Genomic DNA, 144,179 nt, shown 5'->3' with positions numbered 1-144,179 from the left:
TTCTGGATAGGAAACATGTGTGCCCACTCTGTTTTGTGCTCTCACAAGTGCTTAGTTCATTCATTCAGTTGTATTTATTGAGCGCTCACTATGTGCAGAGCACTGCTTAGTTCAGTGCCCTGCGCACAGTATGTGCTCAATAAATTTGACTGATTGATTTAAAAGAAACCTCAAGACCTCTTCTCCTTTCTCCTTCCTCTAGCAAATTTTTGCTGAATCCTCTGAGAACCTCATCTATTTTTAAAGATCTCCCAAGGAGTAGATTCAAGACCTCCTACAGTAAATATTACCCATTCCAGGAATGAATAACTTTCACTGTAGGGTTTAGGCCCTATTCAAAATAATGCTATAATGTCACCAGATTGTCACCGATTCTAAGTTTGGGAGTATTGGCCACTTGGTCACTCTTCTCCTATAGAAGCCAAGGTAAAGAGTCAGCAATCCAGGTGAAATATTACACTGGTAGCTCTTCAAAGTCAAGGGCCTTGTATTTTACTTGTTTTATCTGCTCCCAAGCTACAGTGCTCCACAAAATAGGTGTTTAATAACTCCAGCATGGGTGAATAATAATTGTGGTATTTGTTAAGCACTTACCATGTGCCAGACACTGAACTAAGAGCTGGGGTCTATGCAAGCAAATCAGGTTGGACACAAATCGGGTAAATATGAATGAATGAGAGCTGACCCTTATCTTAGTTTTACTGTTCTCTCTCAACTACCTAGTATAGTGGTCTGCACACAGTAAGTGTTTAATGAATACCATTTAATGTTTGTAGGATGGCAAAACCTGCTATCATGACAAACTCTCAACTGACATGTAACAGAGCAATATTCACCTGAAAAACAGAAACACTAATACATTTCTCCATGGAAACATTAGATGCCTTTTTTTGTGACAGTTCTGAAATGAAAAGGAAAATCAAGCTTTCACCTTCAAATCTATCGACAAATGGGTAACGGGGTTTAAGGGCTTCAGGATGTCTGGTTTGGGATTGGAAACAAGGAAGATGATTTTGAATTTATTTTGATTTTGGATCCAAGCTATCCATCTCTTTATACGGAAACAGCATGGTCTCATGGAAAGAGCATGGATCTGGGAATCAGAGGGTGTGGTTTCTAATCCTGCCTCTGCCATTTGCCTGCTTTATGATCTTGGACAATCACTTACACTCTCTGTACCTAGGTTTTCTCATCTGTAAAATGGGGATTCAATACGTGTTCTCCCTCCTACTTAGACTAGCTAGCTCTCTTCCTCCCTTCAAGGCCCTACTGAGAGCTCACCTCCTCCAGGAGGCCTTCCCAGACTGAGCCCCCTCCTTCCTCTCCCCCTCATCCCCCTCTCCATCCCCCCGTCTTACCTCCTTCCCTTCCCCACAGCACCTGTATATATGTATATATGTTTGTACATATTTATTACTCTATTTATTTATTTACTAGTTTACTTGTACACATCTATTCTATTTATTTTATTTTGTTAATATGTTTGGTTTTGTTCTCTGTCTCCCCCTTCTAGACTGTGAGCCCACTGTTGGGTAGGGACTGTCTCTATATGTTGCCAACTTGTACTTCCCAAGCGCTTAATACAGTGCCCTGCACACAGTAAGCACTCAATAAATACAATTGATTGATTGATTGATTGATTAGATTGTGAACCTCAGGTGGAGTAAGGACTAGGTCCAACCTGATTATTTTCTATCTATCCCAGATCTTAGTACAGTCCTTGGTGCACAGTAAGTGCTTAAGAAATATCAAAATTATTATTTATTTAACCTGTTTTTTTTGCTTCCTTCTATGCTTACCATTCTATACTACCTTCCCTGACTCAAAGAAGGGGAACCTTCTCCCTTCCTATTGACACTTGGCTCCCTACTATTCCCTCAAAACGAATTTTTTTGCTGCTACAGGACATTCGAGTATTTAGAACTTGGGCCCCAAGAGATCAGACTGGTGGGAGACAACTTTATAGCATGAGTTAGCTAGGGGGTCAGAACTGGAACAAAAGCTAGGACTAGCTAGAGGGGCAGGGGTGAATATGAAATCACCTTAGAAATACCTTACAAAGTGCACTCAAATCCCCTATTTTCCAGAGAAAATTTATATTCCCAGGAGTTCTCCAATAGTTACAATAGAGAGTTCTTCCAGTTGACCTATTACTAGGAACTTAATGAGACTACCGAGAAATCAGTGGTGTTTACACATGGGCTTCTTACTGGGCTGAAGATTATTTAAATCATCCATTTTATGTTGGCTAATTTGCTCGAATTTTCTTATTCAGTCTATTTTCTTGGTAGGTTAAAAGATCAAGTGACTGTTTTCAACTTGGCCAGGATTCATACATGCTTACACATTTAGATTTATTCCAAACTGCCCCTCTAAACAAGGCTGTGGCATTCTCTAATTGAATCGATTACTTTTAACGTGGGCTTTGTTGAGAATCTGAAACATGTCCACCTCCTCTCTTTCCTTGTGAAAACCCCTGCTTGCCCTCTCAGGCACTTACAATAAGTTTTGACTCTCAGGCAGGTGGTAGATCAGAGTCGGGATCTGTGTCTAAATTAAGAGGTTATTGTTATGGTCCTTCATACTTTTGTTATTCATCCCTTTACATGCTGGAAACCACTAGTCTGGAAATGAGAATTGAGCCACATCTCTCCTTCCACCCACCAGATAGCCCTTCCACAGCCCCAGCTCCAGCAGAGAAGACCCTGTTTTATGGCAACCCTGACAGGAACAGGTGAGATGAGGCCAGAGGCCTTCCCCGCTGCAGCCCTGCATGCCAACTCCATTTTCTAAACAATGAAAGGGAGTTTCATTCAGCATCTCTTTGGTAATAAACTGTGGAACTTGGAGATGGAACCAAGTGCAGATCCAGGGGACAGCTCCCAACAGTGAAACCTGCATGTTAATAATAATAATAGTGGTATTTGTTAAGTGCTTCTGATGTGCCAGGCACTGTACTAAGCACTGGGGTGGATGCAAACAAATTAGGTTGGACACAGTCCCTATCCCACATGGGGTTCTCAATCTTAATTGCCATTTTACAGATGAAGTAACTGAGGCACAGAGAAGTACAGTGACTACCCCAAGGTCACACAGCAGACAAGTGGGGGAGTTGGGATTAGAACCCAAGTTCTTCTCCCTCCCAGGCCCATGCTCTATCTACTGGACGATACTGCTCCTCTATGTTCAGCTTGGATTCTCCAGTCTTTCCTTGCGGTAGTAGTAGAAGTAGTAGAAGTAATAGTAGCAGCAATAAAGGAGTAATAAAGGAGTAATAATAGTAAGCCTGGTGTGGGCAGAGATTGTTTCTCTCTGTTGCTGAATTGAACTTTCCAAGCACTTAGTATAATGCTCTGCATACAGTAAGCGCTCAATAAATATGATTGAATAGTAGTAGTAGTAGTAGTAGTAGTGGTAGTAGTAGAAGTAGTTGTATTTATTGAACATCCATTGGGAGCAATGAACTAATATAAGTGCTAGCCAATATCACATTTCCTCTGCACAGGGAGCTTACGTTTAAAGGAGAAGACAGAAAAAAGAATTTAGAGTAATAAATTGAACACTGAGTACGTAAGTACAGAGGATGAATGTAAGTCAATTCACAAGTGTTAAATATGGGTATTGGGCTTATGTGGCTGGACTGTTGGGTGTTTATTGGAGAAGCCATCACCAAAGCCAAAGCTGTCACCAAAGCCGTCACCAAAACCTGCCAGTCTCACCTCCGCAACATTTCCAAGATCCACCCTTTCCTCTCCATCCAAACCACTACCCTGCTCGTTCAAGCTCTCATTCTATCCCATCTGGACTACTGTATCAGCCTCCTCTCTGATCTCCCATCCTCTTGTCTCTCCCCACTTCAATCCATACTTCACGCCACTGCCCGGATTGTCTTTGTCCAGAAATGCTCTGGGCATGTTAGTGCCCTCCTCAAAAATCTCCAGTGGCTACCAATCAACCTACTCATCAGGCATAAACTCCTCACCCTGGGCTTCAAAGCTGTCCATCACCTCACCCCCTCCTACCTCACCTCCCTTCTCTCCTTGTACAGCCCAGCCCGCACCCTCTGCTCGTCTGCTGCTAATCTCCTCCCCGTGCCTCGTTCTCACCTGTCCCGCCATCGACCCCTGGCCCACGTCAACCCCCGGGCCTGGAATGCCCTTCCTCCGCAATCCGCCAAGCTAGCTCTCTTCCTCCCTTCAAGGCCCTAGTGAGAACTCACCTCCTCCAGGAGGCCTTCCCAGACTGAGCTCCCTCCTTCCTCTCCCCATCCTCCCCCTTCCATCCCCCCCACCTTACCTCCTTCCCTTCCCCACAGCACCTGTATATATGTATATATGTTTGTGTGTATTTATTACTCTATTTATTTATTTATTTTACTTGTACATATCTATTCTATTTATTTTATTTTGTTAATATGTCTTGTTTTGTTCTCTGTCTCCCCCTTCTAGACTGTAAGCCCACTGTTGGGTAGGGTCCGTCTCTATATGTTGCCAACTTGTACTTCCCAAGTGCTTAGTACAGTGTTCTGCACACAGTAAGCTCTCAATAAATACAATTGATTGATTGATTGATGGGGAAGCCATGTTGGTTGGGTTTTCAGTGTTGGGTTTCCAGGAAGGCTCTCAATGTGAAGAAGAAAGTTGTGGTCTGTCAGGTTTGGGGAGGGAAGAACTTCCAAGCTGAGGAAACAACATGAATGTGAGGATGGTGGTAGAAGAGTCAAAGGCAAGGTAAATTTAGAAGAATATTTTGGGAGGAATGAAGACAGTCAGCTGGGGAGTAATGGATGAAAAGAGTAGATATGAGAACTAACATGGCCTAGTGAAAAGAGTAATGGCCTGGGAGCCAGAGGACTTGGGTTCTATTCCTTAGCTGCTGTGTGACCTTGGGCAAGTTACGTAGCTCCTCTGTATCTCCATTTCATCATCTGTAAAATAGAAATTCATTCATTCATTCAGTGGTATTTATTGAGTGCTTATTGTGTGCAGAGCACTGTACTAATCACTTGGGAAGCTTGGGAATGAAATACCTGTTAACATAATTAAATACCTGTTCTCCCTTCTAATTAGATTGTGAGGCCCATGTGGGACAGGGACTGCCAACCTAATTATCTTGAATTGACTGTGCTTGGCACACAGTAAGCACATAATAAATATAATTATTATTACTATTGATATTCTAATGTAATATGAGGCAACTCAGTGGAGAATCTTGAATCCAATTGTGAGGAATTTTTGCTTTATGCCAAGGGACACATGGCACTGTAGTTTGGAGAGGAGAGAGTTTAGAGGCAGGGAGATTAGCAAGAAGGCTGTTAGACTAGTTTAATCCCCAAAAGACAAGAGCTTGTACCCAGTTGGAAGTTGTTTGGGTGGAAAAGAAGAAGCAAATTCAGGAGTTCAGCTGCAAATCCTACAAGCTGGGTGCATAGCTGCCTCCTCTCCATTTGTCCTGTTGGCAAATACAAACAATGTTAGGGAGATTAAGCTACTTGAATGTGTTTGGAGGAAAAAAATAGTGTAGGTGTGGGAATTTTAGATATTTTTGTTTTAGTTTGGAGGCATTGTGTCATCAAGCCCAGAGACATAGTCATAACATAAGAATAATTGTTCTCATTCTTAGAAGTTTTCTTTCCATTGCAATAGGGTGAACTGACTTCTCTCTTGCAACTTACAAGAGGTGGGAGGAGGAGGAGGAGCAGTAATCAATCAATCAATCATATTTACTGAGTTCTTATTACATATCTGTAACTTATTTATATTAATGTCTGTCTCCCCCTCTAGACTGTAAGCTTGTAAGCTCATTGTGAGCAGGGAATGTGTCGGTTTCTTGTTATATTGTACTCTCTCAGGTGCTTAATACAGTGCTCTGCATACAAATACTATTGATGATGAAGACGAAAAGTACTTATTGGTTCAGAGCACTGTACTAAGCCCTTGGGAGCATACAGTAGAACAGTGTAACAGACACATTAGTAGTAATAGTATTTATTTAGCACCTACTTGGTACAACTTTATTCTGATGGCATTGACACCTGTCTACTTGTTTTGTTTTGTTGTCTGTCTCCCCCTTCTAGACTGTGAGCCCGTTGTTGGGTAGGGACCGTCTCTATATATTGCCAATTTGTACTTCCCAAGTGCTTAGTACAGTGCTCTGCACACAGTAAACACTCAATAAATACGATTGAAGGAATGAATGAATAAACTTATTGGCAATAAGTAACTGGAGTGTGTGGTAGAAGCAGATGGCATGGGCCTCAAAGGATGAGGGGAAAAACCGGGATGGAGATGGTGGGATTGTAAAAAAGGAAGAATAGGAAGCAAGAAGGAGGCCAACTCCTGACCCCTCTCCCAGTGAGTCTTGAGGGTTGGGGGAAGATGAGACCTCCTTAGGCAAGAGTGGTGGGGGAAGCAGTGTTGTCTGGGGAGAACAAGGTTTTAATGTCAATGAGGAGGACCAATGACTGGCTCAGGAATAAAACAAGGATGAAGGTGAAGGGAAGTTTAAAGTGAAGTTGGTTGAGACTGTGGAGAAGAGACAAGGGGAGAGGACCGTGAGGAGTGTGTGTTTGTATTGGGGGTTGGATGGGAGTTATTTTAGGGGGGCCAGGGTTAAGGGCCTGAGAAGCAGCATGGTCTAATGGAAAGAACAGGTCCTGGGAGCCAGAGGTTCTGGGGTCTAATCCCATCTCTTCCACTTTTCATTCAGTCATATTTATTGAATGCTTACTGTGTGCAGAGCACTGTCTATTGTATGGCTTTGGGCAAGTTATTTAACTTCTCTGTGCTTCAATTACCTAATCTGTAAAATGGGGATTGAGACTGTGAGCCAGTAGGTGGGACTGGGACTGTGTCCATACTGATTATCTTGTATCTATCCCAGTGTTTAGTAAAGTTCTTGGCACATAGTAAGTACTTAACAAATACCATTTAAAAAAGGAGGTGGGGAGCAGTGCTAGGAGAGAGGGACAGGGATGAGTAATTAAATGGAAGGGAGTGAGAGGACATGGGGAGGTCAAAGGGTTTAAGAAATCAGGTGCTGCAGTAGCTTATCTGGAGTGTTCAACAATTTAACACACGTTCTTCAGGAGTGTGGGAAGCCAGCAGGTCCCAGCTAGGGGGATCTTTACAGAGAATTGGCACATGTTTACAAGTCCCTAAGGGCTGTATAGAGTGAATATTGACAAGTCGTTGGTGGCTGAGTTGATGCATAAAGTCCCAGGCTGAGTTATGGGCTGTGAATCAGGGACAGGGTGCGGGAAGGGAGTACGCACAGGGAAGATGTTCGTGGAGGGTCCTAGGTGCCATCAGTAGCAGTGTAAATCCACACAGCTGGCCAATACTGCCCAGAGGATGCCAGGAGCAGAGCCCTGAGAGCAATCTTCTTCTGAAGAGCTTCAGTCCACAAAACCGTGTTCTTTCAGTCAGTCAAGTGAATAGCATCTCTGCCCTGTCAGAAGTGGGAAATGAAAGTGGCCAGAAGATCTGGATTTTAGCCCTGGCTCTGACACTGGCCAGTTGACGTCATCAACATCTCTGGCAATGTCAGTTTTATTAATAATAATTAATAACAATAATAATAAATGCGGCATTTGTCAAGCACGATGTGCCGGGCATTATAGTAAGTGCTGGGGTGGATCCAAAATTATCGGGTTGGACACAATCCCAGGTTTTGGGATAGGGGTGCTAATTGCCTAAAGTGTGTTTGATTGCATTACTGAATGATTGGCTGGGAGTCCTGTTTTGATGGCCCTCCACTCAATTGAAGTGGTTGATTTACCACCCACTGAGCTACATCCTCTGATTGGCTCCTACAGACTGGATCTGATTCATCTGCACCATCTGCTAAGCATGTAATATAATCTGACAAGGGCAGATGAACATATGCATGTCTATCATATGTCTGCTCTAGTTTATCATATAGGACAGAGGGAGGGAACTTGTGTCTGATGGCCAGAAACAGGGAGGATAGTAGCCCATTGTCTTTGAAACTGTTCTCTCCCATTCCTACAGGGCTTCCAGCTGTGTTAAGTTTTTTGTGACTGGTGTGTACAATTTCATTGACTGGAGTGTTATATTGTGTTGTTGCAATTATCTCAAGGAGTTAATCAATGGTATTTATTGAGTACTTACTGTGTGCAGAGCACTGCACTAACCGCTTGGGAGAGTACAGTATAAAAATATAACAAACACATTGCCTGACCATGCAGAGACACAACCAGGGCATAGCATTGACTCTGGTAGAAATCAAACTCTCAGCAAGGCATTATACACTGTCAATTACGTGAGCCTATGGAGATGCTTACTGAGGGGAAAAAAATGAACAAAAAAAAACCCTGCAGTGGGGAGCTTTGAAACTCACTTCACATCACCTGGAAAAAATTGAAGGTGGGGTGGGTGAAGGAAGGGCGGGTAACTATATTTAAAAATATTTAAATAGTGCTCTTCTCTCATTTTCAATAATAATAATAGTAATTAAGTACTTACTATGTGCCAAGCACTGTTCTAAGCATTGGGGGAGATACAAGGTCTGTGGCCATGAAGGATTCTGCCTTTGTTGGTAAATTAATCTGCTCCCTAGTTGTTTGGGTGGGGGAAAAATATTGATCCAAGGTGGACAGCCTGTGTGGGGCTGTGACCCAGCAGAGGCCTTTATGCCTCTTTCCTCCCCCTCCAACCTCCCCTCATGAAGTGTCTGAATTTCAATCACCCACCTGTGATGGTATAGAAAATACTCCCTTAATAGTTTCCAGGATGTGTGTGTAAACATTTTCTTGCTCAACTCTAATGGATTTATATTTGTAGTCTGCTTTAATGATATAGGAAGTCACCCTCATTTTGATTATATCCTACACATCTCTCTGAGGCAAGAGTCAATCATTAGTTTGTTATTAAGTTCCCACTCAGCGCAGAGTACTGTCCTGGGTACTGAAGAGGATGGCTGCAAATTATATCATCCCACTAAATCAGTATGAATTAAAGTAACTCATTTTTTGCAGATCTCTTCATTATTTTGACTAAGTACACTCATGTCTGAACTTGATATCTATTTTAAGCCAACTCTGGCTTCTACAAATAGTGCTGTTTCTACACTTATGATAAAATGGTAGGAGAAAAAAATTATAACACTCTCATTTTAACAGGAAAAAAATGTCTTTGATAAGCCTCATTTTAATCATAAATATTGAGGATATAGGGCAGAGAACAAGAAACAAATGTTTGAGTTCTTTTTGCATTGACTATTCAATCTGACTTCCATCTTTTAATCAGCTAATGCAATAAATGACTCCTGTGATCAGCTGTTTTTTACACAGAACTCAGCAGGTTCAATATTCCCCTTACTTTATTAAAAAGTCAATCGATCACCTTTGGCAGAGTTGACTAGGTAATTACCTAGCAAATATAAAACTAAAAGCCAACACACATCAACATGATCAAGTAGTTAAAATAAGTGTATTTTTATATAAAACTCAGACAGCTTTTTAGAGGTCACATAGAAAGCCAGTGGTGGAGTTGGAAGGAGAACCCTGAATCCCAGACCCATCATCTACCCACTAGGCTATTCTCTGCTCCTCTTCCTAGTGCCCCCATGATTAAGAGCTGGAGCAAAAGAAGGGGAGGAAGGTACATGCTTCCCCTTTAGCCACTATTCTGCCTTAACTATCACCATCACTTCTCTTGTCTACATAAGATGTTGGCAGGGATAGGGAAGGCTGCCCTCCACCCATAATAGTAGGCTTTGGTCAAGAGCCCAATCTACCTAATGGATTAGGAAGTCCTGGGACTTAAGTGATATGCTGAGTGGCCTTGGGAAAATCATTCCACCCCTCTAAGCCCCTGTTTTCTCCTCCCCATGAAAGCTCATCCCTCGCTCACAGGGGCCTTGGGAAGAGAAATGAGCTCATGTTCATTTGTTGGGAAGAAAACTACTTCCACTGCCCCTGTGCCCACACATCTGCCCATATGCATGGCTGCAGGGGTTGAGAGGAGTAAAAGGAAGAAAAACCAAAGTGGAAGCCACTCCGGCTCCCCGAGGACCTGTCTCTTCTTTGGCCACACCATCTGGGAGCAGGACAAAGAAGGGGCTCTAAGAAGGGTGGGAGCTGAAGGAACCAAATGTTCCACCGGCCTCTTCTCAGCTCCTCAGGCACCCTGTCTGTTGCAAGACCTTGTGGAAAGGGAAGGAGCAGAGTTCACCAAATGTCCCACCTGTCTTTTCTGCAGCTCCACCTTTTTGTTGCTAGGTTGATGGCTATTTAGTTTAGAATCACCTGGATTGACTATGAGACAGCAAAGTAAGGAGAATGATTATCCAGTCACATTGAAGAACTTTGACTGCCATGGGCTCACAGTCTAAGGGAGAGGAAGAACAGGTATTTAATCTCCACTTTAATCATGAGGAAACCAAGGTGCATAGAAGTTGCCCAAGGTCACAAAGCAGGAAAGTGGCAGAACTGGGATTAGAGCCCAGGTCTCCTGATTCCCAAGCCCATGCTCTTTCCACTAGGTCATGCTTCCTCCCATCTCATGAGTTTCTGCATCTCTTCCACCCTACCTTGTGGAATAAAAGAAGATAATGGATGGAAAAGTGTTTTAGAAAAAAAAAAGCATTCCACAGTACTTTAAAATATTATCATAAGGCAGGTAAGATTTTGGTAAACTTGTTCTGTACTATCAAAATGATACCAATGTCTTCAAATGTTGAACTCTCCTCATGCTGCATGCATGCAAATATCTTCCCAAATACACTGTCAAATTTGGGTTTTGTTTGTTACTTAAATGGGCTTCAGAAGTTACACCATGGACTGGAACTGATCCTAAATTCAGCACCTCTCTGAAAAGATCAGTTTAGAATGCTGCTTGGTCCAATGTTCTACCAGCCATCTGAAGCAGAGAAGCAGTGTGGCTCAGTGAAAAGAGCACGGACTTGGGAGTCAGAAGTCATGGGTTCCAATCCCGGCTCCACCACTTGTCAGCTGTGTGACTTTGGGCAAGTCACTTAACTTCTCTGAGCCTCAATTACCTCATCTGTGAAATGAGGATTAAGACTGTGAACCCCACGTGGGACAGCCTGATCACCTTGTATCCTTCCCAGTGCTTAGAACAGTGCTTCACACATAGTAAGCACTTAAAAAATGCCATTATTATTATTATTATTATTATCTGAAGAAGAGCTGGCATTCATTCATCCATTCATTCAATCGTTTTTATTGAACGCTTACTGTGTGCAGAGCACTGTACTAAGCGCTTGGGAAGTACAAGTCAGCAACATGGAGAGACTGTCCCTACCCAACAACGGGCTCGCAGTCTAGAAGGGGGAAACAGACAACAAAATGAAACATGTAGACAGGTATCAAAATTGTCAGGTGCCAGACCCTCTTGAAGAGATTTAGATTGGAACAAGGGAAAAAGTGGAAGAGGAACCAGACAGTAAGTAAGAAGTTGAAGTGCCAGAGACCCTTAGAAAATTATAACTTGGGCAAGAAGGGAAGCAATGTGGCCTTGTGGAACGAACCCAGGCCTGGGAATTCATTCATTCATGCAATCATATTTATTAAGCGCTTACTGTTTGCAGAGCACTGTAATAAGCAATGACCTGGGTTCTACACATAGCTCTGTCACTTGCATTCCTGTGACCTTGGACAAATCATTTCACTTCTCCGTGCTTCAGTTTCGTCATCTGTAAAACGGGAATTCAATACCAGTTCTATCGTCTATTTAAACTGTGAGCTCCGGGACTCTGTTCAACCTGATTATCTTGCATTTAGCTCAGCACTTAGTATAGCATTAAATATATATAATAATAGTAATATTAATTAAGACTCAAAGCCCATGAAAATTAAAGGGTTGGAGCGAGAGAGAAAATTGTGTGGCATATATAACTGGGAACCATGTTAGAAGTCTCAAGCTGCTTTATTCTAGGTAGCTTCACATCCAGAGAAGGGAAATAATGCAACTGTACTAAAATGTGTTTTATGCACCTTTATTCTTGCTCTAGTATTTAGTGGAACTGCTTACTGCTCCACATTGACTCTCATGCTTCTTTTATGTTTTTAATTCTCTGCTTTCCTTTCTGTTCTTAGCAAAATTGACTTGTACCTTTTCCGAAGAGATCCCAATGTGTTGTGTTTGGCACGGAGGGATTAAAGGGCACTTTGATTTCCACTTCCCCTGCCACTCAGACTGAAGGGACCACAGCCACAGCAACGGATGGAAAGCATGTCCAAAAAACATCCTTCCCTGCTGCTCCTCTGAACATACACATGTCTGCTGGTGCCCTTGACTTTGCAAGTCATTTCCACCACAACTCCGCGCTGGCTCCTTGGAAACTGGAAAAGGAATGGTCAACAACAGCAGCAACAAAAGAAGTAGCTTAGTCCAGTGATTTGCACACAGTAAGCACTCAATAAATACGATTGAATGAATGATTAGCCAGTGACCCTTTATCCCACGAGCAGCAGCCCAGGTAGTACGGTGGTGATAGTGACAACAGGTGCAGCTCCAGCTGGATAGCTCCCTTGGTGCAGTTGTTGCCCTTGGAAATATCCTGAACAATTGCAGAGCGACTTGGCCACATCATAGTTGCCATGCTGGAAACTTCTGGGAAGTGGCCAAGTAAGCAGCTGGAAAATGGATATTCCTGCTGAGGTGGTGGCCACAGGCAGCAGGGTCCATTGAACAGAAAGAGAATGCATGGAGGATTACTATTATTATTAATCCTGTTTGAGTGCTTACCGTGTGCAAAGCGGTGTACTAAGTGCTTGGGAGAGTACAATATAACATTGGACGTTCCCCGCTCACAAAGAGCTCAAAGTCTAGAAGGGGAAACAGACATTAATATAAATAATTAGACCCCCCCCGCCCCCAACCTCCCCCTATTGTACCCATTATAGTTTGAGGGTAACAGCCACCATAGCTGCCCAGGTTCCTTCCTGCCACCCAGCCCAAATTGGGATCCTGACTGGTCACAGTGAAGACTTTTCTTACGGCAGGATGGGACCACAAAGTTTGTCCCCACACCACCTAAAACACGGCATCTGGTCACATTAATCAAAGAGGCTTTCATCTACAAAGACCTCATCATCACCACACTCTTCTCCTTCAAAGTTTTATTAAGGTCACATCTCCTCCAAGAGGCCTTCCCTGATTAAGCACTCTTTTCCAGCTAGCTCTCCCTTCTGCGTCATGTATGTGCCTCAATCTGTGACCTTTGGACACTTGATATTCTCCCCACCCCTAACCTTACAGCACTTAAGTACATATCTTTGAATGATATATTATAAATTGCTTATTTATTCATATTAATGTCTATCTCCCTAGACTGTAATCTCATTATGGGCAGGAAATGTGTTTACTAATTCTGTTGTATTGTACTCTCCCAAGTGCTTGGTACAGTGCTCTGCACATAGTAAATGCTCAATTAATATGATTGATTGATCTGTACAATTTTGCAGCTGTCCTACAACAATCCACACCACACACTTAGCTCCTCTGGTGTCAACCTACTCACTTTACCTCAATCTCATCTATCTCACCGTCAACCTCGTGCCCTAAGCCAGAAGTAGCGTGGCTTAGTGGAAAGAGCACGGGCTTGGGAGTCAGAGGTCATGGGTTCTAATCCCAGCTCCACCACGTGTCAGCCATGGGACTTTGGGCAAGTCACTTAACTTCTCTGTGCCTCATTTACCTCATCTGTAAAATTGGAATTAAGACCTTGAGCCCCACATGGAAGAGTGCTTGGCACATAGTAAGTGCTTAACAAATACCATCATCATCATCACAACCTGCCTCTGGTCTGGAATGCCCTCCCTCTTCAGACAATCACTCTCTCCACATTTAAAGCCTTATTAAAGGCACATATCTTGAAGAGGCCTTCCCTGACTAAGCCTTTATTTCCTCTTCTCCCATTCATTTTTATGTCACCCTGATTTGCTCCCTTTATTCACCCCTCCCTCAGCCCCCTCAGCATTTATGTACATATCTGATTTGTACTTCCCAAGTGCTTAGTACAGTGCTCTGCACACAGTAAGCACTCAATAAATATGATTGAATGAATGAATATCCATAATTTATACTATTGCCTGCCGTCTCCTCTAGACTGTAAACCCACTGTGGTCAGGGAACATATCTACCAACTCTGTTATATTGTTATATAATAATAATAATAGTGGCATTTGTTAAGCACTTACTATGGGCCAAGCACTGTTCTAAGTGCTGAGGTAGATACAAGGTAACCAGGTTGTCCCTCATGGGGCTCACTGTAAAATGGGGATTACACGGGGGATTACACTGTCAACTGTAAAATGGGGATTAACATTGTGAGCCCCATGTGGGAAAACCTGATCACCTTGTATCCCTACACTGCTTAGGACAGTACTTTGCACATAGTAAGTGCTTAACAAATATCATCATCATTATTATTATTATTAATCTCCATTTAACAGATGAGGGAACTGAGGCCCAAAGAAGTGAAGTGACTTGCCCAAAGTCACACAGATCACAAGTGGCAGAACCAAAATTAGAACCCACAACCTGCCAGTCTCAGCTCCGCAACATTGCCAAGATCCGCCCTTTCCTCTCCATCAAAACCGCTACCCTGCTCGTTCAAGCTCTCATCCTATCCCGTCTGGACTACTGCATCAGCCTTCTCTCTGATCTCCCATCCTTGTGTCTCTCCCCACTTTGTTCCATACTTCATGCCGCTGCCCAGATTGTCTTTGTCCAGAAACGCTCTGGGCATGTTACTCCCCTCCTCAAAAATCTCCAATGGCTACCAATCAACCTGCGCATCAGGCAGAAACTCCTCACCCTGGGCTTCAAGGCTGTCCATCACCTTGCCCCCTCCTACGTCACCTCCCTTCTCTCCTTCTACAGCCCAGCCTGCACCCTCCACTCCTCTGCCGCTAACCTCCTCACCGTGCCTCGTTCTCACCTGTCCCGCCATCGACCCCCGGCCCACGTCATCCCCCTGGCCTGGAATGCCCTCCCTCCCCACATCCACCAAGCTAGCTCTCTTCCTCCCCTCAAGGCCCTACTGAGAGCTCACCTCCTCCAGGAGGCCTTCCCAGACTGAGCTCCCTCCTTCCTCTCCCCCTCGTCCCCCTCTCCATCCCCCCCATCTTACCTCCTTCCCTTCCCCACAGCACCTGCATATACGTATATATGTTTGTACATATTTATTACTCTATTTATTTATTTATTTATTTATTTTACTTGTACATATCTATTCTACTTATTTTATTTTGTTAATATGTTTGGTTTTGTTCTCTGTCTCCTCCTTCTAGACTGTGAGCCCACTGTTGGGTAGGGACTGTCTCTATATGTTGCCAACTTGCACTTCCCAAGCGCTTAAGTACAGTGCTCTGCACACAGTAAGTGCTCAATAAATATGATTGATTGATTGATTGATTGATTGATTGATTGACTCCCAAGCCCAAGCTCTTGCCACCAAGCAACACTGCTTCCCCCCCGTGTTTAGTACAGTGCTCTGCACACAGTAGGTGCGCAATATATACAATAGATTGTTTGGGGGGGTGGAATTCTCTTCAAGGCCTTTTGTAAAATAGATTCTAACTTTCCTTCACTAGCTGATACAGCCTCCCTCTGTAGCGTTTAATTCTGAGAGTACAGCAGCCATCTTGGAAAGGGTGGAATCCTCTCTCAAATGGTTAGATAAATAATCAGGGCTCCAGAACTCGAAGGCTGAGGAAAGTAATCAAGGCTGCAGGCTGGATAATTAGAGTGATATGCATACTCATGTTGGGCTGGATAATTAGAATCAAATGTTTTTGTTTTCTTTCTGCAAATCACTAGAACCTCTGGGCCGCAGAACATATTTAAATCCCAGAGGCACGAAGGGACTGCTAAGCAAGGAAAGAAAACTAAAGAGATCTATAACCCACCCTGTCTGGATAATCATGACTTACCTATATTCATGAACTCAGCAGCTAGATACACATCCTTATTTCATTTGCAGTTTTACACGTTCAATTTTCCTAAGTAAAGAAGGAAACAGATGATCGTGGGAATGCAAAAGACATCCAACAGGGAAAGACGACTGCCATAACTTGGAGGAAGCATGGTAAAGGGGAAAGAAATACTAAGGTGCTAGTTGCCACTCATCTTGTGGGGCACCTTGGGCAAACTCTCTGTTCCTCAGTATCTCCACATGTGAAAAGGAGACAATGATACTAGTCTCCCTCTACCTGCGAGGTAGAGGGATGTTGTGAGTCTAAAATAACAATTGATGGGAAAGTGCCTTGGTAGGTAAAAGCACAATACAAATTCATTACACCATAATTGTTCACTGTATCTCAAAATGATAACAACAGCTGTGGTTTTTGGTAAGCACTTACTATGTGCCAAGTATTAAACTAAGCTCTAGGGTAGGTGGGCATAACATATGCAAGTTAGACACAGGAACGGCTCAAAGTCTAACAGGAAGGGACAACAGGTACTGAATCCCATTTTACAGATAAAACTGAAGTACAAAGAAGTTAAGTGACTTGTCCAAGGTCTCACAGCAGGCAAATGGCAATGTCCAGATTATTCATTCAATCGTATTTAGAATCTGGATCACCTTTCTCCTTGACCCAGGATCTTTCTACTAGACCACACTGCTTCTACTCCTCTTAAATCTCCAATATTGGCATTACAGACACCACCGGTTAGCCATCAACACACGTGGCAGCATGGGGCAGTTGAATCTCTGGTATTTGACAGTAGGCAGTCAAGAGAGAGTCATGGATTGGTTGATTGATTGACTCACAGTGTGGGTGGCCATCTAGTTGAAAACAGAGAAAAGCTGTGGATCATTTCCACACATCCTGCTGACAGAGCCCCATTAAGCAAAGAAAATAATTCCTTCAGAATGTGTAAAATTCAAAACAATCCATGGGCCAGGTAAATAGGTGGGGTTTCTGTTTGTTTCATGAAAGGCAGGGAGGGGTTGGTCTTCAGTATTTGCTGTCACCCAATGGTCGCACTGGTGAAGGGGAGCCAGGCTGGCATCTGCAGGCTACACTCAATACTACTTTTCTCTCCTTTCATCTAATCAGTCAATCAATTCTATTTATTGAGTGCTTAAGTTGCCCAGAGCACCATAATAAGTGCTTGGAAGAGCACAATATAATACAGTTGGTAGACACCCTGCCCACCATGAAGCAGTGTTGTTGAATGGGTAATAATCATAATAATGATGGTATTTGTTGAGTGCTTACTACATGCCAAGGACTGTTCTAAGCACTGGGGTAGATACAAGGTTATCAGGTCATCCCATGTGGGGCTCGCGCTTTTAATCCCCATTTTACAGATGAGGTAACTGAGGCGCAGAGAAGTTAAGTGACTTACCCAAGGTCACAGAGCAGACGAGTGGCAGAGCCAGGATTAGAACCCACGTCCTCTGACTCCCAACCCTGGGCTCTTTCCACTAAGCCACGCTGCTTCTCTATTATGAGCCTGGGAGGCAGGACCTGGGTTGTAATCCAAGCTTTGGCTCTTGTCTGCTGTGTGACCCTGGGCAAGTCACTTAACATCTCTGTGCTTCAGTTACCTCATCTGTAAAATGGGGATTAAGACTTGTAAAGTCCATGTGGGACAGGGACACAGTCCAACCTGATTTTCTTGTATCTACCCAAGGGCTTAGTACAGTGTTTGGCACTTAGCACTTAATATATACCATAAAAACAAGCTCACAGTCTAGAGGGTGAGACAGACATTAATATAAATAAGTCAATTATAGATATGTAGTAAGTACTGTGGGTATGAAGAAGGGGTGAATAAAGGGAGCAAATCCAAGTGCAAGGACAAGGCAAAATGGAGTGTGAGAAGAGGAAATGAGGGTTTAGGCAGGGAAAGTCTCTTGGAGGAAATGTGCCTTCAGTAAGGCTTTGGAGAGGGGAGAATAATCACCTGTCAGAGATGGAGAGGGAGGGCGTTCCAGGCCAGAGGCAGGACATGGGCGGGAGGTTGGCGGCAAGATAGATGCGATCGAGTTACAGTGGGTAGGTTGGCATTAGAGGAATGAAGTGTATGGGCTGGGTTGTAATAGGAGAGCAGCATGATAAGGAAACAGGAAAGGTGATTGAGTGCTTTAAAGTCGGTGGTAAGTAATTTCTGCCTGATGTGGAGGGTGGATGAACAACCACTGAGGTTCTTGAGGAGCGGGAAAACATGGCCCGATTTGTACTTCCCAAGCACTTAGTACAGTGCTCTGCACACAGTAAGTGCTCAATAAATACAATTGAATGGATGAATGAAAGGGCTGAATGGTTTTATAGAAAAATGATCCAGGCAGCAGAGTGAAGGATGGACTGGAGTGGGGAGAGACAGGAAGCAGTGAGGTCAGCAAGGAGGCTAATGCAGTAATCAAGGCAGGTTAGGATAAGTGCTTGGATTAACACAGTAGCTGTTTGGAAGAAGAGGAAAAGGGCAGATTTCAGTGATACTGTGAAGCTCAAACCGGCGGGAATTGGCGACAGATGGAATACATGGGTTGAACAAGAGAGATGAGTCGAGGATAATGCCAACTTTGGGGCGTTATCCCACCCTCAGCCCTCAGAGAGGGAAAAAGAGATTTGGGGTCATTTTGAGGTGGCCACCCCAAAAACGAGGAGAGTCACCTGCAACCTGAGGGTTGCTCTAAGAAAGAGGTGTGAAGGGGACATTTCATTCCCTCTGCCCATCCTCTGCCCATCCGCCAAGCTAGCTCTCTTCCTCCCTTCAAGGCCCTGCTGAGAGCTCACCTCCTCCAGGAGGCCTTCCCAGACTGAGCCCCTTCCTTCCTCTCCCCCTCGTCCCCCTCTCCATCCCCCCTTCTTACCTCCTTCCCTTCCCCACAGCACCTGTATATATGTATATATGTTTGTACATATTTATTACTCTATTTATTTATTTATTTATTTTGCTTGTACATATCTATTCTATTTATTTTATTTTGTTAGTATGTTTGGTTTTGTTCTCTGTCTTCCCCTTTTAGACTGTGAGCTCACTGTTGGGTAGGGACTGTCTCTATATGTTGCCAATTTGTACTTCCCAAGCGCTTAGTACAGTGCTCTGCACATAGTAAGCGCTCAATAAATACGATTGATGATGATGATGATTTCATTCAGTCATATTTATTGAGTGCTTACTGTGTGCAGAGCACTGTACCAAGTACATCTGTAGCAGATGAGAAAAATTGGTGACTTCCCAAAGGATTGAAACAGTGACCTTGAGAGGGCTGCCTGAACCACGGCAGGTGGGGGAAGGGCAAACAGGCAGGGCTGCTAGTGTTGCAGGGACAATTTTCTGATAAAAGGCAGCATAACCCAGTCAGAGGTGAGCCTGGCCCAGGGGAACCAGCCACTTAACACCACCTGCAAGAGAACCATGACTATATAGTCAGTTGTATTTATTGAGTGCTTACTGTGTGCAGAGCACTGTACTATGCGCTTGGGAGAGTACAGTATAACAGACACATTCCCTGTCCACAACGAGTCTAGAGGGGGAGACAGGCATTAATACAAATAAGTACAAGCAGCATGGCTTAGTGGAAATAGTACAGGCTTGGGAGTCAGAAGACATGGTTTCTAATCCCAGCTCTGCCACTTGTCTGCTGTGTGACCTTGGACAAGCCACTTAACTTCTCTGTGCCTCAGTTACCTCATCTGGGAAAATGGGGATTAAGACTGTGAGCCCCCCGTAGGACAACCTGATGACCTTGTATCTACCCCAGCGCTTAAAACAGTGCTTGGTACGTAGTAAGTGCTTAACAATATTGTAATTATTTTTATTATTATTATTAAAGAAATTACTAATATGGACAAGGGCTCTGGGCCTGGGAGGGAGAGGATGATGGCAACCCACTCTTCCAGACCAGTTGCTGTCAACAGGGGACTCACCGTCCATGGCTGGCAACTGCATTGTCTCTTTTGGGTGTGCACTGGGAAACTGAACTCCCTGTTCTGGAGGTTATCTGAGAAGCTGGGTGCTACCTTAGGAACCTCATTAATACATGACAAATGAACCATATCCTAAGTGCCCTTCTTCATTGAGGATACCCACAATCAAATGGTGGCTCAGGTTTCTGGTTAAGCTCTACATGGAGAGTACCTCCTGCAGTCCGGTCCCTTCCTGCCAGAGAGGATGGGCACATGAATTACATTTAAATATGCAGTGACTGGCTTAGTTATCAGAGAACAGTCACCAAACCCATAAAGCACACAAAAGCTCTTTTCATCTAGAAACTGCCTTTAGAACTTGAACAAGCAACAAATTATAAACCAGAAATCTTGTCCTGGGTCAAAAAGCAAACAAATGAACAAACAGATAAAAACCTTCTTTAGATTGTGTTAATTAACTGAGAACTTCATTGAATGACCTACAGAAAAATGAGCTGAACAAACAAGGTAAATCAGCTCTCTTACCTTGAACCTCTAATTGTTTTTTGATGTTTTAGCTGAAGAGCTTTTCTCCTCATTTGTTTTCTCAGGCTGTTCTCTCATAAAAGTTAGCTCCAAGGGTGACCATTGCAAATGCAAGCTTTTCTGCCCAACCACTTGTTACTTCTTCCAGGCAGCTTCTGGGGCAACCAAGTTGTAAAACACTTGCTTATTTGCAAAGCTGTATAAAAAGCAACCAAGAAGTGTGGACTAGTGGAAAGAGCATGAGCCTGAGAGTCAGATGACTTGTGTTCTAATCCTGGCTCCATCACTTCTCTACTGTGTGACCTTGGGCAAGTTACTTCACTTCTCTGTGCCTCAGTTGCCTCATCTGTATAATGTGGATTAAGACTGTGAACCCCATGTGGGATAGGGATTGTGTCCAACCTGATTAGCTTGTATCTACTCCAGTTCTTAGAACAGTGCTTGGCACAAAGTAAGTGCTTAACAAATACCACAACTATTATCAAGCAGCTATAAAATCAGGAGACACTACTCTTACCTTCCAACTTGTTCAGTGACTTCGTTCACTCACTTGGTTACTAACCCCTGAAAACAGCCTGTTGCTCATGCTAAACATTTGATTAAAAGGACCTGAGAACTCGCAAAAACGACCTTAATATATGAAGATTCAGTAAAAGAAATGGTGAGGATAGTATTATTATTTCTGCTAATGATAAGAATGATAGAAAATTTCCAGAAATGATAAGCAATTGATTTTTATATTCATCGAAGAGCTCAGTACGGTGCCCCGTCCTCAGTAGATGCTCAACAAATAGCACTCATGAATTGGGAAGCTGAATCCTCCCGGGATGTTGGAAAAACTGAAGAAAGGAGGCATTCCTCTCTACCCCATCCATTAAGACCATCCCCATTGTCTAACCCTTTTTAATTCAGACCAAACTTTGGCCAAACCCAAACTCCCATTTCTGGTGACCAGTCCCAGGGATGGCCAGTCTCCATCCTCATCCAGCACCTAGAGAGACCCGATCTGTGCCCCGCCTCCCTTCTGCCCTTCTAAGCCCCAGTGCGGCCACAACACTGACCTCATGGGCCATCAGGAATTGCCAGTTGTCATCACAGGGCACGCTCTAGTGGAGCTTCATTTCTCAGGCCGCCCCTTGTCTAGTAGGCTCTGCGGGAGACAGTCTGGCTGGCTCAGTAACCACTGCCCCGCACTGCCTTGGGCCCCCCAGAACCCCATGGATTCAGCTGAGGGGGACCAGGGAGAGCAGAGTCTCAGCGCTGAGCCGGGGGGAGATCTTTCGCCAAAACTCCATTGTAAGCTACTTTTATACGATTCTTCATCCTCATCACATCATATCCCTCTAGACTGTCAGCTCGACGTGGGCAGAGAATGTGTCTCATAATTTTATTGCACAACATTGTTGTGTTGTACTCTCCCAAGTGCTTAGTACAGTGCTCTGCACACAGTGAGCACTCAATAAATATGATTGATTGATTGATTACCCCACTGGTCAATCATCATGCTTCTGCTGTATCCTTTCCTCCTTCCCCTCTAGACTGTAAGCTCATTGTGGATGGGGAATGTGTCTCATAATTCTGTTGTACAGTACTTTCCCAAGCATTTAGTACAGTGTTTTGCACATGGTAAGTGCTCAATAAATACCATTGATTGATTGATTGGAAGGGGACTTCCAACATCCTTAGAGTAGGGGCTTCAGCTTAGGAATCCATTTTCTTGATGTCTATCTCTTATGTAACTTGGTCCCACTCCCCTCTATCTTACCTCTCACTTTGGAGGGAAGCCAAGTTCTCTTTCTTCTGTTCATGGGAGGGGTCCTGCTGGGCCTTGGGCTTCCTTTGGCCTACTGGCTGTTTATTCTCTACTAGGTCTTTATGCTGCTGTCTAACACTTATTCCTATTGGCCACCTGAGCAGCAAATATATCCCCCAGAATGCTTTATTTGATGCCTTCCCTCGCAGTAGACTTAGACTGTGAATCCCATGTGGAACCTGATTATCTTATATCTACCCCAACATTTAGTACAGTGCTTGGCACATAATAAGTGCTTAACAAATACTGCAATGATTGTCATTATTATTACAGTAGTAATGGCAATCAAAGGATCCTGTGCTTTGGGACCTCCTTGATTTTCCTTAGTGAGGGTCAAGGTCATGTTCTAGTCCTCTCTTTCTGAATTTCAAACCACAGACAGGCCAAAATCCCAGCCAACCAGTAAGAATTGGTTGGCAGGAGTAGGAGAAAGGATGTACAACCTAATTGCCATTTTTTCTTGGCCGTTATCAGAGTTCCTGGCACTAACCGCTCCCTTTCCCGTGGCCAGTTGGCCTATTTTTGGAGGGGATTAGAGTGTGGGGAGGATGGGGAGGAGGGGACCACTTAGAGGTGTTAAAAGATGGTTATGGTGCACCCCTTTCTGGAACCTAGGAAATTGTCCAGTTTTCCCAATGGGTAAAGCTGCCCTGCCAATAGGCATAGAAATACTTTATTTTCACAGCAGGAAAACACCTGCTTGTTTTCCCTGGCAAGGAAAAGTCAAAAAATGACAGGTTCTCTACCATCCTGAGGAGATTTGTCATTTGATGACCCACACTCCTCCACACTGGTATTTGCCAGCAATCACCACCCCCACCCAAGCTGAATAAAGCTCTTCACAGGGGGCCGGTGGAAGCAGCTGTTGATATTGCTTCACGAAGAGCAATACGCCCATCGTGCCAGAGAAGCTATGAAACAGATCTTCAGACTCTATTTAGACCTCATGAAGCACAGAGAGGACATATACATCAGAGACCTAAAACAAATCGTGAAGTGCTGAAAATTCTTTTATTTTGGGTATATTTTGTGACGCAGGCCACCTTTGTGCTTGGAAGAGGTTGACAGGAGGGAGATGAACTGGACAAATGTCCTGAGCCCTGGGCAGAGCTAGTTGTAAAAGTGGACGACCCACAACTCTTCTTAGTCTCAACTTCTGGAACACAACCTGGCGGAACCGATGCTGCCTCACCTCCATGGCCGTGCACCCATAGACCCTTGCTCCTGCCTGGGGAGGAACATGATCAGGTATAGCCTGAGTCCTTCTCAACTTCTAGAATGATAATAGTAACAATAACAATAATTATGGCATGTGTTAAGCGTTCACTATGTGCTAAGCCATACGCTAAGCACTGGAGTAGATATAAGTTAATCAGGTCAGACACTGTTCCCATCCCACAAGGACAGGGGCATGGAAAAGCAGCGTGGCCTAGTAGAAAGAACACGGGCCTGGGCGTCGGAGGATCTGAATTCTTATCCTGGTTCTGCCACTCGTCTGCGTGACCTTGGTCAAGTCACTTCACTTCTCTGTGCCTCAGTTACCTTACCTGTAAAATGGGGATTAGGACTACCAGATCTAGGTGGGACAAGGGCTGTTTCCAACTTGATTGTTTCAGTGCTTAGTACAGTGCCTGGCAAAAATCATATCATCACTTAGAAAAGTGCTTGGCACATAGTAAGCGCTTAATAAATACCACTATTATTTTTAAAAAATGGGACTTACATTCTAAGTGGGAGGGAAATGTACTGAATGCTCATTTTACAGATTAGGAAAGTGAGGCCCAGAGGAGTTAAGTGATTTACCCAGGGTCATACAGCAGCAGGAAATGTGTCTCCTAACTCTGCTTTTATTGTACTGTCTCTAATGCTCTGCATACTGTAAGCACTCAATAAATTGATTGATTGGCAAGTGAAAGAACAGTGAGAAGGTCACTGCTATAACTGCACTTGTGACTTTGGTATTTATTGGTCTGAACTAGGAGAAACCTGAAATCCTGCTGGGTTTTTTTATGCTTTTCATTGTCTTTGTCTTTTTTTTTTTAGCTTTCTTTACGCCTCTGTCACCAACACTCCCTCATTTTAGATTGTGAGCACTTGAGGGCCAGGGACTGTGTCTCTACCTCATCCCTGGATTTTTTTTCCCCAGTACTTAATACAGTGCTTTGTGCATAATAAGAATTTAATAAATTTCAAACAATCAATGGTATTACAGCACTTGCTGTAAGCAGGACACTATACTAAGCACTTGGGAATGTACAATACAACTGGTTTGGTAGACGTGATCCCTGTCTAGGAGTTTGCAATCCATAGAGGGAGACAGACATTAAAATAGATTAGGGATAGGGGAAATAATAGAATAACAGAATATTTACATGAGTATTGTGGGACTGGGGTGAGTAATCAATTGATTGAATGATTAAGGGTGAGTATCAAAGTGCTTAATTACTAATACCACTTCTATTGCTACTGCTAATATTAAGTGCTACCACTGCTACTACTTCTAATGCTGTTGCTACTTGAATGAGTGGGCAGCTGCCTGGAGCTCTGAAAACTCCATTTTCTATCAACTCTGTAGCTCCCTGTCTAGATTCAGTGGTCTCTGCCTGGAGTCCTTTCCCCTCAGAACAGATTGCATCTGATCAGCCGTGGTTATCGGCCACCATGTCTACCTCTCGGGTGGCCATCTCTCGGCCTTAGAGCTAGGATGAAGCCGTGGGGCTACCACCCCAGGCCCTATAAATGTATCCATGCAATGTTACACAATAATAATAATAGTGGTATTTGTTATTCGCCAACTACGTGCCAGGCAATGTACAAAACTGTTGGGGTAGATACAAGATAATCAGGCTGGACAACAGCCCCTGTTCCACATGAAGCTCACAGTCTTAAGTTGGCAGTAGAACAGGTATTGAATCAGCCAGTCAGACGATTGTATTTATTGAGTATTTACTGTATGCAGGGCATTGTACCAAGTGCTTAGGAAGAGTGGTAAATTAAAAGTTATACTTTATATGAGACTCCTAATTGAAACGAATTTTTATCCCAATGTCTGACAATGACATGCATTTATTTGGAGGCTGTGTAGGCCATAAATTCAAGGTTGCTGAACTGCAGTGCATTCTAAATTGAGGCTCACCATTTTGAAAGTATTGGGGATTTATCACTCCAGTCCACTGAAAAATGTAAGTTGAAAACTGGTAAGAAAGTAATGTCAACTCTTCCCTTAGTATTATGAGTCAAATGGAAGTAATTCTGGAATTGCCTGAAATACTTAGATTTACTTTATGTAGCACTTAGAACAGTGCTCAGCGCTTAGAACAGTGATTCAGTGCTTAGAACAGTGCTTTGCACATAGTAAGTGCTTAATAAATGACATTATTATTATTATGTAGTGGTAGTAATGTCCGTTTTCCCCTCTAGACTGTAAACTTAAGGGGAAAAGTTATCTGCTAGTTCTGTTGTATTGTACTCTCCCAATTGCTTAGTCCATACTAAGCACATACTAAATGTTCAATAAATACCATTGATTGATTGATACAATATAACAATAAGCAGACACATTCACTGCCCACGACAATCTTACAGTCTAGTCTACAGTCTAGATTATAGTCTACAACCTCCATTTTACAGATATGGAAAGTGAGGCACAGAGAAATTACTTGCCCAAGGGCACCCACAGCAGGTAAATGGCAAAGCGAGATTAGAACCCAGGCCCTCTGACTCCCAAACCCAAGTCCTTTCCACTTCGCCACAGTGTTTCTTATATCTCTTCCAGGAAGTCTTCCCTGACTAAAGCTCTAATCCTCCACCCTACCTTCCCTCTCTACTGCTTTATCCAGGCACTTAGGTATCTTTTCTCCACCCATCCCCACAGCACTGATATACACATTCTTATACTAGGTTGCTTCCTTCCCTTACCTGTAATTTACTTTAATGCCTTTCTTCCCTGTAAGACTGTAAACTCCTTGAGAGCAGAGATCATCTGTACTGGACTCACTCAAGTACTTAGTCCTGGGCTCTTCACAAAGAAAACACTCAGTAAATACCCCTGTTTGATTATATTAAAGGCTGTTTCAGGTTAGAACAGTTTCAAAGTAAAGGGGCTAAATAAATCCACAAAAGAAAGGAATATAAGAATTGGAGCTTTAGTTTCTCTTTTTCAGATACAGCACTCTCCACCAAGAACCCCTCATTGTTTAGGTGATACAGGAGATTTTCAGAATTTCAGGCACCTGCGAGCTCAGGCCAATTTTTGACTTCCAATAGAGGGATTAGTATATATGTATATATGTTTGTTCTTATTTATTACTCTATTTATTTATTTTACTTGTACATATCTATTCTATTTATTTTATTTTGTTGATATGTTTTGTTTTCTTCTCTGTCTCCCCCTTCTAGACTGTGAGCCCACTGTTGGGTAGGGACCATCTCTATATGTTGCCAACTTGTACTTCCCAAGTGCTTAGTACAGTGCTCTGCACACAGTAAGAGCTCAATAAATACGATTGACTGATTGATTGATTGATCTCGGCTATGGGTTTATTCAGCGATGACAGTTTAAAGCAATCACCCTTCTCCTTGTCTCATTTCCATAGTTTTCACTTGATTCTAGTATTGAGACATATTTAGAGTGGTCACACAGCCCCTTGGCTGTACACGCCTGCTTTTATAAAGGGCTTTGTTGACCCCCATCTATATTTGTATTCTCTGATTTTGAGGTGGATGACATGACAACATTAAGTTCATTTTATAAGAGATGAATGTACTTTAAATAAAAGCTTTTTCATAGCAGTTTTCTAAGCAGGACTACTCTAGCAGAAAATCATATTTTCTTAATCTTTCCATTCAGATTTTCTAACATGTATTATCACTCTCAACTCCTTTCTTAAATGTCTTTAAACTTTTCCTTTTCCCCAGTTGAAACAGAAGCCCACAGCCCATCACATCCTCGTTATTTCTGCTGCCATTAGAAAAATGAAATCTTACATTTCAACAATCCTTATTTTAAAAGGATTGTCAGCTTAATAATACTAGGAAAGGCAAAGGGAATGTATTTGCTCTAGTGCCTATTTCAGCTTTGCAGTAGAAAATGTAATGCCTTGCCCATTTCAGGTATAACTCCCACAAGGGTAAAAGTATGCATTAGAAGTTGATTTTTTCCAAAGAATATACTGTACGCTCCCTGGAATCTGCCAACCAGGAGGGGAGGTCACTCATACAGATTCTATCTCAGTCAGTCAATCAATCAATCAATCAATGATATTTATTGGATGCTTAGAGCACAGTGCTAAGTGCTTGGGAGAGCACAGTAGAGTAAGTAGATACATTCCTGCCCTCAAGGAATGGCCATTGTACTTCAAGAATGCCACTGAAATTGTCATCTTCACCACAAAAGGAGAGAGAATGATTGCAGAAACTATTAAGACTTCATTGGTCTCCATGGGTGATGAGATAGCAACCTCCTGGATTTTCTCCAGAAAAATATTGTAAACCATGCATTCCCAGAACCACAGTTGTGGCTGGGCAGAGCCCAATGACGAGGACTCCGATCCACTTTGGATAGAGGAGAAATGCAGGGAACACAACATCAAGACCTTTACAAGTTGTTTGTAGATCTTACAAAAGTACTTAATACATACACACTAGATTGTTAGTTCCCTTCTAGATTTAAGCTCCTTGAGGGCAGAGATCACATCTACCAATACTATTCTATATTCCCAAGCACTTAATGCATTGCTCTCTGCACTCAAAAAATAGTATTGGTTGATTGGTTAATAATTATCAGAGCTGGGCTCTGACAGCTACTAAAAAAGTGTGGTTGCTCGGATGAGTTTATCAAGATTCCTTAGATTGTTTGTGGGAATAGGGGCTAGCCAGGTGAGAATTGAAAGAGCCTGGTCATTCATTCAATCATATTTATTGAGCGCTTACTGTGTGCAGAGCACTGTACTAAGCACTTGGGAAGTACAAGTTGGTCCATTATTTCTGTATCATAAATAGAGTCAAACAGAGCCGGGCAACAAGTCGGTTCTGGTTCAGTCTGTATTATTCATTCCAAACTGTTATCATGCTGGTCCATATCCAGCCTTCACCACTGCATCAGCCTCCTCACTGACCTCCCTGCCTCCTGCCTCTCCTCTCTCTAGTCCATACTTCACTCTGCTGTCTGGATTCTTTTTTTCTGAAGAAAACATTCAGTCCATATCTCCCCACTCCTCAGAAACCTCCAATGGTTGCCCATCCACCTCCACATCAAACAGAAACTCTTTACCATTATCTCTAAGGCCTTCAATCAGCTCTTTCCCTCCTACCACAATTCAACCTGCACACTCCAATTCTCTAAGGCCAACCTAATCTCTTACCTCAAGCTTGTCTAAATCACCACTGCATCAGCTTCCTCTGCATCAGCCTCTTCTCTGATCGCCCATCCTCTTGTCTCTCCCCATTTCAATCTATACTTCACGCTGCTGCCCGGATCGTCTTTGTGCAGGAATGGTCTGGGCATGTTACTCCCCTCCTCAGTAATGTCCAGTGGCTACCAATCAACCTACGCATCAGGCAAAAACTCCTCATTCTCAGCTTCAAGGCTGTCCATCACCTCGCCCACTCCTACCTCACCTCCCTTCTTTCCTTTTACAGCCCAGTCCGCACCCTCCGCTCCTCTGCCACCGCTAACCTCCTCACCTTGCCTCGTTCTCGCCTGTCCTGCTGTCGACCCCTGGCCCACATCCTCCTCCTGGCCTGGAATGCCCCCAATCCCTCTGCCCATCCGCCAAGCTCACTCTCTTTCTCCCTTCAAAGCCTGAGAGCTCACCTCCTCCAGGAGGCCTTCCCAGACTGAGCCCCCTCCTTCCTCTCCCCCTCCCCATCCCCCCGCCCTACCTCCTTCCCCTCCCCACAGCACCTGTATATATGCTTGTACAGGTTTATTACTCTATTTATTTTACTTGTACATATTTACTATTCCATTTATTTTATTTTGTTAATATGTTTTGTTTTGTTGCCTGTCTTCCCCTTCTAGGCTGTGAGCCCGTTGTTGGGCAGGGACCATTTCTATATGTTACCAACTTGTACTTCCCAAGCGCTTAGTACAGTGCTCTGCTCACAGTAAGTGCTCAATAAATACGATTGAATAAATGAATGAATGAACACACAGTACAATAGAGTTAGTAGAGAGCCTCTCTTCCCTGAAGAAGCTTTCATAGCTGCGGAGATAAGATAATAAAAAGAAATTACAGATAGGGAAAGCAATCAAGTGTAAAACGATGTAATAAGAGTTTTGAAGCTAAGAACATGAGAAAAAACAAAGGTTCTCGCTAAGATGATCACCTAGATGTGTAGCAAGTGCATTTTGTAGCCAGCAGGTGATTAGGGCCATTAAGTCTCAGGCAATTGATCAGATCTGCGCTTTGTGATTTGCCCATGGGGTGACAAGTTATTGATTTTAATTTACAAAACCTAGTGACCTCTCTCTCGCTCTCGCTGCACTCGCAGAGATAGTAGTTGAAGCAGTGAGAGGAAATGAGTTCTCCAAGAGTGGGTATAAATGGAGAATAAAGGGGCCCGGAGAACTACCCCTAAGAGACCCCCATAGTTAAAGAGTGGGAGGCAGAGAAGGAGCCTACAAAAAAAGACAGAGAGATAGGAGGTGAGCCAGAAGAGGGTAGTGAGCTAAGGTTGGATAATGTTTCCCGAAGAAGAGAGTAATCCAGAGTATCAAAGGAAGCAGAAAGGATGAGGAGGATTAGGATGGAGAAGACGGCATTGGATTCGGCAAAAGGGAGGTCACTGGGGCCCTTAGAGAGGGCTGTTTTCATGGAGTGGAGCGGGTGGAACACTGATTGCAAAGAGTCAGAGAAAGAGTTAGAGCAGAGGAAGTGGAGGCAGCCAGAGTAGTAATAATAATAATAATAACGGTATTCATTAAGTGCTTACTATGTGCCAAGCACTGTTCTAAGCACTGAGGTAGATATAAGGTAATCAGGTTGGCCCACGTGGGGCTCACAGTCTTAATCCCCATTTTACAGATGAGGCAACTGAGGCATAGAGAAGTGAAGTGATTTGCCCAAAGTTACACAGCTGACAAGTGGTGGAGCCGGGATTAGAGCCCATGACCTCTGACTCCCCAGTTCGTGCTCTTTCCACTAAAGCCGTGCTGCTTCAGACAACTCTCGCAAGGAGTTTGGAGAGGAACGGTAGGAGGGAGATGGAGTGATAACTGGAGGGGACCATTGGGTCGAGAGAGTTTTTTCGAGACAAGGGATACATGGGCATGTTTGAAAGCGGTGGAGAAAGAGCCACTGGAAATGAAGCAGCTGAAGTTGGAGATGAAGGAAAAATTGTTTTGTTAAGGTTGTAAGGGATAGGATCAGAGGCGCAGATGGAGGAGATAAATTTTGAGGGGAGGTGGGAGATCTCCTCTTGAGATACTGCTGGGAAAGATGGGAAGAGTCAAAGAAGAGGTTGGAGGAAGAAGGGAAAGGTAGCTTTTCTGGTCTCACGCAACTCCCTTCCTGTTGTCCTGCTGTTGGTCTAGTGGAAAGAACAGGGCCTTGGGAATCAGAAGACGTGAATTCTAGTCCCAGCAAAGCAGGTTGTGAATGTCTGTTGGGTCTAAGCAATCAGCAGTGAAGGTGTTTGATGGAAGAACCTCCAGGAATGTTCTATGAGGCGATGGGCCGGGCAGCAATCCTAAAACACTTAACTAATGATAGCAGAGATAGATATAAGTGGCTACCACAGCGTGGCTCAGTGGAAAGAGCATGGGCTTTGGAGTCAGAGGTCATGGGTTCAAATTCCAGCTCTCCCAATTGTCAGCTATGTGACTTTGGGCAAGTCACTTCACTTCTCTGGGCCTCAGTTACCTCATCTGTAAAATGGGGATTAAGACTGTGAGCCTCCCGTGGGACAACCTGATCACCTTGTAAACTCCCCAGCGCTTAGAACAGTGTTTTGCACATAGTAAGCACTTAATAAATGCCATCATTATTATTATTATGGGGCTACTGCACTGATTGGCACTCTGACACGGTCACTCAATCAATCAATCAATGGTATTTATTGAGCATTTACTGTGCACACAGCACTGTATTAAATGCTGGAGAAAATATAATACAGCAGAATTGGTAGACACGTTCCCTCCTCACAAGGTGCTTTACAGTCTCAGTTGTCAATAAGTCCTGTATATAAAAAAACCCTGTATAAAGGGTTACCTTGTGCAAAGCACTGAACTAAGTGCTGGGATAGACGAAAGATAATCCTGCTTTATACAGTCCCTGTCCCAGATGGAGCTCACAATCCAAGTAGGGGGAAGAACAGGTACTGACTCTCCATTTTACAGGTGAGGAAACTGAGGCAGAGAGTAGTTAGGTGACTTGCCCAAGATCACACAGCAGACAAGAGAAGCAGCCTGGCCTAGTGGGTAGAGCATGGACCTGGGAATCAGAAGGACCTGGATTCTAATCCTGGCTCCATCACTTGTCTGTTGCGAGACCTTGGGCAAGTCACTTCACTTCTCTGGGCCTCAGCTGCCTCATCGGTAAAATGGGGATTAAAACTGTAAGCACCATGTGGGATATAAACTGTGTCCAACCTGATTAACTTGTATCTACCCCAGGGCCTGGAACATAGTAAGCGCTTAAAAAATACGATTAAAAAAGAAAGAACCATGAGCCCACTGTTGGGTAGGGACTGTCTCTATATGTTGCCAACTTGTACTTCCCAAGCACTTAGTACAGTGCTCTGCACACAGTAAGTGCTCAATAAATACGATTGATTGATTGATTGATTGATTGATTAGAACTCAGGTTCTCAGACTCTCAGATCACCGTCCTTTCCACTAGGCTATGTTGCATCTCTGGAGACATAATAACAGCACTAATAGCATTTATTTAGTTACCACTTGGTATGGTACGCTGTACAAAGCACTTGGGAAGTATAGAATAAAGAATTGACAAGTAATCATTTATTGAGCACTTACTGTGTGCAGAGTACTATACTAAGCTCTTGACAGAATACAGTATACTGTCCACAATGAGCTTACAGTCTAGAGGGGTTTACGACATAAAAAATAATTACAACCCTGGATGAGCCACACCCCTGCTCCCCTACTCACTTGTTGCATTCTGAGTCCCAATGGGAATACAGGTTCTTTGGCTTGAAGTCTCAGGACTATTTAGCTCACCTTATAATAACTGCACAACTTGTCAAGCACTTACTATGTGGTAAGCACTGTTCTAAGCGCTGGAGTAGAAACAATCAAGTTGGACATAATCCTTGTCCCACGTGGGGCTCACAGTCTAAGTGGGATTAAATTCCTATTGTACAGATGAGGTAACTGAGGCATAGAGAAGGTCACACAGCAGACACGTGGAAGAGCCTGAATTAGAATCCAGCTCCTCTGACTCAATCAATCAACCAATCGTATTTATTGAGCGCTTACTGTGTGCAGAACACTGTACTAAGCGCTTGGGAAGTACAAGTTGGCAACATATAGAGACAGTCCCTACCCAACAGTGGGCTCACACTGCTTCTCATTCAGACATGTCTAAGATAAACTGAATATTTAATCCTCATTATCAATGTACTACTTCTGGTTATAGACTTGCTTCTTCCTCCTGTTTTCAATACTTCATCATCATCATCAATCGTATTTATTGAGCGCTTACTGTGTGCAGATCACTGTACTAAGCGCTTGGGAAGTACAAGTTGGCAACATGTAGAGACAGTCCCTACCCAACAGTGGGCTTACAGAGAACAAAACCAAACATACTAACAAAATAAAATAAATAGAATAGATATGTACAAGTAAAATAAATAAATAAATAAATAAATAAATAGAGTAATAAATATGTACAAACATATATACAGGTGCTGTGGGGAAGGGAAGGAGGTAAGATGTGGGGATGGAGAGGGGGACGAGGGGTTTGCAATAGTTGCAAACAATCTCTATCTCCATTAGTCTGTACTCTCCTCTTGTTTTCTCCCAGGAGCTTAATTTCGTGTTCTGCACTCAGAAGGCTTGGGGTAAATACTATTGCTTGATTCATCCTGTCCATCATGCAAAGAGGTTCTTTAGTCAGAAATATTCACCAGTGGCATAGCTCCAGCAGGCATTCCCCTATTTCTGGAAGTTTCATGTTCCTACTGCAATGAGGTATGGGGAAGACTTAATGACTTCATTTTTTTCTTCTCCATCAGAAGAAATGAAAATAGTCCAATTATTCCATAATTGTAAAACTGCATAAGCAGGATGGAAACAGCCTACCAAGTACTTACCCTTTGCTACTTGTATTTCCCAAGCGCTCCAACTTGTACTTCCCAAGCGCTTAGTACAGTGCTCTGCACACAGTAAGCGCTCAATAAATACGATTGAGTGAGTGAATGAATGAATAATGGACAATGCAGGAAACCAAGGCACCATTCTTATTTCCCTAGAAAGCAGGAAGGATTATCAACATTAGGAAAAGAATGGGCACAATGGGAAGGATGGATACTTAGACATTAAGGGATGATTTCTGTTTAGGTAAGGAAGGAAAATGTCAAAGCTCCTTCAATAAAGTGGAATGCATCTTGGCTCAGTGGAAAGAGCATGGGCTTTGGAGTCAGAGGTCACGGGTTCGAATCCCGGCTCTGCCATGTCTGCTGTGTGACCTTGGGCAAGTCACTTAACTTCTTTGAGCCTCAGTTACCTCACCTGTAAAATGGGGATTAAGACTGGGAGCCCCACATGGGACAACATGATCACCTTGTATCCCCCCAGTGTTTCAAACAGTGCTTTGCACATAGTAAGCACTTAACAAATGCCATTATTATTATTATATTGCAAGGTTCAGGAATATAAATTAATATTTTACCAAGCATAGTGTTTTTCCAGCTAAGAGTTTTACAAAGAGTAGACCTTCAAAGTGTAATTCAACTGAAACAGTGGCTACTACTTTTTCCCTATTACTCTTGAATCCTAGGATGGGGTGTGGGCTCGCGGGGATGTGTGCCTGTAATGGTTCTTATTTCCTAGAAGTCTTCATAAAAACAGTTGCCAATAGATGGAAAGGGAAAAAATGTTGACATTTGATTAATGTTAAATGAATTCTCAAGGAAAGCCTTAAACCCCAATCTCAGGCTTCGAAGGATTGATCTTTGTCTTTTGAAATTGCATTAGAAGGCTGGAATTTACTTCTGTGAGGCAAAAGGGAGCATATTTGCTAAATCAGAGAGTTATTTTGGTTTCTTCCTCCCACCCCAATTTCCACCATCATACTATTATAGGTTTTGAGTCTCTTTTAAAGAGTTGTTTATTAACCTAAGAGGAACAAGCTAAAATTATCATTCCAATTCCTTTGAAGCAACCACAAAAACAAAATACAAAACAACAAAAACAAACACCTATTACTGCAACAAGCATCTACAGTAAGCAGTCCTAGCAGGTGAGTCTGTTAGCCTGATGGGATGATGATAATCCATTCACAAAAGGCTAGAAGACTTAGTAAAAAGGGATGATACATGGGGGAAACTTACTCTGCTGTTCTCTGTGTGGAATCTGATGAGCAAACAATCAAAATAAAACCTTTCAGGCCAGAGTTTCATATGCGTTATAAAGAGACTTTGCAGAAAAGGCATAAGAAGTAAACAAGAACCACAAAGCTGAAGAAAGCTTCAAAGTAATATAAGAAAATACAAGCCATGCCTGAAGGTGGATTGTTAAGAAAAAGCTTCACTTAGAAAAACTGTCTTTCTTTTCAGAGCGCTTTCATAATCCTTCTAGGCATAATCGGGAATTATCACTCAGCAGGAGCTAGTCACTCTGGAGTTACCTGGGAAACCAAGCATTTGGTAGGAACTCAAAAAAAAAACAGGCAGAAAGAATCAAAGAAAAATGCATCACATCTGCCGAACGTGGGAAACTGTGGGTATGGCAGATCAAAAAGCAAAACTGCTTTTCCTCTCTCTGACACTGGCTTTCATTTTCTGGCCTTATTCCTTGTATTCTTTACCCACTTCAGTCTCTAGGTTTTTCCCAATCCATCCACAGGGTCCCAGCTTCCCATTCCTCCGAACTCTGGAAGGTGCTGCCAAATGTTAACAACCCCAAGCATCTTTCTGTTCATATCACTCTCCTCCTCCCAGGACTCGCAGTGGCTGCTGTAGTAACCTACTGGATGTGAACTTCAAAGCCACACTACAATCCAACTCTTTACTTTGACCTCTTATTATCTTTCAATTCACACACGAAGGCTTTGCTCAATCCTGACAGTTCTTTTTTTGTTTTGTTTTTCTTTTTTTAATGGCATTTCTTAAGCACTTACTATGTGCCAGGCACTGTACTAAGTGCTGGGGTAGATACAAGCTAATCAGAGTGGTCCCATTCCATAGCCCAAATGAGACTCAGAGTCTTAAGAGAAGCCGCATGGCTCAATGGAAAGAGCACGGGCTTGGAAGTCAGAGGTCATGGGTTCAAATCCCGGCTCCACCAATTATCGGTTGTGTGATAATTGGGCAAGTCACTTCTCTGTACCTCAGTTACCTCACCTGCAAAATGGGGATGAAGACTGTGAGCCCCACGTGGGACAATCTGATCACCTTGCATCCTTCCCAGCACATAGAACAGTGCTGTGCACAGAGTAAGTGTTTAACAAATGCCATCATTATTATTAATCCACATTTTACAGATGAGGTAACTGAGGCACAAAGAAGTGAAGTGACTTCCCCAAGGTTACACAGCAGATAAGTGGCAGAGCTTGTATTAGAACCCAGATCCTTTTTACTCCCAGGCCTGTGCTCTAACCACCAGGCAACCCGGCAACTCTTTCTACCTGAAAGGCCCTCCCATCATTCAAACTCTTGTCATCTAATGCACTATTGTATCAGCCTCTTCTCTGGTCTGCCCATCTCCAACCTCTTCCCTCTTTCATCCATCAATCAATCTTCAGTCTATATTACACTCCCAAGTCCAGTCGTCTTCCTAAAGTTTTGTTCATCATCTCTCCTCCAGAAAAGCCTTCAATGGCTACCTATTTCCTCCTGTGTCACACAGAAAAAATTCCTGATCACTAGCCTCAAGGCTCTCCCCACCAAATCTTTCCTCTTCATCCACAACTCTACAGAGTAAGCTCATTGTGTGCCTGGAACGTGCTTGCCAAATCTGTTATATTGTATTCTCCCAAGCGCTTAGTACAGAGCTCTGCACATATAAGCATTCAGTAAATACCACTGATTGACTCCCCAGCCTGCCTATTCTACGCCACCTGAGAGAACCACCTCATGCCCCCTTGCTTATGCCCTCAATCACTGGAGATTTTTGAGGAGGGGTTGTTGTTGGTTGAAAATACATTTGCTCAACTCAAAACTTCCATCCACTGTATAAATGCAAACGACGTTGACTATGTCCCCAATCACACTTATTTTACCCAAAGCTAGACAGTAGTATTTTACGTTAACGCAGTCATTTGCTTACTGGAGATATGATTTCTAATCCTACTAATATAACTCAAGATAAATGAAAAAACCTAACACCTTCAGATGAACACCGATTCATCAATCCCAATTAAATCAAATATTCTCAGAAAGAACTAAACCTGCCAACTGTAGTAAGCTTTAGAAAAAATATCTATTGATTTCGCCAGGTTTCACTTTTCAAATCTAGAATAATCATGATCTGCATCTCTCCTTGCTACTGATCATACCTTACTTATGAAATTCAGGCCACCTGGCTTTTCTACAAGACTTGCAAAATCCCACAAGGAAAATCACGAGATCCCTTACGTGTTTGATGCCATGCACTTATGTACAATGGTTTCTTCTGACACTACAATTCAGCATATCCAAATACTTGAGTAGTAGTTCCTAAATCCCGAGCGGTATTTAAGCCAAAATGCCAATTAATATTGTATTACTCTGAAACTGATAGGATTTATACATGTAGAAAACTTGATAAATTCTCGTGAATATAAAATTCTCCCTTTTCCTGCTTAAAGTGAAGTAATCTGTATTTTTCAACTTTGGTTTTCATTCCATGTAGCTAAATTGAATGACTACTTAGCCATCTTGAAGATCAACAAAAAGTTCAATGAATAAGCAGCATGGCTCAGTGGAAAGAGCACGGGCTTTGGAGTCAGAGGTCATGGGTTCAAATCCCGGCTCCGCCAACTGTTAGCTGTGTGACTTTGGGCAAGTCACTTAACTTCTCTGTGCCTCAGTTCTCTCATCTGTAAAATGGGGATTAAAACTGTGAGCCCCCCCATGGGACAACCTGATCACCTTGTAACCTCCCCAATGCTTAGAACAGTGCTTTGCGCATAGTAAGCGCTTAACCAATCCCATCATTATTATTATTATTAAAATAAATTCCAATTAATATTCCCTCAGGCAGACTAACATATGATTCACAGAAGTCGTGATTAACTAAATAACATGCCGGAATTGCTACTTCTTTTTGCATGACCTAATTCCTGAATTATTTTAAGATGAAGAGTATTAAGGTGATTTTTAAGAAACTTTTTCCATCTATTTCACAGGGAGTTGTCTATATTTCCACCTGCTTCAGGCAATTCAAAGTAACTCTAAAGTTAAACCTATCCCCTGACAATTCATTTAATTTGTAACATTACTCACGTATTGAGTTAAAAAAATCAAATTTTTTCAAGTCAATTTTAAACATTTATTGGCTTTTAATTTGTACACGTCCACTTGTACAGTCCAGATACACATGAAGGCGGAGTACAAAAACAATTCAAAATAAGCACATTGCAGCAGCTGCATTCAAACTACTGATTTTTAGAAATGGCCAAATGAAGGACTGTAAAAGCAGTTAAATCATAATTAGTACATTGGCGCAAAGTCCCGGCACCCCTAAACGAGATGGTGGGTTTTAGATCCAAACTTGGTAAAGAAACCCATAGTCGAGATCCACTGAAACTAGTGTCACTCTAGAAACATGAATTCTAGTTTAAGAAAAACCCACGTGATTTTCATATGGCCTAGGGAGAGATTTCAAAGAGCAGTAGGGTTGTTGTCAGGAGTGGGCTGAGCAAGAAAGATGGAGCCAAAAGGGCAAACAATGAATACCCATGAGGTCTGGTAGTTCCAATAATAGATCAGTCAGTCAGTCAGTTGTACTTATTGAGTGCTTACTGTGTACAGGGCACTAAACTAGGCGCTTGGGAGAGTACAACACAACAATATAACTGATACATTCCTAGATGTGATGTATGTGCACCAGAGACTGTGGGCTTACCAAAAAAAAAACTGAATGTAACACCATATCAACTTCACCAGAGGGCCAATTTTAGGGAACTACAGTGTATATTTGAAAACAGGCAAATCAAAGCGAAAATACTAGGATGAATTTTAGGTTAATCTATTTTAGATTAGTTCCAAGAGCATACGCTGCTACAAAACAGCTGATGTCAAACAAAAACAAATACTTTTTCCTTTTGGGGCTATATGGAGAGCTTGGGTTCTGAAAGCCTAGTGGAATACCACCAGAAGACACAGTTTTCCAGTTGAAACTATTCTGCTCTAGAATGCATTCATAAAGAAGTCTATCAAAAAATATCTGCATTTAGGCAAATTCTGCAAAATTTTAGGCTTGATTCTAAAATATGAAAAAAGGGCTCCATATTTTTTCCTTTTGATTAATCTGGGACTGAAGAGAAAAAAATGTAACCTGTAGTTCAGATTACTAGGAGTAATTTTCTGTGATTCTAGAAATTATTTATTCATTTACTTCAATACTCTAAACATTAAAAATACCTAATCTTGTACTGTATTACAATTTATTAGTCAATCAACCATATTTACTGAGCACTTACTGTGTGCAAAGCACTGTACTTAATGAATGGGAGAGTATGTGCAATACAACAGAGTTGGCACATTTTCCCTGACCACCATGAGCTTAAACAGGTAACATGATCATTGTGTTTGTTCTTTACTATAGTGTTCTATGTTTCTTCCAGGAAGAATCACTGCCATTAGAAGCATCAATGTCACATATTTTCCTCATCTTGTTTGTTAGTTTATTAAAAAGGCAAACTTTGTGCTTTCAAAATATTAGATTTATGTGCTTACTGTGTGCAGAGCACTATACTAAGCAGTTGGAAGAAAACATAACAACAGAATTGTTAGACACGCTGCCTGACTAAAATGAGGTTGGAAACTAGCAATCTTGGAGTATTGTGTAAATATTGACCCTGAAGGCTCATCAGCTCCAAGACTTGGCACTGAGAAGGCATTACTTCCATCCAGTGCAATATCCATTTGCTCTTTAGAAAACTGATATTTATATATTACTTTTCATGCTACTGATGTAGCTGTATAAATTAGGCAATGCAATCAGAAAATAAATCACACTCCCAAGAAAAACAAATATATTAGAAGGATCATTGCCAACTGGGAATACGTAAACGCAACATTTAATTGGATACAGAGTGGGGTGTTATGCTGATCCCTTTTTAATGATATGCCTCTTATTGAAAACCAATCTGCTCAAATATACCTTAGGACACAACTACTCATATTCGCTATGATGGTCTGTGGATCTATGCTTTGCATTGTACCCTATTTATAAAATTAGTGGGAAAAGGATCATAACGCGGGATGGAGATTAGAGAAGTAAATCCCCAGAATGATTACGCTATGACTAATTGATCTGTCATAGGGAAATAGCATCTCTTAGGACTAGTCATTCTGGCATTTTTCAACTACTGCAAACAATTTAAGTGTTTCTCAACAGCCCATGTGAAAAAGTTAAGCTATGAGAACATGACCTATGTACGCATGTACATAATTTTAAGCATCTTATCAATATGCATTTGCTCCAAATAATAATCTAATGAAAATTAAAAACTCCATTTCTTTTGTGAATAAATTCTAAAAGTGGTGAAATTGACAAAAGCTCTAGCATGCTTAACACTTAGCATACATAATTATGCTATTTGACCTAAATTGATATGTAGCATTCAAAAGCACATAATTCTGAGCATAGTCAGATGAAATGATATTTTAAAGTTACATTAGACATTAAAAGGGAATTCAGAAAAGTTGCAAAGTATAAAATCTGGTAACAGATCTTAAGTGTTATGACAAAAACACAAGCTCTTGGGTCTTTGGATGTTTAAGTAATAAAACCTCTCTTTTCTATTGATCATACGATAATGCAAAGATCATAGTAACTGTACCAATGAACATAATAGAACTTGATAAATAGTTTTATTTAAGGAACACTGAATGAATGATGCATCTTGCATATGTAAAGGATCAAACTTTGTTATTTTACAATTACTAATATTTTCCTTACATTTTTACATAAAACTAAATTTCTCCAGCAATGTAGAATTGACAATCAAGCTTAGAAGTTTAGCAGCCTTCACGGAGTCAAAATTTTGTAATTTAGTGACCATCATTTGAAAAATACAACTTTGATGCACAACATTTTATTTTGGACAGCAGAATCAACAGCGAGCTTCAGGGATAACTTTCCAGCTGTTTTTCGGGCTACTTGCAATAACAGAGATGTGAACGTGTGAGGTAATTAATGTTCTGTATTTATCTTTATTAAAAAGAGGTTTTTTGTAGTAAGGACAAATAATCTCTCATTTGTAGCTTGGAAGCCCAAAATAGGATCGTTGGTTTCCAGGCTTGCTACCTGCTGCTTAGCAACCTGTCCTATTTGGCGCCTCTCTTTTCTGTTATAGAGTACGGTGGACAGAGGAGTGGGTTGATAATAAATGAACACTCGATGTAGGCACTCACAAAGGGCAGCAAAGGAATAATTTGGAGCACAAGCAAAAAACTTCTTGTCTCTCTTTGACGCCTGGACATAACCTGAAAAAGACAGGGGAGAGGGGAGACCAAAAAACAAATGAAAATCCAGAAAAATATTTCAGCCTTCTCGTACATCGAAAAATAGGTGACAAAAATTCGGCACAAATCCTAAAGAGAAATATTTAACTGAGCTTTTAAACTATGCACAGTTATCACAAGTTCACATTCTTCCACTTTTCCATCCACTGAAAAATGAAACTCTTGCTATCAAAATGGGGGAGATTCATTCACCTACGTAAAACTGCAAATAGATGTTTAATACTGCAATGTTTTCAAACTTACATGCTTTAAATGGGACAAAGATATATTTAGGCCTGTGTGATAGTAACTGTAAAACTAAATAGCTGAGTTATACCATATATAATTTAGTCTTCATTGAGATGGATCAGCACAGCCAATGAATCCGGAAAGAATATATTTATTCAGTCTGTATTCGGTCTAGAGGGCATCAAAAACATAATGTTGCTTTGCTAGCTTTCTTAGGAATTTCAACATTGAAAGGTGAGAGCCCTGGGTGTACCTTCCTGCTTCTCAAATCCTAGGCAAGTAATGGCCCAGGACTCCGGTTGTTTGTTTGTTGAAGAGGTAGAAACAGTGCTTAGCAACAGAATGTCTCAGCTGTCCTATGCAAGAACATATTATTCACCTATAAAGGGTGAGGTACTTTAACCATTCAAAACAGACTCCTGAAAAGAGCACATTTGGTGGGCTTTAATTTTAATGTTATAACTAGACAACTAGTAAAAATGAGGAAAGCAATCACCAAGTGAAGAAATATCAAAATACTACAATGGTAGTTACTGCTATCACCCAAAACGAAGGACACTTTGTTACACGGGACCTGGCCACGGTGGAGTCACAGCCAGAACTGAGGAACTCGAGACTTCCTGGAGAAGAGACAAGTGAGGGATACACCTATTTTGCCCTTCACAGCAACACTGATTTGGCTTTGAATCTGTAATCATTCAGACCTAATTCTCCAGCCCACAACACAATATACCAAGGGCCAACCCACATCTGCCTCTAAAACAAAAGGATTTTGTTATAACCACCTGAGACTCTTTTCTTCGATGAAAGGGACGCAGAGAGAATGATCTTATATCTTGAAAAATGCATTAAAGAGTAATTTAACACCGCTTATAAATGTCAGGAGAGCAGCAATGCCAAATAATTGTAGTTCTTCTTAAGCACTTTTTAGAAAATAGTATTTATTAAGTGCTTACTCTGGGTCAAACACTGTACTAAGCACTGGGGTAGACTGAAGATAATCAGAACACACTCCCTGTCTTACAAGGGGCTCGCAGTCTAAGAGGGAGGAAGAACAGGTACTGAATCCCCACTTTATAGATGAGGAAACTGAGGCACTCAGAATAATAATAATTATGGTATTTGTGAAGCACTTACTATGTACCAGGCACTGTGGGGTGGATACAAGCAAATCAGGTTGGACACAGTCCCTGTCCCACGTGGGGCTCACTGTCTCGATCCCCATTTTACAGATGAGGTAACAGGCACAAAGTCATGAAGTCACTTGGCCAAGGTCACAGAGCAGAAAAGTAGTGGAGTCAGCATTAGAACTCATGACCTTCTGACTTCCAGGCTCTATAGGGTATTCCATGGTGCTTCTCTAAAGTCAAGTCACACAGGAGGCAAGTGACTGAATTGGAATTATAACCCAGGTCTTCCCAACTTTCGGGCCCATGCGCCTTCCACAAGGCCATGCTGCTGCTGCCTGTGGCTTAGTGGAAAAAATCAGGGAAACACCAGAAAAGTCCTTGAATCACCTGGGATTAAAAACACATACCTCCGCGTCAGAGGGATGTGGGAAGGAATGGAGGTACCAAACCTCATCTTACCAACACCACCTTCTGCCTCCCATACAAGCAATAAACATCATGGATGCACCCTAACTCTAGACGACAGCAGGTCTCAGATTATAACTGCCTGGTAGTGGGACCCAAAGGAAGTGTGAACGTCAGCAGCCACACAAGATTCTGCCTATTGAGCTGAGGTTCCCTGATACCCTCCAAACTCAGACTAATAATTATGGTATTCGTTTAAGCGCTTAACAACACCAATATGACCAATGACCTGAAACACAGCAGTCAAAACCTAAGACTGGCTCAATGTCAAGTTTGAACAGAATAAAGACACCTGCAAATCTAGGCAGCCCTTAGAAGCTCGAAGTCCCCACATGGGAAGGCAGCAGTGGACTTTTATTCATTGCTACAGAAGTCACATTTCCATATGTTCTACCGTAGAAGCAAGAACAGGCGGAAATAGCTCCCTCCTCATGATGGTTAAGGAGCGAATATGAAGAATTGGCAAGAACTTGTCAGTGATTTTCTGACAAGTTCAAAATGTGAAGATGTCACCATTACAATCAAAGCCTAATGTCTGTCTCCCCTCTCTAGACTGTAAGCTTGCTGCAGGTAGGAAGCAGGTCTACTAACTCTCCCAAGTGCTTAGTACAGTGCTCTGCATGCTATAAATGCTCAATAAATACTATTGTTGATGAGGATGATGAAAGCCTTGGAAAAAGGCAAAGCACCCAAGTTTATGGCATATGTGTAAAAAATCTACACATTAGGAGGGTAAATTACTGCATGGGCATTGCCTTATCATATGAAGCACCTCTACTAACTGGACATCAGAAAACCTGCTCGCCAGCCGGGAAACTCCGTTGAACCGCTTCTCCCTCTCAATCAGTCACATGTATTGAGAGGCTTACTGTGTGCAGAGCACCATACCAAGCACTTGGGTGAGTACAGTATAACAGAGCTGGTAGACCAGTCCCTCTACATTGTAAGCTCACTGTCTAGAGGGGGAGAGACAGGCATTAATATAAATAAATTATGGCTATGTGCATAAGTGCTATGAGGCCGAGGTGGGGAGGGGGAGAAATAAAGGGAGCAAATCAGGGACAAGACGGAGTGGTAGAAGAGAAATATGGGCTTTAGTTAGGGAAGGCTGCTTGGGGCAGATGTGCTCTCAATAAGGCTTTGAAGGTTGGGAGAGTAACAATCAGTCAGACAGGAGGAGGGAGGGCATTTCAGGCCAGAAGCAGGATGTGGGCAAGAGGTTGGCAGTGAGATTGATGATACTGAGGTACAGTGAGTGGGATAGCATCAAAGGAATAAAGTGTGTGGCCTGGGTTGTAGCAGGAAATCAAGGAGGTAGGGTGGGAAGGGACAAGATGATTGAGTGTTTTAAAGCCGATGTTCTATTCGATGCGGAGGTGGATGGGCAGTCACTGGAGGTTCTTGAGGAGTGGGGAAAGCACGGACTGAACGTTTCTGTAGAAAAATGATCTGGGCAGAAGAGTGAAGTACGGACTGGAGTGGGGGAAGACAGGAGGCAGGGAGATCAGCAAAGAGGCTGATATAATAATCAAGGTAGAATAAGATAAATGCTTTGATTAATGTGGTAGCAGTTTGGGTGGAGAGGAAACGGTGGATTTTAGCAATGAAGAACTGAGAGGATTTAGACAGACTGAATATGTCCAAACCTCACGATAGTTAGAGTCCTGATCACTGGAGGTACTTTTTGAATAGCTGTGTTTTGGGTTATTCGATCTATCTGAGCTGGAAACTGAGCTGGATAATGACTTTTTAATGCACACAGAAACAATCACACAGAGTTTCTAAGGAGTGGAAGTTGAGCAGCAGGCATATGCAAGTGTAATGTCAGAATTACTCTGATGGTGAGCTGGACCCCTTCCTTTGTTAATATTTTAGCTTTTGTGCACCTCATAAAATCAGGTGTCAATGTTCAAGGCAAGCCAATACAGAAAATAATTTTTTGTATACCCATCTTTCACTTTGATAATTTTTGCAAAGATATAAGTGATTTAAGTCAAATCAAATTGTTCTCAAAATGTTCTCACTGCATTTCTGAATATAAAATGAATAACTAATTCAAAAAATTGTCTTTTAACTGTGGCCAAATACAGTTCAACTTTTGCCTGCCTTTTAATCTCTTGACTAAATGCCTTAATTATAGTGCCTCTCTCCAGAACTCAAAATAACTAATGAATTCATCACCACATTCATCATCTTAAGACAGTGCTGTCAAGTTAGCTTTCAAGTTTAAGTATTATCCTAAAAAATCTAGATGCAAATTCTTCCCAGGGTACTGCATACTCTTCATTCACAATCTTGCATTTTATGGCTTAATTAAAATGAGTAAGAAAGCAAAATTATTTCATCTGGTTAAATGATTACTTTAACTTCTAGTCTCATTTGTTCTTAAATATAAATATATTATTCCTACTATTGGACCATTCAAGAGTCAGTGAAAGGAAAATACAAACTGACCCAACTAGGAATGCCTAGTCACAAAAACATTGAGACTAAAATAAAATTGCAGTCACTCTGATTTTGTAAACAATGGAAAAAGCTCCCTACCTAAAGCATTGAAAGTTGCAATGTGCTCCCACATGTCACCCTGCTGGCCGGAACGCGGCTGCCAGAGAAGGGCATCTACATCGTGACGCAAGCAGAAACAGGGCATTTCTTGGGGATCGACTGAGACTGAAAAAAGATACTGGTTGCTTCCAAGATTCACCTAGAAAGAAAAAAAAAATATGTCCAGCTAGTAAATAGCCAAATGAAGCGAAAAATAGAGCCCACATACTTCTCACCACCACAAATCAAATAGAGCCCGCATACTTCTCACCACCACAAATCAACTTCTTAAGAAACAGCATTATTTTTGGAACGACAACATTTACTTTGAGATTGCTTTTTATTGACCAAAATATGGCCAGCTAGTTTTATCATATCAAAGGTGAAACACTTTCTGTAAATTTAACTTAGGCTAACCTAAATGGAATTCATCTAGGACTCAGACACTCTCACTTAGCAACTTTTCTTTCTACATATCCTATACCAGATTTTGAGAAAAGTAAAAATGAACCACTCCGCCTCCCCCAAAGCTATTAATGTTAACGGAAACCTTCAAACACTTGGGAATCTAGGGTTTCTTGGCAACGGTTCCCTTCAGTACCCTCTCCTGACTTCCGTGACCACCTTTCTCAACTCCCTTTGTTTTGCCTTGATCACAGGCTTGAAGGTGCATCTGACAGTACAACCTTTTCTATCTCCATTCTGTTCCTTCTCTGTGACTCCCACCTACAGATGGGTCTGCTTGTAACAGCTGGACACATTTTATTTATACGACTATGATGTGTCTACAATATGGTGCAGGATAACTTCCCAAGTTTTTAAAGTGAAAAATTAAAAAAAATCCCTCTACGAGAAGCTTGTACAGTGTGAAAAGTTTACACACGGATCCAAATGCAACCCAACTCAGTCTGGCATTCCCTTCTCCAAGCAGGATTTGGGATTTTCAGCCCATAATTTTTCCTGGAGCAAAAAGGGAGAATGCTTATACTCTACTTTCACACATACTTGGTACAGTCACGGCTGATCCCCAAATCTACCTCTCCAGCTCTGATCACTCACTTCTGCTGCCTTGCATTTCGTACTGCCTTCATGACAGCTCTAACTGGATGAGCCGCCAACACCTCAAACATAAAATGCCCTAAAAAGAACTCATCTTCTCAACCAAACCCTGTCCTCCTCCTGGTCTTCCTATCACTGTAGACAACACCACTATCCTCCCTATCTTACAAGCCCAAGATCTTGACATTATCTTCAACTCCTGCAGTCACTGCCCATCCACCTCTGTATTATCTATTTATTCATATTAATGTCTTTCTCCTCTTATAGACTCTAAGCTCGTTATGGGCAGTGAATATATCCGACTGGATTACTGCATCAGCCTCCTTTCCGATCTCCCATCCTCCTGTCTCTCCCCGCTTCAGTCTATACTTCACTCTGCTGCCTGGATTACCTCTGTACAGAAACGCTCTGGGCATGTCACTCCCCTCCTCAAAAATCTCTAGTGGTTGTCTGTTAACCTACGAATCAAGGAAAAACTCCTCACTCTCAGCTTCAAGGCTGTCCATCACCTCACCCCCTCCTACCTTACCTCCCTTCTCTCCTTCTGCAGCCCACCCCACACCCTCCACTCCTCTGCCACTAACTTTCTCACTGGGACTCGTTCTCGCCTGTCCCGTCATTGACCCCTGGCCCACGTCCTTCCTCTGGCCTGGAATGCCCTCCCTCCACATATCCACTGAACTAGCTCTCTTCCTCCCTTCAAAGCCCTACTGAGAGCTTACCTCCTGCAGGAAGCGTTCCCAGACTGAGTCCCCCCTTTTCCTCTCCTCCTCCTCCTCCTCCCCGCCCTATCGCCCCCCTCCCTGCCCTACCCTCTTCACTTCCCAACAGCACTCGGATATTTTTGTACATATTTATTACTTTATTTTACTTGTACATATTTACTACTCTATTTTATTAATGATGTGCATCTAGCTATAATTCTATTTATTCTGACAGTTTTGACACCTGTCTACTTGTTTTGTTTTGCTGTCTGTCTCCCCATTCTAGACTGTGAGCCCATTGGGACCGTCTCTATATGTTGCTGACTTGTACTTCTCAAGTGCTCTGCACACAGTACTTGCTCAATATGACTGAATGAATGAATGAATATCTGCTCATTCTCTTGTACTGTACTCTCCCAAGCACTTAGTTCCGAGCTCTGCACATAGTAAGTGCTCAATAAATATGATTGATTGATTGCATCAAACAGAAACTCCTTACCATTTGCTTTAAGGCACTCAATCAGCTCAGGCCCTCCTACCTTACCTCACTGATTTTCACCACAACCCAATCCAAACACTCCACTCCTCTAATACCAACCTACTCTCTGTCACTTGATCTCATCTTTCTCATCGCCGAACCCTTCCTGGCCAACGACCTCCCTCGGGCATGGAATTCCCTCTTCCTTCTTATCTAACGGTCTCTCACCATCTCTAAAACCCTCTTAACATCACATCTCCTCCAGGAGGCCTTCCCTGACTAAGTCCTCATTTTCCCTTTTGCCCACCCTCTATGTTAATTATGTAGTACCCCTTTAGGGCTGCACCCCTTAAACACTTTGATAATCAACCCAGCCACCCAACAATGATGTAAATATCCTTACACTCTACTACTTACTACTACTACTTCCCCTATCAGTACTTTATTTTGATGTGTTTCTCCCTAGAGACTGTAAACTCCTGTGGGCAAGGATCACACAGACCAACTTTATTATATTGAACTTTCCCTGGCACTTAGTAGAGTGCTCTGCAGACAATAAGTACCACTGATTAACAGTGAATCTGGTTAGATAATGAGAAGAATTTCGTGACTGTAAGGGTGATTAAGTACTAAAATGGAGAGTTTGAAATCGCTGGATTACAGAAGCTCTACTTCTGGAAAACTTTAAAAATGGGACTGGCAACCATCTTTCTTGGACAGCTAATCACTCACCTGCTGCAGGAACATGGATAAAATGACCTTGAGTCTCTTTCTGCTCTATGGCCGAGTTAGCATATAGTAAGCCAATGATCATTTCCAAATAAAATTTAAAAAATAAAAAAATTCTGAATGTTACGTTCTGAGTGTCTCAACATCAGTTGTTGCTGGCATTATTTATAATCCTACAGAGGGAGGGTTGGCAACAGTACATTTCTGCAAAATTTCTGGATTTTTTTGGCCCATGTTAACTGTAATTTTAGCTTCGGAGCTCCATCTTCCGGCGAGCCTCCTTCCTAGGATGAGATTCAGCTGATGGATAGCTGCTATCCAAGAGTACTGGTGTCTTCTCCGATCCTCCCTTCAATAGCACTGCAGTACTCTTACTAGATTAGCAGTAGGGTCTAATAGGACGGGGAAGGAGAGAGAAGAGACTGACATGCACTCCGAAAAACATGCAGATATTCTGAAAACTAAGCTCTGGGATATAACCAGTAGTAATGGGATTCCGTAAACATTATTTTGTCTCCATACTGCTCTATGGCAAGCATCACATTTTGGGGCTGAGGATTTAAAACTGCCCTAAAGACATATTTTCCACTAGAACGATCTTATCCAAAAATATGTCATCCACTGTCCACTATAACCACCATCATCAATATTATTATTGAGCACCTACAGGCAGATCACTAGTAGGAGTTGGGGGAGGGATAGTACAAGACATCATCCCTATTAGTCAATCAATCATATTTATTAAGCACTTACTGTGTGAAGAGCACTGTACTACGTGCTTGGGAGATCACAATACGACAGAGTTGGTAGACATGTTCCCTGCCCACAAAAAGCTTACAATCCAGAGGGGGAGACAGACATTAAAATAAATATGTAAATTATGGATGTGTATATAAGTGCTATCGGGCTGAGGGGGGGTGAATAAAGGGTGAAATCCAAGTGCAAGGACAAAGCAAAAGGGAATGGAAGAAGAGGAAATTAGGGCTTAGTTAAAAAAGGTCTCTTATAGGCCCTATCCTATAGGAGTTTACAATCAAATAGGGGAGCAGCCTGGCCTGGTGGAAAGAACGCAGCCCTGGAAGTCACAAGACTGGGTTCTACTCCTATAATTAGAATAGCTATAATTCTATATAAATAGCTATACAAATAGCTATAATTCTATTTGTTCTGACGATTTTGACACCTGTTCACATGTTTTGTTTAGTTGTCTGCCTCCTGCTTCTAGACTTTGAGCCCGTTGTTGGGTAGGGATCGTCTCTATATGTTGCCGACTTGTACTTCCCAAGTGCTTAGTACAGTGCTCTGCACACAGTAAGTGCTCAATAAATGCGACTGAACGAATGAATGAATAAACCTGGCTCTGCCACTCGCCTGCTATGTGATCTTAGGCTAGTCACTTAACTTCTGTGGGTCTCAGTTACCTCATTTGAAAAATGGTGATTAAATTCTCCTCTTTCAGATTTACACTATAAGCCCCATGTGGGACAAGGAGTGTGTCCAATGTGATTTTCTTGAATTCATTCATTCATTCAATCTTATTTATTGAGCGCTTACTGTGAGCAGAGCACTGTACTAAGCACTTGGAAAGTACAATTCAGTAATTGAATCTACCTCAATGCTTCATACAATGTCTAGCACATACTAAGTACTTATCAAGTACCATTAAAAAAAAACCTCAGAAAACCCAAATGTACATTAAACAAATTAAAATAGATAAAAGCCTGTCCCTTCGCTGACCCCTGGCCCACGTCCTCCCCCTGGCCTGGAATTCCTTCACTCCACACATCCGCCAAGCTAGCTCTCTTCCTTCAAAGCCCTACTGAGAGCTCACCTCCTCCAAGAGGCCTTCCCAGACTGAGTCCCCTTTTTCCTCTCCTCCTCCCCACCCGCCCGGGCCCTACCTCCTTCCTCTCCCCACAGCACCTGTACATATGTTTGTACAGCTTGATTACTCTATTTTACTTGTACATATTTACTATTCTATTTATTTTGTTAATGATGTGCATTTAGCTTTAATTCTATTTGTTCTGACGACTTGACACCTGTCCACATGTTTTGTTTTGTTATCTGTCTCCCTTTTGTAGCCTGTGAACCTTGTTGGGTGGGGACCGTCTCTATATGTTGCAAACTTGTACTTCCCAAGCGCTTAGAACAGTGCTCTGCATACAGTAAGCGCTCAATAAATACAACTGAATGAATGAATGAATAAAAGCAAAAAGCCTTAATGGATCAACAGCAAATTGATATGATGATTCACAAAAGTTTAAAGTGGTTAAACAGGATGACATGACATGACCAGGATCCATCAGTGGTATTTATTAAGTGTCTACAGGGGAAGCAGCGTGGCTCAATGGAAAGAGCACGGACTTTGGAGTCAGAGGTCATGGGTTCAAATCGTGGCTCCACCACTTGTCAGCCGTGTGACTTTGGGCAAGTCACTTCACTTCTCTGGGCCTCAGTTGCCTCATCTGTAAAATGGGGATTAAGACTGTGAGCCCCCCTGGGACCACTTGATCACCTTGTAACCTCCCCAGCGCTTAGAACAGTGCCTTGCACAAAGTAAGCGCTTAATAAATGCCATTATTATTATTATTATTATTACTGTGTTCAGAGCACTAAAGTAAGATCTTGGGAGAGTATTATTATTATTTTTTATTATAATTATTGTCATTGTTAAGAACTTTCCAGATATCAGGCACTGTTCTAAGCGCTGGGCTAGATACAATTAATCAGATCAGACACAGTCCTTGTACCGCATAGGACTCACAGTTTAAAACTAAAAAGAGAATCTGTGAAACAGAGCAAGGACTTGGAGATAGAGCCCCAAAGTCCTGGTTCTAGTCCAAGTTCTGCCACCAAATGACGGTGAACTTGGGTAAGTCACTTAAGATCTCTGGGCTTCAGTTTCCTCATGTGTAAAATGGGTAGAAGATGGATTCTGAACTTTCTGTGGGACAGGGAGTAAATGTGGTCTCTGGGAAGCAGCGTGGCTTAGTGGGAAGAGCATGGGCTTAGGAGTCGGAGGATGTGGGTTCTAACCCTGGCTCCACCACCTCTCTGGTGTGAACTTGGGCAAGTCACCAAACTTTTTTGTGCCTCAGTTACCTCATCTGTAAAATGGGGATTAAAAGTGTGAGCCCCATGTGGGACAACCTGATTACCCTGTATCCACCCCAGTGCTCAGAACAGTGCTTGGCGCATAGTAGTGCTTAACAAGTACCATTATTATTATTATTTATTATACCAGAGCACCTCGCATAGAATAAGCATTTAACATGCAGGATAACACTGGAATTAAAATATTATCATAATAATAATTGAAAGATCCCAGCAGAAAAACCTTCTGTTGGAGAGAGGCATACCAATTCCAAGAATTTACTCAAGAGCTCAAATAATGCTATTTCCTTTCAAAACAATACAATAAGTCTGACCCGTCTCCTATTGGGATTCATTAGTAGCAAAATCATTCATTTTAGGTACTTTGGAAGAATAGGATTATTATCATTTATGACTATATCCCCTAAAGAGCTATTAAAACATGAATTCCTAGCATTCAACTAACTTTCTCCATTCTGGATAATTACCAATTAAGTATTCAATAATGGAATGAATTCATTTAATCTACCTTCTTCTACTCTGTTCTATAAACACAAAAAAACCTGTACCAGAATAGCATACAACTAACTTTAGACTTTCATTAAATTTAAGCTTTTTGAAGACATCAGCTGGGTCTTATTGTTCCTCTAACTCACCACAGCATCTAGTATTGGGATTGCTTAATACGTATTCAACAAATACTGTTGACTGACTCTTTTCAATAGTCAGCATCTTGGTGTGGCTATTTGGAAACCTCAAATTTAATCTAAAATGGAACATTTCATTCATTCATTCATTCAATCATATTTATTTCACTTCTGGGACTCTGATTTAGGCCAGTAGTAGTGACCTTCAGTTTCCTCAACAATTATTAATTTATATCATTTCTGCAAAGTGCTGAAAACTACACTAAGGGGTTTACAATTTAAAGTACGTAATAGACACTAGTGATATCTGAAAGGACAAAAATATGACACAGTGAAGATAATTTTGTCCTATCTGTTCTTTTTTAAAAAATATTAAATATACCTAACGGAATACACATTGAACAAATAAATAATCTGGGTTGCTGCCATCACTGTAATACAGGCTATCACGATTTGATATTACTTCTACAAAAATATGAACACAACAAATCTTTTAATTGGAACAGGCAGATTTGATGTGAAATGAAGACGGAAAGAAATCATCATCATCATCATCATCATCATCATCAATCGTATTTATTGAGCGCTTACTATGTGCAGAGCACTGTACTAAGCGCTTGGGAAGTACCAATTGGCAACATATAGAGACAGTCCCTACCCAACAGTGGGCTCACAGTCTAAAAGGGGGAGACAGAGAACAAAACCAAACATACTAACAAAATAAAATAAAATCCAACTCTCTGATGTAATCAAGCTATTATAGTTTTAATATTTAATGTCCTAATAGACCAACATCCACAAATTGGTACCTGCACTATAAATTCTTCAAGAATATACTCACATTAGATTATGACGGAGGCATAGAGCTGCCTAATCTGAAGATGCACCTACCACTTGAGAAACACTTCTAAACTGATTTGTTTCAGATGTTGAACAAACGAACATTTTCATCATGACTTTTCCCACATTTTTCATGGCCTCAAAAGACTAAATCCCTTTCATTAGAAACTGTCACATAATCTATGACTGACGATTCGAGGAAAGTAACTATATAAACTATAAAAGTAAATATATAATTCTCAAATCTACATCTCCAGTCCAGTCCAACCCCATAGCACTTATGTCCATATCTTTAAATTATGCATAATAAATTATTTATTCATATTAATGTCTGTCTCCCCCTCAAGACTGTAAATTCAATATGGGCAAGGACCGTGTCTGCTAATTCTGTTGTACTGTACTCTCCCAAGTGCTTTGTATAGTAGTTTGAACATAGTAAGTGCTCAATAAATACCATTGACTGATTGAATCAAAAATGTATTTTTACAAAGACTAAATAACAAAAACAGCACATTATTTTGGATACAATTATTTTAGAGTTATCAGATTATAAATGATGGGGAAAAATACAGATGGCTTAAGCAATTTTTTTAGGACAAAGGAAACTGAAAAGTGAAACTGGATTAGGCACATTTAAAAAAACATTAAATCCTGTGCATTAATTACTATTAAGCCCACGCTAGTTTGTTCCACATACAGAGTTCTATTTCTATATAATTGTCTTAAAAACTCTTAAAATCAGATTCATTTATCCGTAACTCCTGACCCCATCATTGATTCCCTCTTGAAAATGTCAGTGTAATTTGTGCTTCTGTGAATTCCCAGCAGCGTGGTTTAATTGATGAATCATAATTTCTTATTAGTAGTCCTCTGGATTTAGCCTTAAATTTGTTTAGGACTCTCCGATGGTACATTCTGTTGCTGGCAATTTACTGTAATTTAATATTTTGAGTCATTCCATCGTCTTCATTTCTGATACCTTTATTTATGGCACAGCCACATTTTTAATTACCTCTAATAAAATGCTTCCTACCATTCTTTGTCATCCAGATTAATGTGAATAAAGTCATTAATCTTTTGGGGATTGCCTTATCTTTTCTATTTCATGTCTCTTACTATGGTGGTTTCCTGAGTGCCCTGACTTTTTGTCCTATTTCTGATGTGAAGCAATTTCAAAAAGGGTTGGAGATGAGGGAGAGACTCTGAAGGAGATATCTGGGAGAAAACAGTAGAAGCAAGAAGAAGCACAGCCTCTGGGAACATTCCCTGTCAAAACTGTGACTGTTACTATGAAGTGGATGCCTTTTATGTGTCATTATTCTTTTAACCTCACTTCTAGTCCCTGATCACATTGGGATTTTTTTTCCCCCTTCTACTTTCTTTGCATTACTACTGCCACTCAGTGTCATATATATTTATTTTGAATTCTAAGGTAGCTGTGTTTCTAAAATTAAGGGTATTAACCCACAAATTCCAAAAACAGTTTAGTTAAAAAAAAAATTGCCAAATAGCTCTTCTAGAATGCATTCCCCTGTGCTAAGGAGGTAGGCTCACAAGAGTTACCCTGACATCAAACAGCACTGTATCCACACAGATACACAATTTGACAAGAAAGTTCTTCAATTCTGCCATCATATTCTATCCAGAACCCCTTAGTGATAACATGGATTATGGCAGAACCAGACCAAGTGTGCTGAAGAGGGATCATTTTTACTTAGCAATGAACTAATAGCAACAAATCTTAGGCATTTTGGAGAACAAGCAATTTGCCTGCAAAATCCTCAGAATCAAATCTATTTCTTAATTGTTACTTAATTTCAAAGTCCCTTTGACGTCAGTTTAAAATAATATAGACTCCAATTACCTGCTTAAAAAGAATTACTAAAAAGAAGATTTAATGAATAAAAGTGAAGCAGTATGGCCTAGCGAATAGAGTAGGCCTGAAAGTCAGAGGACCTGGATTCTAATTCTGGCTCCATCACTTGTCTGTTGTAGGGCCTTGGGAAAGTCACAACCTCTCTGTGTCTCAGGTACCTCATCCATACAATGGGAATTAAGACTGTGAGTCCCACAGGGGACATGGACTGTGTCAATCTGATTAGATTGTATCTACCCCAGGCACTACTACAGTGCCTGGCACAGAGTAAGCGGTCAACAAATACCATTAAAAAAATAAATGAATGAGAAACAAAATCCCCCAGTACAACAATTGCTAAAAAAACAATTTTAACCTGTAATTCATTAAACAACAATCTGTGACCTGTGAAAGTTTAAATTTTTCTTAAATTAAATTTGTAGGTCGGCTATTTTTTTTTATAGAAAATGTAAATCACAAGCTTGGAAAAATCGCTTGGGAAGGGATGCTGCTTATGATTGAACTATGCAACAGAAAAGACTACAATAGTACATATTATTGTAATGGATGTGTCCTGAGCTATAGGTTTTATGGCAGAGAAAAAAAAGTTTTAAAGGACATATTGTACTGTGACAACAGGACTGATTTAGACTTTAATAAAAAGCACAATGTTCATATAGCTACTTAGCCAATGCATTCAAAAAATAAAATATACCCTTTTTCCTTTCTTAATCTAGAGTTTTTCTTTGTAACAGCCACTCACAAGCCTGTCTAAATAATAATAATTGTATTATTTGTTAATAATAATAATAATAATGGTATTTGTTAAGCACTATGTTCCAAGAACTAGATACAAAGTAATCAGGTTGTCCCATGTGGGGTTCACAGTCTTAATCCCCATTTTACAGATGAGGTCAAGTGAGGCACAGAGAAGTTAAGTGAGTTACCCAAAGTCCCACAGCTGACAAGTGGCGGAGCCAGGAGTAGAACCCACGAACTCTGAGTCCCAAGCCCGGGCTCTTTCCACTAAGCCACGCTGCTTCTCAATAATAATAACAACAATATTAATAACAGTAATAATAATAATGGAATTTCTTAAGTGCTTACTTACTCTATGCAAGCTCTGTACTGAGAGCTGGGGTAGATACAAAATAACTAGGTTGAACATAGTCTCTGTCCCACAGGGTTCACAATCTGATCAGGAGGGAGAAAACATATTTTATCCCCACTTTACAGATGAGGTAAATAAGGTACAGAGAAGTTAAGTGACCTGCCCAAGGTCACACAGCAGGAAAGTGGCAGTGCTGGTACCAGAACTCAGGTCCTCTGATTCCCAGGCCCCTGTTCTTTCCACCAGTATAACCATCAAATGTAACTGGACAACTCAGAGGAATTCATTTTCCATGAACAAAAGATTCATCATCACTTTTAGCTATTAATATAGACGTTAGAAGGTGATATAAAGTTCAGCAACTAGCCTAAACATTTATGTTTGACTAGTTCATTTTGAAACGTTACTACTAAAACAACTATTAATATTAATGCTGTACTTTCCACTTAATTTCTATACATAACCTCTAGATAAATAAGAACTCAAAATTTTTCTTTCATCAGGGATAATGAAGATCTTTGGGGGAAGGGAAATTAGAAAATTATATCAGACCTACAGAAAAAAATTAGACGAGATGAACACGAAAATATCTGGGATTAATAATGGACCATCAAATGATCAGAAATCAGTGATGTGATACTGATATTAAAAAAATCAGCAAGGGACAGCTTCCTCTTCCCTAATGGGGGAATATTTCACGTAAAAATTACAAAGTGATTTTCCCAACTACAGTTGACATTAATTACCCGTTTGGAATACCATGTTCGGGTTTAGGAAATAATAACAACAACTGTGGTACCTGTAAAGCATTTATTACCTTCCACTTACTACACCTAAATAATAATAATAATGATGATAATCATGGTGTATACTTTTATAATAATAGTAGTAATAATAATGATATTTGTTAGGCACAACAGTAGTAATAATAATGATATTTGATATATGCCAGGCTCAGTACTAAGGGCAGGGGTAGATACAAGATAATAAAGTCAGGCCCAAGCCCTGTCCCACACGAGGCTCAGAGTCTAAGTGGAAGGGAGAATGGACACTTAATTTCCATTTTATTGATGAGAATAGTGGGGTAAAGAAGTTAAGTGAATTACCATTCAGTTTAACTCTCTCCACTCCTCAAGAACCTCCAGTGGTTGTCCACCCACCTCTGCATCACAAAGAAACTCCTCAACACTGGATTTAAAGCAATCAGCTTGCCCCCTCTTGTAGTAGAAAATCAGCGAGGAGGTAATCAATCCATTGATTGATTGATTGATTGATTGATTACCTCCTCGCTGATTTTCTACTACAACCTGGCCCGCACACTTGGCTCCTCCGATGCCAGCTCCTTACCATACTGCAATCCCACCTACTTCATCACTGATCCCTTGCCCACATCCTCCCTTTGGCCTGGAACTCCCTCGTCCTTCACACGACAGACCACCATTCTCCCCACCTTCACAGCCTTATTAAAAATCACATTTCCTTCAAAAGCCCTTCCCCTCATTTCTCCTACTCTTCCTTTCTGCCTTGGATCTATAACCTTTAATAATAATAATAATAATGGTAGCATTTATTAAGCGCTTACTATGTGCAAAGCACTGTTCTAATCACTGGGGAGGTTACAAGGTGATGTGGTTGTCCCAGGGGGGACTCACGGTCTTAATCCTCATTTACCAGGTGAGGGAACTGAGACCCAGAGAAGTTACGTGACTTGGCCAAAGTCACACAGCTGACAAGTGGCGGAGCTGGGATTTGAACCCATGACCTCTGACTCCAACGCCCGGGCTCCTTCCACTGAGCCATGCGCTTCTCATAATAATGATGGCATTTGTTAAGTGCTTACTATGTGCAAAGCACTGTTCTAAGCGCTGGGGAAGTTACAAGGTGATCAGGTTGTCCCACGTGGGGCTCACAGTCTTAATATCCATTTTACAGATGAGGTAACTGAGGCACAGAGAAGTGAAGTGACTTCCCCAAAGTCACACAGCTGACAATTGGCAGAGCCGAGATTTGAACCCATGACCTCTGACTCCCAAGTCCGTGCTCTTTCCACTGAGCCATATTCACCCCACCTTCAACCCTATAGCACTTACTGTACATGAATCCATAATTGATTTTAATGCCTTTGTACCCCTCCTGACTCTAAGCTCCTGGTGGGCAGGAGACATGTCTGCCAACTCTCCCGTATTATACTCTCCCAAGTGCTTAGTATAGTGCTCTGCACATAGTAAGTGCTCAATAAATACCACTCAATAAATATCAATAAATGCCACTGATTGAAGCACTGTGGCTTAGCGTAAAGCGCATGGGCTTAGAAGTCAGAGGATGTGGGTTCTAATCCCAGCTCCGCCACTTGTCAGCTGTGTGACTTTGGGCAAGTCACTTAACTTCTCTGTGCCTCAGTTGCTTCACCTGTAAAATGGGGATTAAGACTGTGAACCCCACATGGGACAACCTTGTATCTACCCCAGTGCTTAGAACAGTGCTTGCCACATAGTAAGTGCTTCACAAGTACCATCATCATTATTATTATTACCCAAGTTCACATGGTAACCCAGAGCCAGGATTAGAACCCAGATCTCCTGACTCCCAAATCTGTGCCCCTTCCACTAGGCCACATTGCTTCTCCATAAAAGAGCTGATGAATTAGTTAGGCAGTGATTCCCTCCCACCCCCCTGCCCCGTGTAGCTCTGAAGAAAGTAGGTTTGTAAATGCCTGGCTGGTCAGACCAAGGATTGTGGTGATTTGGGTATAAGTATGTGTGAAATCCTGTATATATGTATATATGTTTGTACATATTTATTACTCTATTTATTTACTTATTTATTTATTTATTTTGCTTGTACATATCTATTCTATTTATTTTATTTTGTTAGTATGTTTGGTTTTGTTCTCTGTCCCCCTTTTAGACTGTGAGCCCCTTGTTGGGTAGGGACTGTCTCTATATGTTGCCAACTTGTACTTCCCAAGTGCTTAGTGCAGTGCTCAATAAATATGATTGATTGATTGATTTATTGAAAACCTAACAGTTTGTTCAGTGCTCTGGAAATCGGGAGACCTGGATTCTAGTTCTGGCTCTGCAAGTAGGGGAATCCTTGCTTGAGGGACAGGATCAAAGAACCACCTATAGAATCCTGCTGTAGGTACAGGCCCAACAGAGATCCTGACACATAACGGGCAAAAAAACTGGAAACTTTCATTTGCTTCCTTTCATTTTCCCTTCCACAACTAGTGCCTGTCACATTAACTCCCATTACTTGAGAGTTGGGTCAATCAACCGATGGTATTTATTGAGCGTTTGCTGTGTGCAGAGCACTGTGCTATGCAAGTTCACTATGGGCAGAGAATGTGTCTGTTTATTGTTGTATTGTACTCTCCCAAGCACTTAGTGCAGTCTCTGCACATAGTAAGCACTCAATGAATACTATTAAATGAATGAATTTGGGAGAATATAATGCAACAGAGTTGGTAGACACTTTCCCTACCCACAGCGAATGTACAGTCTAGAAGGGGAGACAGACATTAACATTCACAACTATAATAAGGAGTACTGTAGTGTATTCAATTACAATAGCACAAGTATGATATCTTTTATTATAAAAATATAATTGTACTTGTGTAATATAATAATTTATAATATATAATTTATACAGATGTACACAAGTGCTGGGATGAATACCAAAGTGCCTATGGATACAGGTCCAAGGGCACAGGTCCAGGAGAATTATAGTGAGGTAGGCACAAGCAAATTCAATTATCAATTTACGGACTCAATGTTATGGCTGTTTCTAGGGTCAGAAGCAACAGCTATTGAAGAGAAATTACTGCACAGATATAATTTGTATTTTATGGAACAACAGGAATTTTTTAAATGATCCTACACATGTTTAAGTGCCTTTCAAACTACATTACTTTATATAAATGGAAAGGAGATTACCTTTTCTAGACTGCAAGCTTGTTATGGGCAGGGAATTCATTCATTCAATCATATTTCTTGAGCGCTTACGGTGTGCAGAGCACGTGTGTACCAACTATGTTATACTGTACTCTACCAAGCACTTAGTACAGTGCTCTGCAAACGGTATGCACTCAAATGCCACTGACTGATTTCTATACCATATTAGCTATATACTCTCAGTCTATAAAATTAAAATAATATTGTTCCAAGTGGCTTTTCAAAGTAAAACAGTAAGCCAGAAATTCATCTAGAATATGAATTCTTAATTCCTGTACCCCAATTTATCATCATATCGACTGAGTTATACCATCTAATTCCATTTGGAGCTGTTTTTTTTTTCTACCCTGTGCTTAAATAAAACAAGAACTAACCACGTGAGTAGTTTTCAAGGTATTGCCATCAAATCTGCATAAGCTTGAGCCATCTTCAAGGAACACATCACATTCTTCTAGTTCTTGGGCATTGCAAGGAGGCTTCTCTTTGTCCGGATTTGGATTCTTAAACCAAAAATTAAGAAAATATATTAGTACCCGGAATACAGGCTGGGGAACATATTAAAGGACACATCATTATCACATTACTACTTGAATGCTTTTCATTAATCACATTCTACTAACTCTTCATGTGTACCTTTGCTTATTACATGAATGCTTTCGAACTGCTCTAGTTTCAACAGTTGATACACTCGATGCTCTCTAGACATACACAGAGAACACCAACTTTCTATTACAACTGAAGCATAGTCTGAGAACACTTCAGAAAGCCAGCCTAATTTCTGTGATGACTGATTTGTGCTCACCACAAGTTCTATAAGACAAACAAAAATAACCCCTAAAGATCTCTCTGACACATAGCATTGGATTCCGTGGTGGTTGCAGATGAAAGACACAAGTGTGACAGTGTTAATAAATATGGCACAATAAGAGATAGTAGGGCAGGGTGTAGTGTTACAATTGAAATGTCTTTAGTTTTTGTTTTGACATGTAGAAGTGATAGAAAAAGCAAGATTACTCACCGTATGGAAGTCCCTTTCTCCCTTCCCTTGTGTGGCTCCCTTCAGCACCAATGGGTAATCCCTGAAAGTGTTGGAGAGAAGTTTTACAGCCCTGTCTGCTAACTAACCTGCCCCTTCTTCAGTAAAAGAAAAGAATTGGGCTTTATTTTCAATGGAAAAGATAACTGAAAATATGTTTTTAAATTAGGAAACTGGGTGTCATTTCTGCTTTGTAAAGTACATCTAAGGAGACAATCAAATTTGTGATGAAACTGATTTTTTAAAGGTGCCAATTTAAGAAAAGACAGATATTTCAGAAGTACTATTAAATAGAAAGGTTGTTTTCCTTCATAACAGAAACAATTTAAGTGAATAAAAAGAAGGGCTAATTCATTTTTCCACGGAGACAAGAGAAATAGGAGTGGAGAGAAGAGCAGTGAAAAAGAAAGAAGAGTCAGAGATCTGGACACTAAAGGCAAATCTCTAATTGAAGAAATGCCCTTAAAATGTAATCGGCAATATTTTCTTTTTAAATGCTAATTTTAGAGCTGGAATTTCAAAAAGAAGATCCGACTCTGAATTATCTGGGCTAAGGGAAGCCAAAAGTAACTGAAATCTACTAAGTGGCCAATATATTCAAACTCTCCCATCACTAAACCTGTTATCAAAATTGTTCACCACTAGCAAAACTGATTGATCAAAATTGAACCTCTCCCTCGGGGCTTCAGGCCTGGATGCCCAATAATTTGATTCCTTCTAACCTTCCACACGATCCACAACGCAGTGGAGCAACTCGGAAGTTGACTCTGATGAGGGACTCCCCAAAAGTTTGTCTTCTACTCTACTGTAACGGCCCCCACATATCAGGAATCACTACTGGCCTGGCCTGCCCCAGTTCTGGTCACTGGCTGTCTGAAGTACTGTTTTAATCTAGCGATCTGGGGCTTCTTAAACTTCCCCTCATACCCTGTCAGGCTTAGATCTATACCACCCTAACCTACTGCTTCTGTACCAGGACCCAAGAGCCATATCCAAGCACCTGGACAACTGTAGAGTTGGCCTTCAATTTTAAACAAATATTACATTTGAAAATTTAACACTTTCTTAAAAATAATTCAGATCTTAGGCATTCAGTTCCTATTATATTTCCTCAGAAATATACATTTGCATTGTTTCGAGCCCTTATAAGATTAAATAGCCATTCCCTGTTCTTTCATTCATTCATTCAATCGTATTTATTGAGCGCTTACTCTGTGCAGAGCACTGTACTAAGCGCTTGGAAAGTACAAGTTGGCAACATATAGAGACGGTCCCTACCCAACAACGGGCTCACACTCTAGAAGGGGGAATCATTGAGATCTGGCTTTCTCTTGATGACACTGTGTTTTCTGTCACTTTCTCCAGTGGTCTTCTCATCATCAATCGTATTTATTGAGCGCTTACTGTGTGCAGAGCACTGTACTAAGCGCTTGGGAAGGACAAGTTGGCAACATATAGAGACAGTCCCTACACAACAGTGAGACTGATGGGAAAAGGTGAAGCACTTCCCCAGGCATGAGGTGTCTGGACTGCCTTGCCAACATAACTATCCTCAATCAATCAATCAATCGCATTGATTGAGCGCTTACTGTGTGCAGAGCACTGTACTAAGCGCTTGGGAAGTACAAGTTGGCAACATATAGAGACAGTCTTTCTTTGATAGCACTTTTCTTCCTCTCTCTGAAACACTTGACTTAAATAGTGAGTAAAGCCCACTTCAATTTAGAATTTGATGAAGACATCTATTTACCCGAGATAATAGCAGACCTCTGGTTTCTTAGCCCAAGGGCCCATTTCCTGGAAAGAATACTTTAGTAAATTTTTTTTATGGGATGAAACCAATTAAGAGTGCTAAGCAGGATATAACAATACCCTTGAAATTTGAATTCAGGGAGTGTTTTTGTTTTCTTTCTCCCCCCAGACTCATCAGTGGGATTCTTTAACCTGGAGTTCGTAAATATTTTTAGTAGCCTGAAATCTTGGGTTTTAAGGTACTGATATATATTTCAATGCCTTAAAAACTAAGTCTTCATTGTACTATAGAATAATTATCAGTTATTTAAAAATTAGCAGTAATTTAGCTACTCTAAATTGTTACTCTGGCTTGTTTTATAAAGGAATTTGTGAGTTAGTTTCGTTTTTGATGGTAACGGGTCATTTTGGTTGGTAGGTGGATAGCTTTTCAATTGGTTTCTATGGCTACTTGAAAATGACCATTTGGGAGTCATATCTTGATAACCTCAAATGCCTGAAATTGACTGGCTATGTACACTGGAATCTTTTATAAAGTGCTGATTCATTAACAATGGGCTAAACTACCAGATACTACCCAAAAGTAAAATTTACTGAAGCTGTGGCACATAATGAAAATCTCTGAAATGTTATAAATTCAAGAAATCATTGAAAGAGGGCATCCTCAGTTTTCTGAGTCATTCCAAGAAAGTCTGAATTGGAAGTAAGGTTTTTCAAGATGAGAAGGAAAACAACAAGGAGACTGGTAAAGACAACAGAACAAGAAAGGATAGAATAAAGTGCAAATGCCATTTAAATATATTAAACTTAAATTCATTACACATACATGTAGTAATTCACTCATGTTTGAAGATCATTACAATTATAATTCGTCATGATGATCTGTTTCTTTGGTGATTTTGACACCATGGAATTAAGATCTATGTACATCAAGGAATTAAGATCTATGGCCTACCCTAATGGATACTAAACTGTAATTAAATGGATATTAAAAGGATAACCAGGGTATTTATGTTATCCATACTCATTTTTATGCAATTGCAAAGAGAAAAATTATAGAAAAATCAGATGCATTAGGTAACTGTCAGGCTTATTCCCCTTAGTCTTATTTTATGGCTTTCTCTTAATTATTGAACAAGTTCACTTAAAATTGTTCAGAAGGCAACCCAAATTTCAAATGATCATAAAAAATAAAAAAAAGCTCTTCTTGCTATTCAATGTCTCTTTCCTTTATTTTTTCCACTGTACTTTTTCTGTCTATATTCCTTGGTTTCTTTAAAATCATTTTTTTCATTCTGTACTTTGTAAATTTAAGAATGGTCTCACACACTTATTTAAGCAGAAAGTGGATCAAGACATTTCCATCATAATTTTAAGCTATTCAATCAATCCGCCGAGCTCTTATTTGAACCATTTGCTAAACTAAGACTATTGATGTCTACCAGTTCCTTTAAAGGAATTGGTATGATTCATGATCAAAGAATCATGGCAGACCTATAAAATTTCTCTTAAACTCTTTCAGAGACTGTCCATTAATACTGGAGGAAGACAAAAAGAAAGGCATTATTTCAGTTTGCAGAAGCATTGCTTGTAAAAATCCTAGTTAAACAACTGGCATACTGATGTACAAGAGCTAACTACATATTTAACATGAAATAAAGTGCTATTTTTACACAGAAATGAGTCTCATGGCAAATCAATACATACAGTTGAGTTCTTAACCAATGCGGTGTAACAGAAAACTCTTATAGATTGCGGGCCTTGGATGACACTAGCAATGCTGCATACATGCATACTACTTTCTTCTGACATCACTTGAGAACCAGATCAATGTATGCTGATGGAAGAACAGTTGCCAGTTCCCTAAAAATGCTCTATCCCAAAAGCGTAGTGAAAACATGCATTATGGAAGAACTAGGTATACACCAAGTTGCTCTATAACATGGGGTTTGTCTTCCAAAACCCCATGTTAAGGAAAACTCACTCACACATGCTTATCACTTAATAGGGGCTGGGCAAAACAGAATAAATCAGCAGACCCAGGATCTGTCCTTCAAAGTCACACTGAAGAGGGTCGCACTGTAAAAGTTCAACTTCAAAACCTGATAATGTTGATCACGGCACAGAAATCAACTTACTGAGCACTGACTGCTTGCACGATACTATACTAAGCGCTTGGAAAAGCACAACAAACATAAAAGATGTGGTCTTTGCTATCAAAGAGCTTAAAATCAAATGGGGGAGATGGGCCGGCACAAATTACTTATAAAAAGTAGAAGCTGGAGAACCAAGAAAGTGCCAAATGTTGATTGCGTGGGTATACAAGGATAAATAGCTGAATACTTAAGTGTTAATTAACCTCTCTCTCTCTCTCTTTTTCTGTATGTATATATATACATATATATATATACATGTATGTGCTATGGAGAAGTATATGAACATGAGTGCTAAGGGAGGATGTTGAATTGTCATAGCTTTGGAAGGTGGAGAAGAGTAATTGGTGCAAGCCTCCTGGAGGTGGGCTCTCCAAAGGCTATGAAGAAAGGATTCCAAGCAGGAATGAATGAGCAAGAAGCCTGAAGGTGGAGGGAGTTGAGTTCAGAACTAGATTGCAAACTTCTCCTCTAGACTGGTACTTTGAGGGCAGGGATTACGTCTACCACCTCTGTTGTACTGTATTCTCCCAAGTTTTGGAACCAGATTCCAGACCAGAGGGAAAAGAGCGGTAGCATCAATCATTGCCGCATGCAACAGCATACCTATTCTTGAACATATGTACTTAGCTGTAATTTATTTATTCATATTAACGTCTATTAGACTCTAAGCTCCTTGTGGGCTGGGAACGTGTCTATCAACTCTGTTATATTGTACTCTCCCAGGTTCTGAATACAGTGCTCTTCACACTAAGTGCTCAATAAATACAATTGACTGATTGAATATGACATCAAAAAAACTCTGTCCAACAGAGGGACATTAAGTGACATTCTTGTATTTGTCACAGAAGTGAGGGGAACAATCTCCCTTTTCTCAGCAAAATCACTGTATAGTGCAGCAAACTGTACTAAACGCTGGAACAAAAATATTCAGATGAAAATTAGACTGAGCCCCTGTGGCCCAAAAGGCTCAAAATCTAAGCATAAGGGAAGGAACAGCATACACCTACATAACAAAGGAAGAGCCAATGAAACTCCAAAGGTAAACAAGCCCCAAAACAATGTAAAAGGCAAGGAAATGCTAAATGTAGGAGTGAGTATTTTCTGGCTAGGGGACCAGAACTTGGGGTTCCTCTTGGCTCAGAATCCAACAGCCACTGCCAATTCCCAGTATTCTGCAAGTTGAAAACGTCTTACACCACCGCTACTTGCTCACACCCCACAACATCTCCAGCTGGAAAGAGGAGGAATTGGGAGTTGCAGTATATGAGGGCGGAAGGGGCAGCTACCCCTCGACTTGGCAAGCCCAGTGAGACTTCTAGGCTAGAGTTCAACAGTAGGAAATACAGGAATTATCTGCATGAGAGTGATAGTGAGCAAAGATTTGCTGAACACTTTCTTCAAAGATGGTACCCTCTGATTTTTTTTTTTCTTACAATCTTTATATTTGTCACCCCTTGTCTGATTATTATAGTTCTTTGGGAAGAGCGTGAGGTTACAGAAGTTGTTTGACTATTCAAGGGAAGGAATGATGGTATTCTACACTTAAAGTCCACGTAAAAAACTTGTCTGCTAGCCAGTCAAACATTTATTGAGAGCGGTGACATGGAGAAGAGTTTTGAGCGTATTCCCGTGACCACTGAACTTTATTCAGTTCCCATTTTTGACACTTCCTTTGCGGCGTAAATACACCTTTTTACTTGGAACTTTACCAATCAATTAATAGATTTTCATGAGAATCTACTATGAGCAAAGTGCTAAGCTAAGCATAAGCTTCCCTCTTAGAACAGTGGTTGGCACATAGTAAGTGCTTAACAAATGCCATCATTATCATTATTATTATTAATGCACTTCTGTGCTTCTTCCTGAGAAGGAGTGTGGCTTATTGGCAAGAGCCCGGGTTGGAAGTCAGTGGTCGGGAGTTCTACTCCCAGCTCTGCTACTTATCAGCTGTGTGACTCTGGGCAAGTCACTTAACTTCTCTGTGCCTCAGTTAACTAATCTGTAAAATGGCGATTAAGTCTGTGAGCCCCGCATGGGACAAACTGATTACCTTGTGTCTACGCCAGTGCTTAGAACGGTGCTCGGCACATAGTAAGTGCTTAACAAATACCATCATTATTATTATTCTGTCATTTAAAAGCAACTATAAACATTTTAAGATAAATATATCTCAGTACCATAAATGTAGTTTCCCCTCAACAGAAAACTAATTTTCCTCCACCATTTTGGACCATTATGGCATTAATAAAAGGCTGTAGGCCACAAATGCCCTTTTTCTAACATGTAAAGCTGAATGGGATCAATCCGGAACACCACTGTATCCGGTAGGTAGATTTAGTGGCCTTGTTTGGCCTGAATCAATCAATCAATCAATCGTATTTATTGAGTGCTGTGTGCAGAGTACTAAGCACTTGGGAAGTACAAGGTGGCAACATATAGAGACAGTCCCTACCCAACAGTGGGCTCACAGTCTAGAAGGGGGAGACAGACAACAAGACAAAACATACTAACAAATTAAAATAAATGGAATAGATACGTGCAGCGTTGAAGTCTTGGGACCTCTTCCCGGAAAGAGATCGCAGAGGAATGTAAGCAAGCATCTTGCAGCAAATTATTGGTGGCACTACTCTATCTAGTCAGCTTCTTATTGCTGACAGCACATTCCACTCTTTAAATGAGATAAAAGACCACAACCGCCTGCAGCGAGGAGGACTTCTCCCCGGACCGAGGACTACAGTTGGTGCCGAAAGAGATCCAGCACAGTGCTGAAGTATAGGGGTCCCCCCCGGTCCCCCAACATAGTCAAATGGGTGCTAGTTGTGTAACATCCCTCTACATCTGTCTGCGTTATTCTATGCCGCACAAACTCTCTAATAAAGATTTGTATTAGTCCCTGACCTGTGCTAATCTCAGTGGTGACCATGAAAACCGAACCTCAGTCTATCACCTCAGAGTTGGGAGGCATTTAGGGCAAAAGCACTAAGTTTTTCAGCCTCATCTATGGATTGAAAATATCCCAATCAGAAGGATCACCATTCCAATCAAAAGTGCTGTTCCCTCAGTGGAAAGAGTTGCAGGATCATTTGTGAAAAACTTATGACTTTACGACACCTGAGAAGATAGCTGCGTTCACTTGTTTCAAATTGCTTACCATTTCTTCGGAGGTCAGGTGCATAAGACGTTCCGCGATCGCGGCACACTGAGCTGAATCCCTTAGGAATTCCCCTTGTTCATCCCCGATAATTAGCTCTGGCCACGTGGGTCCTTCATCTTTCTTAATTAAAGAAACTTCCAAACTAAACAAGAAAAGAACAATTATATTGCTGGAGGTCAGAATGAGAAATTACTTTGAAAATATTACCCCTGTGGGAAATTATTTCTCTCAAATGAGCAAGTCTTAGTCTAAGGGGAAATGCCTTATTACCTCAGGCCCATGGTAAACACTATGCAGCAACAGGTCCCAGGTGGACAATGAAGGATATTGAAGGAAACCAACAATTGAGTAATGTACGAAAAAGGCAGATTGTAAAGTTTAGTCCAGTTCTCTGCCTTTGGAATAAAAGGGAGATTCAGGGGTAGGTAATGGGGAGATAGACACTTAATGATAATAATAACAATAACAATAATAATAGCATTTGTTAAGTGCTTACTACGTACTGGGCACTGTTCTAAGCACTGGGGTGAATATAAGCAAATTGGGTTGGACACACTCCCTGTCACACATGGGGCTCACAGTCTCAAATCCCCATTTTACAGATGGGGTAACTGAGGCAGAGGTCACACAGCAGACAAGTGGCCGAGTTGGGACTGGAACCTATGACCTGACTCCCACTACACCGTGCTGCTTCCCACGTCATGAGAATGGTTGCTTCTCCCATGGCTCCTGGGCCCAACTTCACTCCGCCACCTTTACAGCCTAGGTGCTCCACTGCCTCACTGCCCAGACATCCTAACCCAAGGAGAGCCAAGTAGAGACGGGGCAAAGATTGGCAGTAAGGCCACGGAGGCAACAGCACAAGGACACGCTACAGAAGCCCATAGCCACAAGAATCATGGCAAGTACCGGTGCTTGTGTCAGGGGGTGAAACATCAGCCTGAATAGCCTAATGATTTCTATTTTCCTAGGCAACATACACAGTGATTTAAAAAAAATGAATTTATGTAAATCAAATGGGCTTATAAAGAATTCATTAAAAGACCACCTTCCACAGATTTGATTTAAAATCCAATATAACATTACGTAATTACATTTTACACCTGATAGAAAACTACGTATTAAAAGAGTAATTGAATAAGATAAGCTCTCTCACTAATTTAAAGGGGAATTCAGTGCACTGCTGAAACTAAATACTCCATTACCTGAATTAAAATCTGCTTTACACTGAATTTAGCTCAATGTCTACCACCTGCCCTAATCAGTTATGTATAACTAGATTCCCAGATAATCACTGCTGTACAAAAGGAGACTGTTTCTGTCCTGATCCGAGTTCTGCTTCTGACACTACATGTCACCAGTCTCTCCACTCATTCAGTGATCCTTGCCCAGCTTGCATTTCCTGTTCTTCTCACTACGGCTGCTGCTGGAAGCTCAAACTCAGTTTCTTGGCCTCTTCCAAGAATTGGAGAAGCAGCAGAAAAGCCATTAATGCTGACTGCAGAAAGGCTTCCTGGCTTCTCTGGCCAGATTGTGGATGGGGAAACACAAACGGTAGAAACAAACAAAGGCTCATTATAAAAAAAAGAGAGAGAAATTAAATAGTAGACAAAGCTAACTTTAAAAAAAGCACGGGAAAGACACCTGAAAACTGGAGGTCAAATATAAAGAATATGAACAGAATGTAAAGGTTTCATTCCGAGTCACTTAATCTCACTTCACATTCACTCCCATTGATTTATCTACCAATATTCTACAGGTGATTCCCTAAGTACCCCTTGCTAACCCTGACCTCTCAACTCCATGGCAATCTCACATGGGCAACACTTCAGGCTCAGTACTTTGAACTTCAGGCTCAGTACTTTGAAAACTGAGCTCCTCCTCTAAATTGTCCCTTTCTCCACCTAGCTTTCCTATCACAGTTGACACCACCATCAATCTTCCCGCCTCTGAACTGCAATCAACCAATGTTACTAAGTGCCTACTCTGCGTAAAGCACTGTACTAAATGCTCAGTGTACACAAGAGTTAGTAAGCATGATCCCTGCTTTCAGGAAGCATAAGATACAAGGGGGGATATAGACACTATGCATCCTCTATGCACTTGAACCTGTGACCTTTGGACATTTGATATTTGCCCCCACCCCAACCCCACAGCACTTAAGTATATATTCATTTATTCAATTGTATTGAGCGCGTACTGTGTGCAGAGCACTGTACTAAGCACTTGGGAAGTACAAGTTGGCAACATATAGAAATGGTCCCTACCCAGCAACGGGATCACAATCTAGAAGGGGGAATATATCTTTAAATTAAATATCATCTATTATGCATTTATATTACTGTTGGTCTCCCCATCTAGACTGTAAGCACATTACGGACAGGGAACGCGTCTGCTAATTTTGCTATACTGTATTCTTCCAAGTACTTAGTACAGTGCTCCACACATAGTAAGCATTCCATAAATACCATTGATTGATTAAGGGGTCGACAGCAAGACAGGCGAGATCGAGGCACAGTGAGAATGTTAGCACCAGAAGAGTCGAGTGTACAGGCTGGATGCAGGACAAAAGGTGAGGTAGAAGGGGGCAAAGTGATGGAGAGCTTTAAAGCCAACAGTGAGGAGTTTTTGTTTGATACGGAGGTGGATAGGTAAACACTGGAGGCAGGGCGACATACCTTCAAAGATGCCCACATCTTCCCCATCCTAAAAAAACCCTCTCTTGACCCCACTGCCCCTTCTAGTTATCGCCCTATCTCCCTCCTACCCTTCCTTTCCAAACTCCAAGAACGAGTCATCTACACTCGCTGCCTCGAATTTCTCAATGCCAAGTCTCTCCTCGACCTCCTCCAATCTGGCTTCCATCTCCTACACTCCACCGAAACTGCCATATCAAAGGTCACCAATGACCTCCTTCTTGCCAAATCCAACGGCTCCTACTCTATCCAAATCCTCCTCGACTTCTCAGCTGCCTTCGACACTGTGGATCACCCCCTTATCCTCAGCACACTATCCAACCTTGGCTTCACAGACTCCATCCTCACCTGGTTTTCCTCTTATCTCTCCAGCTATTCATTCTCAGTCTCCTTTGCGGGCTCCTCTTCCCCCTCCCATCCCCTTAATGTAGGGGTTCCTCAAGGGTCAGTTCTTGGTCCCCTTCTGTCCTCTATCTACACGCACTCCCTTGGCGAACTCATTCGCTCCCACGGCTTCAACTATCATCTCTATGCTGATGACATCCAAATCTACATCTCTGTCCCTGCTCTCTCTCCCTCCCTCCAGGCTCGTGTCTCCTCCTATTAAGTGCATACTATGCGCCAGGCATTGTACTAAACACTGGGATGGATACAAGCAAATCGGATTGGACACTGCCCCTGTCCCATGTGGGGCTCAGTGTCAATCCCCATTTTACAGATGAGGTAACTGAGGCACAGAGAAGTGAAGTGACTTGTCCAAGGTCACACAGCAGACAAGTGGCAGAGTCAGGATTAGAACTCAAAGCCTCCTAACTCTCAGGCCCATGCTCTACCACTAGGCCATGCTGCTGCTTCTATCTTGTTCAAAATATAATTAAAAACAAAAGCAAGATCATTCCGTTATAACACAACTGAACAAAATATCTCAAACTTATTTTATGTAGATTGCTAGAAAGGGTGACTTGGCAAAAATGAGATGTTCCAGCTTTTTTTAAGGTATAGGTATACTTTATATTTATTTATTATTTTCTAGCCTAAAGATTTACAGGAACACGTGAGTTCAGGTTCAGAGAGATACATGGTTCAGAGAGATACATGCCTTTTATATGCCTTCATGCTCTGCACAATATGTAATTCTTGTCCAAGTAACTAATAGATAAGTACTTTTAAAATGGAGACTGAAGTTTTAATAATTCAGCTTATATTAACACCCATGAGATTCCAACATTTTAGATAGCCTCATTTCAGTGGGTACTTATTTCAAAACTTTTTCTCCCAGGTAAATAGCTCTTGAGCATCATGTCTGATAAATCTACAAAATTCACCTATCAGCATCTTTCCCCTATTGCATTTATTATTAGGTAATTACTTTCTAACGAAAGCCGAGGAGGAAACTGAACAAAAAGATCACATTTACTGAGTGAACAGTGTGCTTGATATTGTCCTAGCAACATAATCATTTTACACTAATAGATTTAAAGGATTTCCAAAGCTACAGAACCACCTTCCTTTGATATTTAAAGAATTCTTGATTTTTCTGTACTATCCTTTCAGACAGGGCCCTTTAAAATAAGTCTAAGTTTAGCTCAACTGGCAAAATAAACCCAAGGAAGGTTTTCCCCGCACTATTAAGCCCTTCTAAAATATCTGCCATCACAGATGAAGAGGTTTAATAACCGCCACCCTGCATTGAGTAGCCCGACTAACTCGTCAGGAGAAAGAGCTATTTCAAAGGTTTTTTGAAAACATTATTGGCTTTCGCGACAGTCTGATCCGATTCGGAGAATCCTACGTTCCTAAACGACCAATGTCACCTGGAAACCATGGCAGGTCGCATCTCCTCTTCCACACTAAAATGGCTCCATCAGCCACTACAAGTTTAATGAAAAACATTGCCCCAAGCTTATGTTTATTAAATGCGGTGACAATTTACATTGTGTCCGGCTGTTGCCCATGGCTATCGCTCTGCTATTGCTTGTACCTTTGTGCATATTAGGATATGTTTGACATGGCTAATCCCTGCTGCCCTCGATTCTACCACAAAATAGGATCAAGTACAATAACATGAAAGTTCCGGCTAAATATCTAAAAGGGTCTATTAAGGTAATGACAGTTGCTTGTCAGGGATGTTGAATACATTATGGAATAAATCTACCTATAAATAAAACAATTCTAAGACTGTGAAGTAAAGCAATGTCACCTAATAGAAAGAACACAGGCCTGAAAGTCAAGGGACCTGGGACCCTAGTTCTGCCCTGTGCCTGCTGTGTGACCTGGGGCAAGTCACTTAACTTCACTGTGCTCAGTTTCTTCATCTGTAAAATGAGGATGAAATACCTGGTATCCCTCTCTTTTAGACTGTGGGCCCTATGTAGGACATGGACTCCATCTGACCGGATTATCTAACATCTACCACAGTACTTAGTACAATGATTGGCACATTGGTATTTGTCTAACAGATACTCCAATTACTATTGCTATTATTATTATTGGGAGGTCTTTGAGCTAAAAAAATTAAAATGAACCATGAATACCCATTTCTTGACCTGTTGAAGGATTTGGATGCTTGAATACAGTAGAAGAATGAATGCAAAAATGTAAGAATGTAAAAAATAAGCTCACTGTAAAAACACCTAATTTCACCTACACTTCTAGATCTGATACTACTCGATAACCAAGAGTGCATAAAGACGGCACAAAAATACCTGTTGTTCTCTTTAATTATCCATGTGCTGCTTTCGTGGTCAATAGAAGAATAGAGTTTTCCTTCCACCAAAGATGGCTGGTTCTTCAGAGAAACACTGAGATGGTCAGGGGAAAATTGTACTAGTATGTCCTCTTTAGAAGTATCGTGTGGAAGAGGTATTATTATTGTCAAGTCATCTTCAGTCTGCTGCCAATGATATTTCGGTTCTACAAAAAGAAGCAACGACCCAGTTATGAAAATCCTCTCCTTTAGGGCATGGAAAAAGGTATCAATAAAAATGCAAACACCTATCTATTCCCTCAAGTCTAACGAAGTTCTAAAACCCGTATCAAATTTCTTTAGGCAAGTGGATATTTTCTAACACCTTGAAAAATTCTCCTTTATTTTTTTGAAATCTACTTGATGGAGGAGGCACATTTATGACTTACAACAAGTTGAGGAAATGCCATTACTAAAATGGAAATATTCTAAATTTACTATAAAAAACAAACTAAATTAGGTAAATGTTTTCTCCTGTACAGACATACCTTCAGCCCTACTGAGAGTTTTCTATGAAGGTGAATCAAGTACCTGTGAAAGAGCTCTTGGATTCTCTGGCAGTAAGAGTTGAGACTGAATGGATGAGAATAACTAGGGGAGTCATGAGGACAATTTGGGGAACCAAGGCCTTGTAACCATGACCACAATCAATCAATCAGTCAATCAATCGTATTTATTGAGCGCTTACTGTGTGCAGAGCACTGTACTAAGCGCTTAGCACTGTACAGGCCTTTTGTGCCTGTTCAGCAGACTACAATTACTGGGGTGGAGGGGAGAAAATCTATATAAGCCAGAGTTGAGGTGTATATAGGGGAAATGGTGATACAACATTATTTAAAAAAAGAATGAGACATCAATTTATTTTCTTTGGCTTCCCACTTTATCACTTCAGAACTTCAGTAGAGATCTATGGATTTAGAATCCTACTGGAAAATTGATATGGCCTCAATGAAGCCCCTAGCCACTAAATTTTAAATGGTCAGGCCCCAAAACTGCATGTCAATCACCACAATGTGTATGTACCCTTTTAAAATAACATGCAAATAAATTATAGTTATGCAGGATCATGCAGGTACTGTTCAAAATTTTCTGACAATTTTTTGCAGATTTCATAACCGTTTTAATAATAATAATAATAATAATGTTGGTATTTGTTAAGCGCTTACTATGTGCAAAGCACTGTTCGTTTTAGACTGTAAGCTCCTCGTGGATAGGGATCACACCTACCAACCCTATTATTGTACTCTCCCAAGTGCTTAGTACAATGTTCTGCAGAGGTAGGCATTCAATAAATACCACTGATTGATTGGGTGTTCGTCTCATCGTAATTATAAGATGGATCTCGGTTTATTTGTGAAGTGCCAAAATAAGATAACCAGGAGAAATACCTTTGGTTTTATCTTCCATTGTCTCATCCTTAGTTTCTTCAAGCTGCTTATCATCCTGAATAAATCTGAAGGATTTATAAGAAGCAATCATTAAGCCATCTCCACCAGGCTCAATAGCTGCATAATGAGGCACTGATTTTCCATGGAGAATGTTACGCTTGAAGATTTCATATTTTTGATCATCTGTAAAGAAAAGGGAGTGAATTATTTTTATAATGGTAATCAAGTAAACCTTCAGACTCAGGATTTCTCTTTTATCAAGACTTTCTGAAACACCTCACCCAATTTCTGTTGACAAATGGTACTTTTGTTTGGTCACTGAATGACCATATTTGCAGCTTCTTAGAATCTGGAATTCAGTCATTTGGGTTCTCAGAAGGCTTCTGTTTTCTCAGGCAGCAAAATGTAAATAATAGGGAAGAAGTGTGGCCTAGTGGTAAGAGCAGGGGCTCAGGAGTCAGAGGACCTGGGTTCTAATTCTGGTTCCACCACTTGCCTGCTGGGGTGACCCTGGGCGAGTCACTTAACTTTTCTGTGCCTCAGTTTCCTCACCTGTAAAATGGGGATTAAATAACTGTTCTTCCCCCCTGAGACTATGAGTCCTATGTGGGACAGGAGCTGTGTCTGATCTAATAATAATAATAATAATAATAATAATAATAATAATGGTACTTGCTAAGTGTTTACTATGTGCCAAGCAGTGTTCTAAGCACTTGGGGTAGGTACAAGGTTATCAGGTTGGGTACAGTCCCCGTCCCACATAGGGCTCACATTCTTAATCCCAATTTGGAGAAGTGAATTGACTTGCCCAAGGTCACACAGCAGACATGGCAGAGGCAGGATTCGAACCCATGACCTTCTGACTCCTAGACCTGTGCTCTATCCACTAAGCCACACTGCTTCTCTAATTATGTATGATTTGATTATCTTGTATCTATTCCACTGCTTAGCATAAGGAACTTAGCAAATATCATTATTATTATCATTATTATTATTATTATTATTATTATAAAAGGTGGTTGATTCAATTCCCAGCAACTATCTCCCTCTTCTCTGCAACACCTATTCATCCCTGAGATCAATTCTGACCCACCTATTCATCCCTGAGATCAATTCTGACCCATCAATTCATCCCTGAGATCAATTCTGACCCATCAGTTTCCACCCTCTACTGTAAACTCTTCTGAGCATGAGCTGAGAGTAGTCAGATCAAATCCCTACTGGCCAACTGATCAAGATTCTTATTACTGAGATAGTGGTAGTATTTTCTTTCTCTAGCCAGTTCGGAATTTTCCATCACTTTGAGACCATGAATTATGCGTTAGTAAATAAATGAACAAATCACTAAAAAAAGTATTCTGACATGTAATCCACTAAACAGCATCTTTGCCAAATGGTAGCTGTAAACTATTCTGTGACTCTATTATTAAGTACTCCTCAGTGACATACAATTTTGGTGCAGAGTTTGAAAAATGAATATAATGAATGAATATAATTTAAAAATGAATATAAAAATGAATATATTATGAATATAATAATAATAATAATAACGATGGCATTTGTTAAGTGCTTACTATGTGCAAAGCACGGTTCTAAGTGCTGGGGGGGATACAAGGTGATCAGGTTGTCCCACGTGGGGCTCACAGTTTTAATCCCCATTTGACAGATGAGGTAACTGAGGCCCAGAGAAGTTAAGTGACTTGCCCAAAGTCACACAGCTGACAAGTGGAGGAGCTGGGATTAGAACTCATGACCTCTGGCTCCCAAGCCCATGCTCTTTCCACTGAGCCACACTGCTTCTCTGAACAAAACAGAATCATCATCATCATCAATCGTACTTATTGAGCGCTTACTGTGTGCAGAGCACTGTACTAAGCGCTTGGGAAGTACAAGTTGGCAACATATAGAGACAGTCCCTACCCAGCTCATAGTCTAAAAGGGGGAGACAGAGAACAAAACCAAACATACTAACAAAATAAAATAAATAGAATAGAGAATGACTAAGTAAACACCAAGGCCTTCAAAATCAACTTTCTTTTTTATTGAAATCACATATATTCAAAAAATACGTTTTCCCTATGTCTTATGGTCTAGGACGGAGCTGAGGAAGGGAAGAGGAGTAAGAGTTTAAGGAGGGAAGGGATACAGCACATTCCTTTGAGGAGCAGGTCAAGAGTCAGGCCCTTTCAAGCCCGAAGGACATACGCTGAATTGTCTACAAATAGCACACAATGTTTCCTCTCCATCCCCCCCATCTTACCTCCTTCCCTTCCCCACAGCACCTGTACATATGTATATATGGTTGTACATATTTATTACTCTATTTATTTATTTATTTATTTATTTATTTTACTTCTACATTTCTATCCTATTTATTTTATTTTGTTGGTATGTTTGGTTCTGTTCTCTGTCTCCCCCTTTTAGACTGTGAGCCCACTGTTGGGTAGGGACTGTCTCTATGTGTTGCCAATTTGTACTTCCCAAGCGCTTAGTACAGTGCCCTGCACATAGTAAGCGCTCAACAAATACGATTGATTGATCGATTGATTTCTGGGCTCCAGAAGAAGCTTGCAAGTCATGGAAGGAGGGCACAAAAGCCTCCACAAAGGACTCCAGATGGACACTCAACCACAGACGGTGGATGAGATTTGATAGCCCGCCTCAGTCCCACTGTACTTCCGAATATCTCCTTACCCTCTACCATTTCCCCTGACTGTCACATTTATTCTAAAACCTGTCTCCCCTTCTATATTGCAATCTCCTGTGGGTACTACACTGTACTCTCCAAGGGCTTATATTACAGTGCTTTGCACACAGCAAGGGCTAAAGAACTCTTAGATTGACTGGCATCAAGAGCTGTCTTCTGGGGTTACTATTTGAAGTATAAGGAGTGGCAGTTTAGGAAGCTAGTGATATCTGTATTCTTATCCCTACTGTCAGTCCAATGGCAACAACACGTCATTAGCAATCAGGAGACCTGGGTTCGAGTCCAGTTTTACCTCTACACTCTAAAAGGGGCAAATACTTCATATGCACATCGCAATGTGTTCTACCTCTGTCCACTCCACTCACTTTGGCCCGGTGGGGATAAGCAGGAAAAAGAGGTCGAGTGATAGTGCTCTACTATAATCAATTTTTCTGAGCAGGTATTTGTTTCTAAAGTCTTATGATTCTTTCTATCTTCCCATTTTTATATGTAAAAAATAAATATAAAGCAGCATGGCTCAGTGGAAAGAGGCGGGCTTGGGAGTCAGAGGTCATGGGTTCGAATACCGGCTCTGCTGCTTGTCAGCTGTGTGACTTTGGACAAGTCACTTCACTTCTCTGGGCCTCAGTTATCTCATCTGGAAAATGGGGATGAAGACTGTGAGCCCCATGTGGGCCAACCTAATTACCTTGTACCCCCCCAGTGCTCAGAACAGTGCTTGGCACCTAGTGCTTAACAAATGCCATCATTATTATCATTATTATTATTATTCTCTGTGCCTCAGTTACCTCGTCTGCAAAATGGGGATTAAGACTGTGAGCCCCACATCGGACAACCTGATCAACTTGGATCTACCCCAATGCTTAGAACAGTGCTTGGCATGTAGTAAGCGCTTAACAAGTACCAATTATTATTACTATCATATATATGCGCACACACACACACACACACGCGTATGAGTGACTTCTGGAGAAGTAGCGTGGCTTAGTGGATACAGCATGGGCTTGGGAATCAGAAGGTCATGGGTTCTAATCCCAGCTCTGCCACATGTTGGCTTTGTGACCTTGGGCAAATCATTTCACTTCTCCGGGCCTCAGTTACCACATCTGCAAAAGAGGGATTAAGAGTGTGAGCCCTAGGTAGGACAGGGACTGTGCCCAACATGATTAACTCTATCTACCCCAGCGCTCAGATGAGTGCTTGGCACATAGTAAGTGCTTAACAAGTACCATAATTATTATTACCTCTAAATATGTATACATATATATATACACAGATATTTTAAGTGCTTAACAAATGCTATTTCAATAGGCACAGTTTAAAATTAGTGCCTTCATGCTATGTCAAAAGATGCTTTGTTATATTGCTCTTTTAACATAACATCAAGGCACTAATTTTAAGTAGTACATAAACTGTGACTTCTGGAATAATAATAATAATAATAATAATAATGATAGCATTTGTTAAGCACTTACTATGTGTCATGCACTGTTCTAAGCTCTGGGGTAGGTACAACATAATCCAGTCAGAAACAGTCCCTGTCCCACGTGGGGCTCTCAGTTTAAGTAGGATGGATAATAGGAAACTGAGGCACAGAAAGTTAAGTGATTTGTCCAAGGTCACACAGCAGGCAAATTGAATTAAAATGAATTAGTAGGACTACTCCACACCAGGAGTACCAGTATCAAAATAAACCTTAAGAACATAGAAGCCAGGACTTTCTGAAAGACTGCCAATGTTAACCTTCTCTTTGTTCAGTTTCCTTGGGTTTAATTCACTTCAGAAACGTTCCATGCTGGGCTTTCAAATGCCTCATTTTGAAAACATAAAGTAAGTATTCTGTGAAAATATCACTTTGAATAAAGCTTTCATGGGGCAACAGACTTCAAACACCTAAGTAGAACCATGTTTAAAAATAGCCTAAAGTTCCCCTAAGAGCCCTGAACTGATCATTCAAGTAAGACAGTTCAGAAGTGCCAGTACTGGTGGTAATTTTGTAAACTAACACACAGCAGGGACAAGAAAGCTATCACTGCATGGCAGGAGTGCAATTTTTTTTTAAGTATTTATAGAATGTTTCCCAGTGGCAAACATTCAGACAATTTTATGTCTTTGTAAATACATAGGAATATAAAGCACTTATTACCTTTATTTATCTTACTGATAGTAATCCATTCCAAGGAAACATAGAAGCCACTTCCTTTCATATCCAATTCTTCCTTCTCTATTCGAAGAAGCAGGGCAGCTATTGATGGTACTTCCGATTTTATAAAGGAAACACTATGAATTATGACAAAAGGCTCCCCGAGTTCTTCATTAAACCTAATCTATAAGGAAGATAAAACAAAACAGCTGTAATTAAAAAAGGAAGAAGATATGTTCTCGAAAACCTGCATAAAATTCTGCTGCCTTTACAGTACCATATTCTTACCTTTTGGAATGCCACCTTGACAAGCACGCTAAATAATGCAAGCCATAATAGAGAGGTAGACAAACTGACACTAATAATAATAATAGTGGTATTTGTTAAGTAGTTCCTATGTGCCAGGCACTGTACTAAGCAATGGGGTGGATATAAGCAAATCGGGTTGGACACAGTCTCTGTCCCACATGGGGCTCACAGTCTCAATCCCTGTTTTACAGATGAGGTCACTGAGGCCCAGAGAAGTGAAGCGACTTGCCGAAGGTCACACAGCAGACAAGTGGCACAGCCAGGTTTGAATCTTCACCTACATAAATGATATTTAGGGTGTGAATATCAGGGACTGACTTGTACTTCCCAAGTGCTTAGTACAGTGCTCTGCACACCGTAAGCACTCAATAAATACAACTGAATGAATGAATGACTGTGGAACGGGGACTGTGTCTGACCTGATTAACTTGTATCTACCCTAGCGTTTAGAACATTGCTTGACTTGTAGTAAACGCTCAACCAATACAATAATAATGATGATGATGGAGTCTTCCACGGTGAATGATGGACAAGCCTCAGTTCCGAGACTTCAGCATGGGAATTTAGATAAAGGATCAGTATCAACAACCAGAGAGGAATGATGGATTTTCTGGGATCATTGATAAAGTGGTCAGATTTTTAACCTCAGGCACCAGTGGTTGGGCTTTCCGATGAAACAATGCAGAAGCACTCAACTCTCCCCAAATGACTGAACAACCTACGCACGGGAGACGTCAGTGAGAAGATACTTATAAGGCCCCCTCCCATTCAGCTCTGACGGTGTCACCTCCATTGGTACACTCGTCTGAAATATGCCTTGCCAGCGTTTGTTTGCTCCTGGTTTGGACCGAGGGCCACTTTGGAGGCAGTTAAGTGACTTAACCCAAAACGGATTCAGGAGAGATGTCGTTCCTGTTGCCCACTTGTTCCAAGGTGAACGGGGCACCCCCCATCGCAAGGTCAAATGCTATCTCGTGACTGACCGAGCCAGAAAAGCGGAACTAGGAAGGATGGATGGGACACCATCCCTCATCCCCCTCTCCATCCCCCCATCTTACCTCCTTCCCTTCCCCACAGTACCTGTATATATGTATATATGTTTGTACATATTTATTACTCTATTTATTTATTTATTTATTTTGTTAGTATGTTTGGTTTTGTTCTCTGTCTCCCCCTTTTAGACTGTGAGCCCACTGTTGGGTAGGGACTGTCTCTATATGTTGCCAATTTGTACTTCCCAAGCGCTTAGGACAGTGCTCTGCACATAGTAAGCGCTCAATAAATACGATTGATTGATTGATTGACACCGCCCCACCTACCAAAACCGCTAGGTTGACATTCCCAGGCCAGGAGTACAAGGAGTACGGAAGGTGTCCCTTGCCCCTGTGCTGATCAAAAAAGGTGTGCGGGACAGGGAGGTGCGGAGATTGGACAATGGAGGCCGGAAGCTGGAACGGCCTGGGAGCGCAGGTATAAATACCTGTGGCCTCTGACCTTCTGGATGGACACTTGCAGCAGCTGGCTGCGTGTCACCTCTGCTCAGAGCGTGGGATGCCCGCTCTGCCTGCACCGAGTAGGAGCTGTAGGCGGGCGAGTGTCCCACTGAACGCTCATGGGGCTGGAAGCTAGAGAGCTTCACCACGGGCGTGGAACACATAAATGTATTCCTCTCATTTGGGAAGCGTTCGGCCGTGGGAGCTAGGTGCTTCGCCAGGTGTGAGTGAATTCCCCGAGTAGGAAGCATTCGTGGGCAGAAGCCAGGTATTTCGCCATGCGTGAGTAATGCATAAGTATACTCCTCCTGATAGGGAAACTCCAATATAATTAAATAACCGTATTCCTCCCAGAAGTAAAGTTCAATTCACCATACGGAATACATTTTGTACGACTCAGCCCTTGACTCTGGCCTCTTTCTCTCGCCGTGCCGTTTCCCAAAGCCCTGCCCGGGCGACGGGTGACATCACTCCACCCACAGTACTGCGCCCTGGGACTTCTCACTCTAACGAGTTTTCAAATTGCAGCTATGGTCTGCGCAACTGTGAGTATTTAATTATCCTAACACAGATACGTATTAAAGTGGAAAGAGAGGTCAAAAGCAATTTAAAAAGCCTATCTTCTAAGGAAAATATTTATTTTAAATGTAACTTTAGTAGCTAAGAGTTCTTTTGTCAGGTAGAACAAAAACAAAATGTTGCACCGAGCTGGCCAGGATAATTTACACCTAAATGAAATTTGTCGGTCATTTCCTTGTCCAGAGGGGGCTTCTTTCAGGATGCAGGCTTCTCCAAATCAAGAAAGGGATTTCTTCAATGACAAAACAGAAACATATTTACTTTACGTCAATGGTCCCCTATGGGTGACGACAAGCTTTTAAATACCTTAGTTCCAGAATAATACTAATGTTTTATTTCAGGTTTCCTCAACTGTACTATGACCATTAAGCTCACACAGTTGGTTGGGAACAAGCACAGCTCTAACTCTACAACAGTTCACGCCACTACAGAGCTTGAAGTGGAGCAACTGATCTCTGTAGGTGAAATCTCTTGATAGAAAGGTACGGTAATTGGGCCCACAAGCAACTGCATTAAATGCACGGAGAACTATAGGAATCGCAATTCTTTAAAAGTTCCAATGCGTCCAGAAAATACTCTTCAGTTCTTTGTAGGAACACTGAACCTCTGAAGAGCTATTAGGTAGAATACTCTTGTTACTTACAAGGCAGGGCTCTGTTATATAGGCTGAACTAATAGTACCTGAAAAGCACTTCAGAGTTCCAAGGCCTAGGAGTGCTCTTTTGAAAAAGCAAGAGTGAGCAGGAAAAGGCAAATGGGAAGGAATTTACATTGGACAGCTGCTTGCGCTAGAGGCCAAGTCCCAAAATGACTTAAACAACAGTGTTGGACCCAGGAGTAGTGGTAGAGACTGTGAGCCCACTGTTGGGTAGGGACTGTCTCTATATGTTGCTAACTTGTACTTCCCAAGCGCTTAGTACAGTGCTCTGCACACAGTAAGCGCTCAATAAATACGATTGATTGAAATGCCAGATGAGTGCTGGGGAAAATATTTCTATGTCAACCCTCTTACTGATTGACCCAGGCAAAGGTGGAAGTAGGACACTAGTAGGTAGGAATAGAGAAAGCTATGAGAACTTCTGGGCCTGGAGACGTGTACGTATGTGCATGTGTACATGCCTGGGCATGTCAACTGGCAGTTTCTTAAGCCCTGAACCTGGAGGTCCAGGTACTCTCAAAGCAGTGCTGGGCATATTCCTCTTGGTTGGGGAACCTCCCATCAGGAATAAACTGAGTGGGAGCTCAGAAGCGCTTATTACAGTGCTCTTCACACACTCAATAAATACCATTAATTGACTGATAATGAGAAGAAGAGGACCAACTGTAACCTAGGGCATCCAATTATGAGATTAACAATGCATAAAGTTGGGAAGGTAATAATAATAATACTAATGATGGTATTTGTTAAGCACTTACTATGTGCCAAGCACTGTTATAAGCGCTGGGGTAAATACAAGGTAATCAGATTGTCCCACGTGGGCCTCACAGTCTCAATCCCCATTTTATAGATGAGGTAACTGAGGCACAGAGAAGTGAAGTGACTTGACCAAGGTCACACAGCAGACAAGTGGCAAAACCAGGATTAGAACCCACGACCTCTGACTCCCAAGCCTGTGCTCTGGCCACTAGGCCATGCTGCTCCTCTAGGGTCTCTATTGTATAATTGGCTGTGAGGCCTGATTATCTCACATCTAGCCCAGCACTTACAAAATTATCCAGCAAATAGAAAGCACTTAGCAAATATGTATTATTATTATTATTATTATCTGATTTATCTTTCCAGCATTCATCAAAACTTCTTCCTCAAGTATTAAAGGAGGGCAGTACATGGAAAAAGCATTTGGCCTGAGCTAGTCCTTAATTCAGTCAAGGATTGAAACCTCAAATTCACACAGTTAATCCACAGATGAATACTGGGTGACTTTGACCATTTTTGTGGAGTGTTCATTAGAACAGCGGGGAGGCTAGGGACCTGGAGAATTTGTAAATCCTCACTGCATCCCATTAGACTAAGTTCCTTGAGAATTAGAGATAATGTGCTAGAGACAATGGCAATCTATTTCCATTAGATTGTCCAGTATTTCTTCTATACGATGAACATACCTTTTCATTAGTAAGAGTGGCACATAGCAGAGCTGCACCAGAAAACCTTAAATATTCACCAAAGCTAATATTACAAATGTAGTTTTGTATTGTAAAACCAATAAATAACCACCATATATAATAAACCTTCCTGGTCCACCAGTGACCTTTTCTAAGTCCCATACATCTTGTTTTCTTTGATGATTTTCATCAGGGCACCCAATCAGCATTCTTGTGGATAACTGACATTATGCCAGGCACACATCTTGATGCAAAGCCATCATTATATGGAATTTTTGCAAAAGTCCTCCCCTAGATTGTATAACTACATAGAACCTCTGACCCTTCCTATAGCACCAAAGGCTTTAAATTCCTTTCCCAAATCATTCTGGATACCTTGCCATTTTGAAACATGGCACTTAGTGACAGAAGCTGAGGCAGAAGAGGCTGGGTACTTAAACACCCCTCCCGGCCCCCCAATATTAGTCAGAAGAAATGGGGAATAATTCAAAGAGATGCCAATGTCCCACTATACATAAGGATTGCCCCCCACCCGCCATAAGACAATTTTTTATCTCCCTTTCTTACCAATGGTTTCTCTTTTTTAAATCCTCAAATGTAAACACCTGAAATACATGACACAATCTCACTCTCTCTCTATAAAAGTAAATATTTTAAAATGACACGAAGCCATTAATTTTAAGCTTTAATTAGCCCATAAACTGTGCCTACCGGGATCTTGAGGAGAGTCAAACTAGTTGACATATTTGGCTCAACACTGTGAACGTTAATTCTGCTGTATTTGCTAAGTGCTTTCTATGTGCCAAATAACAGTAATCCAACAAAATAATAACCATGTAATCAATCAATCAACGGCATTTATTGAGCACTTATTGTGGGCAGAGCACAGTACTAAGCCCTTGGGAGAGTAAAATACATCAGAATTGACACACATTCCTTGCCTACAAAGAGCTTACAGTCTAGAGGTGACAAACATCAATACAAATAAATAAATTACAGATATGTTACATGAGAGCTATGGGACTGAGGGTGGGGGTGAATACCAAGTACAGATAGTAGCCTAACCAGGTATGTAGTAGGTTCAGAATCCAAACCTTAGGACTGGGTTTGAGCAAGTTGAGGCCCAGACTGGGCTGGGTCCCATGGTTTCAGACTATTATGTACTTATTTTGTATTTCAAGCGCTTAGTACAGTGCTCTGCACACAGTAAGCACTCAATAAATATGATTAAATGAATAAATTTACCCCTTGTCTTATCCTGTCGAGTCATCTCCGACTCACAGTGATGCCATGGACACATCTCTCCCAGTACGCCCCGCTTCCATCTGCAATCGTTCCGGTAGTGTATCCATAGAGTTTTCTTGGTAAAAATATGGAAGTGGTTTACCATTGCCTCTTTCCGCGCAGTAAACTTGAGTCACCGCCCTTGACTCTCTACCACGCCGCTGCTGCCCAGCACAGGGGAGTTTTGACTTGTTGCAGATTGCCTTCCACTTGCTAACCACTGCCCAAGCTAGGAATGGAATATATATGCCTCTGCTTGACTCTCCCTCCCATAGTCGAGACTGGTAGAGTGCTGGAAACTCTCCAGGTGAGACCCTGAGAGGGGGTATTTACCCCATATCTTAGTACAGTGCTTGGCACAAGTAAATATAATGGAGAAATATTGAGCATGCTCTTGAAAAACATTTCTATGTAAGAGTCCAAAAGCAACCAAGAATATCCAGTGTACTTGTAAAAACAGACAGGCCTGCTTGGGGTAGTGACAACAAAATCAGCCTCTTAGACAAACTGGCCCTTTTACTGCAGGCCCACTGCCCAGTGAAATAGGAGAAGCAGCACGGCCTCGCATCTAGCCCAGCGCTTACAAAATTATCCAGCAAATAGAAAGCACTTAGCAAATATGTATTATTATTATTATTATTATCTGATCTATCTTTCCAGCATTCATCAAAACTTCTTCCTCGAGAGCACGGCGGCCCTGGGAGTCAGAAGGAGGTGGATTGTAATTACAGCTCCGCCCCTCATTATTCATTCATTCAATCACATTTATTGAGTGCTTACTGTGTAAATTGAGCGCTTACTGTGTAAAATGAGTGCTTACGGTGTAAACAGCACTGTACTAAGCGCTTGGGAAGTACAAGTTGGCAACATATAGAGACGGTCCCTACCCAACAACGGGCTCACAGTCTGGAAGGGGGAGACAGGCAACGAAGCAAAACATGTGGACAGGTGTCAAGTTGTCAGAACAAATAGAATTAAAGCTAAATGCACATCATTAACAAAATAAATAGAATAGTAAATATGTACAAGTAAAACAGAGTAAAAAATCGGTACGAACATAAATACAGGTGCTGTGGGAGGGGAAGGAGGTAGGGCAGAGGGGATGGAGAGGAGGAGAGGAAAAAGGGGGCTCAGTCTGGGAAGGCTGCTGTGTGACCTTGGGCAAATCACAACTTCTCTCTGCCTCAGTTCCCTCATCTGTTAAATGGGTATTAGGACCGTGAGCCCTACATGAGACAGGGACTGAGTCCCACCTGATGATCGTGTATCTACCCCTCACTTAGAACAGTGCCCAGCATATAGTAAATGCTTAACAAATTTCACAATTATTATTAATGTTATTATTAAATAGGTGCTCTATTAGATATGCATCATCCAGTATATTCTCAGGCTGTAGGAGAATAAAAATACGAAGCATGCCCTGGGAAAGAGCATGGGCATGGGAGCCAGAGAACCTTAGTTTTAATCCTGTCTTTGTCACTTGACTGCTGTGTGACCTTGGGCAAGTCACTTAACTTCTATGCAACTAAGTTTCTTCATCTGTAAAAAGGGGACTAAATCCTAATCCCTCCTATCTAGACTGTGAGCCCCTTGCAGGACAGGGACTTGTCCAACCTGTAGAAACCCCAGTGCATAGAACAGTGCTTGGCACATAATGAATATCGTAAAAAATACCAAATGGCTACTTCCCAATTAAAAGAGGGAGGCAACATATGGAAGTTTTTGAGATTCTGAATGTCTTTTTCAGGTGAAAAAGAGGGAGATAGCCTAAGCCCTCGCGTATTAATGACACCCTCAAAATTTTAAAAAGAACCAACAAGGCAGAAGTAGAAATTGGCATAAGAATCCAATAGCATCCAGGCACTGTTACACAAAAATAGCATAATATGGAAAATATGTCAAAGAAGAAGTTACCAAGGGCAGGGACCAAACTGACAGAAGAGCTAGGAAAGAAAATAATGGAAATTAATGTTACTACAAGTGATGGAGATACCAAAATTAAAGAGAAATAATTCATAGAATATGCAGGGACAAAGAAATGAAGGTGGAAATACAGCAATACTTAAGACTAATAATAATTGTACAGTTTGTTAAGCACTTTCTATGTGCCAAGCACTGTTCTAAGCGCTGGGGTGGATACAAGCAAATCAGGTTGGACAAAGTCCCTGTCCCACATGGGGCTTACAGTCTCAATCCCCATTTTCCAGATGAGGTAACTGAGGCCCAGAGAAATGGGTGACTTGCCCAAGGTCACACAGCAGACAAGTGGCGGAGCTGGGATTAGAACTCCTGACCTTCTAATTCCTGGGCCCGTGATCTATCCACTACACCATGCTGCTTTCCAAGAACAATCTTTAGCTGAGATGGAGGCAGACAGTACTATATCAGGAGTACCTAGCGTCTCTCAAATTAATAGAAGAAGTGAAAGAAACAGAAGTGAGTAAAGCCAGCTGTCCTGCTAACCATTCTATAGATAGTAGGACTTCATTTTCAGGGATTTTAAAGGCTCAACAAATTATAGACTACTTGTAGGATTTCTGAGAGATATTCATTTTAATTGCCCTACAGGGACCATGTCCTGCTTTTGGTGTACAGGGATCTTCTGAACAAATATTGATGGATATTTACTTCCCAAGCGCTTAGTACAGTGCTCTGCACCCAGTAAGCGCTCAATAAATACGATTGAATGAATGAATGAATATTTGAAAAGCTTTGGTTTCAGACCCCAAATCTCTGAGAAAACAAAAATCTAGAATTACCTATTTTACCTCACTAACCCAGCACCCCACTCCTCAAGAACCTCCAGTGGTTGCCCATCCATCTCCCCCTTTTAGACTGTGAGCCCACTGTTGGGTAGGGACTGTCTCTGTATGTTGCCAATTTGTACTTCCCAAGCGCTTAGTACAGTGCTCTGCACATAGTAAGCGCTCAATAAATCCGATTGATGATGATGATGATCAAACAGAAACTCCTTACCCTCAGCTATACGGCACTCACTCAGCTTTCCCCCACCTACTGCAACTTGCTGATGTCCTCCTGTAATCCCTCTACCAACTCTGTTGTACTGCAATAATAATTAATAATAATAATAATAATAGTATTTGTTAAGCGCTTACTATGTGCAAAGCACTGTTCTAAGCACTGGGGAGGATACAAGGTGATCAGATTGTCCCATGTGGGGCTCAGTCTTCATCCCCATTTTACAGATGAGGTAACTGAGGCCAGAGAAGTTAAGTGACTTGCCCAAGTGCTTAGTACAGTGTTCTGCACTCAGTAAGTGCTCAATAAATATCACTGATGGATTGGAACTGTCCTTCGAGTGAGTGTCCACTTAGAGGTAGGTGCTTACGGGCCCTTCTCTGCGTATTCTTCCTCCTTCCTTTTTTCTCCCTTTCCCACCTGCACAGCCGTCTGAAGATATTCCCACCCTCAATCAAGCTGCCTAAAATACTTCTACTCCTTCTGTTTGATGTGGAGATGGATGGAAAACCACTGGAGGTTCTTGAGGACGGGGGGAAACGTGAACTTTTTTTTTTAAGAAAAATGATAGGGCAGCAGACTGAAGTATGGAATAATGATGGCATTTATTAAGCGCTTACTATGAGCAAAGCACTGTTCTAAGCACTGGGGAGGTTACAAGGTGATCAGGTTGTCCAACGTGGGGCTCAGTCTTCATCCCCATTTTACAGATGAGGGAACTGAGGCACAGAGTAGTGAAGTGTCTTGCCCAAAGTCACACAGCTGACAAGTGGCAGAGGTGGGATTTGAACTCATGACCTCTGACTCCAAAGCCTGGGCTCTTTCCACTGAGCCACGCTGCTTCGAGACAGGAGGTCAGCAAAGAGACTGATGCAGTAAACTAGGTGGGCTAGGATATGTGCTTGGATCAACACAGAAGCAGTGTGGATGGAGAGAAAAGGGTGGTTTTCAGCAATGTTGTGATGCTGGAACCAACGAGGAAAAGAAGGGGAGGGTGTCCAGTGATGTATGCATGCCCACAACCATTTCTTCTAACCCCGTGTCTCACTGTGTCCAAACAGTTCCTCACTGTTGGATTAACATTCTATAAACCTCTGCGCCCTAGTCACAACGGTTAGCGAAACACCCATTAGGGCTGAAGGGAATGTATGTGTGCTTGAGCCTATATATCCCAAATATTGCTTATGAATCTGCTGGTATTTCTAATAGTTTGGGACGTGGTTTCAGTGTGGGGCTAGAACAATAGTATTGAATTTCCAGGAAAATGCAAATCCAATAAAATTTACACTCCCGAGCTACAAATATCATGGCAGTGGTATACCCATAATCAAGGCATCACCGTGAAGACACACTTTCATTTCATGACATCTACTGAAGAACCCATTCATATTTACAGGATGCCACATTTTTCAATGGATATTTTCTAAAACAGAACTGCTTCCACAAAAGATGGCTTGAATAATAATTATTTAACTCTACTCCAGTGCTTAGAACAGTGCTTGGCGCATAATATGCGCTAACACATACCATTATTAGTAAGTGCTTAGTACAGTGCTCTGCAAACAGTAAGCGCTCAATATGATTGAACGAATACATTTCTTTTCTTCAATCTAAGCAAAAACCTCACCTCCCACTTTTCAGAAGCACCACTTCCACGTTCGCCCGTTTCAATAAGGTACAATCTCCCTGATCCATCGGAAAGGGTAACCCAGGTCGAAGATGTGAAGTGGAGGGATGCACAAAGACGGTTATCATACGCCATCAAGTCTGCAGGAAGTCTGAATACCTCGCGTGGCTTTCCTAAGGTAGTATCCTAAAAGAACAGAACAACAACAACAACAAAAGAAATCATTTTACCGATTACAGACTTCTTGATGGGTCAGTGGTGACTTTCACTGTCACGAGAGCTGCTGACTAAAAATATTATGGCTGTGTACTTTATTTGTTTCCCACAGTAATAGTGGTTTCCAATTAGGTCAACATACATTTCATTAAAAATGCATTATTATTATCCAACTACATTCCAAATGCACTCCAATTATAAACCAGTGGTCATTTTGCAATCTTGTACAGTTTCTTTTTTGACAGGCTGAAGCTTTAATTGAAACTACTCCGCCAGGCAGCATGCAGGGTACAATACAGAGCATAAAGCATTCAATAACCTCTCAATATTGAGAAGGTTCTGGCTCTTTTTAATCGGGTGGCACATTTGATTAATAATTCAAATAACTGCAGACCAGTTTCCCCTTCCCCATTACTGTCAAGAAACAACTACAGTAATGACCACAAAATTCAACAATTTAGCCTCCACCAGATCTGGAATTTATGATGTCAGGAATGGATCCCTGCTTCCTACCTCTACTCTCTTCCTGCTGCAGAAAGCATTGCTATTTGCTGTGGTTATCGAAACTCGTTTAATCTACGAACTTTCCAAGTTTCAGAACACAGAGACAGAGCAGGGATTCATGAAGGAAAAGGGTGATGGGGATCAAGAAATCAATCAATGGTATTCACTCAGCTTTTGCTATGTGCAGAGCACTGTACTAAGTGCTTGGGAGCATATAATACAAGGTTTGAGAGCATGATACAAGAGAGTACGACACGTTCCCTGCCTACAATAAGCTTACAGTCTAGCAGGGGAGACAAACGTTAATATAAATAATTTATAACATAATTTAAAGACATACAAAAGTGCTACAGGGTTGTGGGCAGGGTGACTATCAAACGCCCAAAGGTCACAGATCCAGGTGCATAGACAATGCAGAGAGGGAGCCGGGGAAAAGAGGGTTTGATCGGAAAAGACCTCTTTGGAGGAGATGTGACCTTAGTAATGCTTTGACAGTGTGTAAAGTGGTGGTCTGCCATATACGGAGGGGAGGGAGTTCCAAGCTACAGGTGAGATGTGGGAAAGGGGTCGGCAGTGAGATAGACGGGGTCGGCAGTGAGATAGACGAGATCAGGGCATAGTGAGAATGCTAAAGGAGCGGAGTGTGCTGGCTGGGCTGTGGTAAGAGGAAAGGGAGGAAGGACCTACTTTGCACTTTGTTTCTTGTTTACAGAGAAAGATTTAGAGAGGCAATCTGAACAAGATATCAGTACAACACCCTGAAGGAAAAACATGGGAGACACAGCTCCTAGAGTGATAATCATTTTTAAAATATCACTACAATCTGAACTTCTTGCTAATTTGGACTCGACAACCACCTGCTTGATATAATTGGTAACGTTCTGTAACACATACGGGAGGCTCAAGATGTAAAATTTCAGTCCAACTCCACTGTTAATACCCAAGAAGAAACATCCTAAAAACAGCATCTTAGTGTTTTAGAATATTGAATCAAAATAATAAGCAATACTGGAGTCAAACCAATAGTCCATCCACAGTCCAATAAACTGATCCCCCAAAATGGCACAAAAGAACACTTGCTGAACAAAATTTCAACCCAAACCACAAAGGTAAGAATGAACCTTCTAACTTTTCCCTCCAATAACACATTACACACTTATCCATTGATTTTACCCCTGCCTGAAGCTATTGCTATTTCTGCCCATACAACTTTGAAGGGTAGTGAATTCCAAATGAATTCACCCTCTCTAGGAAACAGTTTTCTTTTGCTTTTGTACTGTACTATACTCTCCCAAGTGCTTAATACCAAGCTCTACACACAGTAAGCGCTCAATAAATACTATTGATTCTACCTCTCTGGCCCTAACCTCTCTCTTCCTCTGAAATCCCACATCTGCCTCCAGGGCAATTTAACACTTCATCTTCCCTCCCAAATCCTAACTTGTCCACTGCCATTGACAGCACTATACTAAGTGTTTGGGAGAGTACAATGTAACAGCTTTTTTGTTCCTGTGGTTTTTTTTTTTAAATGCATTTGTTAAACTCTTACTATGTGCCAGGCACTGTACTAAGCGCTGGGGTAGATGCAAGCTAATCAGGCTGGACACAGTCCCTGTCCCACACTGGGCTCACGGTCTTAATCCCCATTTCAAAGTTAAGGTAACTGAGGCACAGAGAAGTGAAGTTACTTGCCCAAGGTCACAAAACAGATAAATTGAGGAGCTGGAATTAAAAGCCAGGTCCTTCTGAATCCCAGGCCTGAGTTCTATCCACTAGGCCATGATGCTGTCGTCTGCTGTATGACTCTGAGCAAGTCACTTAACTTTTCTGTGCCTCAACTGCCCCATTTGTAAAATGGGGATTAAGACTGTGAGCCCCATGTGGGACAGAGACTGTGTCCAACATGATTAGCTTGTATCTACCCCAGCGCTTGGTACAGTGACTGGAACACAGTAAGTACTTAACAAAATACTATAAAAACAAAAAAAGGAACCATGCTACTTTGGGATCTTTGATCTAAGGGGGTTAAAGATTCAGGTCTTGCTCATCATCCTTAAAGAATGGTGAATTAAATTATTAAGGTACGTGTCAAGCACTGTTCTAAGCACTGGGGTTGATACGAGTTAATCATGGTGGACCCAGTCCCTGTCCCACATCGGGCCCACAGTCTATGTACTGACCCAAGTACTCATCTAGTCCATTTTCTAGCTTGGAATTTCATTTGAGTGGAACAGAAGGTAGAAGGAAATGCAAAATTACTGAGAAGGGGAGAGGCTGGGGCTGGAGATGTAGATTTTGGAGTCACTGGCTTAGAGATGGTAGTAGAAGCCATTGCAGGGGATGAGCTTCCCAACAGGGTGGATGTAAATGGAGACTAGAAGGGGATCCAGCTTTGAATTGAGGGGACCCCCACAGTTTGGTGGTTTGAGGCAGAGGAGGAGCCAATGAAAGAAACCAATCACTCTTCCCCTCTTCAAAGCCCTACTGAAGTCTCACCTCTTCCAAGAGGCCTTCCTAGACTAAGCCCCCCTTTCCCTCAGCTCCCCCACCTTCCGCACCATCAAATCACTTCCTTTGCTCTTCCCCCTCTCTGCCCCAAAAGCACACACACACATACATATATATATACACACACACATATATGTGTATATATATATATATATATATATAATTCTATTTCCACTGATGCCTGTTTACTTGCTTTGATGTCTGTCAAACCTGTTGTGGGCAGGGATTGTCTCTATTGCTGAACTGTACTTTCCAAGCGCTCAGTACAGTGCTTTGCACGCAGCATGCGCTCAATAACTAAGATTGAATGAATGAATAAAAGAAACCGAAAGAGAGCAGCCAGAGAAGTAGGAACAGAAGAGAATTGCGAGAAGCAACGTGGCTCAGTGGAAAGAGCCTGGGCTTTGGAGTCAGAGGTCACGGGTTCAAATCCCGGCTCTGCCAATTGTCAGCTATGTGACTTTGGGCAAGTCACTTAACTTCTCTGTGCCTCAGTTACCTCATCTGTAAAATGGGGATTAAGACTGTGAGCCCCACGTGGGACAACCTGATCACCTTATATCCCCCAGTGCTCAGAACAGTGCTTTGCACATAGTAAGCGCTTAACAAATACCATCATTATTATTATTATTATTAACTGTGTCAGGAAAACCAAGGTTAGACACTGTTTCCAGAAGAGGGTATTCCACAGTGTCAAAGGCAACTGAAAGATTACAAAGAATTAGACCAAGGTCTAAGTATTTACCTATGAATATATACTTTCACTCCTGTTGCTTAAATCTAGGTACAGATTCATAAGCAGAATGTGCCTTACCTTTCAGACTGCTACAACAAGTGGAAAAAAAAGCAATAAAAAATTTAATCAACATACCATCCACTATGACCACGAGAAATTTACGAAGAAACGTTTACCCTCTTGAACAGTCTTTTGGCTGGAAATAACAATCCAGCTGAAAGCCTTCATTAATTTTATTTTATAGCATGTACTTTAAAAATACCATTTAAATACCCTTTCTTTCACTTCAAAAACTGAATAAAAAGTAGGTAAAGCTCAAGGAATGTTGCATACCTACTCTTAGACTTTATAATTTATGGGGCATGCAACTTTTCAGTAACCTCCTAAAGCACAGTTTATAGAGCTTTTTTTTTACATTTATGTAAATTGGCAGAGTGGTTTTCCTTATGTATTCACTACTAAAATCAGCTGATGATTGGATGTAAGACCTACCAGTGCGTGTATAGAAAAGAGACAAATCGGGAACGAAAAAGGCATGATAATCATGAAAGATTACGGGGTAAATATCACCAGCTTGAGTAAAACTACCTGTCATGTAAAGAGTTTGGCACTAGCTACCAACCCTTCCCCATCATTCCCAAAACAGTTCCCGACACCTTCAGCAATGGCAGCTTCCTCCCAATACGGATGGCAACCTGAAACGGGGCAATCCATCTTAAAAGAGCACTGCTATTCCTTTCTGAATGTAAAGGGGTTGATGAAGCAGTATAAATTCAATCAAACTCTAATAATCTGTACTCTCCCAAGCGCTCTGTACTTTCCCAAGAGAGTACACAATAAGCCCTCAATAAATATGATTATTAATAATAATAATTCAAACACAAGGGTCGAATTGGATAATGTGTACAAGCAAGGGTGTCAGACATAGAGCGAGAACTACGAGTAGTTCTCAGCCCGAGGTTCATCAGGGATGGGATATACACTCCATCTTATCGGAGAACCGAGGCTTCTGACTTATCTAGTCATTGAAAGAGGAGGCCGGAGTCACTCCCTTTGGTGGTAGCCCAGGCCAGCAATAACACCCTGAATAAAACCAACCAATCTTTCTAGATCAGTTTTCCATGCACTAAAATAAAAAAATGAAAATACAAATAAGGGTACCATTGATTCTGGTACTCATCTTCATTTACTTCATTTTTTTCTTTCCCCACTGACAAATTTTCAACACACTGGCTTTGAATTTTAAATGCTACTAATAAATCACAGCCCTCAATTTCACACAATTCTGTGCTGACATTTGCTAAATGAAGATGGCACCTAAAAGTAAATCCCCACAAAAGAATTAAGATTGAAGTACTTCTTCAGGGGATATTTTCTGGAGCTGTAAGTTTATATGATGGAAGAGGTCTAAAATACTATAAGAATACACGAGAGCATTTATCCGTAGTCGAAATTATTTCACCCCACTTAATGTTCCCTTGAGTAAAAATTATTTTTCCATTAGAGAAATCAAAAAATTAGGAGGCAAGGAGTGGGACATTACTTGGGGTTAATGGTGAATATTCTTTAAAACTAAATAGGCAAGGACAGGACTGATCAACCAGAAGTATTATAAGATACCAGGTGATAAAAGCCTCAAAAAAAGTATTACAAGTATTGAAGGCAAAAATGAAAAGACATAATTTAGTCTGCATTAGGTTTTGATGAAGGGGAAAGGAGGGTTAGGCAAGTTGATGAGATTACTTAGGCTTAAATCTGCTCTCTTTAAAACCCAACCTCAAATTTCTCCTTCTTAAGACCTTACTTGAATCTAAAGTACAAAGTAGTCTTAAAAAGTCAATTGTGCTAGCTCAAAGTGTTTGAAAAGGGGAATTTCATGGTTAATAATACAATGATATGCAACTGGCTTCACGGACTCCGTCCTCTCCTGGTTCTCCTCTTAGCTCTGCGGCTGTTCATTCTTAATATCCTTCGCGGGCTCCTCCTCCCCCTCCCGTCTCCTTACTGTAGGGATTCCTCAAGGGGTCAGTTCTTGGTCCTCTTCTGTTTCTCTATCTATACTCACTCCCTTGGTGAACTCATTCACTCCCACAGCTTCAACTACCATCTCTACGCTAATGACACCCAAATCTACATCTCCACCCCTGCTCCCTCTCCCTCCCTCCAGGCTCGTATCTCCTCCTGCCTTCAGGACATCTCCACCTGGATGTCTGCCCGCCATCGAAAACTCAACATGTCCGAGACTGAACTCCTTATCTTCCCTCCCAAACCCTGTGCTCTCCCTGACTTTCCTGTCACTGTGGACGGCACTACCATCCTTCCCGTCTCACAACCCCGCAAACTTGGTGTCATCCTTGACTCTGCTCTCAGTCACCCCACACATCCAATCCGTTACCAAAACCTGCCGGTCTCACCTTCACAACATCACCAAGATCGGCCCTTTCCTCTCCATTCAAACTGCTACCCTGTTGGTTCTATCTCTCATCCTATTCCAACTGCATTACTGCATCAGCCTCCTTTCTGTTCTCCCATCCTGCTGTCTCTTCCCGCTTCAGTCTATTCTTCACTCTGTTGCCCGGATTACCTCTGTACAGAAACACTCTGGGCACGTCACTCCCCTCCTCAAAAATTTCCAGTGGTTGCCTGTCAACCTCTGCATGAAGCAAAAACTCCTCACTATCGGCTTCAAAGCTCTCCATCATCTTGCCCCCACCTACCTCACCTCCCTTCTCTCCTTCTACAGCCCAGCCCGCACCCTCCGCTCCTCTGCTGCTAACCTCCTCACTGGGCCTCGTTCTCACCTTTTCCACCATCAATCCCTGGCTCATGTCCTCCCCCTGGCCTAGAATGCCCTCCCTCCCCACATCCACCAAGCTAGCTCTCTTCCTCCCTTCAAAGCCCTACTGAGAGCTCACCTCCTTCAGGAGGCCTTCCCAGACTGAGCCCCCCCCCCACTTTTCCTCTGCTCCTCCTCCCCTCCTCATCGCTCCCACTCCCTCCCTCTGTCCTACCCCCTTTCCCTCCCCACAGCACTTGTGTATATTTGAACATATTTATTACTCTATTTTATTAATGATGTGTATATAATTCTATTTATTATGATGGTATTGACACCTGTCTACTTGTTTTGTTGTCTGTCTCCCCCTTCTAGACTGTGAGCCCACTGTTGGGTACGGACCATCTCTATATGTTGCCGATTTGTACTGCCCAAGCATTTAGTACAGTGCTCTGCACACAGTAAGTGCTCAATAAATATGATTGAATGAATGAATATAAGGCAAGTCTCATGTTCTAAAATTGTCAACCCAGACTGCATAACAGAGGAGGATGAAGCTTCTTTATGTAATTATTAAGCCCAGAAGGGAGGTGCAGTACTCATCCAAGGATAGGGAAGGAGTAGGAAGCATACTCTGGTAATGCCCTTCATTTGGGGAACTGAATTCAGCACATCCATAATTCAGAAAGAGTTCCTTCAAAATCAAAAAGAAGCTTCTGACTGACTGATGGACACTGGTGTAGCATCATTTGCAAATGGGTAGGCTCTATTCTAGTAGCCTCAAAGAGTGTCCTCCTTAAGCATTTCTAGAGAATAGTTAATTGGGAAGAATTTGGTTCATTAAGCAAAAAGTGTAGAAATACCTTAAGAATAGAATGTTCAAAATAAACTTTGTTTAAAAATCTTCATTTGACTTGCATTAAGCAAGTTCAATCTGAAATTACAGTAATAAAAATTTTAATTTAAAATGTACCATGACCACTTAAGATGCTGTAGATTGCAATGGGGCAAGACTTAAAACATCCTGATAAACAATTTAAACTGGAAGCTTTTTTCCCCATATTCACCTAACAGGAAGAAATGCTTCTGCTGTGAGCTGGTTTATCTGTCTCTATTGCTGTAATGTACTTTCCCAAGTGCTTAGTACAGTGCTCTGCATATAGTAAGTGCTCAATAAATACGACTGAATGAATGAATAAAAATTATGTCCATGTCTATGTGTCATTTTAGAGCACTGTCAATAAATACAATTAAACCACATTCCCAATTGAAATAATGACCAAACTCTGAATTGAATCATACGTGGAACTCTGCTTCTTTTGGTGGGTTTCAGGAGAGCAGGCTGCAAAATACATACAGACACACACATACGTACACAAATTTCCACGGCCTGAATTCTCCTAGATTCTATTTCAGGAGAACTCGGCCCTGCCCTGGTGGGGGGAGGTTGGGGGTATGGGGCTTTCCCACTACTTGGCAGAGGAATCATTTTCCTCTCAGACTGTTCCACTAGTTACTGAGGTGGGGAAATTAAGCAAAACCAACCTCTTCGCACCATAGGTAACATAGTTGCTTGTGGCCGCTCCATAAGCAGTGATTCTGTGCCTCTGCTCCCTTCCCTACGACGGATCTCCTGCGAGAACTATTTTGAAAGGCTGTTCAAAGCACGCTGCGGTGACCGTGCGGAGCAACAGGATATTGCCCTACTCCCTGAAAAGGAAGTTGGGGATGCCTCCCTGCCCCTTCAAGGACACACATTCCTTCCAGGATCTCCCCACACATGACCATATACACACGCACACATACATAAGGAGACAAGACGTAACCTTAGATACTAAATAACTGTAACCTTAGATATATGAAATAATGGTAGCCATTATTAGAATGACTATTCTTCAATTCTTGACAAAAACTTTAAGGAGTGAAAAGTACCAGCCCTTATCATTGTGGTAACTACTCATTAATCAGATAAGTTACACATTACATTATGCTTCCAATCAATCAATCAATCAATCGTATTTATTGAGCGCTTACTATGTGCAGAGCACTGTATTAAGCGCTTGGGAAGTACAAATTGGCAACACATAGAGACAGTCCCTACCCAACAGTGGGCAAACAAAGTTACATGTAATACAAGATTTACTCTGAATTATTTTAAGAGACCTGTCCTGCTCTGGTCCCTACTCGGCAAAAGAAGCTCCAGCCCCACCCCAAACTTCAGTCTTGTATTTCCTCCTGTCTTCAGGACATCCCTATCTGGATGTCCCACTGACACCTTAAACTTAATACGTTCAAAACACGTCACCAAATCCTGTCGATTCAAACTTCACAACATTGCTAAAATCCTCTCCTTTCCTCTCCATCCAGACTGCTTCCATGTTATTCCAAGCACCTCTCCTATTCTGCCTAGACTACCGCATTAACCTCTTTTCTGACCTTCCTGCCTCCTGTAGCTTCCCACTTCACGCCATATTTCATTCTGCTGCAGATCATTTTTCCACAAAACCACTCAGTCCATTTTTCCCCACTCAAGAATCCCACGCGGTTGACCATCCACCTCCACATTAAACACAAATTCCTTACCATTGGCTTTAAAGCAATCACCTAGCCCCTCCCTGCCTTACCTCCTTGAGTTCCTACAACCCAGGCTGCACGCTTCGCTAATCTAACTGCCAACTTACCCACTGTACCTAGATCTCATCTATCTCACCGCCAACCTCTCATTCATTCATTCATTCAATCGTATTTATTAAGTGCTTACAGTGTGCAGAGCACTGTACCACTTACGTCCTGCCGCTGGCATATCAAAAAAAAATGTCAAGTTCATGTCTCCCCGCTCTTCCCGAACCTCCAATGGCTACCCAACTACATCTGCATCAAATAGAAACTTCTTATCATTGTTTTAAAGCAGTCAGCTTGCCCCAACCTATCTCACCTCACTAATCTACTACAGCCCAGCCTGCACATTCAGTTCTTCTAACTCCAGTTTACTCACTATGTCCAATTCTGTCTATCTCGCTGCTGACCCTTTTCCCACGTCCTCCCTCTAGCCTGCAACTCCTTCCCCCTTCATATATGCCAGACCACTACTCTCTACACCTTCAAAGCATTACTAAGGTCACATCTACTCCAAGATGCTTTCCCCAGTTAAGCTCTCTTTTCCCTGGCTTCACTCTCCCTTCTACCTCATCTACGTACTTCAAACTGTGACCTTTGGACATTTGATATTCACCCCAACCCCAAAGTACTTATGTATTTATCTTTAAATTACATATTATAAGTTACTATCCATCTCCCCCTCTAGATTGTAAGCTCATCATGTGCGTAGAACGTGTCTGCTAAGTCTGTGGTACTGTACTCTCCTGATTGCTTAATACAGTGGTCTGCACATGGTATGCAATCAGTAAATACGACTGATTGATTGACTGAAAGAATGCCCTCCCTCTACATATCCAATGGACAATCACTCTCCCCACCTTCAAAGCCTTATTAAAAGCACATTTCCTCCAACAGACTTTCCTGGACTAAGCACTCATTTCCTCTTGTCCCACTTCCTTCTGTGTTACCCTAGCACTTGGATTTGCACTCCTTATTCACCCCACCCTCAGTCCCATAGCACTTATGTACATATTCGTTATTTATATATACTAATGTCTATCCCCTCTACAATGTAAGCTCATTGTGGGCAAAGAACGTGTCTACCAACTCTGTTATACTGAACTCCCCTAAGTGTTTAGTACAGTGTTCGGCACACAGTCATTGCTCAATAAATACCACTGACTTAATATTCATACTTAAAATGTTCATCTGAAGGGGAGAAAAGAAAGGAAGCATTTTTTCAATCTTTGGCTTGCTAAACAGATACATCAAGGACAAGGTTCTTTTCAGGTGCTAAGCTCCCATTAAAAATATATATTTTACTATTATAATCATTTCTCTATTTCTTTCAACTGATATCCTTACCAGTGTCACAGATAAATTCATAATTCTTCCAAGAAGATCAACATAGTAGACATTATCCTGGTACCAAGAATCGCAGTGTAGATAATTATACATGTCGAAGGCACGCATGTGGTCCAGTGTATACTGATCATTTCGAAGTTTTACTTCTGCCACAGCTGAAATAGAAAACAAAAAGGAAACATCACATTGAGAGATCTGGAATAATCATTTTATTTTAAGTTTTTGTTATTAGAGACTTTCTACAAGGCCAAAGAGACCACCACATGCCAGGGCTACTCTACTCAGGGACTGGCAGGAATTGGAAAAGCCCGATATTTTCCCATTGGCAACTCTTCTTTTTCTTGCCAGATCTTTTTTCTCAATAACATCTTTCCTTACTGATAAATAATAGTAGTAAGAACTATAATCAGACTCTATTATAATTATAGTAAGTCTCACGGAGGAAGTTCAATCAGGGGAGAATTTCACACTGGTGGATTTGAAGTAGGGCGGGAGTTCCAGACTGGGATAAAGGCAAGACCAAGAGGTCTGAAGCTGGAGATTTGTTGGGTGACCTTGGGCAAAGCACTGAACTTCTCTGTGCCTCATCCATAAAATGGGGATTAAGACTGTGAGTCCCATGGGAGACACGGACTGTGTCCAAACTAATTATCTTGTATCTATCCCAGCGCTTAGTACACTGCCTGGCACATGATAAGCATTTAAAGGCCATTAAAAAAAAATAATGCAAAAATAAAACCAAGGGAAAAAAAGCAAAGGAGAGATGAGAACGAGGCACAGTTTGAGAGGAACTAAGGGTGGCAGCTAGATTTTAGTGTAAACAATGTTCATCCAAATGGTAAGAGGCCAGAAAATTTGCCTATTTCCATGAAGTCTGCCAAGGATTTTTTCAGAATTCACACTCATGAATGCAGTCTTGTCAGACACATTATCTTTGACCTGAAAGACAATAATCAGTGGTAGGGGAGGGTGAATAGGTAAAAGAGAAAAAGCTGACGGGAGTTTCTTAGAGCCAATGGCCTGGAGTTTCTGCTTGATCACAGAGGAATCCGCAACCCACTGAAGATTTTGTGGGAGTGGGAAGACGTATGCAGAAGACGCATGTGTGGCGCTCTGTCAAATGAGCATAATAATAATCAGGGTGGCATTTATAAGGTGATTCCTTTATGCCAAGCACTGTTCAAATCAATCCACCAACGATATTTACTGAGTGCTAACTAGGTGCAGAGCACTGTACTATGCACCTGGGAGAGTACAACAGAATTAGCAGATGTGTTCTCTGCCCATAACAAGCTTTAAAGTCTAGAGGAAGCAGGGTGGGAGGGCCATTCCATCATGACCTTGGCAAAGAAGGGTGCTAGGAGGTTCAAAGCACTGGGGTAGATACAAGATCACCAAATGGGACAAGTTCAGAAAGTCCCTATCCCACATGGCGCTGGGACAATTTAAGAGGGAAGAAGAGCAGGTATTTTGATGTCTGAGGGGCAAATTTGTGAGATTCCTAAATTGGAAGCAAAGCAAAAGAACAGCAGCTCCAAACAGGAGGTAGCATTACACTTCCAGAAGTAGACCTGGGTCCCGAAGGACAGAGTACAATTTACCAATCAAAAGGACTGACATGCGGTAGTTGGGATCCCCTGCAAAATGGGGTTTCTCACAGTATGGATATGACACAACCCCTGCCCTTGGGTATCTTTAGGAATTATTTTTTATGGTACCTGTTCATGCTTACCATGTGCCAGGCACTGTACTAAGCACTGGGATAGGTACAGGGTTGTCAGGTTGGACAGAGCCCTGCCCCGCATGGGGCTCACAGGCTAAATCCCCATTTTATGAATGACATTACTGCAGCACAAAGAAGTTAAATGATTTGCCCAAGGTCACAAAGCAGGTAAGTGGCAGAGTGGGGAACATTCATTCATTCATCCAATCGTATTTACTGAGCGATTACTGTGTGCAGAGCATTGTACTAAGTGCTTGACCCGGATCCTTCTGACTCCCAAGTTCACGCTCTATCCACTACCGTAAAATACAGAGTGAACAAATACACACTCAGCACAACAATATCCCAGCATATTATATTTAAAAGACCCCGTATTCAACTATGGGGAAAAGAAAAATAAGGCAACTACTGGGCTCTCAATGGCCCAGTTGAGAGTTGACCAGGGCCTGAATGCAGACTTAGTGATGAGGATGGAAAGGAATAGGCGCATCCAAAAGTCAAAGGATGCACTTCGCCAAAACCTACCACTATCAGAAAGCCGAAAACCCATTAAATCTATTAAATTATTACTAGTCATCATCCATTTTGTCTACACCCAACCCTCTTGACTGAAAAGGGGATTTTGCATTAAAGTGAGATGTCTTTACAAATCTTTTCTTTAAGTCTCAATTGTGAATGTCAAACAGCAAATTACTGTAATTAGAAATTACAATAAAAATGCTCTAGTCAATCACTATCATAAAGGTAACACCAATTAATCACCAAAACCTTTTAGAACAAATGATTTAAAAGAAAAATATACAGGTAATGAGGTCTCCAATAATAGCTGAATTAAAGAATACACTATGAAAGTGCTACAACAGAGTACATTATTTTCTTTTAAATTATCTTAGGGAAGGGCCATCAGGAAGGAGGAAGAAAAAAAGGTTGTCATTTTTTTAAATGCCAGGTTGTACTTATTAGCTTAGTTTAAAAAATACACCTACTAAATTGGACAGTTTGGGATTTGCCCCACCCTCAACCCTACGCTTATGCACATATCTATAAATTATATATTATAAATTATTTATATTGTCTGTCTCCTTCCTCCACACTGATACTCACTGTGGACAGGGAACGTTGCTACCAACTCTATAGTATTGTACTCTCCTAAGCACTTAGTACAGTGCTCTGCACACACAGTAAGTGCTCAATAAATATCACTGATCGATCTGCAGGCATTGGATGCTCAGCATCTTGATCTGTGGCTATGTATCTCCCAGAAGGGAGTGGAAATAGAAAAGGTGTTTGAAATGCAATGAGCCACTTTGGGCACGGTAGCAACAAGCACATCCCAACAGAGGAGAATATTAACTTCTGGGAATCATTCTCCACAATATACGTGAAAATCACTTTGCTTGGTCAATCACACCCAAACTACCACTGGAAATTTTAGCAAGTGGACACGATGTCACTTTGACAAGGATCTATTAATAATAATAATTGTAGTATTTGTTCATCAATCAATGGTACTGATTAACAATGAGCATTCATTTATTCAATCATATGTATTGAGCGCTTACTGTGTGCAAAGAATTGTCCTAAGCATTTGGGAGAGTACAATACACAGACACAGACCCTGCCCACAATAAGCTTACAGTCTAAAGAGGGAGAGCACTGTAGTAGGCGCTTGGGATAGTAGAAGAGAGTTGGCAGACACGTTCCCTGCCCAAAACGAGTTTTATGTGCCAAGCACTGCTCAAGTGTCGGGGCAGATAAAAGATAATCAAGTCGGAGTCCCTGTCTTACATGGGGCTCACAGTCCTGGTAGGAGGGAGAACAGGTATTTAATCCCCATTTTACAAATGGGGAAATTGAGGCCCAGAGAAATGACCCGACAATCAACTGGCAGGGCCGGCATTAGAACCCAGGTCCTCTTACTCCCAGGCCCTTGCTGCTTCTCCAATCTACTGACCAGAATTGATTTTTACAAAAAGAGGAGATGAACTGTATAAAATGATTTTCTTTCTGTTGAAACATTCAAGCACAAGCAAATCCGGGTTTTCTTTTAAATTGATTTTTCCCTGTATCCCAGGAACAGCATCCTTAGGCCATGTGAACATCATTTCAGGGTAGAAAAAGGAAGTCTCACATCTACTGCATTCTAGATTACGTATAATCATTGTTTCTTTATTGCCACCGAGTGGATAAAACTTGAGATTGCAGAAACCGTAAAACTGCCAGAAATAAAGGCACAGGAAGCAGACGGGATTGGCAGCAAGGCACAAAGCTTTTAGCAGTCACAATGATAAACTCTTGCTAGCAGCATCGGTCTCAAACCCTTTAAGACAGTAATGTTAAAAGCTTCCCCCTCTGCTTCCCGACCTATTCAACAAATTTAATAATCACTCTTCATTAACTGTTCTAATGAAAGTCCACAGAATTCTACACTAAAATAATAGAGGCTTGGGGTAAGGTGTGGCGGTCTAAACGGTATAATGGGGAAACGGCACAGGTTTTGATATAGGTTAATTTGGAAGCAAGTTCAAAATTGTGAATCTAGAGAAGACAGTAGCAAGCCCTACAAATAGCAGGTACAAAACCACAAGAGACAACCGCTTTCTGCGCCCAGTGTGGCTTGGACTGTGGCTCTCTCATTGTCCTTCTTAGTCATACACATGCCCAACCTTAATACATTTCATTGTGTTATTTAGGTGCTTACTGTGTGCCAACCACTGTACTAGGCACCAGAGAATAATGAGATAATCAGGTTGGACACAGCTCCCATCCCACATGGTGAATTTAACAAATGCTACAATTATGTATCTATGCATATATATCTATAGACGTGTATACGTATGTGTGTGTGTGTATACACCAACCAATGGCAATATTTGAGTGTTTACTGTGTGCAGAGCACTGTATAAGTGCTTGGGAACGTACAATAAAAAAGGGATGGAAATAATAAGTTATGGAAACTGTTAAGCGCTTACTCTGTGCCAAGCACTAGTAGACATAAGTTAATCAGGTCAGACACAGTCCCCGTTCTACACAGGACTCACAGCCTAAAGGGGAGGGAAAACGGGTTTTGAATCCCCATTTTACAGATGAGGAAACTGAGGCACTGAGAAGTTAAAGGACTTGCCCAACACAAAGCAGACAAGTGGCAGAGCTGGAATTAGAAGACACTGTAAATCTGATTTACCTGCTCTTTAAAATCTCCACCATTCTTACACTTTTCATGGAATCTTCCATTCACCAAAAGGCCTCTCAACCACTCCACTTTTCATCAAACTATGTATCGGCCACCATTTGTTCCTCCACATTCCAGACACCCCCTCTGGCTCCTTGTGAATTCTCGCAAACCAGGATTATTTTCATATGTGTCATTTGTTGCAGTAACGGACCATTTTGCATGATTCACGCTTCCACCGGGATTCAGGTTTTGTTTCCCTTACGTTAAAATTGGATGACAACAAGCATTTTAAAGAACTTATTTTGAAGAATCTTCAAAGGCGAAAATGATAATTCCTTTTAAAAAGATGAACTATTTCAGAAGATAAAAATAGGACTCAGTGACAGGGTTGAAATGTTCGGCGTAGGATTGCCAGATGGGCAGATTGAAGGCAAAGACATAAAAATTCTTAGAAAGAGGATATTGTACGGCATCAGCAGCAATACTTTCAAAAATATTTTCCGTATTTTCTCAGATTCCAAAAATAAGGATTTATATATCTATGGCTAATTGAGCCACCAAAAAAAATCTTAAAATAGTAGATATGAACATAGGTATTCAAAAATCTATGGATAGAAAAAACACACAGGGCAGAACCAGTATACAAGTAGTATATAATAACCATATTACCTGTATCAGGCAAACATATATTTTTCTACGTCCCTCTCTCATAAAACCTATGTTTTTTTCCAAATCAGAAGTATAACCTCGATTTGCCCTGGATTACCCTTAGAATTATTTCGAGAAGAAATTCACCAGTACACAAACATATTTTCTCACATGCCCACAGAGCTGTACTTTGTACTCAAGGGCAACAAAGTGGAAACCCAGCCATGTTCTTGAGAGTAATAATAATAACTGTGGTATTTGTTAAGTACTTACTATATGCCAGAAACTGTACTAAGTGCTGGGGTAATTGGGTTGGACGCAGTCCCTGCCCCACATGGGGCTCACAGTCTTAATCTCCATCTTCCAGATGAAGTAACTGAGGCTCAGAGAGGTTAAGTGATTTTCCCAAGATCACACAGCAGATGAGTGAAAGTGCCGGGATTACAGCCTAAGACCTTCCAACTCCCAGGCCTGTGCTCTATCCACTATGCCATTCAGGCAATGTGTCTTCTACCTTTTTCATTCATTCATTCAATTGTATTTATTGAACGCTTACTGTGTGCAGAGCACTGTACTAAGTGCTTGGGAAGTACAAGTTGGCAACATATAGAGACGGTCCCTACCCAACAGTGGGCTCACAGTCTAGAAGGGGGAGACAGGGAACAAAACAAAACATACTAACAAAATAAAATAAATAGAATAAATATGTACAAATAAAATAAATAAATAAAGAGTAATAAATTCGTACAAACATATATACATATATACAGGTGCTGTGGGGTGGGGAAGGAGGTAAGGCGGGGGGATGGGGAGGGGAAAGACGGGGAGAGGAAGGAGGGGAATACAGTACCTCTACTGTACTCTCTAATGTTTAGTGCAGTGCTCTGCAAACAGAAAGTGCTCAGTAAGTACTACAGATGGCTTGGCTCAGAAGGCAGAAAAATTTTACAACGAAGAAGTCTATCACTGGGAGTGGGGAAGAAATCTCAGCTATGATATGGTGGGAATTCCAACGAGGGCAATTATATAGGGGATTTTTTTTTTCCTAGTGGGAGATGGATGTGACAGGAACGGAGGCATCCGGGAACAGGAGTTTCTCAGAAAGGTCCGTCCAAAGCTGAATAATGGTAACATCATGGTTCCTGACATGCAAAACTGTGTGCTCCAGGAAGATGTTTGGAACTGCCCAGGAAGCAGGTGGGGGACAAGGGAACAGTAGTGGAAACAGTATATTAATGGGGAGGGGGGGAGAGGAGAAAGGAGTAATATGAATAATGGCTGCTGTACACTCCCAAATTCCAAGCCACACCTCATCGCAGCAGGGGAAGGAGAGGGGCTGAAACCACCAGAAGTAGGGGGTGCCTGCTGGGCCCAAGCCATTTGTGGGGGGGAAGGTTCTAAGGGCAACTGAGGGACAGAAACAGCATGACTTAGTGGATAAAACACGGGTCTGGGAGTGAGAAGGACCTGGGTTCTAACCCTGACTCCCCCACATGTCTGCTGTGTGACCCTGGGCAAGTCACTTCACTTCTCTGGGCCTCAGATACCTCATTTGAAAAATGGCGATAAGAGTATGAGCCCCATGTGGAACAGGAACTGCATCCAACCTAATTTACTTGTATCTACCCCAGAGCTTACAGCAGTGCTCGGCGTATAACAGTGCTTAACAAGTACCACTGTTATTATCAACTCTCATGGTGGAGAGAGTCAGCAGGAAACCTGAAAAGAGGGGGCTCACACAGTGGCTCTGGAGGCGGCTTCTCTGGCCCCTGCCTTCTGGGTTATGGCCGTGGCACTTTGGCCACCTCTTCCCAAACGCTTCTCAATTTTGCTCAGGTTTGACCTAGATTCCACCACAGTTGGGGCCACGAATGTGGATGCTCACAAATGCTTAAAACCGTGCTCTCTGGACACAGAAGGTACTCGATCAATACTACTGACTGATGACTGATATATTTATTGGTTCAGCCTCCTCTCTGAACTCCTGGATTTCATTTTCTTCCCTCTCCAGTCTATACATCACTCTGTTCCCTGGGTCGTTTTTGGAAAATGCCATTCTGCACCCATCCTTCCACTCCACAAATATCTCCAATGGCTGCCCCTTCCTCTCCATATCAAACAGAAACCCCTGATCATTGAGTTGCAGGCAATCAAGCTCTCATTCTTCTCTCCAGCCCCGAGGTCTCTCCTTCCCTGAGTCTCACATTTTCTCCTGCCTTCAGGACATCTCTACTTGGGTGTCCCGCTAGCACCTCTTAAACACATCCAAAATTGAAATCATCTCATGGTGGACAGTGTCAGCAGGAAAGCTGAAAAGAGCTGGCTCACACGGTGGCTCATCAGCCCACCCAAACCCTGTCCTCCCCATGACTTTCCTATCACTACAGGCAACACCATTATCCTCCCCATCTCACAAGTCTGCAACCCTGACGTTATCAACTATCCTCTCGTATTCAACCCACAAATTCAGTCTGTCACCAAATCCTCTCCTTTCTACCCTCACAACATCTCTAGAATCCACCCTTTCCTCGCTGTCCAAAGTGCTTCCACCCTGCTCTGAGCACTTATCTTATCCCACTTTGATCACTCTATCAGCCTCCTCACTTCCTCCCTGCCTCTTGTCTCTCCCCTCTACGGACTATACTTAACACTGCAGCCTGGATTATTTTTCTAAACAAACAAAAAAACCACTCAGTCCACGTTTCCCTTCTCTTTATAAACTTCCAGCGGTTGCCCACCCTTCTCCACGTCAAACAAAAACTCAAGATGGGCTTTAAAGCACTCAACCAGCTTGTCCCCTCCTACTTTATCTCGCTGACTTCTTACAACCCAGGGTGCAATCTTCACTCACCTAATACTGTCCTGTACTGTACTGTACCTCAGTCTTATTATCTATCTCACTGCCAAGCCCTTGCTCACTTCCTCCCTCCCTTCATATCTAACAGACACCACTCTCCGTCTTCAAAGCCCTTCTAAAATCACAACTCCTCCAAGAGGTTTCTCCTAAGTCCTCCCTTCTGCATCAGCTATGTACCTGGATCTGTACCCTTTAAGTACCTGGATATTCAACCAACCTCCAACCCCACAATACTTATGTGCATATCCTTATACTCTATTTCTTCCCCTACTGTAATTTATTTTAGTGTCTATCTTTTCATTCATTCATTCATTCACTCTTTCAGTCGTATTTATTGAGCATTTACTGTGTGCAGAGCACTGTACTAAGTACTTGAGAAAGTGCAACACAACAATAAACAGAGGCATTCCCTGCTCATAACGAGCTTATAGTCTGGGGTGGGGTGGGGGGGAGACATCAATATAAATAAATAAAATTACAGATATGTACATAAGTGCTTTGGGGCTGGTGGGGGGAAAGCAAAGGGAGAAATAAAAGTGCAAATATGTACCTAAGTGCTTTGGGGCTGAGAGAGGGGAAGAGAAAAGGGAGCAAGTCAGGGTAACACAGAAGGGAGTGGGAGATGAGGAAAAGTGGGGCTTAGGCTGGGAAGGCCTCTTGGAGGAGACGTGCCATCAATAAGGCTTTGAACTGGGGAAAAGTGGTTGTCTATTGGATTAGAGGAGGGAGGGCACTCCAGGCCAGAGGCAGGGCATGGGCTAGGGGTCGGCAGCGAAAAAGACAAGATCGAGGCACACTGAAAAGGTTAGCACTAGACGAGCCAAGTGTGCGGGCTGGGTTGTAGAAAGAGAGAAGCGAGGTGAGGTAGGAGGGGGCAAGGTGATGGAGTGCTTTACAGTCAATGGAGAGGGGTTTTTTGTTTGATACGGAGGTGGATGGGCAGCCGCTGGAGTTTTTTGAGGTGGGGGGTGGTGATATGTCCAGAAGACTTTTGCAGAAAAATGATCCAGGCAGCAGAGTGAAGTATGGACTGGAGTGGGGAAAGACAGGAGGCTTGGAGATCAGCAAGGAGGCCGATGCAGTAATCCAGGCAGGATAGGATGAGTGATTATATTACCGTGGTAGCAGTACGGATGGAGAGGGAAGGGTGGATTTTAGCAATGTTGTGAAGGTGGGACAGACGGGATTTGGTCGCAGATTGAATATGTGGGTTAAATGAGAGAGCGGAGTCAAGGATAACGCCAAGGTTACAGGCTTGTGAGACAGGAAGGATGGTGGTGCCGCCTATAGTGATGAGAAAGTCAGTAGGAGGACAGGGTTAAGGGTGGGAAAATATGGAGCTCTATTTTGGACATGTTAAGTTCGAGGTGACTGGAGAACATCCAAGTAGAGATGTCTTGAAGGCAGAGGAGACTAGACACTGGAGAGAGGGAGAGAGATCAGGGCTGGAGAAGTAGATTTGGGTGTCATCTACATAGAAATGGCAGTTGAAGCCGCTGATTTCTTGCTCATAGAGCCTCTCCCTTTCCCCATCTTGAAATCAATCAATCAATCAATCGTAGTTATTCAGCTTGCAGGGAACGGGTCTGCTAATTCTGTTGTATACTCTTCCAAGCGCTGTACTTAGTACAGTGCTCTGCATAGAGCAAGCACTCAATAAATACCACTGTTTGAGTGACTGATCATTTACTCTGAACAGAGAACAGTACTAAGCGCTTGGGAGCATCAAACGTTTAATACAGTGCTCTGCACACAGTAAGCGCTCAATAAATATGATTGAATGAATGAATGACTGAATCCAATGTAACAGATTTGGTAGACATGTTCCCTGCCCACAAAGAGCATACAGTTTAGAGGAGCAGACGGATGTTAAAATCAATTTTGGATATAGACATAAGCGCTGGGGGGGCTGAGGATGGAGTGAATAGAGTACAAATCCAAAGAGTAGGGGAAATGAGGGCTTAGGCGAAGAAGGCCTCTTGGAGGAACTGTGATTGTACCAAGATCGTGAAGATGGGGAGAGTGATGGTCGGTCAAATATGAAGGGAGAGGGACTTCCAGACTACAGGCAGGACATGGGCAAAGGGGTTGGTGATGACAAAAACAAGATCGAGATACAGCTGAATAGGTTGGTGGGTGTTAGAGGAGTGAAGCGAACAGGCTGGGTTGTAGTAGCACAGTGCTGCGCACACAGTAAGCACTCAATAAACACGACTGACTGAATGAATGAAATCAGTGTGGAAAGATAGAGGGGATAAGATGACTGAGTGCTTCAGAGCTTCAAGGAGTTTTTCATTAATGCAGAGGTGGATAGGCAACCCCTGGAGGTTCTTGAGGAGCGGGGAAACATGAACTCAGCTCTTTTTAGAAAAATGACCCGAGTTGCAGAGCAAAGTATGGACTACATTGGAGAGACATGAGGTAGGGAGTTCAGCGAGGAGTTGATGAAGTAATCCAGGCGGGACAGGATACGTGCTTGGATCACCGCAGTAGCAGTTTGAATGAAGAAGAAAGAAAGGGCGGACTTTAGCAATGTTGTGAGGGTCGAACCAACAGGATTTGGAGACACTGAATATGTGGGTTGAATGAGACAAATGAATTGAGAAAAATAGCAAACTCTTTAGAAAATCAAAGTCCTTAAGAAATCACATCTGTTCCAGAAGGCTTACCCCTGAATCATTTCTATTTTCCCCACCTCGTATCCCTCAACTGTCATTTCAGCACTTTCATGCCACCTAAGCACTGACATCCTAACAACTCCCAAAGCACATAACTGCGTATTTTTAGGCTCACTAACTACATTCAGCCTGACTTAGTGGAAAGAACAAGGGCTTAGGAGTCAGAGGTCATGGGTTCTAATCCCAGCTCTGCTACTTGTCAGCTGTGTGACTTTGGGCAAGTCACTTAACTTCTCCGTGCCCCAGTTCCCTCATCTGTAAAATGGGGATTGAGACTGTGAGCCCCACGTGGGACAACCTTGTATCTATCCCAGTGCTTAGAACAGTGCTTGGCACATAGCAAGCACTTAATACCAGCATTATTATTCATTCTATCTGCAATTTATTTTAGTGTCTGTCCCCCTCCTAGATTGTAAGCTCCTTGAAGGCAGGGATCACGTCTACTTACCCTTCAGTACTCTTCCCAAACACATAGTACAGTGCTGTTGCATGCAACAGGCATTCAATAAAGACTATTTAAATACTATTTACAGAACAACTGGCTGGCTTGGAGACCCCTCCAGATGTACTGGAAGTAGAAGAAAAAGGGCATCGAAGCATAGGTGGGGTTGAGTGGTAAATGAACCCTCCCCACTTCATATATTAGAGACCACCATTCTCCCCACCATCAAGACCTTATTAAAATCACACCTCCACCAAGAGGCCTTTCTGGACTGAGCCCTGATTTCCCCTACTTCCTCTCCCTTCCGTGTCGCCTGCGAACTTGGATCTTACCTCTAAGGACTTGCCATTCACTTCACCCTCAGCCCCAGGGCATTTATGTGTACACCCGTAATTTATTTTAACATATTTATTACTCTATTTATTTATTTATTTATTTATTTATTTTACTTGTACATTTCTATCCTACTTATTTTATTTTGTTGGTATGTTTGGTTCTGTTCTCTGTCTCCCCCTTTTAGACTGTGAGCCCACTGTTGGGTAGGGACTGTCTCTATGTGATGCCAATTTGTACTTCCCAAGCGCTTAGTACAGTGCTCTGCACATAGTAAGCGCTCAATAAATACGATTGATTGATTGATTAATGTTCTGTCCCCCTATATAGACTGTAAGCTACCGGTGAGCAAAGGCAATATCTACCCATTCTGTTGTACTGTACTCTCCCAAGTTCTTAACAGAATGATCTGTACATAGTAAGCACTCAATAATACGGGCCTGGGAGTTGGAAGGTCATGAGTTCTAATCCTGACTCTGCCATTTGTCTGCTGTGTGACCCTGGGCAAGTCATTTGCATTTCTCTGGGCCTCAGTTCCCTCACCTGTAAAATGGAGATTGAGATTGGGAGCCCCAGTTGGGACAGGGACTGTGTCCTACCCGAATTACTTGTATCACGACAGTGCTTAGTAGAGTGCCCAGTACAAAGTAAGCGCTTAGTGAAAGCCATAATTATTAATACGGTTGATTGATTGAAAGGGAGGGGGAGCAAGTAGCATCCGAGGTTTGGGTGTAAAGGCTTTGGGCTTGGAAAGGGATTTGAGAATATATCCCGGGGGGTCAGGGGGTTATGGCCACCCAGGAGGTTGGCGACGCACAAGTTTATGGTTAGCATTGAAGCTCCAGGCTGGAATGGACTACCAACTCTGTTGCAGTGCACTCTCCCAAGCGCTTAGCACAGCACTCTGCACATAGTAGGCGCTCGATACGACTGAATGAATAGATTCCACTATTGATGAAAGATGGGAGAAGGAGCAAGGAGAGCTCACTGTGGGCAGGGAATGCTTAATAATGATAATAATGATGCAATTTGTTAAGCGTTTAGTATGTGTGGAGCACTGTTCTCAGCGCTGGCGGGGGGATACAAGGTGATCAGGTTGTCCCACGGGGGGCTCAAGTCTTCATCCCCGTTTTCCAGATGAGGTAACAGACTCAGAGAAGTGAGGTGACTTGCCTAAAGTCACACAGCTGACAAGTTTAGCGGAGTCGGGGTTAGAACCCACGACCTCTGCCTCGCAAGGCCGGGCTCTTGCCACCGAGCCACGTGGCTTGTGTCTACCAACTCTGTTCTGTGGAACCCTCCCGTGCGCTTAGTACAGTGCTCTGCACAGTGCACACAGTAAGTGCTCAAGAAACACTACTGACTGAAGGAGAGGACGGAGGTGGAAGAAGAAACAGGGCCCTCAGAGGTCAAGGGTTCAAATCCTGGCTGCTCCAATTAATAATAATAATGATGATGGCATTTATTAAGTGTTTACTAGGTGCAAAGCACTGTTCTAAATGCTGGGGAGGTTACAAGGTGATCAGGTTGTCCCACGGGGGGCTCACGGTCTTCATCCCCATTTTACAGATGAGGGAACTGAGGCCCAGAGAAGTGAAGTGACTTGCCCAGAATCACCCAGTTGACAATTGGCAGAGCCGGAATTTGAACCCATGACCTCTGACTCCAAAGCCCGGGCTCTTTCCACTGAGCCACGCTGCTTCTCTATTTGCCAATTGTCAGCTGTGTGACTTTGGGCAAGTTACTTAACTTCTCTGTGCCTCAGTTCCCTCATCTGTAAAATGGGAATTAAAACTGTGAGCCCCCCGTGGGACAATCTCTTCACCTTGTAACCTCCCCAGCGCTTAGAACAGTGCTTTGCACATAGTAAGCGCTTAATAAATACTATCACTATTATTATTATTATTTGTGAAGAGAGGGCATTCCAGGCCAGGGGTCGACAGCGGGACAGGAGTCTAGGCTTCTAGAAGCTTCTGCTTCTAGGGAAGCAGCGTGGCTCAGCGGAAAGAGCCTAAGCTTTGGAGTCAGAGGTCATGGGTTCAAATCCCGGCTCCACCACTTGTCAGCTGTGTGACCTTGGGCAAGTCACTTAACTTCTCTGTGCCTCAGTTACCTCATCTGTAAAATGGGGATTAAGACTGTGAGCCCCCCGTGGGACAACCTGATCACCTTGTAACCTCCCCAGCGCTTAGAACAGTGCTTTGCACACAGTGAGCACTTAAAAAATACCATTATTATTATTATTATTCTAGCCTGTGAGCCTGTTGTTGGGTAGGGACCGTCTCCACACGTTGCCGACTTGTACTTTTCAAGCGCTTAGTACAGTGCTCTGCACGCAGTAAGTGCTCAGTAAATATGATTGAATGAATGGATGAACAACCCGATCACCTTTTAACCTCCCCCACGCTTAGAACAGTGCTTTGCACATAGTAAGCGCTTAATAAATGGTATCACCATTATTATTATTATTACTATTATTATTATTATTATTTGTGGAGAGAGGGCATTCCAGGCCAGGGGTCAACGGCGGGACAGGCGTCTAGGCGTCTAGCTTGTGAGCCTGCTGTTGGGTAGGGACCGTCTCCATATGTTGCCAACTTGGACTTCCCAAGCGCTTAGTACAGTGCTCTGCACACAATAAGCGCTTAATAAATACGATTGAACGAATGACGGCCGGACAGGCGTCTAGGCTTCTAGCCTGTGAGCCCGCTGTTGGGTAGGGACCGTCTCCATATGTTGCCAACTTGTACTTCCCAAGTGCTTAGTATAGTGCTCTGCACGCGGTAAGCGCTCAATAAATACGATTGAATGAATGACGGCAGGACGGGCGTCTAGGCTTCTAGCCTGTGAGCCCGTTGTTGGGTAGGGACCGTCTCCATATGCTGCCAACTTGGACTTCCCCAGCGCTTAGTACAGTGCCCTGCACAGAGTAAGCACTTCATAAATATGATGAAGTGAATGAATTGGTACTTCCCAAGCGCTTAGTAGAGTGCTCTGCATGCAGTAAGCACTCAATAAATACGATTGAATGAATGAATGAATGAATGACGGCTGGACAGACGTCTAGGCTTCTAGCCTGTGAGGTTGTTGTTGGGTAGGTACCGTCTCCATAGGCTGCCAACTTGTACTTCCCCAGCGCTTAGTACAGTGCTCTGCACACAATAAATGCTCCATAAATATGATGGAGTGAATGAATTGGTACTTCCCAAGTGCTTAGTAATCTGCACGCAGTAAGTGCTTCATAAATACGACTGAATGAATGAATGACGGCTGGACAGGCGCCTGTGAGCCCGCTGTTGGGTAGGGACTGTCTCCATATGTTGCCAACTTGGACTTCCCCCGCGCTTAGTACAGTGCTCTGCACACAGTAAGCGCTTCATAAATACGATGGAGTGAATGAATTGGCACTTCCCAAGCGCTTAGTAGAGTGCTCTGCACACAGCAAGCACTCAATAAATACGACTGAATGAATGAATGACGGCTGGACAGGCGTCTAGGCTTCTAGCCTGTGAGCTCGTTGTTGGGTAGGTACCGTCTCCATATGCTGCCAACTTGTACTTCCCCAGCGCTTAGTACAGTGCTCTGCACACAGTAAGCGCTTCATAAATACGATGGAGTGAATGAATTGGTACTTCCCAAGCGCTTAGTAGAGTGCTCTGCACGCAGTAAGCACTCAATAAATACGATTGAATGAATGGCAGCTGGACAGGCGTCTAGGCTTCTAGCCTGTGAGCTCGTTGTTGAGTAGGGACCGTCTCCCATATGCTGCCAACTTGTACTGCCCCAACGCTTAGTACAGTGCTCTGCACACAGTAAGCGCTTCATAAATACGATGGGGTGAATGAATTGGTACTTCCCAAGCACTTAGTAGAGTGCCCTGCATGCAGTAAGTGGTCACCAAACAGGACTGAAGGATTGCATTCACTCATTCAATCGTATTTATTGAGCGCTTACTGTGTGTGGAGCACTGTACTAAGCACTTGGGAAGTCCAAGTTGGCAACATGTAGAGATGGTCCCTACCCAACAGTGGGTTCACAGTCTAATAGGGGGAGACAGACAACAAAACAAATTAACAAAATAAAATAAATAGAAAAATATGTACAAGTAAAATTCATTCATGCATTCCATCGTATTTATGGAGCGTTTTCTGTGTGCAGAGCACTGGACTAAGCGCTTGGGAAGTCCAAGTTGGCAACATCTAGAGACGGTCCCTACCCAACAGCGGGCTCACAGGCTAGAAGGGGGAAGACAGGCAACAAAACATATTAACAAAATAACATAAATAGAATAAATATGTACAAGTAAAATTAATTCATTCCATCGTATTGATGGAGCGCTTACTGTGTGCGGGGCACTGTACTAAGCGCTTGGGAAGTCCAAGTTGGCAACGTGTAGAGATGGTCCCTACCCAACAGCAGGCTCACAGGCTACAAGGGTGGAGGGGGGGGGGGGGGGCGGCCACAAAACATATTAACAAAATAAAATAAATAGAATCAATATGTACAAGTAAAATTCATTCATTCCATCGTATTGATGGAGCGCTTACTGTGTGCGGAGCACTGTACTAAGCGCTTGGGAAGTCCAAGTTGGCAATGTGTAGAGACGGTTCCTACCCAACAGCGGGTTCACTGTCTAGAAGGGGGAGACAGGCAACAAAACATATTAAGAAAACAAAATAAATATTATCAATATGTACAAGTAAAATTCATTCATTCTGTCGTATTGATGGAGCGCTTGCTGTGTGTGGAGCACTGTACTAAGCGCTAGGGAAGTCCAAGTTGGCAACGTGTAGAGACGGTCCCTACCCAACAGCAGGCTCACAGTCTAGAAGGGGGAGACAGGCCACAAAACATATTAAGAAAATAAAATAAATAGAATCAATATGTACAAGTAAAATTCATTCATTCCACCGTATTGATGGAGCGCTTGCTGTGTGCGGGGCACTGTACTAAGCACTTGGGATGTCCAAGTTGGCAACTCCTAGAGGCGGTTCCTACCCAACAGCAGGCTCACAGTCTCGAAGGGGGGGGGGGGACATGCAACAAAACATATTAAGAAAACAAAATAAATAGAATAAATGTATATATGTTTGTACATATTTATTACTCTATTTATTTATTTTACTTGTACCTATCTATTCTATTTATTTTATTTTGTTAGTATGTTTGGTTTTGTTCTCTGTCTCCCCCTTCCAGACTGTGAGCCCACTGTTGGGTAGGGACCGTCTCTAGATGTTGCCAACTCGTACTTCCCAAGCGCTTAGTACGGTGCTCTGCACACAGTAAGCGCTCAATAAATACGATTGATTGATTGATTGAATAAATATGTACAAGTAAAATTCATTCATTCCATCGTATTGATGGAGCGCTTGCTCTGTGCGGAGCACTGTACGAAGTGCTTGGGATGTCCAAGTTGGCAACATCTAGAGGTGGTTCCTACCCAACAGCGGGCGCTTACTGTGTGCGGGGCACTGTACTAAGCGCTTGGGAAGTGCAAGTTGGCAACAGATAGAGTCGGTCCTTACCCAACAGCGGGCTCACAGGCTAGAAGGGAGGGACAGGCCACAAGACGTATTAAGAAAATAAAACAAATAGAATCAATATGTACAAGTAAAATTCATTCATTCCGTCATACTGATGGAGCGCTTGCTGCGTGCGGAGCACTGTACTAAGCACTTGGGAAGTCCAAGTTGGCAACATGTAGAGGTGGTCCCTCCCCAACTGCGGGCTCACAGGCTAGAAGGGGGAGACAGGCCACAAAACATACTAAGAAAATAAAATAAATAGAATCAATATGTACAAGTAAAATTAATTCATTCTGCTGTATTGATGAAGCACTTGCTGTGTGCGGAGCACTGTACGAAGCGCTTGGGAAGTCCAAGTTGGTAACATCTAGAGGCGGTTCCTACCCAACAGCGGGCGCTTACTGTGTGCGGGGCACTGTACTACGTGCTTGGGAAGTCCAAGTTGGCAACAGGTAGAGCCGGTCCTTACCCAACAGTGGGCTCACAGGCTAGATGGGAGGGACAGGCCACAAAACATATTAAGAAAATAAAATAAATAGAATCAATATGTACAAGTAAAATTCATTCATTCCGTCGTACTGATGGAGTGCTTGCTGTGTGCGGAGCACTGTACTAAGCGCTTGGGAAGTCCAAGTTGGCAACATCTAGAGACGGTCCCTCCCCAACAGCGGGCTCACAGGCTAGAAGGGAGGGCCAGGCCACTAAACATATTAAGAAAATAAAATAAATAGAATCAATATGTACAAGTAAAATTCATTCATTCCATCGTATTGATGGAGTGCATGCTGTGTGCGGAGTGCTGTACTAGGCGCTTGGGATGTCCAAGTTGGCAACATCTAGAGGCTGTTCCTACCCAACAGCGGGCGCTTACTGTGTGCGGAGCACTGTACTAAGCGCTTGGGAAGTCCAAGTTGGCAACAGATAGAGCCGGTCCTTACCCAACAGCGGGCTCACAGGCTAGAAGGGAGGGACAGGCCACAAAACGTATTAAGAAAATAAAATAAATAGAGTCAATATGTACAAGTAAAATTCATTCATTCCATCGTATTGATGGAGCACTTGCTGTGTGCAGAGCGCTGTACTAGGCGCTTGGGATGTCCAAGTTGGTAACGTCTAGAGGCAGTCCCTCCCCAACAGCGGGCACTTACTGTGTGCGGGGCACTGTACTAAGCGCTTGGGAAGTGCAAGTTGGCAACAGATGGAGCCGGTCCTTACCCAACAGCGGGCTCACAGGCTAGAAGGGAGGGACAGGCCACAAAACATATTAAGAAAATAAAATAAATAGAATCAATATGTACAAGTAAAATTCATTCATTCCATCATATTTATGGAGCACTTGCTGGGTGCGGAGCGCTGCACTAAGCGCTTGGGAAGTGCAAGTTGGCAACATATGGAGCCGGTCCTTACCCAACAGCGGGCTCACAGGCTAGAAGGGAGGGACAGGCCACAAAACATATTAATAAAATAAAATAAATAGAATCAATATGTACAAGTAAAATTCCTTCATTCCATAGTATTGATGGAGCGCTTGCTGTGTGCAGAGCGCTGTACGAAGCGCTTGGGAAGTCCAAGTTGGTAACGTCTAGAGGCGGTTCCTGCCCAACAGCGGGCGCTTACTGTGTGCAGGGCACTGTACTAAGCGCTTGGGAAGTGCAAGTTGGCAACAGATGGAGCCGGTCCTTACCCAACAGCGGGCTCACAGGCTAGAAGAGAGGGACAGGCCACAAAACATACTAAGAAAATAAAATAAATAGAGTCAATATGTACAAGTAAAATTCATTCATTCCGCTGTATTGATGGAGCACTTGCTGTGTGCGGAGCGCTGCACTAAGCGCTTGGGAAGTGCAAGTTGGCAACATATGGAGCTGGTCCTTACCCAACAGCGGGCTCACAGGCTAGAAGGTGGGGGGGGGGGGGGGCAGGCCACAAAACATATTAATAAAATAAAATAAATAGAATCAATATGTACAAGTAAAATTCATTCATTCCATAGTATTGATGGAGTGCATGCTGTGTGCGGAGCGCCGTACGAAGCGCTTGGGAAGTCCAAGTTGGTAACGTCTAGAGGCGGTTCCTGCCCAACAGCGGGCGCTTACTGTGTGCGGGGCACTGTACTAAGCGCTTGGGAAGTGCAAGTTGGCAACAGATGGAGCCGGTCCTTACCCAACAGCGGGCTCACAGGCTAGAAGAGAGGGACAGGCCACAAAACATACTAAGAAAATAAAATAAATAGAGTCAATATGTACAAGTAAAATTCCTTCATTCCGCTGTATTGATGGAGCACTTGCTGTGTGCGGAGCGCTGCACTAAGCGCTTGGGAAGTGCAAGTTGGCAACATATGGAGCCGGTCCTTACCCAACAGCGGGCTCACAGGCTGGGGGGGGGGGGGGGCAGGCCACAAAACATACTAATAAAATAAAATAAATAGAATCAATATGTACAAGTAAAATTCCTTCATTCCATAGTATTGATGGAGCGCTTGCTGTGTGCAGAGCGCTGTACGAAGCGCTTGGGAAGTCCAAGTTGGGAACGTCTAGAGGCGGTTCCTGCCCAACAGCGGGCGCTTACTGTGTGCGGGGCACTGTACTAAGCGCTTGGGAAGTGCAAGTTGGCAACAGATGGAGCCGGTCCTTACCCAACAGCGGGCTCACAGGCTAGAAGAGAGGGACAGGCCACAAAACATACTAAGAAAATAAAATAAATAGAGTCAATATGTACAAGTAAAATTCATTCATTCCGCTGTATTGATGGAGCACTTGCTGTGTGCGGAGCGCTGCACTAAGCGCTTGGGAAGTGCAAGTTGGCAACATATGGAGCCGGTCCTTACCCAACAGCGGGCTCACAGGCTAGAAGGGGGGGGGGGGGGGCAGGCCACAAAACATATTAATAAAATAAAATAAATAGAATCAATATGTACAAGTAAAATTCATTCATTCCATAGTATTGATGGAGTGCATGCTGTGTGCGGAGCGCCGTACGAAGCGCTTGGGAAGTCCAAGTTGGTAACGTCTAGAGGCGGTTCCTGCCCAACAGCGGGCGCTTACTGTGTGCGGGGCACTGTACTAAGCGCTTGGGAAGTGCAAGTTGGCAACAGATGGAGCCGGTCCTTACCCAACAGCGGGCTCACAGGCTAGAAGAGAGGGACAGGCCACAAAACATACTAAGAAAATAAAATAAATAGAGTCAATATGTACAAGTAAAATTCCTTCATTCCGCTGTATTGATGGAGCACTTGCTGTGTGCGGAGCACTGTACGAAGCGCTTGGGATGTCCAAGTTGGCAACATCTAGAGACGGTCTCTCCCCAACAGTGGGCACTTACTGTGTGCAGGGCACTGTACTGAGCGCTTGGGAAGTCCAAGTTGGCAACAGATGGAGCCGGTCCTTACCCAACAGCGGGCTCACAGGCTAGAAGAGAGGGACAGGCCACAAAACATACTAAGAAAATAAAATAAATAGAGTCAATATGTACAAGTAAAATTCCTTCATTCCGCTGTATTGATGGAGCACTTGCTGTGTGCGGAGCACTGTACGAAGCGCTTGGGATGTCCAAGTTGGCAACATCTAGAGACGGTCTCTCCCCAACAGTGGGCACTTACTGTGTGCAGGGCACTGTACTGAGCGCTTGGGAAGTCCAAGTTGGCAACAGATGGAGCCGGTCCTTACCCAACAGCGGGCTCACAGGCTAAAAGGGGGACACAGGCCACAAAACATACTAAGAAAATAAAATAAATAGAATCAATATGTACAAGTAAAATTCATTCATTCTGCTGTATTGATGGAGCACTTGCTGTGTGCGGAGCACTGTACGAAGCGCTCGGGATGTCCAAGTTGGCAACATCTAGAGGCGGTTCCTGCCCAACAGCAGGCGCTTACCGTGTGCGGGGCACTGTACTATGCGCTTGGGAAGTGCAAGTTGGCAACAGATGGGGCCGGTCCTTACCCAACAGCGGGCTCACAGCCTAGAAGGGGGGGGACAGGCCACAAAACATATTAAGAAAATAAAATAAATAGAATCAATATGTACAAGTAAAACTCATTCATTCCGTCGTACTGATGGAGCGCTTGCTGTGTGCGGAGCACTGTACGAAGCGCTCGGGATGTCCAAGTTGGCAACATCTAGAGGCGGTTCCTGCCCAACAGCGGGCGCTTACTGTGTGCGGAGCACTGTACTGAGCGCTTGGGAAGTCCAAGTTGGCAACAGATGGAGCCGGTCCTTACCCAACTGCGGGCTCAGGGGCTAGAAGCGGGACTGTGGGCAGGGAGGCCCGGGGAGGAGGAGGCCGGAGGAGGCGTCGGGGGGGTCTGGGGGGCGACAAGGGGGGGCTCTCACCCGAATCGAGGTCCAGCTGGTAGCAGGGCAGCGGGTCCAGGGCCAGTTTGTAGCCCTCGAAGGCGGGGTTGAGCAGCGGGCGCTGAACGCGCAGCGAGCAGTTGGCCGCCACCTCCATCCTCAAGCTGTGGCTCCAAAGGCCGCGTCGGCCGCGCTTTCGCAGGGCCGGGGGGCGGGGGCGGGGGGGACGCCCCAAAGCCGAGCTTCCTGGGAGTTGTAGTCACCCCTTGGTTCAGTTCAATCGCATTTACTGAGCGCCTACCGTCTGCAGAGCGCCGGACTGAGCGCTTGGGGAGTCCAAGTTGGCAACATGTAGAGACGGGCCCTACCCGACAGTGGGTTCACAGTCTAATAGGGGGAGACAGACAACAAAACAAAACATATTAACAGGAGAAAATAAACAGAATGGTAAATATGTACAAGTAAAATGCATTCATTCAATCGTATTTATGGAGCGCTTACCGTGTGCAGAGCGCCGGACTAAGCGCTTGGGAAGGACAAGTCGGCAACGTCTAGGACGGGCCTACCCCACGGCGGGCTCGCAGGCTAGAAGGGGGAGACGGACAACGGAACATATTAACAAAGTAAAATAAATGGAATAAATATGTACAATTCATTCACTCAGTCGTATTTATGGAGCGCTTACCGTGTGCAGAGCGCTGGACTAAGCGCTTGGGAAGTCCAAGTTGGCAGCATATAGAGACGGGCCCTACCCAACGGCGGGCTCGCAGGCTAGAAGGGGGAGACGGACAACGGAACATATTAACAAAGTAAAATGAATGGAATAAATATGTGCAAGTAAAATTCATTCATTCAATCGCATTTATTGAGCGCTTACCGTGTGCAGAGTGCTGGACTAAACGCTTGGGAAGTCCAAGTTGGCAGCATCTAGAGATGGGCCCTACCCAACGGCGGGCTCACAGGCTAGAAGGGGGAGACGGACAACGAACCATATTAACAAAGTAAAATAAATGGAATAAATATGTACAAGTAAAATTCATTCACTCAGTCGTATTTATTGAGCGCTTACCGTGTGCAGAGCGCTGGACTAGGCACTTGGGAAGGACAAGTCGGCAACATCTAGAGACAGGCCTACCCCACGGCGGGCTCGCAGGCTAGAAGGGGGAGACGGACAACGAAACATATTAACAAAGTAAAATGAATAGAATAAATATGTACAAGTAAAATCATTCATTCAATCGTATTTATTGAGCACTTACCGTGTGCAGAGCACTGGACTAAGCACTTGGGAAGTCCAAGTTGGCAGCATATAGAAACGGGCCCTACCCAACAGCAGGCTCACAGGCTAGAAGGGGGAGATAAATGGAATAAATATGTACAAGTAAAATTCATTCACTCAATCGTATTTATTGAGCGCTTACCGTGTGCAGAGCACTGGACTAGGCTCTTGAGTAGTCCAAGTCGGCAACATCTAGAGACGGGCCTTACCCCACGGCGGGCTCACAGGCTAGAAGAAGGGGGAGACAGACAACAAAGCCATATTCACAAAATAAATAGAATAAATATGTACAAGTAAAATTCATTCATTCCCTCGTATTTATGGAGCGCTTACCGTGTGCAGAGCACTGGACTAAGCGCTTGGGAAGTCCAAGTTGGCAACATCTAGAGACGGGCCCTACCCCATGGCGGGCTCACAGGCTAGAAGGGGGAGACAGACAACAAAGCCATATTCACAAAATAAATAGAATAAATATGTACAAGTAAAATTCATTCACTCAATCGTATTTATGGAGCGCTTACCGTGTGCAGAGCGCTGGACTAGGCGCTTGGGAAGGACAAGTCGGCAACATCTAGAGACGGGCCTACCCCACGGCGGGCTCGCAGGCTAGAAGGGGGAGACGGACAACGAAACATATTAACAAAGTAAAATAAATGGAATAAATATGTACAAGTAAAATTCATTCACTCAATCGTATTTATGGAGCGCTTACCGTGTGCAGAGCACTGGACTAAGAGCTTGGGAAGTCCAAGTTGGCAGCATATAGAAACGGGCCCTACCCAACGGCGGGCTCACAGGCTAGAAGGGAGAGATGGACAACGAAACATATTAACAAAGTAAAATAAATGGAATAAATATGTACAAGTAAAATTCATTCACTCAATCGTATTTATTGAGCGCTTACCGTGTGCAGAGCGCTGGACTAAGCGCTTGGGAAGGGCAAGTCGGCAACATCTAGAGACGGTCCCTACCCAACGGCGGGTTCACAGGCTAGAAGGGGGAGACAGACAACAAAGCCATATTCACAAAATAAATAGAATAAATATGTACAAGTAAAATTCATTCATTCCATCGTATTTATGGAACACTTACCGTGTGCAGCGCACTGGACTAAGCGCTTGGGAAGTCCAAGTTGGCAACATCTAGAGATGGGCCCTACCCCACGGCAGGCTCACAGGCTAGAAGGGGGAGACAGACAACAAAGCCACAGTCACAAAATAAATAGAATAAATATGTACAAGTAAAATTCATTCATTCAATCGTATTTATTGAGCGCTTACCGTGTGCAGAGCGCTGGACTAAGCGCTTGGGAAGTCCAAGTTGGCAGCATCTAGAGACGGTCCCTACCCAACGGCGGGCTCACAGGCTAGAAGGGGGAGACAGACAACAAAGCCATATTCACAAAATAAATAGAATAAATATGTACAAGTAAAATTCATTCATTCAATCGTATTTATTGAGTGCTTACCGTGTGCAGAGCACTGGACTAAGCGCTTGGGAAGTCCAAGTTGGCAACATCTAGAGACGGGCCCTAACCCACGGCGGGCTCACAGGCTAGAAGGGGGAGACAGACAACAAAATAACAAAATAAAATAGGTAGAATAAATATGTACAAGTAAAATTCATTCACTCATACATTCATTCAATCGTATTTATTGAGCGCTTACCGTGTGCAGAGCGCTGGACTAAGCGCTTGGGAAGTACAAGTTGGCAGCATCTAGAGACGGTCCCTACCCAACAGCGGGCTCACAGGCTAGAAGGGGGAGACAGACAACGAAACCAAGCATATTAACAAAATAAAATAAATGGAATAAATATGTACAAGTAAAATTCATTCATTCATTCATTCAATCGTATTTATTGAGCACTTACCGTGTGCAGAGCACTGGACTAAGCGCTCGGGAAGTCCAAGTCAGCAACATCTAGAGACGGTCCCTACCCAACGGCGGGCTCACAGGCTAGAAGGGGGAGACAGACAACAAAACATATTAACAAAGTAAAATAAATAGAATAAATATGTACAAGTAAAATTCATTCACTCATTCATTCAATCGTATTTATTGAGCGCTTACCGTGTGCAGAGCACTGGACTAAGCGCTTGGGAAGTCCAAGTTGGCAACATCTAGAGACGGTCCCTGCCCAACAGCGGGCTCACAGGCTAGAAGGGGGAGACAGGCAACAAAACATATTAACAAAATAACATAAATAGAATAAATATGTACAAGTAAAATTCATTCATTCATTCAATCGTATTTATTGAGCAATCAATCAATCAATCATATTTATTGAGTGCTTACTGTATGCAGAACACTGTACTAAGCACTTGGGAAGTACAAGTTGGCAACGTATAGAGGTGGTCCCTACCCAACAGTGGGCTCACAGTCTATAAGGGGGGAATAAGCCAAGTGATCAATGTATACTGTGAAAATATAGCAAATCTATTACCCCAGAGTATTTAAAACTGATGTATTATGTTAAGCAACCAGAATAGACAGAATGGCCACAGAATATGTTTCACCAGCCTAAAACGAGGCTTATATTCAAACAGACCAGAAAGCCCTTGATTTGAGTGGTTTTACCATAATCTTCCCTATTTTGATGACTGAGAAACCCTCATGAAACGTGTTTTTATAACCAATTCATAGATGGAACAGATTAGCTCAGTGGAAAGAGCACGGGCTTGGGAGCCGGAGGTCAAGGGTTCTAATCCCGGCTCCGCCATGTCTGCTGTGTGTCCTTGGGCAAGTCACTTAACTTCTCTGAGCCTCAGTTACCTCATCGGGGATTAAGATTGTGAGCCCCACGTGGGACAACCTGATCCCCCCAGCGCTTAGAACAGTGCTTTGCGCATAGTAAGCGCTTAAAAATGCCATGATTATTAAATGATATATGTAGAAAATTTCCACATTGTTCCTTTTCGCCATTAGGCAAGCAGGAAAAGCTACCCCAGGATCAATCAATCAATCGTATTTATTGAGCGCTTACTGTGTGCAGAGCACTGTACTAAGCGCTTGGGCAGTACAAGTCGGCAACACATACAGTCCCTACCCAACAGCGGGCTCACAGTCTAGAAGGGGGAGGCAGAGAACAAAACCAAACATACTAACAAAATAAAATAAATGGAATAGATATGTACAAGTAAAATAAATAAATAGAGTAATAAATATGTACAAACATATATACATATATACAGTTGCTGTGGGGAAGGGAAGGTGCCATATGTCTGCTGTGTGACCTTGGGCAAGTCACTTCTCTGAGCCTCAGTTACCTCATCGGGGATTAAGATTGTGAGCCCCATGTGGGACAACCTGATCCCCTTAGCACTTAGAACAGTGCTTTGCACATAGCAAGCGCTTAAAAAAATGCCATGATTATTAAATGATATATGTAGAAAATTTCCACATCGTTCTTTTTAGCCATTAGGCAAACAGGAAAAGCTACCCCAGGATCGATCAATCAATCAATCGTATTTATTGAGTGCTTATTGTGTGCAGAGCACTGTACTAAGCACTTGGGAAGTACAAGTTGGCAACGTATAGAGACGGTCCCTACCCAACAGTGGGCTCGCAGTCCAAAACGGGGAGACAGAGAACAAAACCGAACATACTAACAAAATAAAATAAGTAGACTAGATCAATCAATCAATCAATCGCATTTATTGAGCGCTTACTGTGTGCAGAACACTGTACAAAGCGCTTGGGAAGTACAAGGTGGCAACATATAGAAACAATACCTACCCAACAGTGGGCTCACAGTCTAAAAGGGGGAGACAGAGAACAAAACCAAACATACTAGCAAAATAAAATAAATAGAATAGATATGTACAAGTAAAATAAATAAATAGAGTAATAAATATGTACAAACATATATACAGGTGCTGTGGGGAAGGGAAGGAGGTAAGATGGGGGGATGGAGAGGGGGACGAGGGGGAGACACTGCTCCATGGCCAAAGAATAACTCTTTTTAGACTGTGAGCCCACTTTTAGACTGTGAGCCCACTGTTGTGTAGGGACTGTCTCTATATGTTGCCAACTTGTACTTCCCAATTGCTTAGTACAGTGCTCTGCACACAGTAAGCGCTCAATAAATACGACTGATTGATTGATTGATTGAAGTTAAAATAATCCTGGGGCCCATTAGGCTCCTGCTGCTTTAATATGACGCTACTGAAAAAACATGCGCGCGGAACCCTGGGAGTTGTAGTTCTTCGAGGGGTGGGCGGCGCGCCGGCGCGAGGGAGTGGGACTCGCCTTCCCAGAGGGCCGAGCGGCGGGGCGTTGGGGCGCGCGTGCGCGCGGGGGCCGCCGGGCCGGGGGGAGCACGCGCGTGCGCGCGGACGGGGCGCCGGCAGGACGTGTGGTCGGCGGCGCTGGCGGCCTCGGCCCAGGTACGGGGTCAGAGGTCACGGGGCCTTCCAATCAATCAATCAGTCGTATTTATTGAGCGCTTACTGTGTGCAGAGCGCTGTACTAAGCGCTTGGGAAGTACAAGTTGGCAACATATAGAGAAGGTCCCTACCCAACAGCGGGCTCACAGTCTAAAAGGGGGAGACAGAGAGCAAAACCAAACATACTAACCAAATAAAATAAATAGAATAGATATGTACAAGTAAAATAAATAGAGTAATAAATACGTACAAACATATATACAGGTGCTGTGGGGAAGGGTAGGAGGTAAGATGGGGGGGGATGAGAGGGGGACGAGGGGGAGAGGAAGGAAGGGGCTCAGTCTGGGAAGACCTCCTGGAGGAGGTGAGCTCTCAGTAGGGCTTTGAAGGGAGTCATTCATTCATTCAATCGTAATTATTGAGCGCCTACTATGTGCAGAGCACTGTACTAGGCGCCTGGGAAGTACAAGTTGGCAACAACTAAAAATCTGTTCCCAGCCCAGCTTTCTCTCTCATCTCCGTTGCCTGCACTCTGGATAGCTCCTTTGGAATATTTAGAGCATCCTTTTATTTGGAGCATAACTTAAAATTTGTTCCCAGCCCCACTTTCTCTCTCATCTCCGTTGTCTCCACACTCCGGATATCTCCTTTAGACTATTTAGAACATCCTTTTATTTTGAGCCCAACTAAAAATTTGTTCTGAGCCCCGCTTTCTCGCTCATCTCCGTTGTCTCCACACTCTGGATATCTCCTTTAGAATATTTAGAACATCCTTTTATTTTGACAACAACTTAAAATTTGTTCTCAGCCCTGCTGTCTCTCTCATCTCCGTTGTCGCCACGCTCTGGATAGCTCCTTTAGACTATTTTGGAACATCCTTTTATTTTGAGCACAACTAAAAATTTGTTCTCAGCCCCGCTTTCTAGCTCATCTCCGTTGTCTCCGCACTCTGGATATCTCCTTTAGAATATTTAGAACATCCTTTTATTTTGAGCACAACTATAACTTTGTTCTCAGCCCCGCTTTCTCTCTCATCTCTGTTGTCTCCACACTCTGGATATCCCCTTTGGAATATTTAAAACATCCTTTTATTTTGAGCACAACTAAAACTTTGTTCTCAGCCCCGCTTTCTCTCTCCGTGGTCTCCACACTCTGGATAGCTCCTTTAGAATATCTAGAACATTCTTTTATTTTGAGCACAACTAAAAATTTGTTCTCAGCCCCGCTTTCTCTCTCATCTCCATTGTCTCCACACTCTGGATATCTCCTTTAGAATATTTAGAACATCCCTTTATTTTGAGCACAACTTAAAATTTGTTCTCAGCCCCGCTTTCCCTCTCATCTCCGTTGTCTCCACACTCCAGATATCTCATTTAGAATATTTAGAACATCCTTTTATTTTGAGCACAACTAAAAATTTGTTCTCAGCCCCGCTTTCTCTCTCATCTCTGTTGTCTCCGCACTCTGGATAGCTCCTTGAGAATATTTAGAGCATCCTTTTATTTTGAGCACAGCTTAAAATTTGTTCTCAGCCTCGCTTTCTCTCTCATCTCCGTTGTCTCCGCACTCTGGATATCTCCTTTAGAGTATTTAGAAAATCCTTTTATTTTGAGCACAACTTAAAATTTGTTCTCAGCCCTGCTGTCTCTCTCATCTCCGTTGTCCCTGCACTCTGGATATCTCCTTTAGAATATTCAGAACATCCTTTTATTTTGAGCACTTTTTGTATCCATCAGATTTGGCCATAGTGATGGCAGCAGCAGATGTGTGGTAATTACTTCATGAAGCTCACGATTAAATGGAGCTGAGTGGTAGTGGTAGGAAGAAATCTGTTCTTCCATCACTTAAGTCATACATTGGGATTGTTCTCTGGCACTCTCCAAGGGAACATTGCCCATGGGAAGAAGCAGCGTGGCTCAGTGGAAAGAGCACGGGCTTTGGAGTCAGAGGTCATGGATTCGAATCCCAACTCCACCACATGTCTGCCGTGTGACCTTGGGCAAGTCACTTAACTTCTCTGAGCCTCAGTTACCTCATCTGGAAAATGGGGATTAAGACTGTGAGCCCCACGTGGGACAACTTGATCACCTTGTATCCCCCCCAGCGCTTAGAACAGTGCTCTGCATATATTCGCCTCTACCACCCCCTCCAGATTCTTGTAGCGGTCATCTACCACCCTCCCGGCCCCACTTCCAACTTCTTTAACGACTTTGACCCATTCCTCACCTTCCTTCTCTCCTTCTTCATGCCCACTCTGATCCTCAGAGACTTCAATATCCACATGGATATCCCTAGTGACTCCTCTGCCGCCCGCCTTCTATCTCTCCTTGACGCTGCCAACCTCTTCCTCCACCCCACCTCACCCACTCACCTACTTGGTCATACCCTCGACCTCATCATCTCCTACCGCTGCACTGTGTCCACCCTCACCAACTCTGTGATCCCTCTCTCTGATCATAATCTTCTCACCTGCCTCCTCACTCACACTCCTTTCCCCTGTAAATCAGTATTACTCCCTCACAGAGATCTCCGCTCTCTGGACCCCACCCATCTTTCGGAGCGCCTCACACCCCACCTCGCCGCCCTCTCCTCGCTACCCAGTCTTGATGATCAGATTACTGATCTCAACTCTACCCTTTCTACTCAGCTAGACTCACTCGCTCCCCTTTCCCTTCGCCGCTCTCGCACCACTAACCCACAGCCCTGGATCACTGCCACTGTCCGCCTCCTTCGCTCTTATGCTCGAGCTGCCGAACGCTGCTGGCGAAAGTCTAAACACCATGCCAACCTCGTTCACTTCAAGTTTATCCTTTCCTGCCTTAACTCAGCCCTCTCTTCTGCCAGACAAAACTATTTCTCCTCCCTTATTGACATCCATGCTCATCACCCCCGCCAGCTCTTCCGTACACTCAACTCCCTTCTCAGGCCCCCGGTTCCTCCCCCTCCTCCTTCCCTCACCCCCAACGATCTGGCCTCCTACTTCATTAACAAAATTCAATCCATCAGGTCCGACCTCCCCAAAGTCTCTTCCCCCCTTTCTCCATCCCCCCGGCTCTCGACCCTCTCTGCTACTCTCCCATCCTTCCCAGCAGTGTCCTCAGAGGAGCTCTTCTCCCTCCTCTCAAGTGCTACTCCGGCCACCTGTGCTTCTGACCCCATTCCCTCTCATCTCATGAAATCTCTCGCTCCATCCCTTCTCCCCTCCTTAACTTCCATCTTCAACCGCTCACTCTCCACTGGTTCCTTCCCCTCTGCCTTCAAACATGCCCATGTCTCTCCCATCCTAAAAAAACCCTCTCCTGACCCCACCTCACCTTCTAGTTATCGTCCCATATCCCTCCTACCATTCCTTTCCAAACTCCTTGAACGAGTTGTCTACACATGCTGCCTAGAATTCCTCAACAACAACTCTCTCCTCGACCCCCTCCAGTCTGGCTTCCGTCCCCTACATTCCACGGAAACTGCCCTCTCAAAGGTCACCAATGACCTCCTGCTTGCCAAATCCAACGGCTCCTACTCTGTCCTAATCCTCCTCGACCTCTCAGCTGCCTCTGACACTGTGGACCACCCCCTTCTTCTCAACACGCTATCTGACCTTGGCTTCACAGACTCCGTCCTCTCCTGGGTCTCCTCTTACCTCTCCGGTCGTTCTTTCTCAGTCTCTTTTGCAGGCTTCTCCTCCCCCCCCCATCCCCTTACTGTGGGGGTTCCCCAAGGTTCAATGCTTGGTCCCCTTCTGTTCTCGATCTACACTCACTCCCTTGGTGACCTCATTCGCTCCCACGGCTTCAACTATCATCTCAACGCTGATGACACCCAGATCTACATCTCTGCCCCTGCTCTCTCCCCCTCTCTCCAGGCTCTCATCTCCTCCTGCCTTCAGGACATCTCCATTTGGATGTCTGCCCACCACCTAAAGCTCAACATGTCCAACACTTAACTCCTTGTCTTCCCTCCCAAACCTTGTCCTCTCCCTGACTTTCCCATCTCTGTTGACGGCACTACCATCCTTCCCGTCTCGCAAGCCCGCAACCTTGGTGTCAGTCTCGACTCCGCTCTCTCCTTCACCCCTCACATCCAAGCCGTCACCAAAACCTGCCGGTCTCAGCTCCACAACATTGCCAAGATCCGCCCTTTCCTCTCCATCCCAACCACTACCCTGCTCATTCAAGCTCTCATCCTGTCCCGTCTGGACTACTGCTTCAGCCTTCTCTCTGATCTCCCATCCTCGCGTCTCTCTCCACTTCAATCCATACTTCATGCTGCTGCCCGGATTGTCTTTGTCCAGAAACGCTCTGGGCATATTACTCCCCTCCTCAAAAATCTCCAGTGGCTACCAATCAATCTGCGCATCAGGCAGAAACTCCTCACCCTGGGCTTCAAGGCTGTCCATCCCCTCGCCCCCTCCTACCTCACCTCCCTTCTGTCCTTCTCCAGCCCAGCCCGCACCCTCCGCTCCTCCGCCGCTAATCTCCTCACTGTACCTCGTTCTCGCCTGTCCCGCCATCGACCCCCGGCCCACGTCATTCCCCGGGCCTGGAATACCCTCCCTCTGCCCATCCGCCAAGCTAGCTCTCTTCCTCCCTTCAAGACCCTGCTGAGAGCTCACCTCCTCCAGGAGGCCTTCCCAGACTGAGCCCACTCCTTCCTCTCCCCCTCGTCCCCCTCTCCATCCCCCCATCTAACCTCCTTCCCTTCCCCACAGCACCTGTATATATGTATATATGTTTGTACATATTTATTACTCTATTTATTTATTTATTTATTTTATTTGTACATATCTATTCTATTGATTTTATTTTGTTAGTATGTTTGGTTTTGTTCTCTGTCTCCCCCTTTTAGACTGTGAGCCCACTGTTGGGTAGGGACTGTCTCTGTGTGTTGCCAGTTTGTACTTCCCAAGCGCTTAGTACAGTGCTCTGCACATAGTAAGCGCTCAATAAATACGATTGATGATGATGATGATATAGTAAGCGCTTAACAAATGCCATCATTATATTATTATTATGGGTGGCAGAAGCGTCAAGGAGTTGGGATTATGAACTGTTATGGTCACTGGATATTGGTCAGAACCCACGTGGGACAACCTGACCACCTTGTAACCTCCCCAGCGCTTAGAACAGTGCTTTACACATAGTAAGCGCTTAATAAATACCATCATTATTATTATTAGAACCATCTCCATCCAGTATTGTGTGTGTGTGTGTGTGTGTGTGTTTCCACACACGCATACTTCACATGTGAGCTCTCTGTATGTGTTTAGCATACTCTATGTGTATTTCTGTATGTGCTTGGAGAAGCAGCGTGGCTCAGTGGAAAGAGCACGGGCTTTGGAGTCAGAGATCATGGGTTCAAATCCCGGCTCTGCTGTGTGACTATGGGCAAGCCACTTAACTTCTCTGTGCCTCAGTGACCTCATTTGTAAAATGGGGATTAAAACTGTGAGCCCCACATGGGACAACCTGATCATCTTGTAACCTCCCCAGCGCTTAGAACAGTGCTTTGCACATAGTAAGCACTTAACAAATGTCATTATTATTAGTACAAGTTGGCAACAAGTTGACAGTCATTCAGTCTGTCCTATTAATTGATGAATCAATTAATTATTAATGATGCTATTTGTTAATAATAGTAATGATGGTATTTGTTAAGCGCTTACTATGTGCAAAGCACTGTTCTAAGCGCTGGGGAAGTTACAAGGTGATCAGGTTGTCCCACCGGGGGCTCACAGCTTGAATCCCCATTTTACAGAGGAGGGAACTGAGGTCCAGAGAAGTGAAGTGACTTGCCCAAATTCAGACAGCTGACAGTTGGCGGAAAAGGGATTTGGACCCATGACCTCTGACTCCAAAGCCCGGGCTCTTTCCACTGAGCCTTAAGGGCTTACTACGTGCAAGGCACTGTTCTAAGCGCTGGGGAGGATACAAGGTGTTAATAATAATAATAATGATGGTATGCCATAATGATGTCATATGTATATAGCATATTTTATTTTATTTTATTTTGTTAATATGTTTTGTTTTGTTCTCTGTCTCCCCCTTCTAGACTGTGAGCCCGCTGTTGGGTAGGGACCGTCTCTATATGTTGCCAACTTGTACTTCCCAAGCGCGTAGTACAGTGCTCTGCACACAGTAAGCGCTCAATAAGTTCGATTGAATGAATGAATTTATTAACTGCTTACTATATGGAAAGAACTGTTCTAAGCACTGGGGAGGTTACAGGGTGATCAGGTTGTCCCACGGGGGGCTCACAGTCTTCATCTCCATTTTACAGATGGGGAAACTGAGGGTCAGAGAAGTTGTGACTCGCCCACAGTCACACAGCTGACAAGTGGCAGAGCTGCTTCTCCTCACTGATTGGGCGCTTACCGTGTGCAGAGCACTGGACTGAGCGCTTGGGAAGTACAAATCGGCCACAGTTATAGAGGGTAAATATTGTACATATTTACTACTCTATTTTATTAATGACATGTATCTATAATTCTATCTATTCTGATGGTATTGACACCTGTCCATATGTTTTGTTTTGTTGTCTGTCTCCCCCATCTAGGCTGTGAGCCCATTGTTGGGCAGGGACCATCTCTGTATGTTGCCGATTTGTACTTCCCAAGCGCTTAGTGCAGTGCTCTGCACACAGGAAGCACTCAATAAATACGATGGAGTGAATGAATGACTGAATGGAGTTGGTCCCTACCCAACAAAGGGCCCAGTCGTATTTATTGAGCACTTACTGTGTGCAGAGCACTGGACTAGGCCTTCCCAGACTGAGCCCCTTCCTTCCTCTCCCCCTCGTCCCCCTCTCCATCCCCCCCCGCCTTACCTCCTTCCCTTCCCCACAGCACCTGTATATATGTATATATGTTTGTACGTATTTGTTACTCTATTTATTTTACTTGTACATATCTATTCTGTTTATTTTATTTTGTTAGTATGTTTGGTTTTGTTCTCTGTCTCCCCCTTTTAGACTGTGAGCCCACTGTTGGGTAGGGACCGTCTCTATATGTTGCCAACTTGTACTTCCCAAGCGCTTAGTACAGTGCTCTGCACACAGTAAGCGCTCAATAAATACGATTGATGATGATGATGACGACTAAGCGCTTGGAAAGTGCAATTCAGCCACAGATAAAGACAGTCCTTATCCAACAGTGGGCCCACAGTCTAGAAGGGGAAGACAGGCAACAAAACATGTAGACAGGTGTCAATACCATCAGAATAAATAGAATTCTAGCCATATACACACATTATTAATAAAATAAATAGAGTTGTAAATATGTACAAATACCATCAGAATAAATAGAATTCTAGCCATATCCACACATTATTAATAAACTAGAGTAGTAAATGTGTACAAATAAAATAGAAAAATATGTACAAATATGAACAAGTGCTGTGGGGAGGGGAAGGGGGTAAGGCTGGGGGGCGATGGGGAGGAGGAGGAGAGGAAAAAGGGGGCTCAGTCAGGGAAGGCCTCCTGGAGGAGGTGAGCTCGCGGTAGGGCTTTGAAGGGAGGAAGAGAGCTAGCTTGGCGGATGTGTGGAGGGAGGGCATTCCAGGTCCGGGGGATGACGTGGGCCGGGGGTCGACGGCGGGACAGGCGAGAACGAGGTACGGTGAGGAGATTAGCGGCCGAGGAGCGGAGGGTGCCGGCTGGGCCGGAGGCGGGTGGGGCCAGAGGGTAGAGCGGAGCCCTTACTTCCCAGCCCCGCCACTTCTCAGCTGGGTGACCTTGGCCGTGTCACTCCACTTCTCTGGGCCTCAGTTCCCTCCTCTGTAAAAGGGGGATAAAGACTGGGAGCCCCACGTGGGACAACCTGATCAAGCAGCCTGGCTTAGGGGCAAGAGCCCGGTCTTGGGAGGCGGAGATCGGGGGTTCTAATCCTGGCTCCGCCGCTTGTCCGCTGGGTGACTTTGAGCAGGTCACTTCACTTCTCCGGGCCCCGGTATCTTCATCTTTAAATAAATAATAAAATAAGGATGGTGTTTGTTAAGCGCTTACTATGTGCCAAGCACTGTTCTAAGCGCTGGGGGAGATACAAGGTAATGAGGTTGTCCCACGTGGGGCTCTCAGTCTTTGGGCAAGTCACTTCTTTGTGCCTCAGTTACCTCATCTGTAAAATGGGGATTAAGACTGTTACAGATGAGGTAACTGAGGCACAGAGAAGTTAAGTGACCTGCCCAGAGTCACACAGCTGACAAGTGGCAGAGCAGGGATTAGAACCCATGCCCTCTGACTCCCAAACCCGTGCTCTTTCCACTGAGCCACACTGCATCTGTGAAAGGGGGATTAAACCCTGAGCCCCATGTGGGGCTTGTACTCTGTGTAACCCAGAATTTAGTGTAGTGCCTGGCACATATAATAATAATAATAATAATAATAATAATAATAATAATAATGGCATTTATTAAGCGCTTACTATGTGCAAGGCAGTGTTCTAAGTGCTGGGGAGTTTACAAGGTGATCAGGTTGTCCCACGGGGGGCTCACAGTCTTAATCCCCATTTTACAGATGAGGGAACTGAGGCCCAGAGAAGTGAAGTGACTTGCCCAAAGTCACACAGCTAATTGGCAGAGCCGGGATTTGAACCCATGAACTCTGACTCCAAAGCCCGGGCTCTTTCCACTGAGTCATGCTGCTTCTCCGAGCTGAACAAGTTCTCACTTGTTCAGCACATAGTAAGTGCTGAACGAATACCATTTTTTAAAAAAAGTACATGCCCAATAAAAGCTATTGATTGATTTTGAAACACTGTGCTAAACTCTCAGAATAAACACATGGGAGAGAAACAGGCACGCTATTAGGACCCAAAGAGCTCAACTATCTAAGAATAAGAGGGGAGAAAGGGACTGACAATAGCCAAGGAAAGATGACACAGTAACAACACGGCATGAGACAAGAGCATCGATTAATTTTTTAATACTAGCAATGGGGCATCATAGGAAAAGAGCTACTAGCTGGCAAAAGCTGTATTAGGTGATTAGATGATTAAGTATTCATTCAATCGTACTTATTGAGTGTTTACTGTGTGCAAAGCACTATAGTAAGCGCTTGAGTAATAATCCATACTGACAATTCTTTGTACAGTTAATCCCTTGTTAACTTTCCGGGACTGAGCTTGGTTTCAGTCAGCCTTTTACTTGGCCTTGACATTTTTTGGGACCAGATTCCATTGTTGTGCTTCAGATTTATGAATCCTTTTCTGGTATATTTTATTCAGGTCTGTATCCCTTTTCAAGATTCTCCCCCCCAACCTCCTTCTAGACTGTAAGCCCGTTGTGGGCAGGATTGCCTCTATTTGTTGCTGAATTGTACTTCCCAAGCGATTAGTACGGTGCCCTGCACACAGGAAGTGCTCAATAAATACAGTTGAATAAATGTCTCTATACGTTGCCAATCTGTACTACCCAAGCACTTAGTACAGTGCTCTGCACATAGTAAGCGCTCAATAAATACGATTGATGATCATGATGATGATTGGAACCGTCAGGGATTTACGGCTAGAGTTGTAGATAAAATGTTGCTCACAGCTCAAGGGAAAGGAGTATCATCCATTTTTTTTTATTGCAACTACCTCCTGCCCCCCATAAAAATGTCATGTGGTTTTGCCTGTCGCCACAGGTGAGACTGCTTGAAAGGACAGTATATCTTCTCATGTAATAATATTAACGGTGGTATTTGTTAAGTGCTTATTCTGTCAAGCACCAGACTGAGGGCTGGGGTAGATACAAGATAATCTGGTCAGATGAAGTCCCTGTCCTTCATCAGATTCATCGTCTAAGTAGGAGGAAGAACAGGTAGTAAATCTCTGTTTTGCAGATGAGGAAACTGAGGCACAGAAGTTACACAAAGCGGTCAAGTGGCGGAGTCAGGATTTGAATCCAAGTCCTTTGACTCCCAAGCCCGTGCTTTTTCCACTGGATTTATGTAGGCCTTCCCCAGTTAATCTCCAATATCCGCCGACTACCGCTCCAGCACTTTTCTTGCAGCACTTGTTTGCATGTTTTTAAATTATTTTAGTATCCGTGTACCCTGCTATATGGTCTGCTCTTTGAGGATAGGGATCATGTCCATTTACTCTGTTGCTCTCTCCCAAGTGTTCGGTATAGTGCTCTACACTTACATGCTATTGATTGATCACCTGCTTGTATTTAACAAAGTTGCTGTCCATAGACCAGTATGCTATGCTACACTACCTTTGCTGATAGGTAGTTTGTCAGCATAACTTTGGAACCTTTTCACCTTGTTTGAATACGTTTGAGTCATCTCTCTGATTCCACCCACATATTCAATTTGGCACCAAATCCTGTCGTTTCTACCCACACAACACTGCTAAAATCCACCTTTTCCTCTCCAACCAAACTGCTACTATGCCGATCCAAGCACTTATCCTATCCCACCTCGACTCCCGTATGTGCCTCCTCACCGACCTCTCCGCCTCCTTTCTATACTTCACTCTGCTGCGTGGATCATTTGTCAACAAAAACATTCAGTCCCTGTCTCCCGGTTCCTCGAAAAACTCCAATGGCTACCCATTTGGCTCCACATCCAACCTTACAAGTGGCTTTAAAGCACTCAGTCAGCTTGCCCCATCCTACCTCACCTCACTAATTTCCTACTACAGCTGAGCCCGCACACTCCGCTCCTCTGATGCCAGCTTACTCACTGTGCCTCAGTCTCGGCTCTCTCACTGCCAGCCCCTTTCCCGTGTCCTCCCCCTTCATATACAGCAGACCACCTCTCTCTCTCTAGCTTCAAAGCATTATTAAGGTCACACCTTCTCCAAGAGCCCTTCCCCAGTTAAGCTCTCTCTATCCCGACTCACTCTCCCTTCTGCATTGTCTATGCATTTTGATCTGTGACCTTTGGACATTTGGTATTGCTTCCCTCCACCTCAGCTGCACAGCATTTATGTACATATCTTCAAATTATATATTATAAACTACTTATTCACATTAACGTCTGTCTCCACGTCTAGACTGTGAGTTTGTTGTGGGCAGGGAACATATCTGGTAATTCTATTGTATTTTACTCTCCCAAGAGCTTAAAATAGTGCTCTGCACACTGAGCCCACTCCTGGGTAGGGACTGTCTCTATGTGTTGCCAACTTGTACTTCCCAAGCGCTTAGTACAGTGCTCTGCACACAGTAAGCGCTCAATAAATACGATTGATTGATTGATTGATTGTAAGCTGTCAGTAAATACCATCGATTGATCAGCATAACTTTTAACCTTTTCACCTTGTTTGGCATTTTTGAATACTAGCCATGAAAACTCCATATAGGTCCTTACCTTGGAAGATAAGCGTAATAACATGTTTGTATCTTTTTCAACAGATTTGCTGCTGGAATTTACGTTAGCAAAATGAACAAAGACGCACAGATGAGAGCAACCATTAACCAGAAATTGATAGAAACTGGAGAACGGGAACGGTAAGTTCTTTACCAGGTGACTTCCTTAGCCTTTAGGCATATTTAAACTGTGGTAAGAGCTTAAGTTCTTAAACGCTGAGGGGGAAAACAGATTTTGATTGTAGGATCAGTAGAAAATGGGATTGAAAGAATCCTTTATTATCAATATCTGAAGGGAGCTAAATTCAGTTAAAAAATTGACTTTTTCATATTAGGATCATTGTGGATTGGAAAGTTGGGCAGCCTGTGCACCTTTTTACAGGGGCCTGGTGAATTCAAAGCATTTTGGAGGGAACATGTGAAAACAGTTGAGGACCAAGAGCAAACCACGGGGCTGGATGGAGTGGAGGACAGGGAGGATAACTGACTGTTGACATTCTTCCCTCCCCAGTAACATTATTCATCAACTCAACATCAGTTTAATTTTAATAATCCATTTTCTTTTTACAGCCTTAAGGAGCTGCTGAGAGCAAAATTAATTGAATGTGGCTGGAAGGATCAGTTGAAGGCCCACTGTAAAGGTAATCAGCGTTCAGTCCGATCGGACTTGGAAAGCTCGTGTCGGAAGGTGATGCTGAGAGTAAGAACTTATCGTGGGCTTGAGTGTCCCTGGATGGATGGTCTAGAGGTACCCTGGCCTTACTTGGCTAGGTGAACCTTGCATCCCTGTTCAGGCACCGTGGAGGCTGCTAAGTGTCCTTGGTATGTCTGGGAGTCAGAAAGGGAAGGGAGAGGGAGAAAGAAGGAAAGTGATCTTACTGCCGACAGGACATGCCTTTGAAACTTTTCTGCAGTAGTGGCGATGGGCCTTACTCCCTCAGCCGGCCTCCATGAAGTTAACAGTGTGCCTTGCCAGGTAGCAGGTGCAGTCCATAGTTCTGAGCCTTCTTTCAGCAGGCGATACTGCGGGGTCTCACCTGTCTCATAAGCCGTTTTGGAGTGTGACACTGGTTATTGGCTGCCCTTAGGGCCAGGGGTCTTTTTCATGGGTAGATAGATATGTCAATGGATGTTTGCAATTAGAAAAATACCCAGCAAGGATGAAGTAGCAGAAAATTTGGTCCTGCGTGCCAAGTTTGTGCTTAGAATTGTTTGTAAAAATTAAAGTAACTTTTATAGGGGTCTCGCCCAGAGATTTCTCCTTATTTCCCCACGTAACCCTACCTCCCTCAGCCATCTTCCTCTACCCCCTGCCCCTATAGAAAAAGCATCCAACCATTCATGGCTGCACACCTGCCATCGGAGCATGGAACAGTCACTCAGACCTTCTGCAGGGGAGCTGCAGAACTTGCCAATTTCCTGATTTCACAGCCAGTTTTTGAGTAAAGGACACATGGGCTTTGGCAAAATGGAAAATGTACTCTCTCCTCCTCCTCCTCCTTCCTCCATATTAATTTTCTCTCCCCCCATTTCCCACCCCCCTCCCTTACGGCATTCTTCCTCTGTTCCAAGAGAATCTCTGGAAACGGAAGGGAGGAGTGTGACTTTCCTTTCTTTCCCTGACCTCTTGGCCATAGCAACAGTGACCCCATCCTGGAGTAACAACAGTGGAGGTTGGCGAGAAGCAATGTTCTGGAGAAGGGGAGGTGGGGGCAAGCCGGGGCTGCCACCGAGGAGGCTTTAAGTCTTTCAGCCATGAAGCTCGGTCATGTTTAGAGATCAAAAAGCATAACTGCATGCCCCAGCCTGTAAACTCTTTGGTGGGAGTGAAGGTTTGGAGTTTGAAGCACGAGTAAGATCATGATACTAGAAACTGGGCACGTGCTCCGGGGATTTTAGCTTCACCTATATGGTAATAGTTGGAACGTTACCAAGTTTTGATTGCATTTGTACTGAATAATTACAATAATGGTATTTGTTAAGCGCTTACTAAGCACTGGGGGGTAGATACAAGGTAATCAGGTTGTCCCACATGGGACTCATCCCCATTTTACAGATGTGAAGTGACTTGCCGAAGGTCACACAGCAGACAGGTGGCAGAGCCGGGATTAGAACCCACGACCTCTGACTCCCAAGCTCGGGCTCTTTCCACTAAGCCACGCTGCTTCAATATGGAGTAGACCGTGTAACCAGTAATTATTAAATATACTATGTAGTCAAAGGGAGAGAGGAACGTTAAACGTTTTAACTGCATCTGCAAAGTGAGTTAGAATCCTTACTGATGTAGAGCACTTTCTCTTTTCCACTCTACAGAGAGAAACAAAGTAACCTAAATGTAAGCCATAGAAATTTAGTCCTGTGCCTACTGTTAGGGAAAACTTTTTCTGCCTTGTCTTAACACTCTGTATTGTATTACTTTTTCCAAAGATGTGATCAAAGAAAAAGGACTGGAGCATGTTACTGTTGATGACTTGGTGACAGAAATCACACCAAAAGGCAGAGGTAAGACAGAGTTGTTTAAAGAAAATGTTTGTAATAGATGCGAGACCTTTTTTTATTGGTTTACCCTGTTTTTGAACCCTTAAGAAGAAACCCACTGAAATTCGATAATTAGATCCAGTAGGATTACCGTAAAAGTGTAGACAAGGGGGTCAGCGACCAATGTCAAGTGATCTTAATCAAGACAACTTAACTGTTAAAATAGTCTACAATTCAGGTCCAGTTAAAGCTACAATATGCATCTGACTTCATCTCCGTACATGTAATCAACCAAAGGTAGAACAAGGAGCCCAGTGGATAAAGCATGGCCTGGGAGCCGGAGAACCTGGGTTCTAATCCTGGTTCCACCACTTGCCTGCTGGGTGACCTTGACCAAGTCACTTAACTCCCCTGTGCCTCAGTTTCCTCAACTGAGAATGTGTATTCAATACTCGCTCTCCCTCCTACTTAGACTCGGAGCCCCATATGGGACAGGGATTGTGTCCAACCTGATTAACTTGTATATACCCCAGTGCTTCGGACACATAGCACTTGCTTAACATATACCATAAAATAAAATATTCACACAAACTCTTGCTCTCTGGGTTATCATCAATGGTATTTATTGAGCGCTTACTGTGTGCAGTATGGATACCAGACCTTTTTGTGGCTGGCTGGACTGAGAGAGCAACTAAATGCCCTCCCAGGCAGTTTAGCTGGCCACTCTCCCTATCTTCAAAGCCCTACTAAAACCACATCTTCTCCAGAAGGCCTTCCCTGGCTAATTAATATTTATACTACCTATTTTTATATTTTCTATTTATACTACTACCCGGGAAGCCTGTTTTATGCAAACCCTGTCCTAAAGAGAAGTTCTAGAAAAGTTTCATGCTGAAATCTGTTCATTTAGAATCACTGTAGATGAAACAGATTTTAGAACCCCATATATATTTTTTCATATCCAGCTTCAAGCACAAATTGGTGCCCAGTAGATGCTGAAACAGTAACTTTATTTTTAATAATTTCCAAATAAGCTGCCATTCATTTTGTGTAAAAAAACATTGGTTGAAATGTATTTAAGGTATTTAAGAAATTGTGTTTTGAGGGAGATCTTGAAATGAAGTTGACTGAAATGACAGGTCTGTAGTTCTTAATCCAGATTTATGAATATAACTTTCTTGTGCTACTTCTCATTTTTCATTGATATTTCAGCTCTGGTACCAGACAGTGTGAAGAAGGAGCTGTTACAGAGAATAAGAACCTTCCTGGCCCAGCATGCCAGCCTCTAAGGTTGAATTGAATCTTGTATATGTGTGTCTGTATGTTAGAGTTACAGACACGCCATTAAATAAGTAGGAAATTCCAGAATTTAAAGTCCTTTTTGGTATGTGAATTTTCTTAAACTTATGTTAATAAAAAACTTTTTGTGAATGAGTCTGTTAAAAACTTTTATTCTTGCTTTTTTTTTTTCTTCCAAAACAGGAATAGTGAGTGAAATATGATTCAGCTCCTTCTCATTTTCCAGTTTTAACGTATTGATCAAAAGTGTCGGTGAAAATTACCTAAATTTTTTTTTTGCTCTAAATATGATCCCACTGCAAATTTTACTCTGAAGGATTTAGTTTGTAATGTGCTATTTTAAGGTAACTGATATACTCTACTTTCCATTAAATAAGGAGGGAAAATGACCAAAGTTATGGTAATGCATCAGTATCCTAAGTCGTCCTTTTAAGGAAAGGTGTGGAAGCATAAATTATAAATAAACTTTTGCTCTCTCGGCACAGTCTTTATTCTTGATTTCCAAAACTTTTTTTTTCAAGAATGGTAAATTTCCTCTAAAATGAAGTGATTGATATTTTGAAGATTGCTCTTCTGTTGTGATTTTTTGTAGAAAAATATTTAAGAAGAAAGTGGAAGTAAAAGTAGTTGATCAAATTTAGAGGTCGTTGAACATATTTGAAGTGATTTAGTTGGCATTTTATTCATTCAGCTCTCTATTCCACCTCATTATTAGGACATAATAATAATAATAGTATTTGTTAAGCACTTACTATGTGCCAGGCACTGTTCTAGGACATTCATATCACTGCTCTACAGAGGTAATATGTTGATGGCCCGTCGCATGAAAAGATCTGCACTAAAAAAAACAAATGAGGACAAAAATGATCAGGAATGGGATGGGCTTTTCTCTTCCTGTTTTGATCTAAGGTTAGTTCATAAAAGCAATCAAAAAACAGAAGAGCCTTTTCAGTAGAGATTTTGAAGCTGAGCAAGATAATGAAGCAAAGTATAGAATTGCTTTCAAAT

General features: G+C 42.7%; 2 protein-coding genes and 1 non-coding gene across 4 annotated transcripts; 1 reads left to right on the top strand and 2 right to left on the bottom strand.

The window, feature by feature from the left end:
* Nucleotides 1–37,852: 37,852 nt before the first annotated feature.
* NUDCD1 (NudC domain containing 1) lies at nucleotides 37,853–122,603 on the bottom strand. Of its 2 annotated transcripts, none has more exons than XM_038744809.1 (10): nucleotides 122,483–122,603; nucleotides 100,770–100,924; nucleotides 90,067–90,252; nucleotides 79,696–79,876; nucleotides 74,843–75,025; nucleotides 73,414–73,621; nucleotides 68,010–68,154; nucleotides 60,289–60,414; nucleotides 45,443–45,602; nucleotides 37,853–41,036 (listed from the first exon to the last, which is right to left on the bottom strand). In XM_038744809.1, exons 1-10 carry the CDS (start codon nucleotides 122,598–122,600, stop codon nucleotides 40,744–40,746), a joined length of 1,755 nt encoding a protein of 584 aa, XP_038600737.1. In that variant the 5' UTR covers nucleotides 122,601–122,603; the 3' UTR covers nucleotides 37,853–40,743. The 2 variants fall into 2 exon arrangements, with proteins under 2 accessions (XP_038600737.1, XP_038600738.1); XM_038744810.1 differs by lacking the exon at nucleotides 122,483–122,603 and adding an exon at nucleotides 105,677–105,872.
* Nucleotides 85,648–85,785, bottom strand: LOC119927806. The gene has a single exon (XR_005450775.1). It is a non-coding gene; the product is annotated as a small nucleolar RNA SNORA7 (small nucleolar RNA).
* Nucleotides 122,604–128,054: 5,451 nt separating the features above from the next.
* ENY2 (ENY2 transcription and export complex 2 subunit) lies at nucleotides 128,055–143,306 on the top strand. Its single transcript, XM_038745416.1, has 5 exons — nucleotides 128,055–128,109; nucleotides 139,440–139,535; nucleotides 139,965–140,035; nucleotides 141,822–141,896; nucleotides 143,085–143,306. The coding sequence occupies exons 2-5, from the start codon at nucleotides 139,468–139,470 to the stop codon at nucleotides 143,159–143,161; spliced, it is 291 nt and encodes a 96-aa protein (XP_038601344.1). The 5' UTR covers nucleotides 128,055–128,109; nucleotides 139,440–139,467; the 3' UTR covers nucleotides 143,162–143,306.
* Nucleotides 143,307–144,179: the final 873 nt, after the last annotated feature.

Source organism: Tachyglossus aculeatus, chromosome 4 (assembly GCF_015852505.1).
Source record: "Tachyglossus aculeatus isolate mTacAcu1 chromosome 4, mTacAcu1.pri, whole genome shotgun sequence".
NCBI lineage: Eukaryota > Metazoa > Chordata > Mammalia > Monotremata > Tachyglossidae > Tachyglossus > Tachyglossus aculeatus.
This window is presented reverse-complemented; position numbering and strand designations above follow the sequence as displayed.

What these genes read in the sequence shown, in the direction of transcription:
- NUDCD1 (XM_038744809.1), bottom strand. Translation starts at nt 122,600, where the DNA reads ATGGAGGTGGCGGCCAACTGCTCGCTGCGCGTTCAGCGCCCGCTGCTC. An exon ending in CCAGCTGGACCTCGATTCGG is followed by an intron (nt 100,925 to 122,482) that starts GTGAGAGCCCCC and finishes TTTCTATTTCAG; the next exon opens with CTGTGGCAGAAGTAAAACTT. An exon ending in ACCTGACCTCCGAAGAAATG is followed by an intron (nt 60,415 to 68,009) that starts GTAAGCAATTTG and finishes TTTTGGTTTAAG; the next exon opens with AATCCAAATCCGGACAAAGA.
- ENY2 (XM_038745416.1), top strand. Translation starts at nt 139,468, where the DNA reads ATGAACAAAGACGCACAGATGAGAGCAACCATTAACCAGAAATTGATA. An exon ending in GTTGAAGGCCCACTGTAAAG is followed by an intron (nt 140,036 to 141,821) that starts GTAATCAGCGTT and finishes CTTTTTCCAAAG; the next exon opens with ATGTGATCAAAGAAAAAGGA. An exon ending in AATCACACCAAAAGGCAGAG is followed by an intron (nt 141,897 to 143,084) that starts GTAAGACAGAGT and finishes TTGATATTTCAG; the next exon opens with CTCTGGTACCAGACAGTGTG.